Source organism: Mercenaria mercenaria, chromosome 3, assembly GCF_021730395.1.
Source record: "Mercenaria mercenaria strain notata chromosome 3, MADL_Memer_1, whole genome shotgun sequence".
NCBI classification, from domain to species: Eukaryota; Metazoa; Mollusca; class Bivalvia; order Venerida; family Veneridae; genus Mercenaria; species Mercenaria mercenaria.
In genome coordinates this window covers 75,745,652-75,870,868 of record NC_069363.1, presented here as the reverse complement: position 1 = coordinate 75,870,868, position 125,217 = coordinate 75,745,652, and the positions used below count along the sequence as shown (strand labels likewise).

The following is a 125,217-nucleotide window of genomic DNA, read 5'->3' as shown; positions in this document are numbered from 1 at the left end:
TGTAAAGATTTTAAAGTAGTCATCATACTTAACTTCAGAGTTTTACTATGTTTTCTAACATGTCGAAATATAACCCTAAAAGTTAATTGACTGTTAGCTTAATCAACTTTCAAACAACTGGGCCCAGTTCGTAACCAATTATATTTTTATGAATTTCAATATCTGTCATTTAATCAAACTATACAATTATAAAAACTTGAAATGTAGACAGTCTGATCCACTATTGTGTCATATTATTTCCTATGCAGACATTTTAGCCAAGTGCACAGTAATATGAGCCGCACCATGAGAAAACCAACATAGTGGGTTTGCGACCAGCATGGATCCTAGGGCTGTCATTGATTGGGTCTTTTGCATATCGACGATACCGGTATATCGGAAGACAAATATCGACGATACATCGATATATCGATTATTAAGTTAGATTAACAATCTCTTTGTTTATGGGCATGCTATATACCTTCTTGTTAATGTTATGTCTTTTTTTACCTACTTTTTATATTAGTGTTTAATTGTGTTGTATTTGTATCTATGAAATAAATAAAATAATTGAAAATTAATGAAATCTTTTATAGATCTTCATTGTGCCTTCACTCCTCTTTTGCATTTATCCTACTTTACAACCTAGTAAACTATAATACCAGGCACTGGAGTTGGGTTTCAAACAGCTAAAATTCTGCATTTCTCTTCCACAGATATCTATTTATTTATTAAATTAATGAATTTATTTATTTACAATGTTTTTATTTATTTTTAGCCTGTTTCATACCCTGTCTTAAATTTTACCTTGCACAAGTTTACATTCGGATTCGGTACTGGCACCGCTTGTTTTTTTTTGGTTTGTTTTGTTTTCTTTTTTAACTTCTGCCCAAGTTTTCAATGGGCCTCAAATTTGTAGTGTTTGACTGTTTGTTTGTTGTACTGAAAGGCATGTTTAAGCAACACCCTGTGTTTCTACGAACCCAAACAAAGCTTTTCCTTCCGTCTTTTGACTCTTTTTCCACTATTTAAGCCGGCAACGGCTTCCTCTTCGGCCATCTTTGATTGTTATTGTTACGGGCACTAGCTAAATTCTGTACCTTTTACTGAGTGATCAGCTATACGCGATCAAGTAAAAAGCCGAGATTGACGTAGAAACAGTATATATACTCTATGTTTTTACATGCACAAACAACGAAGCGACCTTTCAAGACAGGACAGCGTAACTTTTTGCAAAAAGATTCTGAAGTTGAGCCCTTTTTACTTCTACCCATATAGGTAGTGCCGGCTAGTGGGAAAAGACTGCTACGGTACAAGTTTAGACATAACCTTTTTTGACAACTTCCGTTACTTTCGGCACATTTTTGCAGGCAGAAAAAGTTGTTTTAGAGGGTCTGAGTGTTTATCTAGACAGTTGTTTTTTCTCTCTGTAAAATATCGATTTTTGATAATGGGAATCGATAATCGATCGACCAAAAAATATCGTTGATACATCGATATCATTTCTATCGATGACAGCCCTAATGGATCCAGACCAGCCTGCGCATCCGCGCAGTCTGGTCTGGATCCATGCTGGTCGCAAACCCACTATGTTGGTTTTCTCATGGCGCAGCTCATATGGTTCTGTTAACAAAAGGTTATCACAAAGTATACACCTGTTCACCAGTGCCAACTTTTAAGGATTATTTGCTGTAACAACATACATGGACTTTTTTATATTCTCCTATACATAACACTAACATACACTCAAGTTTTAGCAAATGTCTTTCATACAATTCTATATATATGTGTGTGTGCATATGCGTCATACTGAATTTGTTCTGAGTAAAAAGTATATAAAAATATAAAGGAACAATCTGAAATAAAACTAAGAAATGATGATAACTTTAAAAGGAACAAGAAGCTGCGTTCAGTAAACGCTTGATGCCCCCGGTGGCACCCTTGGAGATACAAAGCAACCAAAGTCCAAAACGAGGTCAAGGTCAAACTGAGGTCAGGTGATGTCTGAAGATGAGGAATGATCACAGGTTACATCTGCATTAGTATCAAGTCATTCTAGTAATGGGGTATTGATGCTAGACGAAACGGTCCCATTTGGTAAACCAAGAGATGGCCCATATAAAGTCCAAAATGAGGTCAAGGTCAAACTGAGGTCAGGTGATGTCTGAAGATGGGGAATGGTCACAGGTTACATCTGCATTAGTATCAAGTCATTCTAGTAAGGAGTATTGATGCTAGACGAAACAGTCCCATTTGGTTAACCTCGTATGGATGGACGGACATGACAATCACTATATGCCTTCCGCATCAGTAGATGCCGGGGGCATAAAAATAATTTGTATGTAAAACTAATGCTTGACAAATGCACTATATGAGTGATATAATGTGTGAATGTAAGATGAATGAATTAACAGGTGAATGTATGAACAATATCTGAACACATCAAGGTTATCTATAAATTGAACAAAGTCTGAACATATCTGGGTAAGGTATAAACTGAACACAGGTGAATGTATATGAACACATCATCATAAGGGTCCAACTGAACACAAATGCTCAAAGTGTAAACATGAATGAATAGAGTAATACATGAACACATCCTGGTCAGGTATAAATGAGGCGTGTCGTGAGAAAACCAACATTGTGGGTTTGCGACCAGCATGGATCCAGACCAGCCTGCGCATCCACGCAGTCTGGTCAGGATCCATGCTGTTCGCTATTAGTTTCTCTAATTCCATTAGGCTTTGAAAGTGAACAGCATGGATCCTAACCAGACTGCGCGGATGCGCAGGCTGGTCTGGATCCATGCTGGTCGCAAAGCTACTATGTTGGTTTTCTCATGGCACGGCTCAAATAATGTATGAACACCTCTTCACAACATTAGAATATGTAGGGGTAAGACAGGAGCAATGTCAGACTTAACTTATCAAGGAAAGGTATAAATAATTTCTGATCACATTAGGGTTAAGTCAAGAATAATGTCTGAACAGACCTGAGAAAGATATAACAATGTCTGACAACTTTCTTGACAATGTTTGAATGTCTGATTAGGGTGGATTTACTATCTGAACACACAAGGGTAAGATATAAAAAGAGTTTTGAGCACCTGGCAAGATACTATAAACAATGACTAAACATTTGTGTTGGGTATAAACAATGCCTGAACACACTGTGGTAAGGTATGAACAATGATTGAAGATAACTACTTCAAATATAAACAATGAATTAACATGTGAGTAGCATATTAACAATGTTTGAACATATTTGGGTATTAAAGGAAGAAGCAATAACTAAACACCCAAAGAGAAGGTATATACAATGTCTGAACACATCCAGGTAAGTTATTAACAATGACTGAACACATTGGAAATATATAAACAATGTCTGAACACATATGGGTAAGTCAAGATTAATGTTTGAACATATCTGGTGAGTAAAAGAATCCTACATGTAAAAAATTTCATAAAAATACAAGAGGTTTTTGAATTTCAAGCAGAGTCTATGAAAGAAAAGTTTCTCTAAAATTTGAGAAAATACAAGACTACTGTTTGGTGTTTACTAGTGCTTGTGAAGTTCCTGCACAGAACTGAGCAATTGCAGAAAACAAGAAAGAAACTGAAAAAGAAACCTAATCCCTCAATAGTTATTAGTATAAATGATATTGGAAATTTATTCAAAACATGAAGAGATTTTCAAATAAGAGCTGTCACTATTGGTGAAAAATGCCCCCTAAGCATGCCCAAGAATGCTCCAGTTGTCTGTGCAGAAAAATTGCACATCATTTCGTGTCCACAGAGACCTGGGACATAAGAGTGACACACCTCAATATGGTTAACATTTGTGTCAAATTATTCTCAAATCTCCTGATAAATGGCAGAGCTATGAATCTGACAAAAAACACAAAACAGACCCAGTTAACCTTTGATCTCAAAGTGTGACCCTCATTATGGTTAACATTCATGCCAAGCTTTTTTAAAATCCCTTTATGGATGGCAGAGTTACAGCCTGGACAAGAATTTACACTGATGCAGGCACACATGGATGGACAGTGCGATTTTGATATGCCCACCTTTGGGGGCATGAAAATATAAGACACCTACAAAAATATAAGAACTGGCTGATGGCCAAAGTACATAAAAATATATGTAGATATCAATTATTACTGTAAAATCATTTAATTTTGTGGAGTCCAGATTTCATCATCTTGGCAGAAATGCAAGTTAATGGAGATATGAATTCATGGATTTCAACTGTCAAACAAAAGAGAGAAAGGCAACTTTAATTGCTTCTTTAAAGGTGGATAATCAGATTTTGGCCATGTAACAGATTTGTTCGAAACTTTAGCATCTGATCATTTACACTCATTTATGTTCACTTAACACTTAATACAAATTAGATTAGGTATTTTTAAAATTTCATTTTCCTATCCTGGTTGCCCAACCAAGATAGAGTTATTTTATCATAAGTATAAATTTGATAAACATACTTTGCCTAAGGAAATGTATAATATATTAGACATATTGTAATATATTTGTAAAATATTTGCATTAAAAATTATGTATTTAGATGGAATTCATTAGAAACGCAAGTTTGAAAAATTATTATTACCTCCCTTCGCCTATCTTGGTTGCCCAACCAAGATAGATTGGAAATAAATGAATTCAGAAGGTACACACAGCTTTAAAACTTGCATTTTGGTTCAGATTGTTTAATAGTTGATATGTCTATCAAATGCAAATGTAAAACTAGACATTGTATCGAAATAAAAAGAAATACCCAGCTTTTTATATACTTTCATATTAAAGGGGAGTAATTACAAAATTTTATAAAAATAATAAAAGATACATTTCAAATAGGAATCTAACTCTATGTAATCGGTCTTTTTGTTCCTTAAATAATTCTCTACCAGAATATACAAAAAGTAAAAAATGTCATTAAATGTTGTTAAATGTGATTGACCACCTTTAAATTTAATGGTACGTACTGACACAATTATGAAATCTGCTAGAATTAGCCTCCGACAAAAATCAATGATTTTACAGTATACGGAAACTGAGCAAAAAATATACTGAACACATTGTGGCCTAGTTAACATATACAGGACAACTTAAACATTTAAGTTGTGCACTTCCTTGACTATTACAAGTCTCGTACAATAATCATTTGCACATGAAATCTAATTTTACTACAATGTAAACAATCAACCTGTCAGCACATATGAACACTAAAACCAGACGTAACTTCTCTTGTTATGTGATTCCCAATATTTATCTCCATTTCACAGTTGGTGCTGTTTATTAGTCTATAGTTCAACCCAAGATTTTACTGGGCACAGGTCAAAACTTAAATAAAAAAAACTCTGAAAATATATTTCTGATGTCATGTAATAAACACTTCTTGAATGGTTTGCTGGTTAACAGTCACAACTATATGCCTAAGGTCCAGACCTTTGCAACCTCAGGCAATAATTTTGACTATTGACCGGTAAGCCATTCAATTAGTATAATCAGATTTTAAATAATGTTTAATAAAAAAATGCCATGCTTTCTCAAAGTAAAATCAAACAATACATGAAAATGAGATCTTAAGTGAAGGAGCAGATCTGTTCTACTGAGCTATTTGCTAATGATACATATATTCCATTATCTCCTATGGCACGAAAAACATGATGAATACTGATACTACAAGTTCATCCAGCGATTTCCAACTTTCAAACAAAAACAAGCATTCTTCAGCAATATAGCTACAAATCTGCAATCTTATCAAATTAAAACCATACATCAACTGTGTAACTTTATTCTATACCTTATAATATGTATTTCTTCTCCTATAAGTGATCAGCAACTGTATAATGTGATTCCCCCGACCCCCAATATATTTGAGCCCTGCCATGAGAAAACCAACATAGTGGCTTTGCAACCAGCATGGATCCAGACCAGCCTGTGCATTCGCGCAGTCTGGTCAGGATGCATGCTGTTCACTATCAATACCTATTGCAATTATAGAAACCGTTAGTGAACAGCATGGATCCTGATCAGACTGCGCAGGCTGGTCTGGATCCATGCTGGTCGCAAAGCCACTATATTGGTTTTCCCATGGCGCGGCTCATTTCATAGTGGACAATGCAACAATGTAACTTCTTAAAAATGAAATTCTAAGTTTAGTAAACTATAAAAGCCATTAATGAATAAATTATCCACATGAAATTTGACTTCATTTAACATCATCATTGGAATGTAGATCTTGTGTAGATGCAAGTGTTCTCATCTGTATTATTTTAGATATATTTGGGCTCGTTCCTATCCAAAGCATATCAGGCTTACCAATTCACTTATAAAATATGCTTTTTGAATGGTACCGTACTCATCCAGTCTTACAGTTTTAAAAGGAAACACAATCGTAACAACACAACTCTGTAACAATCTAAACTAAGATACACACAAATAATTGCCTATTCTAGCATTTATATTCATCTATTCCCATTTTTGACTCCAATATTAACATTAACAACACACTTCCATTTAAATAGAATTATACAAACATTTACACACCGTCACAACACCTATATGCAAAACTGTAATGGAAAAACTGAAATCTATCCAAAAAAAAGATAAAAAAAAGAGGATTTTGTGAAAAGTAAACACATTTTTAAGTAGGAAGTTGATACTTGTTTTAAAAAGGGTAAAAACTAAAGACCCAACTGAACAGCTTTATTAAAAGTATATTCTATGTTGCTTTCAAATATATATTATCACTCCTGATTTTTGTCAGATTCTAATTAACCAGTACTGATACACGCAAAAACAGAAACCTGTCCAACTGCTAAAGATAGCACAGAAATATTTCAATAAATTTTTATTCCTCACTTTTTTCTTCAGATTCTACAAAATACATCTTTTACTTTCATTTGACTGCACATCAGTTTTTTATTTTATCGATTCAATCTGTAAAATCAATATTATTTGTTCAGGACTAAGTACAAAACAAGTCCTAACTAACAAATAAAAGTACCATTTATATTATTATTCACAAATTCACGCCTCCTTGAATTAACCATTATGACAAACCAAGGATTTTTCTACATATGAAACATACCCTGTACTGCAGGGCTCGACAAATTGTTTGTAATCAAGCCATCCTGCAGGATGAGCTGCTCAGAATTTACATTCAAACTGCTGCAATATGACCTGTTCTGCAATTCACTTAGGAAAAGCGATTTTAATTTGCAGCGTCTATTTTAAAGTCCGGTGAAAACTGAACATACCGTAAATTACTGTCGACTTATGCGATCATTATGCAGTACCGTAATGAGATATTTTAAATAATTTAATCTATTATATTTTGGGTCAAAATCGCATTCCTCCTACAGAAGTTCTACAAGTATTAACAGAATATTGAGTGGATCTATGGAGCTCTGTGTTATAACAAAATCTACAAGTAATAGTACAAGATTTTGTATGGATCTAAACAATTACTGGTTTCACATATGCCAACATCGTATTTTGTCGCGTGTTAAAACAATCATTGTGAAGTAAGTTTTGTTTGGACAGTCAATTGTAGCAGTAAATTTAAATCAACATTTACAACATTATTCATCTTAGATAAAAACAAAACGAATATTTCAACTTTAACAATAGAAAATATCAACATGATTTTTGGCCGCATGAAATTCCATTGTAATATCTACACGGCATTATCTCTGACCCGAATCCCCCAGATACTGGTCCGATGAATTCCTGTAGTTGGGCGTGCAATACTGGAAAATGGGTATGAATTCACTTCAGTTCTTGGTAGGTTACTTTTGAGCACTTTTAGTGGGTTCTCACGTAAGATTCCAAATACTTCCACTGCTAACAATGATGGCATCTCATTGAGATCTCTGTAAACAATTGAAACATACATCATTATCGAGAATGTAAGAGTTATCTTCAGGCATTATTCAGTAAACAAGAAGCTAAAGTATTGTAACTGTTGATTTTCAAGTTTTGGGGGAAAGGTGGCAGTGCCTGTTAAGTGGTGCAAATTGCACCATAACATCGAAAATGAATCTATCAACTAAATCAGATGGAAAATCACACTGTAACAAAAAACAGTATTATTCATGTTATACATTATGTACTAAAAACAAATATGATGTAAAAGCATTTTGTCTTGTGTTGTAACTGGTGTGGTTCAAACAATTAAGTAGATCTAGTAAAAGTTCAGGTTGAAACATTAAATGTTAAAAACTGGGTGAAAGCTACATTTTGGATAAAAAGTCCCTACGAAAATTAATCAGTAATTAGTATGTGCTTTGACAAAAAGACTACATTTGATAAATTAATAACATGATTCTTTGAAAACCATCAGAAAGGAAGAGCTATGTTTCTTTAACTAAAGCACATCAACACAGATTATATCATACGGCAGCTTTAATGGTAAAAGACTACCCAGTCTGGAGAGAAACAGACGGGTACCTTGCCAGATGGACGGTTTCCTCACCTGACAACTTGAGCAAGGTTCAAATCTACAGCAGTGAGGTGCAACTGGTTTGAAGTCGGGAACCGAAGTGACCCTTGCAGAAAGGAATGGAATATCTTACTTACGTGATTGAACCAGGAACTATATGGTAACATCTACTGAGGGCGATATGTTCTAGGTATCTAAGGTTGAGGATAATGTGGGTGACAGAGTCATTTGTTAGTGATGTTGAGTCACTGAGATCCAATTCACGTAGATTTGGACATGTCTTACACAACTGCAGTACTTCTGAAAACAGAAAAAGTTGCCTGTTAAAAAAACAACGTAGGTTATACAGTGATTTTCCTTTCAGCTTTAAAGGTAAAAACACCACATGCCTTTTCAGGCATCATTTCAGGCAAGACATGGAGCAGAATCATCGACCTTCAGCTGACTTGCATGAAGACTCAATCAAGGATAGAACCAAGTCAGATAACGGCAGGGATGTGACAACCCTATGACAAATGAGAAAATATAGGATTCCCCCTATAGCTTTCAACAAAATGACAATTTTTGCACTTTTTTTCCCAAATCCGACAATTTTTCTGTTAAAAAAAAAGGAAATCAGCTGAAAAGAGAAAGAATCGCACCCCTGGACAGGTAAGCTTTTCACATCAGCTACAACCTTAACCATAATATACTGCTTTAGGACTGTTAAGTTTTTATATCTGCATACTATGAAACAATTTTTACTTTTCTTTCTGTGAAATAATGGAAAAGATAAACACTAAGAAAAGGGCTAAAATATTTTATACTTTTATTTACTTGTTTTCTGTTTGTAGTATTCGTTAAGTCACTCATATTTAAAACTGTTCTCCAGTTTTGAAGTAAATGAGAAGCATTCACTGACAAGTTTGATTTTTTTGTTTTCGTTACACACCGACACAATTATAGGTCATATGGCGACTACCAAGCTTTGATGGCGGAGGAAGACTCAGGGTGCCTCTCATTGCGGAGTTACAAGTACCTGTATAAAACTATTTTCAACTAAGAACCATTACATGCAACAAAGGTGCAAAATAACGTTAATAGGTGAAATTGTCTCTAAGGGAAGCGGTGATGTAGTTGTTAAGGTGTCGACAGCTCAACATGGGGGTTGTGGGTTTAAGTGCCACAGGGGTCACAAACACACCTTCTCATATGACATGAGCAGTGGTTTTTCCAGGAAGCTGACGCAAGAGTGGTTAAAATAAGCTTGAAGCTTTCATCACAATCGAGCTAAAAAACAAATAAGTAAAATCTAAAATTGTCTCTCAGTAAATTTCCACCAACACTGATTCAAACCATTAAAACCTTTGATGGCAGTTTTAAACTAGTAAAGGGAACTTTACAAAGCTTAAACAAGAGCTGTCACTAATGGTGACAAATGCCCCCGCAGCACCTTGACCTTTGACCTGGTGACCCCAAAGTCAGTAGGGGTCATGTACTCGATAAGTACTATCAGCATGTGAAATTTGAAGGTCCTGGGTGCAGTGGTTAGCCAGTAAATACCTTCATGCAAAAAGTTAACGTTGTGAAGAACGAACGGACGGACAGTTGAAAACTAATATGCCTCCCTTCGGGGGCATAAAAACTCTACAAGTACATATTTTGTCCTTACCATCATCAGTAATGTTCTCCCTACACCCACTGAGGTTTAGTTTCTGCAGATCTGGTGGTAGGCACAAGCATAAATATACAATACTATGTCTATGGAGCCCTGTCCAACCTAAATGTAATGATTCTAGCCTGAAATTAAGCAGAAAAAAGACTGTCATGTGTAAGAAAATTGTTTATGAGAAAATGTAAAATCATTTAATTTCATGGGCATAAAATGTCATTGTTTTTGCAAAAAAAACAACAGCATTTTCATACAGATATAAATTCATGGACAATCAACTTTTGAAGATGAAATAAATACGAATTTTTATTTGTTTGCTGGAACCATGAAATTAAACATAAGTCACTCATGAATATCAATTATTTCAGAGTCTTTAGATTTCTATCTATCTATCTTCTGTATGGCAGCAATCTAACAAGAGCACCGCCTTGCAGGTGCTGACGCTCATCTGATTTTTTTGAATAATAGAAAAATTGTCCTACCCATGATTTTCTAAGTCCAAAAAGGGCCATAATTCTTGCAAAAAGCAGGATGGAGTTATGTTTCTTGATGTACAGAGTCAGCTTATGATGGTGAACAAGTGTTGCAAGTTTTAAAGCAATAGTTTTGATAGTTTATGAGAAAAGCTGACCTAAACATAAAACTTTACCAAGAAATCTGATTTTCTAAGTCCAAAAGGGGCAATAATTCTTGCAAAAAGCAGGACAGAGTTATGTTTCTTAATGTACAGGGTCAGCTTATGATGGTGAACAACTGTTGCAAGTTTCAAAGCAATAGCTTTGATAGTTTAGGAGGAAAGTTGACCTTTTTTTAAACCAAGAAATCTGGTATTTTTTAAGTCCAAAAGGGGCCATAATTTTTGCAAAAAGCAGGATGGAGTTATGTTTTTTGCTGTACAGGGTCAGCTATTGATGGTGAACAAGTGTTACAAGTTTCAAAGCAATACCTTTGATAGTTTAGGAGAAAAGCTGACCTAAACATGAAACTTAACCAGGCAACGCCGACGCTGATCAAGTGATGACAATAACTCATCATTTCTTTTCAAAAAATCAGATGAGCTAAAAATGACGCTTTCTTCACATTTCTATTAACTGCCATCTGTACTTACTTTCTACAATTTGAGAGTATTGGCATAAGACCATTGGCAGTAATTCCCTGACACATTGCCATGTTGAGCACCGTCAAATGTTTGTTTTCACCAATATAGCTGGAAATAAGAACAATCATCAGCTTTTTAACCTTTAACGTACATCAAGCATTTTTAGATGACATAAAACTTGGACTACGCTCCAACACTCAATTTTATCAAAAAGTTACCTATTAACCAAAATGTCAATTGAAACAAGCATTGATGGAAAAACCAACAAAATTCAAAGTGAATTAGTGTGTACCATTTTCTACATCATAACTTTAATAGATTTCTTTTTTTCAAGTAAGACAAATATTTGTGTAAAATGCTTTCTGCACAAATCTTTCTGGACATTTGACTCTGGCGTCCAGACAGTTAAATAACATCTATATAAAGGAACATTACAAACACCAATTAAAAGTAAACATACCAGCATACTTTATCATTCACTTCTAGATTTTCAAGACTAATTTTCCTGAGATCTTTACAAATTGAAAATATTTCTTCAAGAACTTCGGGGCTTGTCCCTGCCATACTGAGATCTAAATATTGCACTTTTGATAACCTGAAATAAATTGTTTTTTTTTTATAATTCATTGCAAAAATTATTGTCCAAAGAAGGGATATCTTTCTATTTTTAGTTAATTTTACTAATTCATTTAACCACTCTTCAATTATACCACTTTTCCCAGATTTTTAAGTACTATTTTTTGTGCTTAGTCACATTCTTGGTTTATTATTCCTACAGAAACGGAATTTAGACACCTGTCTGGAAGTTTGACTGAATGGCCCGGTCTCGAACCTCCTAAGAATGTTTCTGTTTGCATAAAATTAGGACATTATATTAATATATCTAAAAGGAATTCTACATTTTGGTAGTTACATTGGATTGCAGTTTATTGAAGAGCACTATTCTATCCAAAATTTAAGCTGCCTCTCCAATAAAACTAGGAAAGGATCAGTAAAATAATTTGGGGGCACAAATTGATAATTGGATACTGTAATGTATAATGATTTACCTTGTTGATTTTATTGGACTAGTTGGACCAGTAAATATTGGACCTTCAATCTGAAAAGGAAAAGAAAGTGCACAATAATTTTGCAGTGTTTTTTTTTCAGTTGAAAGGGAATGGTGGCATGGCCCAATAAGAACAGAAAATTGTGCCATAAGAACTTAAACAGGAAATTAAAATTCTGCTACATTTTTCATAAATATTTTTGATAGGTATCAATTTTATCAAAAAACACTATTCAGGTAAATGAAAAAGGAAACATGTCAAATTTCAAACATATTGTGTCACTGGCCCAAATGCACACAACTGTTGTTTGTTTTGTTGGGTTTAACGCTGCACTGATTCAGTTATAGGTCATAAGGTGACTTTAAAGTTTTGCTGATGGAGGAAGACTCAAGGTGTCCCTGCGTGCATCATTTCATCACTCGTAGGCAGATCCACCAATCTTCCGTAACCCAGCTGGATGGCTTCCTAACATGAAGATCTTAATGCCCCTATGTAGGATGGAACCCACATTGGTGAGGGGCAAGTGATTTGAAGTCAGCAACCGTAACCACTTGGCCAAGAAGGCCCCTCCTTAATGCTCTCAATCATCTGCAGTAACACAAGCATGCTCTGAAAACACTATGACAAGAACTTATGAATGTACCATAAAATTTTCATGGAGAGCAATCCTGAAAGCAATATTATGGTAATGTGACCATGTCAATGCATAAATGTTTTACCTCAGACTTTGCGAGCCTTAAGGCCCAAACCCCTCTGCTCATCACATGACCAAGGACTCCAGGACTCAGTGTCTTTGTTGAAAGATCTATCCTTTTCCACAATGACTCGTCTAGCCTAAACAGCAAAAATATCCCATTTTTATTTTATTGAAGTTACCACCATAATTTTTAATTTACAAGAAAGTAAAACAAATGGCAAAATATGCCCAGAAAGACTAGGTTATCCAGGTAGGAGATCACCTTATCTTTTCTCTATGAAAGAGATAAACTACATGTGTGCATACTGGCATAATTTGACGTTACAATGTATGAGCGATTTCTGATTTACAAAACCTTGCTAGCACTTGGTTTTTCATTCTATGCTGCCCCCTCAGTCAGGTTTGGGTCAACTCTGACACAACATACTGTATACCAGACTACCTTGATCTCCATAAATAATAGACTCCTTCTAAATAAAATATAGATGATGAGACAGAACTTCAAAATATGCTCAGGGGGATACAGTTTGAGAAACACTGTTTTGGAACTGTATTCTTTACTTCTGCTAGGGATTCAACTTTCCGTCTCAGAACAACAGAAGTCAGTGTTCTTCATTTTAATTGAATCACACATTATAGATATACAACTTCAAGTAAACAAGAGCTGTCAGTGGACAGCGCGCTCAACTATTCTCAGTGCTTGATAGTATAATATAAGCAATGAGTAAAACTTTAACATTACAATAAGCATATTCTATGTCAAAAAGGGGTCATAATTAAGTCAAAATGCTTGATAGAGTTGCCTCCTCCTTTTTACAGACTGGGGTCATGATGGTAAACAAGTACGCAAAATATGAAAGCAATATCTCAATGGACTTTGAAAATATTTGGGGTGGTATGCGAACTTTAACATTTATTCTAAGTCGAAAAGGGGCCATAATTCAGTCAAAATGCTGGACAGAGTTGACTCCTCCTTTTTACAGACTGCGGTCATTATTGTTAACAAGTATGCAAAACATGAAAGCAATATCTCAATGGACTTTGAAAATATTTGGGGTGGTATGCAAACTTTAACATTTGTGTGACGCTGACGCTCACGCCAGGGTGAGTAGGATAGCTCCCCTATTCTTCGAACAGTTGAGCTAAAAATACTTACACTAATCTGCTCCATTTTTTGCATACTCTAGCACATTTGGCAAGCACAAACTTTGGTAACCAAGCAAATATTGCAAGAATAATTTCATCTGATAGAAGACCAAAGTAATCTGGAAAGGAACATTGGAAAGTACAATAATAAACTTATCGACAGGTGACAATGATTTTGAAAAGAGTAATATTAACAGAGCATAAGTAAACCCAGACTTTTTAATCATGCACCTTAACATAATTTTGTTCCACACCAAAATTTCTGTTATTTCTGTTAGATACTAACCTGGAAATTTTTTTTTACATAAACATGTATTTAGCAAGCTTAAGAGTCAAATTATTGCCTGCATAATTATTATCAATATACTATCACATCTGAGAAACAACCAATCCTTAAATATACCTGAAGACTTTTTTGACCACTTCTGGTAATTTTAACCCTTATCATGCTGGACACGATTGATTTTGCCTTTGCGACCAGTGTTGTTCATAATCAGCCTGCACATCCATGCAGTCTGATCATGATCTGCATTGTTCGTCATTCAGTCACAGGGATCAACCTGGACTTCTGGAACAGGTAGAAGTTTTGCCAGTTCAGGTCTATTCTTCTGTAGAAGTTAGTAGTCTGAGCATAAGTCTCTGTATAAGTTATATGTAAAACCACTTCTCCCTCAGCTGAAAACAGGGTGAAGTCTGGAAACTCTGGCAGACTATTTCTCCCAAGTCTCCCTCTAGGCTGATCCCTGAGTCAGTATCTTTGTGGTAAGCATCCCTTTTAACAGTTAATGCTACTGTCCAAATTAAAAGATGGACAAGTTTGTTATAGAATTTTGACAGTGTGAGGGTTAATGACAAACAGGGTCTCATACTTACCATAAGCCCCTGTGTCAGTTCTCTGCCGCTTAAACTGTCTGCTAATGCTGAAATGTATGTTGGGGTTTGGTATGTTTTGTATAGTCCTGAGACAAGGGGTCAAGTTAGGGTCTAGGGAACTCTCAGACGACTCATCACTGCATGATGTCACATTGTCACGATGACTGTCTAGTAGTATTCTCGGAGCCTGAAATGCAAAATCAAAGAAGTTGATCTGAAAATCTACAAAACCTGAGTAATCCTAAGTTCCTAACCTATGTCGAAGCAACGGCACAAACAAACTAAAAATGCATTCAATTTATTACTTTTCAAACATTATATAAAATACAAGTTACTAATTTACTATATTTTGACAACAATAAAATCATTAAATAGATCTCAATTCTCATCAAGTTCTCTACACTATTTAAATGTTGACCCATTTTTTTGCACAGCAGTCCATTTTCAAAACACTTCCTTGGACAATTGTTTTTCAAACAAAATTAGTCTTAAAATGTGATTATTCTACTATATTGAGCATCAACATTTAAGATAGTATTTTCATTTGCAAACAAATTTACCCCAGGGACTGGTGGAAGATGAAAACTGGATGTGCTACTTTGACTATTTTCATCTTTAACAAATGTGGCTGGGGTAAAATTTTCTGTGTTGCTTGCACAGCTATCTGTACTATTTTGCGACAACAGTTCTACTCCCATGTCCTGCAGTATGTCTCGTGTGCGTTCTGTGTTCACTGCCCAGGTCGTCTTTGTGTGGGATTGGTTACATGCCTCCAGTGGGCTCGATGCTTTCCTTTTCCTGAAAGAAAATAAAAGAATTTCTTGCCAATATATTCATGAAAATGGGCATCACAGAGAAAATGTGAGCTCTGGGGTTTCATAGTTAGAATTTTAATTTATCATTGAAATTATGAATGATTTCTGCACTGCTGAGTCTACTGGTTGATCAACCTTACGTAACAAGGTTTTTCACTGATTACTCTTTAAATATAAGACAATCTTACTGATTTTACAAATACATAATGCTAAAGAATTCCAAGACTGGTAGAGGGATCTTTCTAAATTTTCAAAGTATCTTAGTAAGTTTTGAATTGATCACTGGAAAAAAAAACTTTGAATGTATATTTTTAATTGTAAATTTCAGCCATTTTGGACATTGAATTCAGGAGCGATTTGATTTGTTAAAATACTGAGTTGAAGAATTACAAACATAATACAAAAAGAAACAAGGAATCAAGGTGGTGTTAAGTTTAACTAACTTTTAAATGCAAATATAAGTTTTCTGGGCATCTTTTTTAATTACTGAGACATACATGTATCTAGTCACCCATTATTAACCCTAAAGCGCTCACCTGTTTAAAGGCTTAAAGTGTGTTTGTATAATGACTCGGCGTGTTGAATCTACATATTGGAAGTGAAACTGAAAGTAGCCCTGGTGATGCTTTCATGCCGGTTTAAATAAGTAATTGGTATGATCAAAGATGTATAAAATTATACATCCAGGGCGTTCGGTTGACCCGAGGTCCCGGGTTTTGACCCGCGAAAATCGAGCAAAACTCATATTTGACCCGCACAGAATATCCCCCGTGCGTCGGCTTGACTCACGGAAATTTACCTCGATGCGTCTCGAGTTCGAAAGTCCCGCCCCTTGTCAATCAAAATCCTAGCGAATTTCAATATTGTTCGCCAGCACAAGCGGAAGTATGGCAGTAGGCGGAGCGTCGTATGTTAATTAGCTATAGACAGATGTCAATCACGCCACGCGCCGACTGACACGTGGTCATCACGCGGTGTGTATTTAGAACAATAATGCCATGTCATTATCAAAGGTGTTTGTTGTGATCAATGTGTAAAAGTTAATTGATAAACAATGCAGCCTTAGATTATCGTGTTTGTACCACTTGTTAATTATTTTGTGTGCTTGATACGATTGCATGAGCTGATCGGCCGTTACGGTCTATAGCAAAATTATTATCATTGCCGAGGCTTTGTTTGGGCCAAAACAAATTAAATATTTAATAAAAGCAGAAATTATAAGTGGTATGGTGAAAAAATGAAATTTAAAACGGGTGTTTTATTAAGAATTTTAAATTTGTACTTCCGTTTTCCATATTTGTCCCTCGTTTTCGGGACCGCCATTTTCGGACATTTTTATCATTTCTTACAAGATTTTTCTGGTACAATCTAAATAAAAAGCCAATAAAAAGTCTGTATTTAAGAAAAATATGATCACTGTTGCAAAAGCAACTCTTATTTCGAAGAATTTGCCGAGAATAAAGTCATGCAAAGGCACCAAACCCCACCCACTTTAGGCAATGTGCAAAATAAGACAACTAAAATATGAATTGCTTAAGACAATCTGTAATGACTATTGTACTTGTTTTAGATAAAGTATGTGGGAGTTTCATTAATAACAGTATATCTTGACCGCTGAAAAGCTGATCTTGACTCTTGAAAATCTGATTTTGACCCTTGAAAATTTAGGCTGAAGAGTCAATGACTCTCGAGTTTCAGAACCTACCGAACACCCTGTACATCTATTTATTTATAGCTCTTTGGTATGATGTTTTAAAAGTATGTTGCAAACACGCATATGTAGTTGATGTCATTGATGATTATGAAAATGAGTGTTTTTTTTTTCACTTGAAGAAAATAGACTTTGTTTTAAAATGTTATTCCTTCATCTTTTACCATGAATGGAATTTTATAAGGCAGGAGTTTTTAATTAGTTGTTTCTTGAGAGAAGTAAACAAGATAAACTGAAATTAAAAAGTGAAAATAAAAGTAGGCCTATTATGACATTTATATTTACAGCAGTCTGAAAAAAAATCTATGTAAAGAAATTTAAGATGAGCATCCACCCAAGGTCTCGTCCTCCCAAGATCTTTAGATTATAAAACTTCTCTGAGACCAGTCTGAAATGTGCAGCTACTGATTCATCACTTTGTAATCTTGCTTAAATCTATCAGGTATGCATCAAGTTGAAGACCATACTCTGATGTAAGTTTTATAAACTACAGCCTTCTTCAGAAGGCTACGGCTTAATCAAGCGACCGGCAAAAATATAGGACTCCACTTTTTCATGCTGGGACTCCAACTTTTTCCAGGAAGAGAGTCCCGGACTCCTACTTTGAAAATCCTAGCGAGAACCCTGCATGTAATGGTACAAGTAAAGAGATATCAAGGCTCCATCTATTATGGGTTCAGAAAAGATGATATTCAAAGTTTCTTTTATAAGGTAGATACATATATTTGAATTTATCGCCTATTAATTTTTTGAATCAAGTAAGTCTGAGCAGTATTTTATGACTTCTTTGAATTTTTTATTTTATTAATATCTTTGTTTTTTCCAAGTGTTTAGGAAGTGGCTAGGGCTCTGGTAACAGGACCTCTACAGGGCTCAAATTTTGCACTCGCTACGTGCGAGTAGATTAAAACATCACAAGAATTTTTTGCGAGTATAAATAATAGTAAAAAAATCCGCAATTTTTGTTAATATTTGCAGATTATGTTTTGCTAGGCAGTGTCTGTGACATGGTTTCCTTGCGTGCAGAAGACAGAAAACACGTCATCTTTTGCTGGTGAGCCATTTTTGTCGAATGGTTTACCGTACAAAGAGGTCTATCTGACAATTAAATCTAGAATGCAGTCTACCTTACTACTTCATACCTAAGTGAATAGGTACTTACTAACAATATTGGGTAAGAAAATTTGCATCGCCAGTAGTTAAATTGACGCATTCAGAATTATTTTGAGGGTCATTTTGAAAATCAGTGTACTAACACGCACTAAATTGTGCGTCAAGGAAAACCCTGCAAACAGTATTAATGTTCTAACACGATTTTTAAGGATACTGTAACATTTTTAATTGAAAGTCCCAGTTTGCAAGTATATTTTCTTATCTAGCAAGTGGTCAAAAAGCTACTTGCAAATATTTGCAAGTGGTCAAAAAAGATATATTTCAGCCCTGCTCTAGACCAGGAGTCTAGAGGTCCATTAAGTAATTACTTGTGTATAGGGTAACTGATGAGGGAAAGCAATGATTAGTTGTCATGAATTTTTTTGAAAATATTTTTTTAGAATTATAGCTATGTCTCGGGTTTGAAACTTTAATAGCAATTTCCTTAACTCACTGTTAATTATTCAAGCAATAAAACAAATTTAACAATTTATGAGCTGAGCAGTCTAAACTACTAAAGAAAAGCATCATGAAAGCGTACGTAGTTACACAGAATCAGTTTTTGTTGCAAAATAATAATTTGTCTTGTCCGTATGCAATGTTCGTCGACAGGTTCTGACAGCATGAATGCAAAAAAAAAAAAAAAAACAAAAAACACGAAAATTCTTGGGAAGATTTGGATTCAACGCTCAATTATGGGGATAAAGGTGGTTTAATAAAGGAATTCACACAAGCGCTAAAACATTTTGAATCTCGTCTGGATCTTCTGGAGAAGATGCTGATAGTCAATTTAGTATTCATTAATCATTTTGATAACCGGACCTCTAGACAGCCTTAAACGGGTTGTCTAGAGGTCAGGTAACCCTGTGCTACTACCAATTTTTAAATACTTAATTCTAACAGCAAAAAGATGTGGGTAATAATAATAATAATAAGGTAAGGTTTAGAGGGATGGCAACAACAGCAGTTAGTCAAAATTCAGGTTGTTTTATATTTGTGACTGGCAATCTAAACGTCAAAACTTTGAAGGACCAAAATAATGAAGTTAAATCACAGTACACAGTCATGTAAAGTTATTGGTTTTATATGCCGTGTAAACATACGGTAAACATTAATCGTGTGCAGTACATACAAGGACCAAAATAATGGAGGATGATCGAATCACAGTACACAGTCATGTAAAGTTATTGGTTTTATCGCTTGCGCATAATGGCGTGTATAGCCGTTAAGCGTGTATACACACGGTAAACATAATCGTATACAGTGCATGTATACTTAGGTTTAAATCACCAGGAAATTCGTAATTTTGGATATTATTTATTAATTTTTACATAAATCAATGAGGAACTGAATCCCCTTTTGATGCATGTAAGTTGGGATGGATTACACCAAACCTGAAATGACTACTCAGTGTTACACGTGATTTAGTCCAAAATGTAGTTCCATGCTGTGGATGAAATCTGGTATAATTAGCAACCCCAGATAAACCAATAATCCCTTTAGAATATACACAGTAAATTCATGGGTGATTGTCTTTAATAAAATATATCAGCTGGTGTATCTCAATCAATAATTATACAAGTTATATATATTAAAAGCCAAATAAATTATCTTTACTTTGATATAACTTTTATCAACATTTAAATATACTATTTATGTTTATTTACTGATTAAAAGTGAAAAAATGCAAGAAAATTCTGACCGCTGAGATAGGCGGGTTCGCGGACATAGTTATGAAAGGGGTGTTACATTCCTATGCAAATGCGAGATCCTAAATGCTCATGAATATTAATGAGGTGATATTATCCAATCAGAAAAAAGAAAGACCTTTATGTCCGTGGTTTTGATTAGTTCATAGTTAAAAAAATATTTGTGTTACAATTGCCCAATTCTGTAGGAAATCTGTCAGTTCGATAGTATAATCATGTACATATTTAGTTAATTCAATGTTTTAGCTTCAAAATATTACCAAAAACATTAAAATCAATTGTAATTAGACCGTCGCATCTTAATTTTAAAATCACAGGTCGTCCAATTTACGCGTGTCGCGCCACTGCCAGTTTGAAAATGTTCAATCGGCGTGAAAAAAGCCGAAAAACCTCATGAATGTAGACTTAAACCTCCGTCAACATGATCTTAGACATCAATCATATGTTAATTCGTAAATTTACTATAATGAGTGACATGAGGAGGTGACATTTTTGGCTTAGTTTTATTGCTTATTGTGGAGAAAAGGTCTAGACCATTTTCATTGTGAATTTCTTGGAATAAGTTTTATTCGTTGCGAAAAATGTCTACCTACGCATGATTGCTAAACGGCTGTTTTCATGGGGGCGTTTTTAGAGGGTGATGTTTCTCAGAACAGATTATTTTTCTTATATACAACATAACATGTCAATATTTTTCTATTTTTGATAAGAAAACATGTCATTCTAAATGACCATATATGGTTTTCATATCATTGAAATGCTCAGAAATGCTGAAAATGAGGTCTGAATATTTTATTTTTAATATGAAATAAATAAGGGATTGAATTGGTAGAATGTAACCTTTATTTCAATTTATGGCCGATTTGTGAAATAATTGGCATTTAAACCTAAAGCATGTAAAGCATCGGCAGCAATGAAAATTCCATCGGTAATTGCTTCAATGATTTTGGTCTTTCGAATGTTTGATGAGAGTGGTGATATTGCCCATATGAAAAAATTATCTCAATATTTCCTAGGATTGCGTCAAATTAGTTGGACTACTATAGCAGTCAGATCAGTCAAAATAATTTGACGTTCAGATTGTTTTATATTTATTACCGGCAATCTAAACGTCAAAACTTCGAAGGACCAAAATATTGAAGTTAAATCACAGTACACAGTCATGTAAAGTTATTGGTTTTATATGCCGTGTAAACATAGGGTAAACATTAATCGTGTGCAGTACATACAAAGGTTTAAATCACCAGAAAATTTGTAATTTTGGATATTATTTGATAATTTTAACATAGATTAACCAGGAATTGAATCCCCTTTCGATACATGTAAGTTATATTTTAAATTATGGCCAATTCGTGAAATAATTGACATTTAAACCTACAGCATGTAAAGCCTTGGCAGCAATGAAAATTTCATCGGAAGTTGCTTCAACTATTTTGGTCATTCGAGTGTTTGACACGAGTGGGGATACTGCCCATATAAAAAAAATATCTCAATTGACCATATTGACATTATGGGATAAAACCCGTTTTATAGGGTCAGGGGGGCTGGCGAGATTAACCGATATAAAGACCGTGTACAATATTAGCAATTATTTTTGCCAGAAGATAAGGATTTAGGAAAGTTCTTACTTTCTCACAATGGAAATACTATTCTACGACCTCAGCAACATTTTTTTGCAAAAACAATCTGTTGGTAAAATGGGAATAATTTCACACCTTCGGTATCGAGCCACGGAAGCGGCAGTGTAGAATAAATGATTAAATTTCAAAAATAAAGTAAACTTTGAGGATATTTTTGCTACATCTTAATTACAACAATGTTTAATGATAATCTGCAATACTTTTTTTATTCATTTTCTTTGTTTAAAACTTGAAAAAAGGATAATCTAAACACTACCGCCATGTAGCATAATGGCTGATACCCCCCTCACCGTAAAACCCGGAATGGGCTTTATTGGTGGTTAATACCGGAAAACTGGATTTATCCTATAATGTCGATATCGAGAATATTTCCTAGGATCGTGTCAAATTAGTTGGACTAGATCATGGAACTTTATTTAGGCCATTATTTTATTTTTTTTTGGTTTACGAACCGCCAGGATGACACAATGGTCATAGGAGGAGGGAAAAAAAATAAAATTAAAAAACAGAATCAGAATTTTTTTTCTCTGTAGGAAACGGACCTTTGAAAGGAATATGGGTAAATTCTACATAACATCACACAGGCTGCATGTTATAATCTTCTTTCCCATTTTTGATGCTTTTTCCTGCAAATATACCTGTGACCTTGGTTATATTTGATTAAAAATGAGCCTTGGGGCTTGTCATAGCAGCTTGAGAAAAAATTTTGTCTAGGTATTTCTGTGAAATTACATTAATATACAGCTGGGCAGGTAGCTGTAACATTTTTCTTGAAAGGACTGTACTATACATAAAAACTGCATATATTCTCACAAACTAAATGATTGGAGACATAGAAGTCATATGTTAAACACTGACTGAAACAACAGATGGAAGAATCTAATATTCCCCACATTTGAACAACACTGTCAGATCTTAAACCCATGGATATATGATTTTACACTCAGCAGCTTTCAAGCATCTTGGCTGTTTATGGACCCAGTCTGAAACTTAGGGGTACAGCTTTATGACAACATACACTGCACTGTGCCTAATAAGCAATTATCTTTTTAAGTGTTAGGAATAGGAAGTGTCTAGCCATCTGGTAAACAGACACCTAGCCTATGTCTGTTAACTGGAAGCCTTGCCTTTCCTCATATGGTTTTCTTGGTATTTGTTAATTTATTTTATGAATAGGCCATGTAACACAACAGTTCATCTTTGCAATGATCTTTGAAAATTCTGTTAGTCAATATTTGTCTTGCCACATCTACTGCACAGCTACTTTGGAAAAGACAGTAATTACATCTATAATCAACGTTAATCTGATGTTAATATATAACGTACAATAATTTCATTAAAAATACGTAATTCATAACATAAACAAATAGGTTACTGGACGCCAAAAAGCTGTACAGGCTAAACGTTTGCTTACCGGGCCTTACAATTACACAGTTTTAATGTCCCCTGTACCAGTTTATATCATCAAACAAAAGTACTGTCATCATTGTGTATTTAAATGATATTTTTCGGGGAAAAATGCTTTCAAGTTCGCGTAATAAGCGGTGCATAGAATCACCGTAATAAGCATTGCGCTATTGGAACGAGTTACCATAAACGTAGTTGTACACTAAATACAGACTGCATATCACCGACAATTGGCCATTTTTTCAGGAAAGCACTACATCGTAACTTTGAATGTTCTTGCATTTTCATTAAAATTACTTCAAAACTTTGGAAATAATACAGCCTGGGGGCAGCCATTTTTAAACGTTTCGTAAATTGCGTAACAAGCATGCTGATTGGGCGCAGTATATATCGGAAATTTTAATTGGACGTTTACGTCATGCATTTATAAGATATGAAGTTTAAAAATAGAATTATAGGAATTCCTAATGTTGATTTGACTCGTTCGACGTGACGGATATTCAAAGAACGAGACTTTTTTTTTCTTTTTGGAATACGCGACATATTTTTTCTTCTTCAAGCTTTCATGTCATAGCGGAGGAAATAAAAAATCACGTTTTTCCAATTTTATTTTTTTCTGAAAACACGTTTTTTTGAGCGGCGGTTCCGTAAACCGAAAGATCAAAAATAAAAGGCCTTATAAGAAAAAAAATATTTATACGGGAAAACCGTAGATTCTGTGCACTCAAACAGGGATCACTTTTGGCAGACACTATTATGAGATTAATTCCCATTTGCCTTGAATCAATGAGATTTTTGACAAAATGAATGGGATTTTTTCTTTTTATAATGGGATTTTACATCGGCAGACAGCTTTTATTACACTGAAAAGCAAACATCTGTTCATTTGTAAGAACAATTATCTTGTAAATAAACAAAACAGTTCCTTTCAGAGACACCTTTTACAACTCTAAAATTCAGTGCCAGGAATTGCTGAATAGGTTGATGAAAGTTGTAACCAAGTCTTGGGTCCACAGGCATTTTTCCCCTAATGATTTTACTTCAAAGCTGCTTTGTCAAAGTTGAAGTTCAGTTATGTTTTAATCTTTCTGGACTTGATACACTTCCATTAGGTCAAAACAATTTTAAAGTCAAACTTATTTATAACCCTACCCTCAACCATTTCGTTTGGAAATTCGGGCGTTCAGCGTTTTTTATGAAGGGACTTCACCGGGGGTTTCTCCACCATCTTGTTATTCTCATCGCTATTCATTCGCGCGAATAGAGGCAGAAAGTTTGGCCTTCCAAATGCTTAAATTTCTGTTTCAGTGGTATTTTGAAACATCGCGAAAACAGATTATTTTTGTCTTGTAGTCATAATCATCGGACGCTCTATGGAGATAAAAGTGAAATTCAAGCACCTAATGAACGTCATACGAAAATTAAGTAGGAAGTGTCTGGGGGTACGGATCCGTACCTCTAGACAAGCCTGTTAGGGGTTTTCTAGGGGTACGGACCTCCGATTTTCTAGAGATTAAGGGTCATTTACATTTCAAATTTTGTTGAAAATGAAATAACAAATAACAATTCATCAGAATTCACCTTAAACTTGGATCTAAATGGTTTACAGATAACAACGTTCACCCGATTTGTTACATTTTCTTTCGAAACGTAAATAACCGAGGAACACCGAATAAATCATAAGGATTCGAACTGGCAGAAAAAAAGATATTAAGATTAAACAAAAAAAAAGTTAAATATCTAGGGAAAAAACTATTTTTAATGATAATTAACCCTTAGGGTATTTATGTTTTCCACACATTTGATAGCCGTTACGAGATACAAGGGACATTTTCACAAACAGTTTCTTTTATTTAATGTCGGTTAATTGATTATTAAACAATCAGTTCCATGCCGATTACATTATATCTTGTTAAATAACAAAATAAATAGGTGCATATTATTATGCTTAATTTATTCTGCTGAATTTCAAATAGAATTCATTTAAGGTTTAAAGGCACTCACTATCTGTTATATACAGTTTATTTTACAACAAACTTATCGGCACATAACAGTGTATTCGTTTGGAGTTCCTCGGTTATTTAGGTTTTGAAAGAGAAGGTAAACAATCTGGTGAACGCTGGTATCTGTAAACCATTTAGATCCAAGTTTTCAGTGAACACTGGTTAAGTATTATTTTTTTTATGTCATTTTCAACAAAAATTAAGATTTTTAACCCTACATATCTAGAAAAAGGAGGTCCGTACCCCTAGAAAACCCCTAACAGGCTTGTCTAGAGGTACGGATCCGTACCTCTAGAATCAGATTCTAGAGGTACGGATCCGTACCCCTAGACACTTCCAATTAAGTAACGGCAAGACCGCATTGCAGCATAAAGTTGCAATTTCGGCAAAAGATCTACGGCCACGCGGATGCGATTTTTAAGCGCATTTGAGCAAAATTTATGCTATTTTCACCAAAATAATGCGAGAATATCGCGAAATCGCGGCCAAAAGTGATCCCTGCTCAAATATCACTATTATCTGTAACTCATGAACACTATTTTCCATTGTCTGTCTAGTCTTGACACATCTAAAGAAATGATTAGATCTATGTTCATTTAAACTAAACATTTTCCTTTGTTAATTTTTATAACAAGAGCAAAACCATCAGGCTTACTGTCAAAACTGAAAATATCAGAAAGAACAATTTATGCAGAAAAAAAGAAAGAATCCGTACGACTAGGTTTTCCCGTCAGATAGGCAGCGCCTAATTTCATATTAGTTGGTTGACAAAAAATAAGTCATTTTCCAATCCGTTCATAGATTTTTTTGTAAAATAAGCCATCTCGATAAACCAAATGAGCAAGACTATGATTTGATGGATCAAACAAACACTGAAGACGACAAAAAATTGTCAATTACATTTGCAAAACAGAAAACCTTCAGATCAAGCTTCTCGCTCTCAGTTCTCGTTCTTTTTCGAACCATGGCAGTGTCAGCAAAAAAGAAGACGGAGAAATTTTCAAGCTTTTTTGCCAAATTTTGGAGGAAAATCACTGAAAATATCTTCGACAAAGAGGGCACATTTCTAATTTGCTATATCAACACAAAAACTTAAAATGAAAGTGCATGGCGATGCAGAGTAAAAGAAAATACATTGATCTATCGCTCCACCTTGAAATCGAGATCTTATTTTCCTTCTGATCTTTGCAAGAGGTTTTTCTTTGGACCCGCTTTTTTGGCATTTTTGAACGGAAAACTTTGCGCCCACAGACGACCCGGAAGTGATTGATCGGTCATTCGCAACGTTTCGGTCATTCATGCAAAACTGAGGGTGATAACCAAGACATATCGAATAAAGCGATGTCGTTATTTTCACACGTTGTAAAAATCGTATATTAATGCGCGAAAATCAAACTGCGTCCTTTTGACAGATTTTTCATAAACTGTTTATGAAACAAAACTGTTAAAACCATATATATCTTATACGTGGTTTTATATGCTCACATATGAAGAAACTAAATCTTAATAAATGAAAATTTAAATAAGCGTTTTTAACATGATGAAAATAGATCAAGCCTACATTTAAATCAAAATTATTTTTTTTTATATAGACCTATATATGAAGAAGCTAAGTCTGTAATAAATCGAAATAAAACAAGTTTTTCGAAAAAAAAAATCTAAAAACACATCAATCACCAATCAAAAATATTGTCAAGATAGGGTCGGTGATTTACTGATTCTTAGGTCAGACAGAAAACATTTAAATGATCATAATCATGCTTTTATATTTGGCTACCATTTTTTTTTTGAAAACATGAAATATATATTTTTTTCATGTTAAATCCCATCTTCCAGAAATGTTTTATTCTCAAGCGATTATATGTATCCTTTAATAACAAATTTTCTAAAAGGATTATTTTTGTTAAGAAGCGAGCCATACTTTGCTATTCAAAATTTGAACTCGATCGTTTGTTGCGTAATTATTGGAAGAAAACCATGTTCTACTATCGTCTCATTACTGGCCATAAATTGCACGTGTATTTCATAACAAATATTCGTGCGCGCTGAAAATTTTGAAATCGAAATTGTATAACTAGTTGACATATCTTAACGAAAAACAACGAACAATTCAATATAACAAATCAATATGCATGCGCAATTAATTTTAAGACGCGTAGCGCAAAAACGGAGCACAAGCTACCCTTTCCCTTTATCCAATTAATTCACATAAATCAACGTGGAAAATTATCAACAACATCATCCTCCTGAATAACAAGAACTGTAATGCACCTGTCAATATTTTGCCCGCCCGGGGGAGCGGCGGGCATACACGGGACTTTAGACAGAAGACCATTCCCGACAGGCGGGAATTTGACAAACATTTGATGTACCAACCAGGCTCTAGGGTGGGATTTAGACAAAAAAGGTTGTCCCTAGGGTGGGGATTTAGACAACAAAATTTTTGAAATGTCAAATTCCCCCGGGTCGGCCCGCCGCCCCCCTGGGCGGGCAAAATATTGACAGGTGCATAACGTTGGAAGACAGCAACGTTCGACTTTTCACAACTTTTCTCACAAAAAAAAGAGAAGAAGAAGAAAATGCTGTTAAAAAGGGCATAACTTTGTGAGAAAGCACAAACTATTATTGAATCACATAGAATCATCACAGTTCTCACTGCAAACATCGATAAGTCGAAAAATGGTATAACTTTTTTCAGGTTTTTGTAAAAGCAAAATAAGAGTGTTATATATTTGCATTACATGTAACAAAGATCACAAATAACATAAGCGTGAAGTTTCGATTCATTCAAAAACGTGGTTACTGAGATACCAGGTCACACGCACCGACTTAATCAAACAGTGGCAAGTCATAAAGGGGGCATAACTTTGTGAAAATTCATAAAAGAGTTATGTTACCTGCACATTGCATGTTATATCATCACAGTGAACATGTTTGCGACATTACAATCCCGATAGAAACCCATTATTCGTGTAAATGTAGGTGTATAGCCTGGACACAGTCAGAAATATGGAGTAATTTTAAAGGCTAGGATATATGTCATACGTACTTGATGTATGGTGATATATGTACACGTACCTACGTGCTGGGTATAATATGGAGTTTCAATAAAAGTAGCCCATTAATTTATAGCCTTTCACAGACGGACAAACGTTCAAATTTTGCGGATGAAAAGGCAAGATACTAAGTTGACATTAGTAACTCGAAATTTCAGTTATGTGAAGCACCTGACACCTACGATCTTCTGAAAAAGTTCAGCCTTAATTAGCCAATATTATGCGGGTTCTAATTAGAAATTTTGATCAATATATAACTTATTAATATTACCAAAGCATCTTTACACCGGACGTCATGCAAAATCCACACGTACGTTTTTAGGTTTTATTTCATATTGGAAAAGTCAGTTTTAGGATAAGTCATACCATTTTCATTTATATAATATTTGCGGTAATGTTCAAACTGATATTGAAGCAAAAATTATATTAAACATTATAAAAATTTATAATCTAAATAGGATTGGTTTATCTAGACTTTTGCACATAAAAGACCAACATTTTTTTTCACGTAAAATCTGTTGGATAGTTTTAGTCAAACAAGCTCAACAATTATAAATTACACAATTTCTCGATCAACGAAAGTACAGCGAATGAACTGAACGATAGATAAAAATGAATTTGTCCTTTTTCCAGACCACTGAACCATCGTATTATAAACACTAGTGTGATAAAACTAGTTTTGGATTTGTATCCGTCAGTCGGCTTATATATTCAAAATGAGCGTTATCTTTGACCTGAATTGATAACGCGTGACATATCATAAAATACACAAAATCGCTTTAAAACTTTTATCACTTGTGCTTGGACAAATAAATATCGAAGTCTGAATGGACTGAAAATTTTGCAAATCTGGCAATTGCAAACAGTATACGAAGGAAGGAAAGGCGAAAGGACGTATAAGAAAAGGAGTTAGTTTTTTTTTGTGACAGGAGCTTAGGAAGAAGTAAAATGACTTCGATTCTTAGTAAGGATGTACCTGATATCGAGGTATAATTTTCTTTATTATTTTCCAATCTGCATGGCTACATTTATATAAACATCATGTGAGGAGAACGTCATTTCATTGAAATTGTTTTTTGACTTGCTATCTAGCGTAAGTGGTAAATCCTGGGCTAACTTTCGGTCCTGGGTATAGGCGTTACTTTATATGAGCCGTGCCATGAGAAAACCGACATAGTGGCTTTGCGACCAGCATGGATCCAGACCAGTCTAGTCAGGATCCATGCTGTTCGCTTTTAAAGCCTATTGGAATTAGAGAAACTGTTAGTGAACAGCATGGATGCTGACCAGCCTGCGCGGATCCATGCTGGTCGCAGATGCACTATATTGGTTTTCTCATGGCGCGGCTCATATATTTTAATTGCATTTATTTCACTTAGGTGTTGAGATTTAACATATCTTTCATTAGTTTTACTGGAGTTATATGAAAACTCGGCCTATCTTAGCTTATTTTATGATCTGATGTTGCTATCCATCAAACGGGACAGCGGGTAGTCAAACGCTGTCCCTATACGTTCTTTTATTTGGACTAGTGAAAGCCTATCAAACAGGATATTTTGTTTTTGCATTTTTCTCCATTAATAAAATATTGATAAATGGTAAAAATGTACTTCTTTTATTTATATACAACCATTGCATGTATGCATACATCCACATTGTCATTCATATATTATAACCGGATAACCACCGCACAGGTGCGTGTTTAGATAAGCTATATACATGTTATGTCTGTCACATTTAAAGGGCCTAAACTTCTGTCCGGGTTCATCAAAATAAAAAAAAAATCATTTATGAAATACCAAATACCACAAATCAGTTTTGTTGATATTTTATAAGTATGCAATACAGTACAGCTATAGATCAGCTTTATGTATCGAGGCGTGTCTGCACTTTTAGCTGATAACAATTCTGCGGTAAACGCCGATAATTCACGCCTCACTAATTGATGTTGAATTATACATTCAGCGCGAACTACGCGTATGACAACCTATAGTCTGCACGAAATTTTCGTGTCTAGTGCTAATTGAATAACTTAATTCTTTATGTAAACTTTACTAACAACAAAAGTACTTTTCAAATTTCGAAATCCTATAAAAAATGTCAGTAGATCTATATATTTGTTTAATACGCATGAGCAGATAATGCTTATATGCCAGTAGATGCGCTATCTAGAACACACGTAGACAGTACTGGTTGAAAAAATTAAATTGGCAATTTTTGCTTATGGTGCACATTCCTTCTGTAGGCGTGAAATAGGCATCCGTGACATAGCATACATATGCACGATCATTACACGTATATGTGGCAACATTATTTTAAAGTCCTGCTTCGCGGCTATTCAAATTCTATTGTGTGTATGCAAACCATGATTACAGTAGGTAACAGTTAACGGCCACGCTTTATTTCATAGTTCATAGTCAGGATTTTCATGCTTTTTCAGTGACAATTTAAGGTTAAAAGGTAGGACTGGAGCAGGTCTTTAAGCCCAGGCCTACATGTACCAAAACTCCTATGTTTGATCTTATCTAAAATATCCCTTTCAGCATCTTTATAATTTCAGAATATCCTAGCATTAAATCCACGTGTTACAAAGCACGCGAATCTTGTGTCCAGCGCACGAACAAAAGAGAACAAGAAGCATTGGAAACGTAACGCAACAAAAGGATGTACGGTAAGCCTTTAGTTCTTTACACATCTTTTTACAATATGTCATTTGTCCAGAAGTTACTTGCTGTGCAGCGTGCGTTTATTTAATTGTTCTGAAGTTATAGTACATACTATAATATTCCATAATAAGTAACTTGTGGTTGCATTCTACTTGTCCCGTAGTTATTTACTTAATACCGTAAATACTATTTCAATTGTTCTGAAGCTGTCATATTCATATAGTTTGTTTGTTTGTTTTTTGGTTTAACGCCGTTTTTCAACAGTATTTCAGTCATGTAACCAGTGTTTCTGGATCCTGTACCAGTACAAACCTGTTCTCCGCAAGTAACTGCCAACTTCCCCACATGAATCAGAGGTGGATGGCTAATGATTTCAGACACAATGTCGTTTATCAAATAGTCACGGAGAACATACGCCCCGCCCGAGGATCGAACACACGACCCCGCGATCCGTAGACCAACGCTCTGCGTACTGAGCTAAGCGGGCGGGCTAATAATCATACAGACTATTTTGATTGCCTTTATTATATTCTGTAAAAATTTATTTATGATAATATTTTGATTTTCCTAAATTCATTTACTACATTCAAAATAGAAATTCCGGCCGTAAAAATGGGGGTTTTATTTAATAATAATTGTCCCGAAGTTACGAAAAAATGTTTCTTGTGATGATATGTTATGTGTCCTGAAGTTATTTTACTATATTAAGTACCATACCAAGTTGACCTTACAGCCTTACTTTCTTTGCCATTTAGTTTACGTAATAACTTAATAACTTATCAGACAACCTAATAAACTTAGTATTGTCTGTTTCCTATTACAATCCAACTTAATAACGTGACATTTTGTCTGAGTGTTTACTACACTTAATAACAAGTTGAATAACATGCAACTTTACTACATTTGCAGACGCTACATAGATTTCTACTTTCAGTTAATAACATGGCAGTTTACTACATCCGTTCTTTTCTACTTTTATAACATTATACTTTACTACTCGGGTCACGAAGTAGTAAAGTTTCATTATTTAGTCCTTGTAGTTATTACACATTTAACGACATAAGAGTTTTATACTTCACGTATCTTCATATCAAAATGCATAGAGTTTATGACTTTTCAAAAAGTACTCCACTTTTATTGTGCTGAAATTGCCAGAATACGTTTCGTTTTATTGTAAAACGAAATACAAATTTTAACCATCGTTTACATGTATACACAATAACTAAAATGTAGCTGCATGTTTTATGGCACCGTATTCATCAAGTCGAAAATACATTCTTGAGTAGGAGGGCAAAACGTGAATCAGGACTTCTTACGTAAATTGGGGGCAAAGGAACCAAAAACATGACTTAAACTGTAAAAAGATACATAGAAATCAAAAAATAAGTTTTAGTTTTAGTATAAATTTTCAACATACATATACATGTATATATAAAGCGCTGTTTATTTCACGGATTCGGTCAAGACTTTGTTTGGCAATTTACTTCACGTACTTGACCAAGTAACATGTATTACACAGTCTAAACGAAATATTGTACATTTTTGTATTTAAATCCACTTGAACATATCATTGATCCATTGACATTAAACCGGATGCTTATCTCGTTTCATTCAATAAGTTCATCATATCTTATTTTGTATATATCAAAGTTTCACCCAAGTTAAATAGAGGTCATTCTGAACAACATTCAGAAAAAATAACACCTTTTTAGCTCCACTATTCGGAGAATGGGGGGGGGGGGGGTGCGGCTATTCTACTGGTTAAAGAGCTTTCTTGGTTAAAGTTTTTCGGCAGCCTTTGTTTTTTTTTTGTTTTTTTTTTTGTTACTATTGCTTATATCGTACTGTAACTTCACATAAACATTGTCCAGCATACAAACAAAGTATGTGCAGGGGCTGGGCCCATTATTTTTCTGTCACATCTTTGTTACTGTTGCTTTGGTACTACATGTATATTATGAATTGAAACTCAAAATATATTTTTACCATCATCATCATTACCCCTTCCATAGTTGACCTTTAACCCCTCTGAGTACTAGGGTCTTTTAATATCTTGGTGTATCTTCCTTTTAAAGTAGAGGTCTCTTATTGAGACATAAATATATTTTACTGTCAAATCGCCGAATAGTGGAGCGCGCTGTCTTACGGACAGCTCTTGTTGAAGTACATATTTTCTTATGCAACTGTTAAGAAGTCTTCAGCAGATACATGTAGGCCTATAGAGCTTACGAAACCAGCCCGATTTTATCAACTGAAAGTAAACACTATTCATTTGAACACTTAAACTTAACAGGCATTTATAAAGTCGGTCAGGATTTTGTGATATTAAGGTAAGGCCGGGCAAACTAAAAGTTAGATCACTGTAACATTTTATTCTGTCCCTTTTCTACCTTCTTCTCATGCCATAGAGAGGCATACATTCTTTGGTTCTCTGTCTTGATGCTAAAGTGTAATGCCAAAATTTTTTTCAGGAAATATCAGATAAGAAGCTGACAGATAAATAGACTGAAAAAACACCTTTGTCCCTCACTGCAAGAATTTATTTTAACGATTGAAAAAAATGTATTACCAGAAACCCAAGAATTTGATTGTTGGCCGCCATTATTTTTTTTTAGTTTGTAGTGCAGACGAATATTTGAATATTTTTAAATGGCATGTGTAAATAGCAAGTGAACATACTAACTTCAACTATATTATTTTTCAGTCGTGCCCTCCATTACAAAACAACTTTGATGACATTAAACACACAACACTAAGCGAAAGAGCGGCCCTCCGTGAAGCAGCGAGGTATATAAAAATATCTGAATATCTGATATGGGATTTGAGACCAAATTTAACCGACCCAACAAATATTGAGATTTGAGAACAAACGCATTTATCGGAATTTGGAACTCAACCCATTTTAGGATTTGCATGAAACCTAACCCATACTGACATTTGAGATCCAATCCATATCAGGATCGGAAAACCAACGCATATCAGCATTTAAGACTCAACCCATAGCGGGAGTTAGACCCGATCGATATTGAAATTTGAGACCCGACCAATATCATCAGTTTATACTAATTTATTATAGCTTGACTGTGATGAAAGTTTCCGGCTTATTTGAACCACTTTCGAGTCCGAATGCGTGGTCGTGACCCCCAGTGTGTCTCGAACCGTTGACTTCCTGGGTAAGCAGCCGACACCTCAACCACTAGTCCACCGCTCGTCTTTATTTCATATCTACACTAATGTTCATTTTTATTAATTATAACCTATGCACTCTGCTTTATACATGAAAAATGAGAGAAGAAATGATTTCATCCAAAACTGATGAATTTTGCAATTAATATGTAAACGCAAATTGTTAAGTGAGTCGTGACTGCGCGGGAGTGACTGATCGGTTTAGAATGATTTCTTCACTTCTTTGTGCATTAGGGACGACTTAATATTCATAATGTTACACATTACATGCCTCATGTACTTCATTTATTTTGTATGTACGACATTATATTGTACTGTCATTTTTTGATATCAGATGTGTACGCGTGCTTGAATTTGAGAGAAGATATAAAAGTATTGTATGCTTTTGTAAAAGCCCATGTTCATCATTTGAGCCGCATCGTGAGAAAACAAACATAGCGCGTTTGCGACCAACATGGATCCAAACCAGCTTGCGCATCCGCTCAGTCTAGTTTTGGATCCATGCTGATCGCTTTCAAAGCCTATTACAATTAGAGAATCCATTAGCGAACAGCATGGATCCTGGCCAGACTGCGCGGATGCGCAGGCTGGTCTGGATCCATGCTGGTCACAAACGCACTATGTTGGTTTTCTCATGGTGCGGCTCAAATTTTATCATTTTTCAAAACACTCTCACACGTTTTACCATATATATTCGATTCATTGTTTTTATTATTTAAAGACATACTTTTACAAACAAACGATGTCATATCTCATGGCCGATTTTACATACATGTAATTTTTAACAAATTTTGAGTGAGTGAATTTTGAAAAGCGGCTTCAGTTTTATAAAATCAGAGAAACATTCGTAGCTAATGACCCTTTTCAATGTTGTCGCACCTATCAGGTAGTTGATAAGTGCTGTGATTTGATACTCTACTCTTTTTGTCATGTATTATTCATGTGACTCATTTAATTCCTGTATTTTAGATGTTTGAAATGTGCCGACGCGCCTTGCCAGAAGAGCTGTCCAACACAGCTTGATATTAAATCTTTCATTACAAGCATCTCAAACAAGGTAATAATCCTACTACATGTAATATCCTACCCTGCTATATTTCTGTAATGGACTGGCCCATCATTCAATTTGGACCTTACTACTTATTATTCAAAGGGGTGCTCACTGGAAATTTTATGACTGAATAGTGAACAGTGCAGACCATGACCATGATCAAAATCATTTGCCACCAACAGGCTAAAGGTTAAAACCCTTGTCTACCTATCGGTATATCCATCTGAACCTTCCTCAACGGTCGCCTTATTAAACAGCCATTTGCACTAAGCAGCCAGTAGGATAACGTCACAAATTGACCTTTGTTCAAATTTCAAGAGAGCCCCTGGTTAGAACGACCAGATTGCTTTGCTTATATAACTGGCCTCTTAGAGCAGGTTTGACGTAACTGTCTATGGAATACTTTAAGTAGTGTATATTTAACAAATAATCAAGGAGTGGTTTATCGTCTAATTTACCACGGTTCAGAGTTCAGATGCGTAGGAATTGAACCACGAGGGCGTTAGCCCGAGTGGTTAAATAATGAAGCATCTGAACGATGAACCGTGGTAAATTAGACGATAAATCACAAGAAGGCATTGATTATTTTCATTCTGACATGCTCATTGATATATTTTCATAAATATTATGCTGGACTTCATTTACGCGAGGAGTAATGTATCGGACGTCATGTGGCAATTTGACGTCATAATTGACGTCATAATGCTCTCTTACCGGTCCGCGCGTCAACCGTTGTTTATCGCAGAATATACAGAGCTTGATTTTCTTCTTTGTTTAACTAGAATCAAATCGAGCCATGTTAGAATGTATATTAGATTGACCTTAGGTTTGAGAGATGAGTTTAAACGTTTCACTGTAGTGTCCTATGTTAAAAAATCTTACTTGTAAGAATGCCTATCGGGAGTTCTTTTGCAATTTGTGATGAGACGCGTTTAACTTTTAAGATATTTATGCCATATAATGCTTTTACTTCTCAGTATAGCTGAATTTGATAATGTTTGTCTACATTCCAATATATACAGACACATATCATTTAACAAACGATGTTTGAACGTCGCGTATTTGCAGAAAGTCACGAAAGAAAATTAATTGTTTTCGCGTGTGAAACATATACAATCAATTTTAGGTTGCTCCGAAGGAGTCATCGCGGATAGTTTGTTGAAAGCGTTTCGGTATAGTTTTAAAAATGTCTACCAATGATATCATTTGTTATTTTCTTCATTGCTAGAATTATTATGGAGCAGCCAAAGCTATATTCTCAGACAACCCTCTGGGCCTCACATGTGGAATGGTGTGTCCGACCAGTGACCTTTGTGTGGGAGGGTGTAATCTGTATGCGTCTGAAGAAGGACCAATTAACATTGGAGGATTGCAGCAGTACGCAACTGAAGTAAGTTTATAATTATAAAAACTATAGCTTGAAAGTGACGCGATATAGAAAACCATAGTCTGATATAGTTGCAAAGATATGCTTTTAATAATAAGTTATGATAGTTACAACGACAGGATGCTTAATTAAGTTTGATATGGTAATTGCAACAATAAGATACTGAAGCTTGATATGCTAGTCCTAAAACTAAATTGTGTCCCTTACACGTTGACTTTTCATGTCAGAGTGCATGATAAAATATCTAAACAGATAGCATTTCTTATGCAATGGGTATAGTTACACTATTCCTTGCATAGCATGTCTTAGGAAATGTGTATGCTAGCTTTTGCACCACTGTGCAAAGGAATGACTAAATTTTAGTTATTTCATTCTTGTTCGGCTAGTGGAAGAAATGTTTATACAATGGCTTCGTATTTTCATAGCTTTCCATGTATATCATATAAAAGCGGTTATTTTTCCAAAATTGCATAAAAGTCGCTAAATGAATATTGTAAATACTTAACACAGGTGTTTAAAGAGATGAGAATACCGCAGATAAGAGACCCGAACCTGCCTCCTCTCTCCGAGATGCCTGATAGCTACAAGACTAAAGTAGCACTGATCGGGTGCGGTCCTGCAAGCATCAGCTGTGCCACGTTCCTTGCAAGACTCGGGTACAGCAGCTTAACAGTGTTTGAGAAAGAGAACTATATTGGAGGATTAAGGTATTAAACATAAATTACAAAAAAAAAAACACATTAAAACTTTCTTAACTGTATGCCATGCTGGTTTTCAATAATCTTTCAGAAACTTTTAATATATTTATGTAAGTCAGGTATAGGAAATGTGTATATGAACTAAAGAATAACATATTTATAAGGGCTTGCTTGTTACCATTCTTATCCATCAGAGGTTCGTCAAAATCAGGAGACCATGGAACCATAGTAGACCTCTGGTACGTGAGAATGGCTTGTTACGAAAACGCAGGTCATTTTTATATAACTGAACAATCCAGGTGAATATAGTTGAACGAGCATGCAATGGAAAACCACGCAATGTTAAAGCAGAAAATATAATTGGTAATTTCATATTGACATGGCCTCGGTGACAAATAATTGTGTAAGATAACGATGAACAATACAGAGAAGGACAATGTACGGAAGTTTAACTTTGATGAACTGATAGTATCAAGAGAATTGAAATGTTTCACTTTATCAGTTTGCTGTAAATGTATATCCTGTTTGACACAGCGACACAAATATATCTCCATTTATTATAGTTCCTCCGAGATTCCACAATACCGACTGCCCTACAGTGTGGTGGACTTCGAAGTTCAACTCATGAAGGATCTAGGGGTCAAAGTAAGACAATCCGACATAGAAATTACAAATAAAGAAAGAGATAGGAGAATTATCCCAAACTGCAACATATGAGCCGCGCCATGAGAAAACCAACATAGTGGGTTTGCAACCAGCATGGATACAGACCAGCCTGCGCAGTCTGATCAGGATCCATGCTGTTCGCTTTCAAAGCCTATAGAAATTAGAGAAACCATTAGCGAACAGCATGGATCCTGACCAGAGTGCGCGGATGCGCAGGCTGGTCTGGATCCATGCTGGTCGCAAACCCACTATGTTGGTTTTCTCATGGCGCGGCTCAATTATGTATTCATCCTCTATACTTAAGTCTTTTACCTACAATATTAACCCAATGATTAAAGGAGCTTTAAATGGGCGCATTGGGTGAACATTACGTAGTACAAAATTAAAAAAAATATGCCCAGACTCGGATATATTATGAATAAGCTCGATGGACGAAATTTTGGACTTCTGTGCTTTAAGGATTACGGGCATCTGCAGACAAAAGGTCCTTAGGTTCGATTCTCACCAAATGTCTGAAAACTGCGTATTTTGTTTGGATGTAATATGATCTCGTATCAGTATACTTGATAATTCCTTCTTTGGAATGCAGGTATCAGCAATTTGTTACAGTATGTTTATTTTAGACTTTTCCTTCATGTTTGTCTTGTTTCTTTCTGACAGATTGAGACTGGACGCGTACTGAGTACAAAAGATCTGACATTGAACAAATTGAAACAAGATGGCTACTCCGCTGTTTTTGTTGGTATAGGTATGTGCAGTGTTTCTAGATGAAGGCAACTGAATACATTGTGTCTTTCATTAATTGGAATTTGTCTTTCAATTCTGAATACAACCTCTATCCACAGACACTTGGGTTGTGGAACAGTTGCCTCACCAACTACTATGTGCCTGTGTTACTACGCGCCTGTGTAACAATTTTTCATCATCATTGTGTATTTCAACGCAGACACATATCATACAAGAGAGGTAAAACTTGTCTACGCTAGTGTTTTTTTTTTTGATAAGTCAACTCATAATGGCTTAAGCCAGTTAGAGATGACTTTTTCTTTCAATCTAGCTCAGGTAAATTTTATCTCTGTTGTATGATAAGCGTCTGCGTCGGGATTCACAATGATGAAAAAAGGTTATACAAGTTCATAGTACTTGGGGCTGGGGGGTTGGGGGAGGGAAAGTGTTCTACACTCCAGGTGACTGTGCCGTGTATCTGACAGTTTTGGAATATCTGAGGTCAGTCATATCTTTTCATTCGCTTATATAATTCGTGTCTTTAAATTCATCTATTTTGTGATACGATCAAAAAATCAGTTAATCACTTTTGCACTCATCATTGAAATAGGTTTATCTTAACACATTTAGTTATATGAGCCGTGCCATGGGAAAACCAACATAGTGGCTTTGCGACCAGCATGGATCCAGACCAGCCTGCGCCTCCGCGCAGTCTGGTCAGGATCCATGCTGTTCGCTAACGGTTTCTCTGATTGCAGTAGGCTTTAAAAGCGAACAGCATGGATCCTGACCAGACTGCGCGGAGGCGCAGGCTGGTCTGGATCCATGCTGGTCGCAAACCCACTATGTTGGTTTTCTCATGGCACGGCTCATATCTTTATCTTTGAGGAGTGATTGATTAAAATTGTTGTTGCTGTTGATTTATTCTAATTTTCTTTTTAACCCGACTAAAAAATTTCTATATGCTTTCTTTTATGTAGGTTTGCCAAACCCCAAGAAGATCTCAATATTTGAGAATCTCACTGAGGAGATGGGTTTCTTCACGTCCAAAGATTTTCTTCCGAAGGTTACAAAAGCTAGCAAAGCTGGCATGTGTGCTTGCAAATCACAGCTCCCTCAACTCTCAGGTATGTAAGAAATGTTGTTTTCCGTTTTGGTCGAAACACAAAAATATTGCCTATATATGTCTTAATGGTTTCTGTATTTGATATTTCTGAATAGACCAACATTTTCATTTAAAACGATGGAATTAAAATTCTAAATGCATGCGTACGTAAGAATTGATCAATGCTCCTCATTCACTGCTAATGCAAATTATATTAATCAGCTTCTGTCTATCAAACCTTATATAGCAAACACGCTACGTCAGCTTACGGACATGGTATAAACACCCATCTTTGATAATCAAGTTGATTGGGACCCGTAATGACATTCCAGAAATTACGTATCTCCGTAGTCGTTATCGGCATTCTTCAGTTCTTACAACGGTGGTACACCGGTAAAGACACTCGGCAAATTACGTATCTCCATATTCGTTATCGGCATTCTTCAATTTTTACAACGGTGATACACCCGTAAAGTCTCTCAGCAAATAACTTATTCTCCGTAGTCGTTATCGGCATTCTTCAGTTTTCACGGAGAGCAGTGTTCGCGTTGAACATCATTTACACCCGAAGAATGCCAAATTACCGAACGAAAATACGTAATCAGACGGAAATTAATGAGTGTCATTACGGGCTCACAACAAATGTTACCTAAGTAATTTTGTAAATAATGTTACTGTTTTGCAAACACATGTAGGAAAAGTAATAGTGCTTGGTGCTGGAGACACTGCCTTTGATTGCGCTACCTCGGCGCTGAGATGTGGGGCAAAGAGAGTGTTTGTCGTGTTTAGAAAAGGCTTTACTAACATCAGAGCTGTTCCAGAAGAGGTGAGTTTCTAACAGATATCAAAGACTGATTAAAACAGGAGTTATTGTAATTCATTTTTAACGCGATAGTTGGCCCCTAGTAAGAGTTATATTTGATAATTAAATCAGTCCAAATTCCTCGTGAATTACCTCGTATTTTAAAATATATGGTGCAGTTTATTTTTTGATAATTTTGAGCACTGTACAGGAATTTTCTCTGTCTTTGATATTCACTTTAAAACAGAAGATAGGGTAGAATTCCATTCCAAGCACGCAAAACTCTGGACATGCATCAAAGGCAACTAATTATGTATTTTTTAACAGATGGATCTCGCTAAAGATGAAAAATGCGAGTTTCTACCATTCCTATCACCTCGAAAAGTGGTGACGAAGAATGGACGTGTTTGTGGTATGGAGTTCGTTCGTACTGAACAGAACGACGACGGGGAATGGATAGAGGACGAAGATGAGACAATCAAATTGAAAGTGGACTATATCATATCTGCCTTTGGATCTGGGCTATCGGATACCGATCGTAAGTTGCAGCAATTACTGGAAGAAAATGTAATTGAGTCTTTTTAAAGGTGAAATATCAGCCTTCAGTTAATTTGCTTGAATTATTGGAATCTAAAAATCCTTCGGATATTGCCGTACTAGAATAGTATTGAAAACGAACTGTATCATGTTCCAAGACCGGGCCAAGACTATTTGACACATATCGCAAGTGTAGCAGTTTTATAGATGATCTTAACAAAGTAATAAGTCATATTTCAAAATCAGATCTGGACATTATTAAAATACGGAAGGTGCGCAGGAAAACAAAGGTAAAGACATTTCAAATGTGCTTACTGATTCATCGGGACAGAATAGTACTACACTCACTAAATATATTAAAATACATAAGTTTGTCACTTAATGCAGAAACAGGGCGTACAAAATACAACTGTACACACTGGTAGAGACTAATCAAATAAAAAAGCAGTGGGGCAACTTCTTGTAAATAGTAATATGTTGTGTTAAAAAGACTCAAAATCCGTCGAGTAAACGAAATTAAATCGTGTCAAATAAAGCATTTAGAGACAAAATTAATTTCATTTCAGTGATTGAGGCTATGAATCCAATTAAGTTCAACAAATGGAGTTTACCTGAGGTGAACACAGACACGATGCAGACCAGTGAACCCTGGGTATTTTGTGGCGGAGATATAGCTGGTGTTGCACAAACCACAGTAGAGTCAGTCAATGATGGTAAACAAGCGTCATGGCACCTCCATAAATATATACAGGTATTGAAAAGGATAATCTGAAAGTAAAAATGATAAATTTTCTGGAACAGACTTGTTTTAAATCTAAGAACATGCATTAAGTTATCTACCGCAACTTTCTACGAACATAATAAAATTATGTTTTTGGCACTGTATTTATTGAGCTACTGCATAACTGTTCTATATCACGTATTAAAAGGCTTAGTATCGCTAGAAAGTGCACATCCCAATCTACAATATGATACCTTTCATTTGTATTTCTACCAATGTCAAGGTCCAGGAGAAGCGCATGCGGGTATAGAAATATATAAACACGAATGAAATTTAGCCGAAGAAAATTGACAACTGAAAGTGGGAGATCCCCAGGTTGGGATTAGTACTGTTTTGTCAGCTCGACTTTTCGAAGAAAAAATAGAGCTATTGCACACGCCCTGGCGCCACCGTCGCCGTTGGTTAAAGATTTTGATAATAGAAAACATCTCTGTTTGTATCAAAGCCTTCGACTTGAAACTTAAAAAATTATTTACCATCAAAATCTACACTAGGAGAAATAATCCCCATAACTCTAAATTTTGACAGAGTTATGTTCCTTTTTAACTTAGAATTTGTTGTTTAAAGTTTTTACTGAAAAAACTCTAATTCAGAGTCAGTCACTGAGAAAAGTCAAGCGTGCTCTCTTATGGACAGCTATTGCTGTAAAGCAATTAAGTGCTTGGTCATCTGGGACCACCCAAGCGTTGATTGCAAGCAAAACATTTGGGTCCCAAGTTCGGATTTAAAACCGCAACTTCTACGAACATAAACATAAAATTATGTTTTTAGGCACTATATTTAGTAATCTACTGTACACCCGTTAAATGTCACATTTCAAAAGGCTTAGTATCGCCAGAAAATGCATGTCCTTAGCTGCAATATTATACCTTTCATCACTATTTCTGCCAATGACAAAGCCCAGGAGAACCGCATGCGGGTATAGAAATATACAAACACGGATGAAATTTAGACGAAGAATATTGACAACTGAAAGAGGGAGGGCCCGGGGTGTGATTTAGTACTGTTTCTGTTTTATTGTAAAGCAATTATGTGCTTGGTCATCTAGGACCACCCAAACGTTGACTGCAAGCAAAACATTTGGGTCCCAAGTTCAGATTTAAAACCGCAACTTCCTACGAACATATGTATAACATAATGTTTTTGGCACTATCGTATCGTATTTATAATTTGATTCTTACACGCCAGAAATAATGTAATTGTAATTACTTATGTAATGTGTAAGTTATTGTTTATGTAATGTCATGCATCAGAAAGTGATGTCGTTCTTCGTCCTTACAATTTTCGTTCTTTGTTTCGTGTTTCAGTCTATAAACAACCAAAACGTACCGGAAGTTCCGTCCTTGCCAAAGTTTTTCACCCCGATTGACCAGGTTGATGTCAGTGTTGAGATATGCGGCCTCAAATTTCCCAATCCATTTGGTCTTGCCAGCGCCCCGCCCACCACCAGTAGCGCCATGATCAGAAGAGCATTTGAACAAGGATGGGGCTTCGCACTAACAAAGACTTTTGCCCTTGACAAGGTATTTAAGAAATAATTTTAGCATTTATACATTGTATGTGTTGTCGCATGTGCCAAGAAGTTACTTTTGATTGTTTTATGAAAATGAACAGTTGTTGTTTGTGTGTTTGCGGTGTGTACACCTCTTTTCAAGGAAATACTGAATGTTATGTAATACCGGTAATGTCATGAACTCAACGCAAAAGTAGTATATTTGTTTGTTTATTTATCAACAGATCGACCAGTTTCGGGATTGAATCCTAGAAATAAACTAACAGTAGGCTTGAATTTGTCTATCAACAAGAATAAAAAAATACCGTGGGCATTAACGTAAACAACAATTTGCACCTCTTGGATGCACGCACACATTTAGGGTATAATATGCTGACTAAAGGATAGGGTTAGGTTTTACAAACATTCTGCTTGTCCGAGGATCACGTTATTTAACGGCATTATAGATTGATACCCAGTTACTATAACTCAGCCGGGTAATCATAATTGAATATACAAGGATGCATTTTGATATAAACACACATGTAAATTTATGTAAATATTGTTGATGGTGAAGTGTGTGAAATCTCCTAATATAGTTACTATTTTTCAGGATCTTGTAACGAATGTGTCACCCCGTATTGTGCGCGGAACAACATCGGGACATATGTTTGGGCCTGGACAAGGGTCCTTCTTGAATATTGAGCTCATCAGTGAGAAAACAGCCGAGTATTGGTGTAAGAGTGTGACAGAACTGAAAAAAGATTTCCCCGACAAGGTTTGTGTATTGGAGAGAATTATAAAATCTTTCGGCGCAAGACAGTGTACATGATACAGCTCTATCTTGCTTTCTCGAAACCGAAAAAATGGTGTTCGGATTCAGTAGCAGATGTTAAATATTTCATAATAATAACAACTTTATTTTCCGTTTTTAGATTTATTTATTTATTTATTTATTTATTTATTTATGATTTGACACATCTTAGTAATTTTAAATATGCATATGGTTTTGTTTAATTTGAGCAAAGTTTTCATGATTTCCATTTTTTTTCGAATTCCCTAGATTATCATCGCAAGCATCATGTGCAGTTTTAGCAAGGAAGACTGGACAGAACTTGCCCAAATGGCGGAGGTATGCTATAATTTTACGTTTTAAATTTGAATCTTAACAGGTTATTTGTGAATTTGAAATGAAATGTAAAATCTCATATATCAAACACCGCACTACATGTACATACTGATAACGCACCGTATACGTCACAGAACTGAAATCTTATTATTTTTTATCAATTTCAGGCTGCTGGTGCTGACGCGTTGGAACTGAACTTGTCATGTCCACATGGAATGGGGGAACGTGGTATGGGACTTGCATGTGGTCAAGACCCCGAGCTTGTAAGAAACATCTGTCGATGGGTTCGGGCGGCAGTAAAAATACCATTCTTTGCAAAACTGACACCCAATGTTACCAGTGTTGTGAGCATAGCCCGGGCTGCGTACGAAGGTAATTATTATAAGAGTAAAAGAAAGCAACCAAAAAAATAAAAAACAATTTATAACTGGTGAGACATTAATGGAGGTCATTTAGCTGGGGTCTTCCTCCACCGTCTTAATGTGACTCTTTTAAAAGCTAACAGAACAAAGCAAACATATCCGTAGGATTAACTAATTTTACGCCTCTAATGTATTTAGTTATATATGGCATAAAACGATCACCGATGTAAAACTTGTCCCGTTTTAGAGATAGTACCTGCCTAACCATTATTTGTTTAAAATTTAAACATCAATTTTTAGGAAAAGCAGATGGTGTGACTGCAACCAACACTGTATCCGGCCTTATGGGTTTGAAGGGTCAAGGTCAGGCGTGGCCAAATGTTGGAAAGAGCAAGAAAACAACATATGGGGGTGTCTCGGGAAATGCCATACGTCCAATCGCTCTTCGGGCAGTTTCTGCCGTAGCCAAAGAGCTACCAGGCTTTCCTATTTTGGCTACTGGGGGTATAGACTCTGCTGAAGCGGGACTTCAGTTCTTGCACGCTGGGGCGTCCGTTCTACAGGTAGGCACAAATGACTGTACTGCAAGATCTAGCTTTAAAAACAACACTAACATTCATTCTCAGCTGATGAACAGTTTTCCTGAATGTGACAAACCTCGTCAAAGTTCCAACTCACAGTGCCTTAATTGTTTGCTAGGTGGTTAATGGGCCGCGACTGTAAAGATTTTCATTCACGGGGGAAAATTCTTATATATTCTCAGAAATAAGACTGATTTAAAAAGAAACTGTTATATTAAATATACTGCAATGCATTAGTTACTTATTTAAATGATTATAATGCATGTAGAGGCATAAAGAGGTTAATTTTTTGTGGAAATATACTTTGGCGGTTACAAAAATTGTTGAATATATTCTCAAAGGGCGCAGTGTGCCAAATTTGATAGGAAATTATGTATATATTCATGTAAGGGTAATTTATTGTGGAGACTGGAAAGTATACATGTATCTATGTCATTTTATGTGGAATCTGGAAACTACATGTATCATACGTGTAACTCATACTTCTATTAGGTATGTAGTGCAGTCCAGAATCAAGACTTCACCCTGATAGATGACTATGTGACTGGGCTGAAGGCTCTGCTCTACCTGAATAGTCTAGACGATATGTCCAACTGGGATGGCCAAAGTCCGCCCACAGTGAAACACCAGCAGGGAAAACCTGTGCCAAAACTTAACGAGCTGATAGGAAAGGTAATATATATTACAAATACAGCACTTAAGAATAGAATTCTCTATAAATGCCGCGTTTAAGTAGCTAGCTGAATGGACAGTTCGTAACTGGTCCTATATTGTCTTTGCAGCTAAACTCGGGCCATATCCAACACAATAGACACAATGTTGATACTTCATCTACATCTACTCCGGGTCCGAGCGGTTATGATCGTTAATTTCCAGTCATTTGCTCCTCACCATAGTGAGTTCGAAATAGGTATTTTTCATGCGAAGTCATCGCCCTTTGCTTACGGCAAGTTCTACCCAGGTGGCCTCCAATGCCAAAAGTATTGCCAGGATGGGCACCCTGGAGTCTTTCTTTATCGTCAGAAGCTAAAACGTTGCTCTGTATGATCTAGAATTATGTCGGCGTGACATTAAATCCAACAAAAATGTGTTTTGGTATGGTTATTTTTGTGGACAATACTATTTATACTGATTCTGCTGCTTTGAAAAAGTATGAACTCAACTAAATAAATAGGGGTGTTTGAGATATTGCTTTACTGAAATGAACGGGTCTTTGAATTAACAGAATCCATTTTAGCAATGTACGAAATAAAGGAATGTTTAGATATCATATCAAAACTTCGACCATTTTGCAGTATATATCACAGCCATTGAAAGACTTTTTCATTTTAATTAAATATATCATTAACAAATTCCAGGGAATACCATCATTTGGTCCATACAAAGAGAAGCGTACAGAGGTTGTGGATGCCCATTACAAGCATGTGGACCTGCTTGACGACAAGAACAAGCCACCTGCCATCCGTCCACCTCTAGAGCCAAAGAAACCTATCCCTTCAGTGAAGGTGAGTACATAATGTCCATATACATATGTTTTAGGAAAAGCAGATGGTGTCACTACATATGTCCACCATCATTTCTTGCATTTCTGCTGTGTGAGGCGATCAAACTTTGTAGTCGCATAAATGGGAGGTAACTCTTTTATCCGTATTGCTTACTAAGAGAACAGTTGACAAAAGTTATCATTTTTGTTGGTTTTACAGGGGTATTTACTAGATATCAATATGTGATTTATTTGATGACTTACTATGAAGATATGTATTTTGAGATATATTAAAAGTCAGTCAGTGAAGACAGTTTCTGTGATTTTGTCATTTGAACGTACATTTTTAAGTTGTAACATAGTGTCCATCGTGCGGGAAATACTCTGAAAAAATACTTCCTTGAAAAATAAACGTATGTTAATTGAAAATATATTAAAAAAGCCATACTCAAACTTTATTACCTGAAGCCATTCTGCCCTTGTTCATGCAGATTTCTGCTCTTGTATAATTCGATTTCTACTCTTTTATATCCGAATTTCTGCTTTTTTGTATCTAGATTTCTGTTCTTGTTCATCCAGATTTCTGCTGTTATATATCCGGATTTCTGCTCTTGTATATCCGAAATTATACAGTGTATTCAGATTTCTACTTCTATGTATCCAGATTTCGCGAGGACAAGTTTCACGTGTCTATTTTCATGTTGATTGCAGGAAGTGATTGGACGCGCCCTGGACATGATTGGAAGCTACGGTGACCTAAACAATAAAGAACAAGTCGTAGCTCTTATAGATGAGGTACGTTTTTAGAAACGAAATATATTTCAATATGAATGTTTTTATGCCAAATGATATTGTCATTAATAAAATCTGTTAAAAGATTTTTTGAAAACAAAGAATGCGACCAAGAAGAATAATAACAGAGTCGGTTTGATTGAGTCTGTTCGTGAGAGGTAATGAAATGTGCAACACCTCTCACGTCCCCTAGCACCGGCTTAAGTGAAACTCTATTACACATATGTTGAATGGACTCCATGATCCCAAAGGACCAGAAAATATAACAACACTGAAAACTGAAACTATATGAATAGAATTTACAAATGCAGATCTGCAATCAGTGAGCACATATCTGATAAGATATTGCAAATGATGTGCTAAGTTGTGATTATATCGTAGACATACCTTTTCTTATGAATGAAACACGGACACTTCCATGCAGATATCAGAATACGACGCACCTTATTGAAGAAAAATAATCGTTTTCAAAATTCTGTCGAACATCAGATTGTCTATAACCGTCATAATTGATGTTCAAATACCAGTAAACTTAGCAAGTGTATTTTAGTATTTTCATGCCAGAAATGGACCTATATTCCATCCTTATGGAGAAAGTGTTAAATAATTGAATGACGAATCTTTAAAACTCAACTATTTTCAGTCCTTTTGTTTTTCTTTATGTTGCTCGTGTAAATTTACAGAATTTTTCGAAGTGATATAGAACTAGATCAGAGGCCTCCGAGTGGTCAAAGTCGTATACTTCAGATCACTTGTTGGTTTAAAATCTCGCTTTTGTTGGCATTTTTTTGATCGGAGAAGCCATTCGGATAGGTGGTTCTGCTCGCTCGTGCATGTAGTAATACGCGAAGGGGTACGTGGGGACTCTTCCTCTATAACGCAATTTATCTGTAATTGTGTCGGTGCGACGCGAAACACGACAGAATCAGACATTTATCAGAATACTTTCATAGTACTGATTTATTTTTCAGGATATGTGTATCAATTGCGGGAAATGTTATATGACATGTAACGATTCTGGTTACCAGGCAATCTCGTTCGACCCTGAAACTCACCTTCCAAAGGTCAATGAAGATTGTACAGGTATGAGAGTAATATAACATGTTTTCTGTGACCTGGAGCTATACTTATTACATGTTTTCTTTGACCTAGATCTATACTGATTACATGTTCAGTGACTTTCATCTATACTTATTTCATGTTTATAGTGACCTACATCTGTACTTAATACATGTTTTTGTGACCTACATCTATACTTCTTACATGTTTTCAGTGACATACATCTATACCTATTACATGTTTCCAGTGTCCTAGATCTATAATCATTTCGTGTTTTTGTGAATTGTTTGAAAACAGTGATATTTGCACTGGTATGGAACAAAAGAAAGGACGAAAATTGGTTTAACCAAAAAATGAAATAACAAGAAAATCTGTTTCTTTTACATTTAACATCAAAATATCTTTCACTTTCGTGCACAAGATCTTACATTTTCATTTGTGTTAATTTGGTGAATATAGTTCGCTCTTACATGGGATTTAACAAATATTCTAGACCCAAAGCTATATTGTAAAACAATAACAAACAATTAATTTAAAAGATTCATAAGTATTTAAAGTATCCTTTTGAGTTCCCCTTTGTTCTTTTATGATAATAGGATATTAAACAAAAATATATCGAGTTTAGATTTTTTCCAACAGTACAGCAGTATTTTGTTTTCCATTTATGCAATAAAACAAATACATAATTTGTCTTATTTCAGGATGCACTTTGTGTCTGTCCGTCTGTCCGATCATTGATTGTATCAAGATGGTTACAAGAACAACACCATACGTTCCAAAGCGTGGAATACCCCTCAGAAAGCCATCTGATGCTAACCTTATACTTACGACCAATTAAACTTGGAAGCATCTGCGCTGTCGAAGACCAGTGAAAATATATTATTTGAACTGTCCGTCCGTCCGTCGTGTAATGAACAATTCCTACAATTTTTATCCAAATCAACTGGAACTTGATATTCGTCATTAATTTGAAGTGGTCATGCGCATTTTATTGTGACTTTTTTCAGGGTGCTAGTATGGAACTTCTTCCCTGTTTGGACGTACAAATGTTGCAAACTACATTGTTAACCCAATTCTTATTGTTTCCGTATAATTCAAATAAAACTTGGAAATAATTATCAACTTAAAGTTATCAGGACTTTCATGTCTGAATATCAGATTTTTTAGTTATGTCGACGTTGGACATGATTTTATTCTATCAAGCACCGCTGGGTGTGTGTAGCGGGGCATGTGTCATACAATGTTTTCATTATTCTTGTTTTGGACTTGGATATAACACGAAAACTTTGATACCCTTGTTAGAGCGCAATATAGCCATTATGATGATCGAGTACTTAAGTTAGTTTGGAAATACAGCAAATGTGTTTTGTGAATGTGTTATGCTGATCAAAGACAATTAAACTGGCTTTGCGAGAATCAAAATGTTAAGATTTTTTTATAAAATATTTGTTATAGCTCACTTTTGAATGTATATTGAATAACACTAACATTTTCTAAAATGAATCTCTTAGCTTTGTGAAAACCCAGATGTTTAGTTTTCTATAAAACATACGATATTACGGACATAGTTTAATGCATTTGAATAACATTAGCATTTTGCTAACTTAAACCTATGCTGTTAGCTTTGCTAGATTTAAACTGTTTCGTTAGTTTATTTCTTTACACATATATAGTTTGTGTCTCGGATGCGTTTTCTCATTTTGCCATAATTTAGCTGCCATGTTTTTTTTGACACTGTGTTGTTCTATTTTCTGGTCCTTTGGGATCATGGAGTCCACTCAATGTTTATGGATGGCAGAGTTCCACTTACGCCGGTACTAGGGGTCATGAGGGGAGCTGCACATTTCATTGCCTCTCATGAACACACTCAAATGGAGTATATTATTATTTTTCGTTGGTTTCTCCCTATGCTGCCGAAGGATGTTCATGTACGTAGGTTTCATTGGTTTCTGTTGTTAGTAAATTACCTCGGGGGGATTGACTCAGTATTATTTTGCTTGGTTGCATTCTATGCTTCCAAAGGATCTTTTGTTGTTAAAGGCCTTATAACGTTGCATGCAAGTTTCAAATTGTGCTATTTGTTTATGAGAATTATTGATACAAAACAATGTTTTTTTTTCTTTTTTATATCTATTACTTATGTAACGCTTATATATATATATATACTGGAGTTACTTAAACAGTTTTGCGTTTACTTTTTTCAGTTTTGTTTAATTTGTAATCTCCCTATTTTGCTAGTACACTTTGAATAAAAATATACATATCTGGTGTCTTTCGTTACTTCTGTGACTTTAACGATGTACTTTTTATTCTAAAAAAAAAAACAAAAACAAAAACAAACAAAACAATAATCCAAAATAGAGAAATACACTTGTTAATAACGTTTAGTATAAACTCCTGAAGAATATCCCTTGATTCCATAAAAGCACACAAAAATTACCTGTTGAAGTAGTATGGTAGGGTATAAGGGTACACTTTTACTTCCTTGTTATTGAGCTAGCTTTTATAGCGACGTGGTAGAGTGTCCGCCTTAGGTGTGAGAGGTCTCGGGTTCGATTCAAAGTCAGCGCAGACGTATTTTCAGCCTGTTACATTAACAAAACCATTATAATCGAAAAATATGGCATAATTTAAGAATCACGGTTTTTATATCTTCCTTTTCATCTTCCGTTCACTGATTTCTCCTAACGTGATCTATTAACTTGTTACGTTTCTGAAATAATTAAATATCGGGCTTTATTCAAATTCAGTTATTTAACAAAATGTTTCAGCATTATATGGAGGATAAACTGACCTTGTTAAGAACGATATTCATACATAAACGGATCTTTAAACAAACAAAAGCTTACTTAAAAGACTATTTGTTACAAAGGCGTAATTCACATAAAACCCAAACAAAGTGCTTGCCAGTAACAATATTGATAAAACTTTCAAATGTATTATAGAGGCGTTGTTATAACGTATGGCGTATCTTACGAATAAAATTCTTTGTGCTTTTGCCAGCTTTTATGTTTTACGACAAACTAATATCTGATGGGACTATAAAATGTATGTATGACTGAATTGCAAATGATCAATAAGTTCACACGTGTATTTCTAACTAATTGTAGTGTCTAAATTTGTTTGAAATAGTTAATGAAAGCGGGACATAACTGGATGAGGTAGGTGGAAATATAACCTTAAATTGTTGGCAAACTTATTAAGATATAGAAAAGGGCAAGAGTTAGGCGAAAGAGTGAAGATCTGATGAACATTAAATGAACGATATATAAGCTTCACTGCGAAATTCACTTCACAGTGTCGTTCCTTTATATCTTGACGATTGTTTTATCAGTGATGCAATAGAAAGCGGCGAAGATCTAAGTGATACATTACCTTTGCAGTTATTGTACACATGCAAGTACATTTAATCAGTCGGAACAAAGAGCAAAATACATGTTGAAACATTTTATCACCACTTTCAGCACAGTATTGATAATCATATTTTTTTTTTACAAAATGCCTACCCAACTCAAATACTGTGCTGATATCTAATTGAAAAAATATTGACTTCACGTGTCAGTCTTTTAACAGAGGGACGGTATGGTTATTATACTATAATTATTTGTTTGATTTTACAAACAAGAAATTTGAGCGATCTTTAAATTATGGACCCAATATAGAAGGTTAAGTGTACAGTATCAACAAATTGGAGCTTTAATTTGGGTAAATATTCGATTTACAACGATTAAATTTATGGATCGTGGGTATGTATACATTGATGGGATAATGTAAATAATTGGTGCAATGCTCTTAGATACAAATGATCATTGAATGGGTCTATTTACAATAAGGATGATTGTGCTTTTATGTGAATGCGTTAATCTATATAACGGATTTTCAATGCAGATTAATGGTTCGAACTGTAAGTTTATAATTACAGTTATCTATTTATTTTTTCTTATCCAGTTTGGTTTCATTTTCTTTGGCATAAAGTGCAACCCTTTGTCAAACAGCAGAAAGATAAAAGATGATATCAAAATAGTTAACATTCATTTAATTTAATGCATCGAACTGAGAGGGAGCTTTTTTTAATGGTTGTGATTTCGAGCAAGCTTATGTTGTACTTACTACGCAACAAGTCTGTTGTGAGTACCGTGTATTTAACTGGTAAGGATTTCGAACAAACTTGTGTTGTACTGACTACGCCACAAGTCTGTTGTGAATACCGTGTATTTAACTGGTAAGGATTTCGAACAAACTTGTGTTGTACTAACTACGCCACAAGTCTGTTGTGAATACCGTGTATTTCATTGGTAAGGATTTTGAACAAACTTGTGTTGTACTAACTACGCCACAAGTCTGTTGTGAATACCGTGTATTTAACTGGTAAGGATTTCGAACAAACTTGTGTTGTACTTACTACGCCACAAGTCTGTTGCGAATACCGTGTATTTGATTGGTAAGGATTTCGAACAAACTTGTGTTGTACTTACTACGCCACAAGTCTGTTGTGAATACCGTGTATTTAACTGGTAAGGATTTCGAACAAACTTCTGTTGTACATACTACGCCACAAGCCTTTAAAAAGACATCCTAAATCTACATAGTACTGATGCAAACCTTCCAAGTAGACCAAATTCTAAGAAACTCTACTCATGAATTAAACATTCCAAACCAGACTCTTCTTCCATATCACACCTAAAGTATGATAAGAAACTCCATCATGAGGAAAACGCCAAGGCCACAGTACTGAACAAGCAGTTTAAGTCGGTCTTCAGCCCCAAATCTTCCCTGAGACTTGCCTCACTCTGTAAAATGAAACTGCAAGACATGTCTGGTAACCAAAATGGTAATTTCATCCCTAGCATGCCAGATATTAATGTAAGCTCAAATGGGTAAAGAAACTTCTCAATAACCTTAACCCTCATAAGGCTAGTGGCCCTGATCAATTAAAACCCATCATAATTAAATCTTTATCAAAAGAACTTGCCCCAATCCTAAAGGTATTATTCCAGAAATCCCTTGATGAGGGATCCCTACCATCCCAGTGGAAGTCAACTAATGTTGCCCCTGTTTACAAAAAAAAGGTGAAAGGTCAAATCCCGCCAACTATATGTATACATGCCTATTTCTCTAACATGTATTTGAACACAATGTTTCCTCCTCAATTTTATAACATTTCACCAGCCACAGCATCCTCTACGATCTACATCATGGGTCGTGAAAAAAGAACATGTGTCACTCAGCTAGTATTGTTAGTTAATGACCTGGTTAACGCAGTCTATGATAAGAAACAAGCTGATCTCATACGACTAGATTTCAGTAAGGCTTTCGATAAGGTCAGCCATGAGAAAGTCTTATTGAAAGTGCACAATTATGGAGTCAGAGGTCAAACTCTCAAGTGGACTAAACGTTTCCTAGATAACCGTATCCAATCAGTAGTCCCGAATGGCACCAGTTGCGATGCCATCCCAATCATATCCGGTGTTCCCCAGGGATCCGTCCTTGGTCCCCTGCTCTTTTTAACTTTTATAAATGACCTACCACAAAATATTAACTCCAAAATCTACCTCACACTGTCATCTGCAAATGAAACAGTTAACCTCCAAAATGACCTCAAGATGTTAGAGTTGGAGTTGGAGTGGGATATGGAATTTAACCCCTCCAAATGTCAATCTATCCACGTCACAAGAAGGAAACATCCTATTCCCACCCAGTACTTCCTCCATGGAGTCCTACTCGAATCAGTCACCTCGGCCAAATACCGATTGGTGTTGATATATCAAATAATCTTTCATGGGACGCCCACATCAATAGGTCAACAAAGAAAGCAAATCAAACGTTAGGGTTTCTGCGCAGAAACATAAAGGTCAAATCTGAACCCATTAAGTCCATGGCTTACCAGACGCTCGTTAGACTCCAACTGAAATATGGTTCTGAAGTGTGGCCACCCTATACCCAAACTCTCATAGACCAGGTATAGGATGTCCAGAGATAGGCAGCTCGCTGGCTTAAGGCTGGCTACCGTCAAACCTCCATTGTCACAGACATGCTACAATCCCTCAAACTTCGTCGCCTTGATCTCAGACGTATTGATAGTAGACTTTCCCTTCTGTACAAAGTCCACGATGAATTAGTTTCCATCCCCAAAGAAGGCTGCTTAGTTTCCTTCACTCGCCAAACACGTCACTTCCATTCCCTCAGTTACAAGATATTAACAGCAACTACAGATTACTTAAAGTATTCATTCTTCCCCAGAACAGTGTATCACTGGAATTATCTCCCTCCTGCTGTTGTCCACCTCCCGACCCCTGAGCAGTTCAATGCAGCCATTTGCTGTATTGATCATGTCTCCCTTAAACTGTGTGATAGCTGCTTTTAAACTCTTACTTTTAACCGAGCTATTTTTCCTTGCTTTTAACTATCTTTTACACTTCGGTCTTTTAATATTCTTTGTGGTTTGACGCGCCAAATGCCTACATGTACGTCCCCGTGAGGGGTTTGACATTAACGGAAGATAGGTAGATAGATAGAGTTCTGTTGTGAATTCCGTGCATTTAACTTGTAATGATTTCGAACAAACTTGTGTTGTACCAACTACGCCACAAGTCTGTTATGAATATCGTGCATTTGAAATGGTTGATAATTTCGAACAAACTTGTGTTGTACTTACTACGCAACAAGGCTGTTGTAAATACAGTGCATTTAACTGGTAATTGATTTCGAACAACACATTTTCCATGAAATGATTACGGCTAGGTCGATGGTCAAGCAAATGAGTGTTTTTGTTTGTTTGTTTGTTTTGGGTTTAACGCCATTTTTTTCAACAGTATTTCAGTTATGTAACAGCGGGTAGTTAATCTAACCAGTGTTGCTGGCTTCTGTACCAGTACAAACCTGTTCTCCGCAAGTATCTGCCAACTTCCTCACATGAATAAGAGATGGAGGACGGATGCTTTCAGACACAATGTCTTTTATCAAATCGTCACGGAGAACATATGCCCCGCCCGGTGCTCTCTCTATTGACCTAAGCGGGCTGCAAATGAGTGTTACTTTTTTCAGTCATTGCGCATAAGTTCGTTTTTGTAATGCTTACAGCCGTTGCATAAGAAAACATTTTGCTAGTCATAGATGTCATTTCAAACATTGCATCGTAATTTATCTCCAATATCCATTTGTTATGCTTCTTTGAAAAAAAATCATGGCTGGGTCGCAGAATAATAGCTGTCCGTTATTCTCGAAATGCTTGTGCTTGTACGGTTCTCTATGGGCTTCTGTGTGTTTCAATGAAATTTACAGAAGTACATTATCACGAAAGTAACTCGCATACGTTATTTGTCTAACGCCTTATTCAGTAGGTACAGCCCCTTTGAAGATTTACAAAATGACGTGTATTGCCTAATACTAATGGAAGACTAGTAGTTCGCAAGGTACCTGATTCAAACATACAGAATGCGTTTATATTAAGAGATTCTGCGCAAATTGCCAAAACATAACATATACAATACCCAGTCCTTCAAAGTTAATTACGTTACATATTTAGATATAATACAAACAGTATTAAATTGTTGTTTGTTCTCAGCATTCATATAATCAATATGACCGATATGTTTCCCTGTCCCTATTGTTTCATAGACTGATATTTTATGAATACCAAATATATTTACAAAGTACTAAATTACAGCTTTAATACATTCATAGATCTCTTTTGTCAAAAAAAAATATTTTTCTTATTCGATGTGATCCATTAACTTTAAAACAATGCATACATTAAATTAATTCAGATGCTATTTGATCCTTACCATTGTTACAGTATAAATAATAAAACCGATAAGATAAGATATGACATTCAATCATGAGGCCCGTCAGTAAACTGTTTTAGTTGTGCAACTATAAATAGCAGTGGATATTCTCCATACCCAGTCATTAACAGATGAGAGCCGGGAATCAATTAGCTGGGCTGGGTAAACTTTTTCCTATGTATTTTTTAGAAAGTGAAGAGGTGCTCCTGGCTTGAGTAATGTGGCCAAGTAAGCATTACGTATTTCCTACTCGGGAGGCATATCGGTACCACTTCAAGGAACCCCCTGCCGCACCTCTTCAGCATGATGAGGTTAAAAGAGCCCGACAGATTATGAACTGGGACAGAAAATCTAGGGACTTAGAGCCGATGATGGTAAGTTTACTTTATAACTTATTTCATTATTACGATTTTAATACGGTATACTTCAAAAGAAAAAAAAAATATTTAAGATGCACACGATGATTTGAATATTTAGAAGTGTTTCACAGATAACATATCATCATAGTAAGTTACAAATTTTGCTCTTAATCATAAGTTAATTAATGATTAACTAATAAGTAAAGATCATTCATTTATCAAATTAAACAAACACAAAGCAAGAGGGAAAAATCAGTACGGAGTGTCAAATGTTAAGAAAATGTCAAACGTTGTATTTTCATGCAAAAAGAAAAGTAAACTGGCATACTATCAGTAAATAACACCAATGGGTCTAAAACCGTCTAAAACGAGAGCGAGGTTAATTTATGTGTTTTTTCTTGAAGCTTAAGTAACCATAACTCTTAAACGGCCTTCTATTCATCAGGTCAGTGTAAGTGTAATTCAGTAATTGTAGCTAATATACATGTGCTTGTAATTATTTGAAATTCAGTACGAAAATCTATATGTTTGCATAAACTGGACAATTTCGGGACGGCGTCGAGCTGAATTATTCGGGCTATACATTATACAGCAGTTAAAACAGTAATTCAACCAATTTTTTGAAATATAATATGAGGGATACCGTCATTTCGTTCTTAAAGTTTTAAAATAAATTTTAAAAAGTATTCAATAGCTTGACATATAAATTGGTCTCCGTCCGTTGTTAGGTTAACAGAATAATTTAGTCTAATTTTCGTTAATAGTCTTGTTTTTGAGAATATAAAAACAACAACAACAAAAAAATAAGGCGATAAAAATGAACTCAATAAATGACAAATAAACAACTTCGTTGCTAGATTAGGTTAAACTTGCCAACAGTTTAAGAGCACGTGTAAAAACTGTTCAAAAAAGTTCCCATGTAAAGAAGTTTTAAGAAGTTTTGAAGACTTCTGAAATTGTTAAGTGCAAAAACAAACAAATAAAGAAGAAAGAAAGAAAAAAATACGTTGATAGTAGATGTAAAGAGGTATCAGTAACTCTACAAAAACCAAACGAATGTTCTTAGTTGCAGTTATCGCCCTTAATTCGAATAGTTGCGCGGTAAAATTTCAGAAATACAATTACAGATTAATAGCGTCATGTTTCCGGACAGGGAAGTCGCTTTTTGTGACATTACTTTTTTTGTTGTTACGAATTTTAGTAAAAAAAAGTGCCAGCCAAGTGGGGCGTAAAATTGTGTCTATGATGTAACAGAAGCCTGAATGACTATGTGGAGAACACAATGTCCAACCAGTTCGTACAATAAAAAAAAAACCCTTTGGAGGAAAGTATTATCGACGGGATTATAGTAATTATCTTGTAAAAATCAAAGTAAAAACAATGTTCTAGACAGTATTTATGTACGGAAGCTGTCGGTACCAGCATAAAAAAATTGTTATAAGACCTATATACGACTTATTAACTCGTACGTACGACTAACTCAGTAATAATATCTGGCATGTGTTTACGAATCGGATAGAAATATCTGTCCCAAGGGCACCGGCGCATTGGGCGATAAGAAGACTTGTCGGTCGGTCGGTCGGTCGGTCCGTCCGTCCGTTGGTTTTCATGGTTTCCGGACAAAACAAATTTTTGAACACAGATATAACATCATAAAATACAGGTCAAGTTCGACTTTGGCTATAAAACATCAATTTATTGACGTAGTTATGCCCCCTTTTTAACTTAAAATTTGCCAAACTCATGGTTTCCGGACAATAATTCATGAAAGGCTTGATAGATTTAAATAATCTTTGGAACATAGGTGTTACCTCATAAAGTACAATTTTTTGACGTAGTTATGGCCCCTTTTTAACTTAAAATTTGCCATCCTTCTGTGACAAGGCCGTATTGTGGGGGTATTATTCGTCACTCCTGTGACAGTTCTAGTTTGTTTATCAAATAGTTCTGTCATTTGATGATATACTCTTAAACCTTAAAAAGAACACACGCAGTTACCGATCTTTAGTTTTTTTTATAATTAACTTTAAAGAATTTTAAAACATTCAGTTTGACATGAAAATAATACCGTATTTTGTTAGATTATGTAAATTTATGCAACAAGACAACATAAATCACTTCCTATGCATACTTTTCTCATTCCATATAGCCAGGCTGTCATAATAAGTTTCCATTAAACATCGATCGAAAATATGAAGGAGAGCCAGGTCATTTGAAAATAAATCCGTATGACATAAAGTCTAAAAAAATTATCTAAAATATGCATTTTAGATGGCACTTCAAAGAAAAGCTGAATTATTCGATGAATAACCTCTGGCACCTAACTTTTATGTATAATCTTACATTGACAGTCAATCGGATTGATAGCATATTTTAAAATCAATTCCATTTTACGACATGGTATTTCATTAGTTGCACATTTAATTAAAGACCCTTTTCTTCTCTACAATATGAAATTGATTAAACTTTTCTTTTTTTCCCCCAAAACATAATATGATATCTATTTTTTGAACGTATAATTAACAAATAATAAAGGCCTTCGAGTGGTTTATCGTCTGCTTTACCACGGTTTAGAGTTCAGATGCGTAGGAATTGAATTAAATACTGAAGCATCTGAACGATGAACCGTGGTAAATTAGACGATAAATCACAAGAAGGCCTTGATTGTTTTCATTCTGACATGCTCATTGACATAATTTAATAAATATTATGCTGGACTCATTTACCCGAGGAGTAATGTATCGGACGTCATGTGGTAATTTGACTAGCCTGGTACCCGACTGCATTTCGAGAATCGGGAATTGTGCATCAACTTACGTTTAACCCGATTCTCTGTCAAGTTACTAGACGATAAGGTACTAGAATTATTTCATTGCCTGATAAAGAAAATGCGACATTACACATGCCTTATTGTAGCCTGCTGTTGATACTTTTTTTTTAAGTAATTCTCTTGCAAGCTTTGTAAAAAACTGGAAGTCGATATTAATCGGTGAGATGCTCTGTATTGAAGTAGGAAGCAAACAATTGGCAATTGTCTAGTATCCAAGGGCTCATATAAAACACCTCAGGTGGCATATTGGAATTCTGCGGACAATGCAACGTAATGAACACTGTTATTTATACAGCGTTTTGTATGGTGTACATTAAGGATCAAAAGTAAGTAGACAGAACTAGCAGAAATATGTTTCTACCTGTTGGAGTACATATATGCTAGTAGGTACAAATAAGAAATTAAATGCAGCTATTAAATAGTTCATGTAGGTTGGCATTGTTAAGGCAGGTGAAGAACTATACTTGCAGGCACAAATCAGAAATATATTTGTATGTATAAGATTGTACCCACATGTATATAATTGTATCGGCTCAGAGTGGTATACAATTATATCTGAGGGTAAATGTCTAATTCATACAATTATACAATACGTCAAGGTTCTAATTCAGTTTTATAAAAATCGCAAAATATAATTATTTTCATCAAAAAGTCAGTTTTTAATGTGAAAATAAAAAATGAGACACCTACAGCGGTAAACCACAGTAGTACAGAACATTGGTTTCAAGGCTTTAACTACGGGACATGTATAGAAATATTTAAGAGAGGTGTTTAAGGCATGAAAAGGTGATTTTTAAATGACCAAAATTTATAGTAGTCTTACTAAAAAATGGACCCCCTACTGAAAGGGCCAACCAATTTGGCTTATGAGACACTTTATTGTACGTACCAATTACCTTCCAACACCTACCACTATGCCAGGCGCCAGGCGGATAGAAGACGGTAACCATTCATTTAACTAGCTTGCGGCTCATGACCGGCCTTTTCGGAACGAGTCCTATGACAAACATCCCGCGGACGAACGCTCCCCATGGGGCTCGAACCATCGACCTCCCGATCCCGAGACGGATTAACCACTGGGCCACGGTGACCGGTGTATGTATGCGATGCTCCGTATAGGTTGCATGCTACTAGTTCATCTCCTTCCTTATATCATATAATGATTACTCCGTTAACATCATTTTCAGTACTTTAGAGCATTTCGATGATAGGATTAACCATATATAATCAGTTAGTATGAAACATCTTAAGAAATGTACGAACGAGCCGTTATGCTTATTTAGCTAAGAGTATGTAATGGATAAGAATGCGTTTTTAAACAGGTGAACAGGGTTTAGACTCCCCTTTACTTTCTTGTGAATGAAATGTTCACTTTATTTTGCTGTACCGGAAAAACATGTGTTAAACTATTTGTAATATATTTTGTGATTTGCTCTCAATACCCATTGCAGTGTGCGTAACTACGCCCATCATGAAAGATAGTCTACTAGATATATGTATCAGTTGTCTCTAATTTTTGTCCAGCGTCCTTATTCAATCGTTTTATTTCAGCCAGATAACTTATGCTACTTAATTTTGAAGATTTTATGGAGAGAAATCCTTCAGTTCTAAATAAACCTGTATCGGCAACTTGTATATTGTAGGTGTAAAAGAACTAAGAAGTAACATATTTCCAATGTTAATTGTTACTCTAATTGTCCAATTAGTGCATTTTACTAAATTATTGATCACAACATTGTGACAATCAAATGTTGCAATTTTGTCGCTCTCAGCGGAATTAGTTTTTTGCCTTGTCAATGCCAATAAATCAGCAACCGTTTTACGCAAGTTTAATGGTTCAAAATCAAATTTCATTGATTAAAGATTTAAATTTTGTTTATACTGTGCCAATTAAACAATAAAAGCCGTTACGATTTTATCGCGCCTATCTCGAATTGGTAAATAGTCATATCCGACCTTTTTTGTTCAATACACCAACCCGAAGACCGTCCTGCATTGATCCCAAAGTTCCAGTGATATGCGTATAGACTCAAGCGAAAACACTGAATTCGAAAGAGCGGCTATCTCCGGTGAAAGTCGGAACGTTGAAGAATGTAAACAGAAACGGATAAAAAGCCGACAGTGGCGCGCTTTCACATTCAAATTAGATTCTTTTGTATGGCATTGTATGAGTTTACATTAGTGTGTAAGATTGATAGGTGGTTGGCAACCGGTACCTTACCATTTTACCAATACTTTATATATGGATTAAATCTATTTTACGTTCCAGTGACTTAGTTTTCTCTTAAACATGTTGGAATTATGACTTCTCGATAGATTTATATCTGTTAATTTTTGGAAATACCGGCGTGTTTAAATAGGAAAGTGGTACAAAATGCCTAAATTAGGGAGGCGGGTAAGTAGAATCTTAATTATATAGATTCACGCTTGTTTTCAATTTTCATTTTAAACAGTTCAAACAGTTTTAAAATGTGTATCAATTACTCTATTGTGCTGTGTTCAAAAGGTTAAGTAGCTTATTAAAGACCCGGAGATGTAATCTGTAAGGTATATTTGTTTTTGACCGAATAATTCTAAAAGTATATAATAGTTTAAGGACATAACCTGAGTATCACCCAAAAATGTAACTTTATATGTAACTAAAACCAAAAGAAGCTTCCAAAATAGTTATTACAAGGTGAAGTGGTATTGATAACGTTGACATTTTAAGTATTATTGAAAAACAAGGGTTTGACAAAGTGTACAATTATACAAAGTAAAATTTATAGGCATTCCCTTATAAATATAGATTTAAAATGTCGAGAGATTTGCTTATTTTAAACGCAAAAAAGTTTGATTTTACTATTCTTTTATTGAAAGGGGAATGTTTCAGTGAAAATGTGTTAACACACACATTGTTGTAATTTGTAAAAATTTAAAATTCCGAACAGAGTTCGAAATTTGCTTATTATATATGTAAGTGCTTATTAATTTCCTTTTCTTTAACCCTTACCCTGCTAAATTTCTAAAATGGACTGGTCCATCATTCAATTTGGACAATACCATTAATTCGAAGGGGTGTTTACTGAAAATATACTGACTGAATAGCGAACAGTGCAGACCATGATCAACCTCGGTCTGTCTCCATTGGTCTCAAAGGCAGAATCACTTGCGGCCAGCAGGCTAAAGGTTTAAAAAACGGGAATGTTTCAGGGAAAGTATATTAACACACATGGCTGTAATTGTAAAAAATATTCTTTCCGAATGGAATATTAAAAAACAAATAGATATATTGATTAATCAATTAGTTTGTGACCTCGTGTTAGTTGATGAAAGATCATCAGGTAAAATTTTAACATTTTACATCATCAGGCAAAATTTTAACATTTTACACTGCTTCACTGATACTGTAGCACCAAAAATACTAATACAGTTCATCTTGCCAGTATGCCGTGTTAATCACACCGCATCAACGTAATCTTATGATCTTTAAGACATTCTCAATATAGGGTCATATGTTTCTCAAAGCATCAAAGCCCCCTATTATATCTAAAAATCCAATAAAGCTCCCCTTTGAATAGTGACAGTGCTATTAGATGCTAATAATGTATCGCAGTCTTAAGGTATTTCACTACAAACGTGATGCTACCCGCCAAAATTTCACAACATTAAACGGCAATTTTATCTAAACCAAGATACCAACTGTAATCGTTTAATCAACTGATACACTTAATCCTATACTCTTGTGACAGATCGAATTCCGCTAAGTAATATGGGGAAATAAAGTGTATGCAATTTAATACTCGACAGTGTCAGTTCAATTTTAATATTATAATTGTAAATGATTGATAAAAGGCCTTCAGCAGACAGATATAGCAATAAAATGTGAAATGTTATATTAGAAAAAGTCAAAAATAGAAGGAAAGATGACCCGATATCAAATATTAAAATTTCAGAGATCAAAATCACCACTTAAGCGATACCTGCATAATATAGGGCTCTGATTATTCACGAAATTAAATATAAATTTTCATTCGATAACGTATTGGCTATGTCAGCATTTAGATAGCATGAATAAGTTTACAAATTCAAATCATTGATATATTTAAAGCATGTACAAAGTAAAGAAAAAGTGATATGTGGATGATTTTACACGCGGTGTCTCTCTTTGTACTCATCTTGATATAAAATTCTACAGAACATTCAAATTTTTCAATGGTATTTGCAATTTAGTTATCAAACTAATTGATTTCTTTGACATCCAAATGAATCTTGGTAACTTTTGCCTTATGTAAAAAGCGTTTGATAGTATAGCATTTGCAAAACGTCCCTTGAATGCATTAATAGGAACAGAAGTTGGGAGATAATGCGAAAGGTGGCAGTTTGATGCTTGACGATGTATTAAGCCTGAAACAATCAAAAGTTGTATCCTGGATTAACAGAACATTAACAAAAAGGAGTGAAAATTCTATAACAATTTTAGCTATATCTCATTAAATACATTGTACTTAATCCAGACATATATGAATCTTCTCTTTGGTAAACTCCTAAAAAATTTTCTTTCCAGCAATTACTTTTACTATTTACGACCACCAGTACTCGAAACGTAAAGATATATTCCATGACATAACACCAACACAAATAATACACCAAAAAGCGAAGACAATGCTCCGATAAGAATATCCATGCTCCACGAACGCAGCATACTCGAAACTAAACCCACCAGCAATATACCTAGACAGGTGTAATTCACATTTGCACAGAGTAAAACAACAGGCAATGGTAATCAACATAGCAGTTAGAGTCATCAACTTTTGGTGAGTTATCGGTAAGTGCGAGGAAACATCACATGCCAAAGCCACAACAGTTAAATAAAGCTACACACAATCGTAACAATTGGCACTGTATATAAAACAAAAAAGTTCGTGAACAACAAAATGACCCCTGTATGCATGTACTCAATGACCTTGCAGAAGCCAAAACATTGAGGATCCAAACGAAAAAGTTCAGAAGACAAGTATTAAAACGAAATGCCCACCTTGATGCATTCAGTAACTGCACAAGGAACAGAAATTATTTGGTCACTGTGACCTTGATCTTTGACCTACTGATCTTAAAATCATTAGGGGGTCATCTGCTGGTCATGATCAAACTTCCTATTAAGTTTCGTGCTCCTAGGCTCAAGCGTTCTTAAGTTATCGTCCGGAAACCGTTTCACTGTTCCGGGTCACTGTGATCTTGACTTTTGACCTATTGATATCAAAATCAATAAGGATCATTTGCTGTTTATGATCAACCTATCAATTTTCATGACCCTAGGCATAAGCGTTCTAGAGTCATCATCCGGAAACCGATTGGTCTGCGGACCGACAGAACGGCCGACCGACCGACATCAGCAAAACAATACACCCCTCCTTCTTCGAAGAGGGACATAATAACTTAGACCCAGTGTTTTCCACCTGTTACTAGGGTCGTGACCCCATTAAATTTTACCAAATACAACTGGACAGTCAGTGAGCAAGAATCTTTCAAATTTTGTTAACAACAGCTTCATAAAAGTTGGAGCCACAAATTCAGACATTCAGATTGATTGCATCAAAACAATAGGCTGTCTTGTTATGTATTTTTTTTTTTATAGATGAACACTTTCATAATTTCAGTCCACTCTGCACTAATATTACAATATTATTACTAAACACATAATTACCACTAACTTTCAAATATCTTAACAGAATCGTTTGTATAAAAGAAACTGATTTTCTCTGTAAATCAATGAAAGGTGCTACATGAAAGGAAAAACAGCATTGAAGATTTTCTTTGTTATCAGTATCAACTTTACATATCTTTATTTGTTGTCCAACACTTCTTAAATCATTTGCATATCACAACGTGAAATGTCAGAAGATGTAAACTCTTCTTTGTGTTTGTCTTGAAGATATTGTTATTGAAATTTCTGTTTCTCTTTTTGAAATTATACCGTCATCTCTTGTAACTAGGCAAAAGTAATAAATTACACGGAACAAACGTTCAAACTATGTTGTCAACAAGATCAGAAGCTTGGCAAACATTAATAAGTATCCAAGTCATTGATTGTCCAAACAATGCTATTGTTATATTAATGGAACTATTTTCATTCTGGGTGAAAGTCTATTGATTTACGGCAGTATTTTTTTTTCGGATTCGCAGCATTATATATAACAACATTAATTACTTTGTACAAGAAAGGAGACAAATTAAATTAACTTGATCGAGTTAAGTGAAAACATTAAAAATGATAAATGTATTGAAGTCTTACGTGTGTGTAATGGTCATTTATAATAGGGTTCCGCGTGTTGGTATCTATGGTGCGTAAAAGGCGTACGTGTATTAACTATCTTTTGTGAACTGACTCTTATATGAGCCGTGCCATGGGAAAACCAACATAGTGGCTTTGCGACCAGCGTGGATCCAGACCAGCCTGCGCATCCGCGATCCATGCTGTTCGCTAACGGTTTCTCTAATTGCAGTAGGCTTTAAAAGCGAACAGCACGGATCCTGACCAGACTGCGCGGATGCGCAGGCTGGTCTGGATCCATGCTGGTCGCAAACCCACTATGTCGGTTTTCTCATGGCACGGCTCATATTATTTTGCTTGGTTGCGGTCTGTGCTTCAGGAGAATCTTCTTATAGATTTTACAATCTGTAAGAAAGTTATACCATTAATATTGCTCTTATTTATGACCTCATATTTTTTGAAGTGGTATTGAGATAACATATCAATATTTCATGAAAGGTTTAAACGCACATATTGCAAAAGAGGGACAATACTGTATTCATACACGATGTACTTTTCAATGACTGAGTAAATAGTACAAAACATCCGCTTATTTGCTTAAAATGCGATGATTTAAAATGATTTATGTAATCTCATATATTAGCCGTGCCATGAGAAAACCAACATAGTGGGTTTGCGACCAGCATGGATCCAGACCAGCCTGTGCATCCGCGCAGTCTGGTCAGGATCCATGCTGTTCGCTTTTAAAGCCTGCTGCAATTAGAGAAACCTTTAGCGAACAGCATGGATCCTGACCAGTCTGCGCAGATGCGCAGGCTGGTCTGGATCCATGCTGGTCGCAAACCCACTATGTTGATTTTCTCATGGTACGGTTCATATATGTATATAATAACCAATATTTGCTTTAGAAATTAATGATTTAATTTTTTTGCACCATTCATTGCAGGGAATGCATTCTATTTGATCATTTAAAAATTTTGCTTAGACTTTGAATATACCTATCAAAACAAAATGGTTTTATGTAAGCCAGTAGACAGAAAAATAAACGTTCACAATATTTCTATTATATGTTTGCCTTTGTATATTTATTTATTTTCACACTGTAAAAATGTTTTTATATTGATAATGAAACCTTAACACGTGTAGTTATTTTGAAGTTTGACGTAGGTACCCACCTTTTGCATTTAACATATAGTACGTATGTGATTTTTCACAGACAAGGGCAAAAATAACCATAACAAGAGTGCCAGAATGTCACAATATACGCCCGTCACAGCAAATTTCTTTACTCTAGCACCTGTATTTGCAAACGGAATTTTAATTTTGTGGTTGTTAATCATTGTAAGTCTTTTGTTTTTCTAAGTCCACTAAAAAACTCTTTACCAGGTAGAGATTCCTTAAAATACACCTAAAATTGGAAAGTAACATCTATGTTGTACCACAGAAAAGTGGTATTGGTTTTTCCGTACGGTCATTTATAAAAAATGTTACAATATAAGTTATTTATAGTAACAACTAAGGGACGTTAATCTAAAAAAAAAAAAAAAAAAAAAAAACAACAACAACAAAAATTGTAAGTTCACACAAAAATCTTTACCAGGTAGAGATTGGTCAAAATATACCTCAAAAGTGGATGTAGCATGCATGATGTACTACAGAAAAGTGGTCTCGATGTTTCCCTACGACTAGTAATGAAAAAGTTACAATATAAGCTATTTATAGTAACAACAAAGGGAAGTAATTCTAAAAAAGGGAACTGCGCATGACACTTCGTCTCATGATGTGTATAATTGTGCCAAGTTACATCAAAATCCCTCCTTGCATGAAGAAGAAATGCTTCGGACAGTCATTCTTGTATCTGACCTTTGACCTCTAAGTGTGACCTTGACCTTTGACCTAGGGACCTGGTTTTTGCACGTGACACTCCGCCTTGTGGTGGTGAACATTTGTGCCAAGTTATATCAAAATACCTCCATGCATGAAGAAGAAATGCTCCGGACAAAGTTTTCATTCTTGTATCCTTTGACCTCTAAGTGTGACCTTGACCTTAGACCTAGGGACCTGGTTCTTGCGCATGACACTCCGTCTCATGATGATGAACAATTGTGGCAACTTTCATCAAAATCCCTCCATGCATGAAGAAGATATGCTCCGGACAAAGTCATTCTTGAATTTGACCTTTGACCTCTAAATGCGACCTTGACCTTAGACCTAGGGACCTGGTTCTTATGCATTGCACTCCGTCTCATGATGATTAACAACTGTGCCAAGTTTCATAAAAATCCCTCCATGGACGCCGCCCGCCCGCCCGCCAGGGGCATTCCCATAATACGTCCCGTTTTTCAAACGGGCATATAAAAAGTGGTAAACTTAATATCGCAGGTGTAAAATTAAATCATTTAAAGCAGTATTTTCAAACATTGCCTGCTTAAAGTCAGCTTAAAAATCAGTCATTTGGATTACTGGATACAGTTTTAAATCTTAATCAGAAATAATCATGTCTATAAACATGTATTTTAGATTTTTGTTAGATATAAATCGTGTTGCATAATAATTAAATGCCAAAATACAAAACTTGTAAGGTCAACAAAAAGAAATGGTGAATGTATGGAATAATGACATTAATGGGCATTGCGTGGGGTAACAGCGGAAGAGTAGCTTTCTAGTGCCTGGAACAAAAAACATCTCACAGTTGTTTGTAAGTCAGAACTTTTGTTTACAAAAATGGAGCATGTCTCCTCCACAGTTCCATATACTGCTCGCATCGAAATTGACTCACTTTCTTGCTAAAGGCAATTAAGCCTAAAATCTGTTAGAAGATTCGTTGGAAAAATACATGTAGATCGCAGCCAATTTTCAGTTTGAGTCTGTGTATGACGGGAAATGAAAAATACCTCTTCTCATACTCTCCTTAGTACCGCCACGTTGAAAGGACTCCATGATCTGAAAATACTAGAGAGAAATTGCACTGTATCAATATTTGACATTATAGTCGGACTGGCAAAAGTACCTTTATGCATGAATAAAGCGCATTTGTAAGTATTCAGTCCAAACTTTGTCTAAATGTGTTTCCAAGCGATTCGGTGTAGCTTTATATATTTGACCAAGACAAAAAACAAAACAAACAACAATACACGAAATGTTACCTTGCATATTAATATCTAAATGATTCCTAAAAATAATGATTTGGAATCAAATTTTCGAATCAAGTATCGGACTTGTGATGCAAGGAACAGAAGGTTTTCGAAATACCTATTTATATGTTTCATCGTAAGAATAACCCTGATAACGGTCTCGAAGAAAATGTTGAAAGTGTGAATTAGTTTTTGCCATAATACTTGTGACGGCCCTTTTTATGATAAGATACTACTTGTAAGTTAAAATAATGAGGAAACGTGGAAAGGCAGTCTTACGCGATTCTGTGTTAAATCAGAACGAACGTTTAGCGACACAAAATGGGTTGAAATCTTGATGGCCGATGGCCTATGCCTTTGTTTGTACCTTTTATGTATTAAACCACAGGCAGTTATCTTACTTATCTTACTGAAAGACGTTTTAGAGATTCACCTGGAGGGGATTACTTTTATTTACACTGTCCCATGTCTTTGGAACATGGTGGGGGTAAGAGTGAGGTTGGGTGCGCACCATAAACCGGTTTAAGCTCCCCAGTGGTGTTTTTGCCACTGACCGTTCCAAGGCGGTGCCCCACTGTGTTCCTTTGTTTGTTCGTTTTGTCCTTGTGTGTTGACTTTGTGTGCGCGCGTGTGTGTATGCTTATTGTTCGTCTTGTCCTTATGTGTTGGCTTTGAGTGTGTGTGTGTGTGTTGTTCGTTTTGTCCTGATGTGTAAGCTTTGAGTGTGTGTGTGTGTGTGTGTGTGGTGCACGCGTTTGCGTGCTGGGGGGTTCGTTTTGAGGAGGCTGCGCTTTTGGTGCGTGGCATTCCCTGTTTGATATTTTTCTTTGTTTTTATATGTAAATACAAATTACTCCTTTACAGACACATTTGCATCTTTAATAGATAAACATTTAGATAAGAATATTATTAAAACTGGATTCGGACATATTAGAATCAAATTATTTACGCAAAAAGGGTACTTGACAAAACGATGGATTGATTGGGTAGCTAGGATACGCCAATACGGTAGTCTCCGTGGTATCATTACTTGGATGAGCTGCAATGGTCCGGCGTAAGACGAGATAAAAATGCTTTAACTGCAACGTTTTAAACATTTAGTTTATTCGTTTGACTACTAAGGACAAATGCTGTCAGCAATCTATTAGGATTAATTTGATATTCTGACCTTCAGTATAATAAAAATGAGTGTCATTGCCTCATGGTTAGGCACATATGCTAGCCGGAGATAAAACAAGCTAATTGCTTCTTTGAAATGCAGTGCAATATACATAACAACCGACACTGATTTGAAAAGCAATAGATACATCAATATAAAACAGAATGACATGCCAAATGTAAACTAAACCAGATGACATACTATTAAATCTTGTATTAACCTTTTTGACAACTATAGAAAATCATATTCAGTCAATGAAAATATAAAACCATCAAATTTTTCTCAAAGATAATTATTGCTGCAGATAAAATCGAAATAGCAATATCACTATCAGTTTTGAATAAATTGGAACGTAAACTTATTGTATACAATAAATTGAGTATTGAAGTATTAAAAACGCTATCAATTATTAAATCCCTCGTGCTACTGATTGAATATTTTCATTCGATACTTTTTTTATTACGTTATAAAAGAAACATGCATCAATGCAAGATCAAATTTATTGATATACAATGCAATAAAGGGTAAAAACCTTTCTGCAAAAAAGCAACCTAAAACATCTTGATTGGAAATGAAATGCATAGGTAACACTCGACTGTATTCATAACGGATTATTTACGTTCAACAGTCAAGCGATAAACGTTCGACTATTTATTTTTATTTTTCATTTTATCATGGTTGCTTTCACTAAACTGAATGTCAAATGCTTTGAAAAGCTAATCAGAATACCGAATTGATAGGGTATACATATTTGTGTTGGTCCGATCACATGAAAAGAAGACTCCTACAGTTAGAAGGTAATGCGTATTAAGCCGGTTTAGAGGTGAAAAGGGGCGCGTATGCATTAAATTACCCCCATATCTGTTAAAAGTACGTTCTTCTGGTGCAAGGTATATACTTCCAGTGCAATGACGTCAAGCGAAGTATTGGTGCAAAAACTAAAGAGAAAAAGTTTGGACACCTGTGAAATTAAAAGAAAACAACCCCCCCCTCAAAAAAAAAAAAAAAATACAACAACAACAAAAAACAACAACACAACAACAACAACAACAACAACAACAACAACAACAACCCCCAACAACAACAACAACAACAAAACAACAGAAAATGCCAACACAATTTGAACCTTGCTGTGCAATGACTTCTTCAAAGGCTGTGTACATCTGTGTTCCTTTCTGTTGTTTATTCTAATCTATTTATCTTACGTCGTCTGTGTTTTTGTGTAATGTCTTGCAGGTACGCACTTACACAAACACTGTTGGAAGGTTTTGTTTTGGTGTGTCTGCGGTCCTTGAACGTGGTTGTTCCTACTGGACCACTTTCCTTATTTTTTTAACCCTTACCCTGCTAAATTTTTATAATGAACTTGTCCATCTTTCAATTTGGACAGTACCATTAACTGTTAAAAGGGGTGTTTACCAAAAAGATACTGACTGAATGGCGAACAGAGCAGATCTTCAGGCTGCACGGATGTCCGGCTGAACATACACTGGTCGCAAAGGCAGAATCAATCGTGTCTAACATGGTAAGGGTTAAGGGCCACCGATCGTATCCATATACATACGTTGATAATGTCTGTTAAAGACGTTCGTGTTTGAACCTTCAGTCGACACATATCGCCTGCATATATGTTTCAGATCGCTGTTATTTTGCTTGATTTCGTTCTATGCTCCTAAAGGATCTTCTTATAGATTTTATTAACTATTATAACAACAATCTCTACGTGTCGTGCGGCTGCTGAATCAAGTCTCCCTGTAATTGGATTCAGTGGCGTTATGTTTTCGGTTCGTTTGGATTATGGAGTCCATAACAGAATTACGCTTAAGCCGGTGCTAAGGGGTGTGAAGGGTATTGTACTTTTCACTGCCTCTCATGAATTCAATAAATATGTGGGCAAATGTAACTATTGCATTATGTTTATTTATTATGTAACCAGTCATGTTTGTGTCAGATAGAACTCTGTACTTGAAGATAAAAGTAAATTTTGATTTCATTTGAAATCTGTAACTACTTTTATAACATAATGTTGTTTGTTAATATTCATTTTCATTTGTGATTTATGTTGTATGTAATACGTTTATCACTGAAAAGTGAAAATAAAAAGTATATGTAAACTGTGACAGAAACAATGACAATTTCATGCCACTGAAGCCTAGGTCCGACGGCAATGCTTGTTAATCCTGCTTAGAGGGGCAAAATACCGTGTATTATCTCTGATGTCTTAATAAAGTACACATATAAAAGTGCAATGACGTCAATTATAGTATCAGTGTAAGATGATAAGATAAAAGCTTATTAATATCTGTATGAAGAATTAATACAATCAACACGGGTGACCCCCCTCAAGCTTGCCAACGTGTTATTGTGTCTTCAAGTATGTAAATATCGATGTATATACCTGCTGAACGTCTTTAGGGGATGCGATCTGAGAGTGTGGTTATTCTTGTTAGATTTGTGTCCATAAAACTATTGAAAGTGAGGTTTGGTGCACCGTAACAAGTTTTAAACCTCGCAGCCTGGCCTTTTCAAGGCAGTGCCACACCGTTTGCCTTCATTTGTCTGTTTCTAAGAATTTTCCACATACATATGTAATACTTTAACTGTATCAGACCATAATTTCTTATTATCAAAATATTAAATTTTATACTCATTAATTAATAAGAGTATTGTATTAGATAAATAGACAACATTATATTATGTCTGAACGATAACTACGATCGGACAACTGGCTGCCTATTGGTAGATTATGGCAGTGCGTGTTTTATCATCCTATAAGACAGTGGATAGATATTCTATCAAATTTTGTCATTTGACCCTGGACTGATGTCAATATAGTTGTGGGTTTTTCACGTCAGGTCATATGGTTAGCGAGGATGTAATTATGCCGATATTTGCACCAACTGATATGTTGTCCTTGGCAAGTTCATGTGAAGCATGTTGCAACAATTCATAATTGAGCCGTGCCATGAGAAAACCATCATAGTGGGTTTGCGACCAGCATGGATTCCATGCTGTTCGCTAAAAGTTTCTCCAATTCCAATAAGTTTTAAAAGCGAACAGCATGGATCCTGACCAGACTGCGCGGATGCGCAGGCTGGTCTGGATCCATGCTGGTCGCAAACCCACTATGTTGGTTTTCCCATGGCACGGCTCATATCATGTCTTACTTTTAGCCTTTCAATCAGAGTAAAACATTTCGGGTACTTAAGTAAGACATACATCTGAAGCATGCCTTTAGTTTTGCATCCTCGAAACAGAAGGGGAAAAAACTCAGTTTATTTGAAGTCTATGACAATTCTTAATTGAGATATTGGACATTTCTCCCTAGTCAAAAGTTATAGCCTGCTTTGTTTTCCATCTTTCGGATCTCGGGCTATGGTTCTGACTGTTGACTGGAAAGCCATTCAATAAGTGTATTATTACATATTTTCTTTTTTTGTTTTACTAAGCAAAATTTAGTTTTTAACTATAGCCCTATCAATAACACACATTAAAGACCGGTGAAAGTGTCCTGTTATAATTGTTTCTTATCGGTGGGGTAACTCTGTGTCGTCGCCATAATGCCTTAAGCTTTTGCATAGGAAAATTGTGTTTTAGAATGTTTAGTCAAATATCTAATTTACACCTTAGTAATGTTCCTGGTGTAATTAGATTACAATCTCTTAAAACACCCACACTATTATTGCATTTGTAGGGATATCTGTACAGTAAGTATATTTAAACTGAACTAATTGTGCCATACGCATGCGCACTTTACTTTTGCATTTCAGAAAGACTTATTATGGTTTTATAGTACCCTTTTGAAAATAATTACGATTTTAACAAAAATATTCATATTTTCAAAAATTTATTTCTCACATATGTTTGGAACAGTTTGTCTAGTTCCAAGTTTCAGTCCGATAGTGTCATCCACCATGCGTTAATTGTGAGAACTGGCTCTACGCAGTGTACCATTAACTTGAAAAGAGCCACCAGTTTAATTTAAAACTACATATAATGTATTAATGTCATACATGCAAATGTACTCACAAAATATAGAGATACAGTTTTTAAAACTTTAGTTCCGGACGTCATGGATTTCCAATTATTTGTGTTTATAAAAGTAATTCGTATGATCTATGAAATAAACGTGTTCAATTTAAAAATCAGTCTGAGTCAGCAAACGCCTACATAGCTAAGATCAAAGACTATTGACTTGCACTGTCTTATTCAATTTCATATGAAAATACAAATGAACTTTTAAATGCACACTGATGCATTAATGCAGAGGAAGCACGAATGTAAATTTACTACAAGGGTAATGTCAGACTTCATTAAACACTTTATAAGGACTTTCTTTAGAATAAAATGTGATATGGATCGTTGTGAGTTCCTTGTGAAAAGCCCTGTGATGGTACGTTAAATAAAATACCATTCAGTCATCATTTTACTTATTTGATTAATGTGCTAGTATTATTTGTCTTGAAATTGTGTTTAGAAAATTGGTTTAATCTATGAATACATATGTCTACGTAAGTGTCATATAAACAAAACCTTTAAATAATAAAATACTTTTACCACATGGGTGGCATTTACAGTTAAAGACATATATCGGGTCTTCCTTAGACAGCAATAAATAAACGTACAGTTGCATGCATTTCATTTTGCTAGAGATTGACGTACAAGATTCCCATATCATCGATATAAAATCATGACAAAAGAAATGATTTCAAATTAGTATTTTCGTTTCTTTCATTCAGATAGGGGATACATTCTTACCGCCTTCACTCTAGTACGTGTAGTCATGTTTATGTGTCATCCGATATCATATAGACTGTGTTAATATCTCACTAAAGTTTACGATCATAATTCAGATTTTATTCTAAGACCTTATAGAATCTTACGACACTTCTGCATTTACAAACATGCATACTAAAACCTGACTTTTATGGGGATTTAATTTACAAACATAGTAAAACTTTTTTTCTTGCCAGTTTTCTAAATTATCAAACATTTTCTGAGAATGGGTTATGACCGAACAATTAAGAGGAACGTTATAATCGAGTTCAGAGCTTTTCTCTTTGACTGTATCTCGTGGAACAGTTGAAATGCTCAAAGAATCCTAAAAAACCCTTTAGAACTGAACAGGGTTTCGATCTGAGCTGAATGCGTTCTTGGTAGGGGCTTTTACTATTGTATGGCTGTCCTTGATTTTTCAGAACTTAAATAAGCTGCCATATCTATGTCTCTGTCGTGATTCCACAACATTATACTACTTTGACCGCATCGGATAACATTATGTCATTAATGTTATCCAGAGCAAGGTGTTTTATCGATTCAATGAGCTAGGTAAAAAGCTGTCTACCTGTCAATATACCTAGCCTGGTAGTTATCGCATGTATTTACTTTCTTGTAGGTATCTGCAATTATCATATAATCTTCTGTAAGATTCGGTTTTTCTGTACGATCAACTGCAATAGGTTGTTGTTATCTGTCGGTTCAGAAGTTACATATAACATACGTACTATTGTTATTGTAGCTTCTTGAACTTATGTTTAAGTCTAACACAACCCACAAAAATTAAAGACAAATCTTAATACATCTCGGTTTATCTTGTATATGAAAATTCTATGACATTCTCTACAGTACCTTGGATGTATATAATGAACCTTTTATTTACAATATTTTATTAATAAGATCATGGAAATTTAAAATTCATTTTGATGTTATTGTGTTATAACAAAGATATAAATCTCTGATGCCAGTATCTTAATTTATTTATCACTTACACCCGGACCATGACCTTCAATAACATATCTAAACATACTTTTGAAGTGCATTACAAATCAATTAAAATAGAAATTAGCTTTTAAGACGGAATACATACAATGCTTAATTATGTAATTGCATGCCTGCAACTATATATCATAATAAACATCACAAAGTGCAACGTGTGTCTTCAGTTTAAAAAGGGTAATTTATTACCCTGCTACACAAGAAGTTTATAAGTGAAATTCTCTAACATACAATACCATCATTATTTTATTAAGGCGGTGGGAGACATGCTTGTCAATATTATTTGGAGAGCTCTTAGTATAGGATAAAAATATTGACAATTGACGATTTAATTCTGTAAGATAACCCGCTACTTTTTAAATACCCCTACCGAGATTTTGGAAATTAGAATTTAAGATCAGTTCGGTTATTTATTTATTGATAACGTTTAGCTAGTTTAGCTTTATTTGAGTTTTGTTTAATTATAATCAAGATTGAAGTAAATACTTTACTGGTAACATATTTTTATTGTTATACTGGACAACATATTTCAAAAATATTTTAAGGGACATGATAAAGAACACGAACGTCCAAATACCGACAACATAATTATACAGCTCGGCAGGGTACTTTAAAGTTCATGATAATAAAATATTATGATATCAGTCTCCAATACGAAACAATTACATGATTCAAATGTTCAACAAAGCACTCGAATATTCACTATATCACAAAGCGTGTAATCATGGGTTTACACCAAGTGAGTATTGTTAACACAGTCCCGCACCTTAAGCTATAGACACAGTAAAGGTATGGAATTGGTCCCAAAATATATGTTCTCCCAAACAAATAGTTCACAAGTCATACAACTTTAATGACTTGATGTCGTTGCATAAGCGTATTACATAAACATGTATTCATTTGTAGTGTATCATTTTTGTTGGGTTTAGCGCCATGTTCAACAGTATTTCAGTGTGTTTCTTGATTATGTACCAGTACAAACCTGTTCTCCGCAAGTAACTGCCAACTTCCCCACATGAATCAGAGGTGGAGGACGAATGTTATCAGACACAATGTCATTTATCAAATCGTCTCGGAGAATAAACGCCCCGCCCGGGGATCGAACTCACGTCCCCGAGATCCGTAGATCTGCATTCTCCCGATTGACCTAAGCGGTATCATTTTTTTGTGATTTTGAAGTGGATTAATGCATGTTGGTCCTGATATTTTATTTTGTTGATTTAGACCCTTAATGAAATTAATGCAGCATGTTTACATTACACAATCTTAAAGCTAAAAAACATTTAAATGATAACATTTGAAAAAAAATCATTTTGCAAACACCGTTATTTAATTGACAGCACTGAATCATCTTATATATTAAATTCGTTTCAGACAATTTTAAGTACTACTTCAAAGTTTAAATGGAAGAATACTAAGTCGTAAGATATTCGTTTTCAAGTTTATTTGCAGAGCGAAAGTGTTATGTAAACTGTGAAATGTGAAATCAAAGAATTAATAAAGCACGTTTCACGCCCATACTCCAGATATCTATAGGAAGTAAAAGTTATGACAAGTGCATGTGAAAAAGTTTTTTGACTGTATGTATGTTCTATTCATATGCGTTATATCTATTTGAAAACGTTGATATATTTCATTATAATGAGACATACCTATAAGAGTCGGGGCCTCCATGGCCAAGTGGCTAAGGTCGCTGACTTTGAATCACTTGCCCCTCACCTATATCGATTCAAGCCTCACTCGGGGCGTTGAATTGTTGTTGTGAGGACGGCATCCATGTAGAAATAATGTTTGTTGGGGGAGGGGGTGGGGGGCACTGGGGTTTTCCTTCAGCATCAAAACCAGAAAGTCGCCATATGATCTATAACTGTGTCAGTGTGAACAACACAACCTATAACAGTCGGTATTGCTAAATGATTTAAATATTTGACCAGTCACAACGAATCATGTTATAACATTTTATATAAATTGCGCTTTGCAACAACTTCCACACATTATTTGCTATGTGGGGAGTTATTAACTAACAGTATCAGTAAACGCATAATATTTGATATACTGTAGCAAAGTATGTGTTTGACTTTACCTAATTCCAAATATAACTATATAGTGACCCAACAAAATTTAATATTAACTAATCAAGATCATGTCTATACAATGTATATTAAATCGATCCTTGTTTCTATTGTCCATCTAAGTGTTATGATCGGCTAAACAGATTAAAAGGTTAGATTAAACTAATTGTAAAGTGTGTGGTAGTTGTTCCAGAGGTTTGACCTGAAATAAGTAACAAAAATATACAGTAGATGTAGTAGTGGCTTTTTAAAAAAAAATATGTCAAACTTTGCTTTCATCCGGCATTTATCGTAAAAGCATATACATTGTGTATTAAATTGACTGGTATTGCCTTGAAAACATGTATTTACGGTGACATTGTAATTATAGGATCGATGAAATTACGATTTCTTAATATATATCATAATTGAAAAAGCCTTTTAATGCTTCCGCGAACTTTTCTGTTTTGCTTTACATTTTTCTGAAAGAGTGCACTATGCTATTTTTGTGGGCTTGGGTACCTTTCAAGTAAGGTAATAAATCATGTTATGTCAAGTACATGAAAAAAGTTACCAAAAAAAAAAAAAAAAAAAAAAGAAGCTAATATAAGGAAAACTATTCGTCTAATCATGTTATGTCAATACATGAAAAATATCTCCAAAAAGCTGATATATGGAAAACTATTTGTCTGATAGACAAGTAAGAATGAATAAATGGAATGAAAGAAAGCATTAGAAAAATCAAAATAGAAAATGCCTCTCAACGACTCTCACAAATTATAGTGTCTAATAATTGTTCGTGGCAATGACATACCATGTTGCTAGGATCCTTACTTGAATGCTATGAATTTGTTCCTCTGTCAAAGTTGAATTTAACCGTAGCCTTTTAAAAATGATATCTAATAAATTCAAATCCCCCTTTCATTTTCTAATTTTATTAAATCAATTTAATGAGGCAATCAGTTGAAGTATTTAGGAAATATATAACACAAATCGGTAATTGATACGTCGCCAATACCGACTTTACAAAACACTGTCCATATTTTATTCATTCATTGATTTTAAAAGATCCAAGTCGCTCGGACAGCTTTTCATGTGGATGAGACATATATAAAAAGATCTATCTTAATTATTTAGCAATGTTCTATGTATAAGTGACTAATATTGAAGGTTATCTTGGGGAAGCTGTTTCATTCAATCTATCTTGTAAGTTAGAATTAGTGTGAGGGTATTATGGCACAAATCGGCTTTGATATAAGACTTCTGGCCCTTAGTGGTGTTTCCCTTTATACTCTTGTCTTCTAAAAGAGCAGCGAATACAAGTGTCTTTAGTTAATTTGGCTTTCGTTATATAAACACTTATGTGATCATTATTGTCTTTCTACAATTTTGTATGCAATGCGAACAATGTCCTGTTACTTAGCACGTCCGTGTGTTACGGGTTGCGCTTTGGGGAGGCTACGATATTTGGAATGTGGCTTTACCTGTTGAATATTTATTCTTTTTTTTTAGAAACATGGTAAGAATTGAAAAGAGTTTGGTTTGGATTACCGTTAATTTGTTTAAAGGTCCAATACTAAGGAAAGTGAACATTTTAATTTCGTTTAAAAAGCACAGAAACTATTTCATTTTATTGGAAAATGAAAGGTGGTATGTAAAAATTCGAAATAAATCGCAGTATATGTACTATTATTTTTCTATGAAGTATGAAGAAAGTTAAAAAGACCTGGGGGGTCATTCTGTCGATTCATTGAAATTTCAACATAATACACATACATTTCTTTGAGTTCCAAAGACCTTCTGTAAATTTTGACCTGCCAATCTTCATTATTTAGTGTCTTGCAGAAGTCTATGCACTGGCTATGAAAAAAATTGCCAACTCACTTTCCCTTAGTAATGGACCTTTAAACTCCAAAGGGATAAGTATCTTACCACTAACCTTTCCAGGGCGGTGTCCAACTGTATTCTGTTATTTGGTTGCTTTAACCTCGTTGTTATAAGCTTTAGTTTTGGGAACATTTACATGAAATATATATATCCTTACTTTTGCTGTGGAGGTGGATGTGTGTGTAGAGATGTATGTCCATGTTTTCTTCAGTTATTTTGGTATTTCATTGGTTTATAATTGTCCATCTGTCCCCTTTTTAATCGTTGTCTGGCGTGTTTATTGCTGTATGTGTGGTATTCCTCAATAATACTTATTTTTTTGTAAATGATCAATGTATCAAGTATCATGTTTGCTTTGACTTTCCAAAAGTAATATCATCCTTTTTAGCTCACCTGTCACATAGTGACTAGGTGAGCTTTTGTGATCACCCTTCGTCCGTCGTCCGTCGTCAGTGCGTCCGTGCGTGCGTCAACAATTCCTTGTCTGCACGATAGTGGTTTCATTTATTTTATTTTAACCAAACTTGCACACAACTTGTATCACCATAAGGTCACGATTCCATTCTTGAACTGGCCAGATCCCGTTATGGATTCCAGAGTTATGGCCCCTGAAAGTGCCAAAATTAGCTATTTTGACCTTGTCTGCACAATAGCAGCTTTATTTATGATTTGATTTTTACCAAAATGGCACACGACATGTATCACCACGAGATCTTGGTTCCTTTCTTGAACTGGCCGGATTCCATTATGGGTTCCAGAGTTATGGCCCCTTAAAGGGCCAGAATTAGCTATTTTGACTTTGTCTGCACAATAGCAGCTTCATTTATGATTTGAATTTAACTAAACTTGCACACAACTTGTATCACCATAAAATCTTAGTTCCTTTCTTGAACTGGCGAGATTCCATTATGGGTTCCAGAGTGATGGCCCCTGAAAGGGCCAAAATTAGCTATTTTGACCTTGTCTGCACAATAGCAGCTTCATTTATGATTTGAATTTAATCAAACTTGCACAAAACTTGTGTCACCATAAAATCTTGGTTCCTTTCTTGAACTGGCGAGATTCCATTATGGGTTCTAGAGTTATGGCCCCTGAAAGGGCAAAAATTAGCTATTTTGACCTTGTCTGCACAATAGCAGCTTCATTTATGATTTGATTTTAACTAAACTTGCACACAACTTGTATCACCACGAGATCTTGCTTCCTTTCTTCAACTGGCCAGATTCCATCATGGATTCCAGAGTTATGGCCCCTTAAAGGTCCAAAATTGGCTATTTTGGCTTTTGCAGCCATATAGAGACTTCATTTATGGTTTTATTTGGTACAAAGTTCCAAAATATCTTCAACAACAATAAATCTTGGATTCCATGACAAATCAGATCCAATCGTAGGTTCCAGAGTTATTTTTTATCTGATTACCTCCCCTGATTGTAATCAAAATGGATTTATATCAGTAAGTACTTACAGGACTTATTTGAAATTCCATTATTGTTATAAGTTGGACAGAGACAATCAGGGTAGATAACTATGGACTGGTTTTATGTCAAATTACCTCCATTTATTTCAAATTAAAATGGGTGTATCTCCATAACTAATGAAGATACTGATCTGAAATTTCATTTATGTCAACAGATTTATTTGGCAGATCCTTCTTTTGTTCATTTACAATATTTTTTTTAATTACTTCCCTTTTACGTTACTATAAATAGCTTATTTTTAGTAACTTTTTTATTATTGGCCATAGGGAAAAACCGAGACCACTTTTCTGTGGTACAACATGGATGGTACCTCCAATTTTTAGGTGTATTTTGACATATCTATACCTTAAAAGAATTTTTTTTTTTGGTTAAATTTCTTCCCTTTGTTGTTCCTGTCCTTTGGATTTTGATATTTTACTGAGGACCTTCTTGTCCTCAAGTGCAATGATAACAGGTGAGCGATATAGGGCCATCATGGCCCTCTTGTTTTAGTTAGAGTGGATGTCTGGTTTGGGGTTTCCGTTGACTTTGTTCCATGCTTCCTATCCTTGCTTTATTGTGACATGAAATAAGACACCAGAAGTAATGACAATGAAAAAAAACAATTTGACCAAAAACAACAACGATTATCAAAGCAATTTGAGAAAGTAATCACTGGACTGTAAATGATCATGACTTTGAGCATCTGTAAATTCATATGACAGCAGCTGCCCTTGTCAATAACCTTGACTGGGTACATCTGTTCTTGCAAAAAAAAAAAAAAAAAAAAAAAAAACAACAAACAAAAAACAACAATAACAACAACATGACTGATGCAGTTACCCTGGCCAAAGATCATAACTGTGTGCAACTATCTTGTAAAGGACAACAATTGGGTGCAGGCACTCCTGGAAAGGGTCAGTATTAACAGCAGCTGTCCTGTGAAAGGACCATGATTGGGTGTATTCGTACTGCAAAACTACTGTTTAGTGCAACTATCGTATTAAATAGTGATGCTATCTTTACGGCGGTGGTTATAACATTTTGTTTTAAACTTCCCGCAGAAAATTAGACAGAATAATGCTTTGTTCGGCATGTGAATACCACAAAAGAAAACCGAACCTAATAGATACCTTGAACGAAGAAGTGATCCGTTATGAAAATGTCTTTTCATTTATTCAAAATTCAAACCACTTTTCTGTCCTTTTATTACATATTCTTTATTCATAATCATTCAATTACGTTTTTATAAATAAAAAACCGGTATGTACTGTTGTAGATGAATAAACGAACTTCCTTGAGTGATTTACAAAAGGACTATACATTATCATATGACAATAGATTTACTTTATGAGATGGCCTTGATCAAACAATAATCACTGAAAGAAATGAACGAAGAAAATCATCAGGTAATTTCAATGCTTTGCATGTACTTTTAAAGTAGTTTCAACGTTCTTTTATACTTTTTCATTTGATGCCATGTTTTGTACACAATTTTATATTCAGAAAGGCACGCACACTTACTAAAAGGCATCTAAAGAGATTTATAAAAGTCTGGACAACTTGTTTGACAAAATTACATTTCAAATAGAGTAAAAAAGAATAGGATAGTGACATAGGTACAAAACAATATTTAATTGAAACATCTCTTTATATCTGTTTTGAAATCGCCTCCATTCTGATTTGTTTCGAAAAAATAGACGTTGCGAGTCGAAAGGAAACTCGAGGTAGAATAGAAAGCTACACGAACATTCTATTGTTATATTTCAGCAAATAAAGTTTCATAGTCTAACAATTTGTGAAATATATCGGTAAGCTAAACTCTTCTGTTTTAAAAATGTGAGTTTGACATGCCTTAAACCGGCGGTTGTCCCCTGTTAAATTTCTTCCAGTGCCTCTGACCAATTGTTCTTTTTGTTGTTTATTTACTATGCCCACTTCATACTTGTTGTTTAGTCTTATGTTTAAAGGGTACTCTTGCTTATAGAAAACTCCACTATTCCACATGCTATCCGTTTATAAAAGTAAAAAGATTCCATTGGGATCAGACTTTGAAAAGCTTAGTGTAACGATATGTCTTTTTGCTTTTGCTTAATATCAGGCATATCGTTTAATATTTGTTATTTTCGCAACCAGTTGTGAGGTCAAAGCGGTAATGTATTTGAAAAAGCGGTAGGAAATGTTGTTGCTACTCTCTGTGATCACGCCGATGTAGGTTAGAATCCTGGCTCCTACTTAATTCTTTTAAGTCAAAAACAAACAGTGCTTTTTGAGACAAATATTAGTAAAAGCTCTAGTGTCATTTGTTTCCGATAACATTCCTTTCGTAAATGAAAAAGGGCAAAAGTACATAAAAAGGCAAATGTGTAACGTTCACTATTTAACAGAACTGACAAGTAATGTGTTCATGACTTCATAGCTAGTTGCACGGTAAAGAGGAATTTCAAGATAATACAAATGTATGATGTGTTTATATCGTTCAAATTTCTAATAGTTCGTGGCACTTATATACTTATATAGGAAATGTCCATATTGAACCATACTTCTTTCACCGTAATATAAACAATTAAAACCCACAAAAAGTAAATATAATCCAAGTGCAAAGTAATTTTCTTAAGAAGATTTTGTTTTCTTTCAAAATAATTAGCATTTTGTTTTCAAACAGGGTCAGATAACATTGTAAAATAATCACACGAAATCGATTACTTTATACTATATATCCTATGTATATTTACTAAAATGATATAGAAGCACTTAAAACTAAGGCATGCCTACATAAAGGTATGTTTGCTCGGACACAACCAAGTAGGTATAAACTGTGTAAAGAAATAAACATTTTAGTCATTATCAATCCTGCATTTACCATACCTGTACAGATATCTCGAAAACATTGATTAATAGTGTGCGGTTATGCCCTTCACATTAATTTGTTTTAAGAAAACACAAAAGGCAGTGCTTTTTACGTACCGCGCGTGAAAAGAGAAACCAGAAGTCAAAAGGCAAATTATTTCACTTCACAACATAGGATATTGTGTTTAGGATGGCTTGGGTTTGGCCGGAAGAGAAGAAGAAAAAGGTAAATGTGTTATTTAAAACTAATCTGTTGTAACATGTACTTTCGTTACCGAAAGGTCATGTAAAACTACCTTGAATTCTTTTTTAATTGTTACCAGAACATCTCAGTTTTTCTTAGGTAGATATTTTTGTATCTGTAGATGCCATCGACATGACCTGTACATTTAGATATTCTCATACACAACTGAAAATGAAAACGTTTTTAGAAAGACGATATTTTTACCATAAATATTTCTAAATCAAAATCTGAGTGGCGGGCAAACACACCATTTTAATGTAGCATAATTAGTTCTTATTATTGCTCATAAATTAATTAATATCTTGTAAACAATATCTGAACAATCGGCACGATCAAATATAATCTTAAGGTAACTAAAATTTATATATTTCAGTAATGGTTTGTTAACTGTGCAGTGTATGATTAAGTACACACAGTAGCACTTCGTACGTAGATAATATCTCAGTATTTTACGCTTATATCCCCGTAAAATCTACAGTAACAAAGTAACAGAAAAACGTATATGAAACGGTATTTTAATGGACCACATAATATTGAACAGATAAATCGATGAAAATTTGAAATCACACGTCAAAAAATCGACGTGAATCTCTTAAAACATTTCATAAATAGTTCGATTGACTTAGTAACCATCTGAATAGCTCTAAAGCAAGCATCATTTTCATATTCATAATCACTTCTAAGCAAAACCTAGAGACAGCGTGTGCAATAAGTCAGTGCAAGATAAAGTATACCAATAATCATGACTCCTTTTTATTCTTGCTTGTCGTGAAGGGCTTTTCATAGAAACAATGTCAACTTTCACTTAGAACAAGATATCGATGTGGAATTTACCTCAGACCTACTTTTAATCTTATTCAAATATTTGTAGATCTACACAAAGCCTTTGTTAGATTAGTGAAGCTTTCGATAGATTGAATATACTTACAGAAATAGTAGATCGACAGCTGTGTAATAACAAAACAAAAGTATCTTTCTGAAAGTTTGTTTAAAGATTCAACTGACATTTCAGTATGAACACATACAGATACACTATAAGGGAACATGTTTGACAGATAAGATCTCACGTACATCATACACTACTTTGCGACAGCCCTGACTTGTTAATAATGAAACATGTTACGTACAGTGCTTAATATGATAAGAAATGATAAGAGAGTCACTTAAAAACTTATGAATTACGGTCACATGATAACTTCGTAGAACATATATTTAACAAAACCTAAAAATTAAACTCGCGATTTACCTCTCCAAGTCACCAAACATGAACATATGTTAAAAGGGTCAGTGTTAAATGCTAACTGAAAGGTTTCAATAATATCAATTAAAATGATAACCCAGTTTTGTTGTCAGAAAGACTGTAGAGCAATTTCGCCAATCTATGTCGAAAATTGAAACAAGTGGTAAAATAAACAAAAGAAAAAAGGCGATGATAATTAGCTTTGAAAATGTTGTACAAACACTATCTTTAAATAAAAACTAGTCAAGTCACTTAATTTCCAATACAAAAGCAATGCGTCTTCGCCAAAGTTATCTGTGAAAAAGAATATATTATCTTATCCTACTCTCCTTCGTATAATATAATAGGCAGCAATCTAGGATCGAAAGCAATATGTAAATGTTAATAATATCCCAGAAAAAAATATTATTCATTTTCGGGCTTATAATGTCTTTCTTACTGTGGTTTTGTGGTTTATTTGTGGAACAGTAAGTTATAAAGATCTACTAGTGCCGTGATAATGCCAAAAATCCATTTTTCACAAATTTTGTATGGACAGCAGAGTTTACTGGTAAATGCATAATTGAAAGGTTTAATTCCGAGGGTCATGCGAAGTGCTCTCTCAGACACTTCTATAACTCGGCGATATATGACTATTTTGTGTCGATTCGCCGTAAAACCCAAATCACTCACTCACTCACTTCATATAACCCTCTTCGCAAATAATACGACCCCCTAGTCTGCACTAAGATCATTTTGTAATACGTTTTTGTCTAGCAAATAAAACAAACCCTAGCTTTCCATGACTAAAACAGATATGCAGGATAAACTTCTGTGTTTACCCAACCGAGAGATCACCGAGGACCGAAAAGGAAGTACAAGAAACTGTTTTCTGAAAAATAATATGATTAGTATAACTTTATATACACGACATATGAATTGGAAAACAAACAAAGAACTCAATAATTTGGGGTTAAGCGATTTCTGTTTTATTTTGGCGTGCGCTACATGTACACTGACATAACAACCTTGATTCAAATGCAAACATTCGTTAAAATTCAGTTGAAAGAAAACTGTCGCAAGTTAAGATGAATGACCTGCTTTGGCTTGTTGACAAAGTTTCATTGATTATATACTATTTCTAATCCTGTATCATAGTACTTTCCTCTCGTCTCCATAAACTCATGAATAATACCCAAAATTTAATAGATTTGAAATATTTCATCAAAGCAATGACTCCACTGGTGTACATGATTGTGACAAGCATGAATGACTACCTATATGATACAATTCGTAAGAAAATGGTATGTTCAAATCATGTTCAAACCATACTTAAAAAATGGCTTCTCAACAAATAGAGAAAAGAGTTTTGTCGTATAGATGTAATGATATAGTCATAATATATTATAACAACAAAATTCTTAAGATAAATTATTTAAAAAGATAAGCATACCTTTAAAAGATATTCAAGGTTTGACATTTGCATAAATGTTAATCATAAAACTTGCAGGGACATTCCTCCAGATCAACATCAAAATTTCATTTTTTTTTTGAAAACATAACAATTGTTAATAGACATCGAAAGATTAGCGTGACTAAAGCTTTTGATGGTTTTCTACATACTTGATTCACTAAAAAAGTGCAGTTGAAGATTTAACGTTCCTAAAACGCACAGACTCAGTTTAAACGTTATTTCTATTACAATTATTTACTAAAGAAAGCATTTTTCTAAATTTCGAAAACTTTAACATAAAGCTGGAGGCGTGCAGCTTAAAGCCAGAAACATCGTGCTTCTTGTTTAATTTTTCCATGGTCTTGACGAAAATGGATATTTCGTAGGGATATGAACTATGAGCTGTGCCCGCGTGATACAATTTCTTCGCATCTCAACGCTAAACAATTATTTTGTTCAATGACAAATCACTGTTTGAGGTATATTATATCGTAAATAAAATATATGTACAGTTCTGAACATTTTGTCGGGTTTACTTAAATCACGTAAACGCAGTTTGTGTCAAATTGTATCTGTTCTGATTTTAATGGTGGAACCTAAACCCATGTGCCATTCAGTAGGTTTTAAGACACTGTCTTGCATACGGACACAACCACCAGTTTTCCGCAAGGTAGTTTGATGGCCTCCTAACATGACGATCGAGAGTGAGAGTCAAGTCTACAGTGACAAAGGGCAAGAGACTTGCTCTCACAGGTCTCCAACAGAAAATGTAATAAATTACAAAAAATGGATATACTATCTTTCTATTGCAGAGCGAGCGGACAGAACTCGACTACCAAATGGCATCAGAAATTGTAAGAAAGGATGCGCCATTTGGCACAGATTCTACCCCAAACATTACATTGAAGATTATTGGTGGGAGACAGGTTCCTGTTATCGAGAAACACCCAGTATAGTAAGATAAAATAAATCATTTTCTAAATTTTGTTATAATTAAGATCATTTTTATTTTAACAAAATATCAAAGAAAAATCCCTGGAAACATTAAGCATATCAAACGCAAGTAGAATACATAAACAGAGTTTTCTTCACCCGGTTGAAGAAAACAGTCCTGTGTTGAGGTATAATCTTAAAAATGAAATTCATGGGAGTATTACATAATTAAGACATTATCCTTTTGATCCTTATAATTTTACAATATTCAGAAGAAAACTCTTGCTTTTGCTTTGTCATACCTAACAAAAGCTAGTAGGAATTTATCTGGCATTCGGAAGTTCGGCGATTCTTTGACGGTGTGTACGCGTACCTGAAATAATGTTCAGACTGGCATTTACAGTTGTCCTCTACCAATAAAAGCCAGGAAGTTACCACATGGTGCGATTTTAAGCCTAGCAAAACAATACAAACCAAATATAAAAAGAAATTAATTGCAGGTTTTCTAGAAAACATATGCTTGTTATATTACTTAAAATCTACCCATATCTAACGATAGTTAGTCAGTTCAACTTCTGTCTTCTGTTTGTAGTAATAACGACTATGCTGGAAGTCGAATACAACCTCTGAGACCAATAGCTGACAAACCAAACCATTTAGATCCAAGAATACATGGGGACAATCCTGGAGGATATTACCACAAAGATGTACAGGTAATCTATTCAAAAATGCATTCTTATTCTGTCTGCTAAATTATATCATTTTAAATCGTTTACATATAATTTCAAATACTCAAATTTCATTTGCAATACGTATCTCATTTCAAATCGTTCACTTGTACATTTCATTTTTTTGAAATTGTCTGTGCAATACGTATCGTTTTACATTGATAATTCGTCTTCTTTTTACATTTAGAAGTATTTTCCTTTGACATTTACTCCTTATTAGTGAAAAAGACAGCTTAACATTTGGAGAAACATTTGAATTTTATCGAGTATGTAATCATTGAAAGAATCATTAGTTGTCACCAACAGAATTAAGAGTCATCTGGCAGTGGTTTTACCGGTGTGAAAAAATGACCAGGAACACCAATCCCGTGTACAAGATATTGAGGTGATACTGTATACTAATTGTGGTATTTATGCCGAAAAGATGGATTAATGGTCCTTCAAAACTATCATTATTAAAACATTTCACCATGTTACTTCCTAGGATTATTATCGAAATGATGACGAACCTTATGATGATGTATGATAAGTAAACGGTTTTGGAAAAGGTTAATGGTGATGGTCCATTTTTTCCCTAAATACACGGTACAAGGGGCTGTGCATGTGTTCACTTTAGCAGTATGTTTTTCAAAATTGATTTACCATGCGTGTTGTTATGTACCATGCATGTATTCCCTTGAGTCTGTCACCTTGTAAACACACGTTTGAGCAGGAAAAAGTTTGAATTATCTTTGCAAATACATGTACAAAAACTACGACTCATTCAAACATTTTAACACTATAAACTGACCTTTTGGTTCCAAATTCGTTTCCAGTTACATTAGATATATTCGCAGTCCATGCTTTACTGCCTTTACACATGTAAATAAAAATAAGAATACAAAGTCACAAAGGAGAAAGAACGTTACCACATGTGCAGTTACAATTCAAATAGCAATAATTAGTCAGTTAGTTTTATAGTTGTCTTTCATGTAAAGCATCATGCAGTTAAATCATCAAAAACAAAAAGAAAGAATATACTGCAAGTGGTTTGAATTATGTATAACGTTATTACAAGTAAAAGTGGTAATAACCTTTAAATTTAATAAACTTATCATGTAGGCAAACCTATCCGCGTTTCGACTTCTTTCTAGCAACAAGCAACACAATGAGTGTTGTTCTGGTTACAAGTTTTTTATTTTGCACGAGATTGCCTGTTGATTTGTGATTTTGACAGATTTTTCACATTTGTTTTGATCGTGTTTTAGCACATTATTATACAGTTCCAGTGTGTTGATCATTTAAATTTTGCAAACACAGACTCTTTATGGTCCTGTTTTGCGCACAGAGAACATTGGCCATGGATATTGTCAAATCTATGCTGGTTCCATTTTTACAACAACGGCCTGTTGATTTTGGCTCTTGCTTTTTTACTGCTCTTGCACAATTGATTTGATCGTGTTTTAATCACATCAGCAATAAGGTTGCGGTGTGCATGGGTCTATAGAACTCTTAAAGGTTGTTTTGCACAGAACAGAATGGTCATATATTTTATCAAATCTATGCCAGTATAATTTTCCATCACTTACTCTGATCTGCAATCACTGCACGGAAGAAATGCAATTCCAATTATTTTTGGGTGTTCCTCTTATTACAGACTCTACTGGTCATGCATGTCAGCAAATCTTTTCTGGTATCGCTCTTTAGTATAAGCCCGATCAGTAATTAATACGAAGAAATGCAATAAACCTCTAATTTATAAAAAATTATTTTCTGTCGTCCTTCCACAAAAAAATATTTCACCCTGCAGATATTCTTATTCTTATCCTGGTAGTTATCAGTAAAAACTGAATAACCAAAATTCCCTTTTACCATGAACTTCGAGGTTATAATCACAAATATTTTAAAGGTATACGTTAAACAGTCCTTCATTCTAATAACCCTGTTCTGCCAGAAATACCACAAAGGCTGATATGAACTGATAGGCCACAATTGTCATACTTTGTAATTTAAACGAATTCATTTGCTTTAGAAATCGATTATAAATTAGCTTTGTATTGAAACCGATTATCATGATTACTAGTTTAAAAGTCAAAATCATTCATTTGTATTATCAAAGAATCATTTAAGTTTGTGCATACAAATGACATTAACTCCTTTTATATAAAAATCATTTGACTGTCGTATATTTAATATAAGCGTCTAGCAAAATGCGGTTGGCCCTAATAACTGACAAAGCTGAAAGAGAACATGTCCTATTACGCAGGATCAGATAAAATGATTTTACCACGCTTTTGCATTTTAAGATGACTAATCATGAACGGTTCCATCGCTCGTCATTAACAACCTAATCCTGGGAATGCAAATGAATTTAGATATGACAATGGCGTTCTATGTACATGATGTAGATAATCCATTCATCATGCACACAATAAATATACATAAAAACATTAGGTTTGTAGTTTAAAAGCCGAAGGCATTAATTCATTTTAGAAAACAATCAAACTCGATTTATTTATTTATCAAATACTTCTGAAGACAGGTACTCAACTCGTTTCTAATCATATCGTTTGTTAATGTATGATCCTTACTGAAATCGAAACATGAAAGCACCCCTTTTAACAGTTAATTGTAGTGTCCAAATTGAAAGATGGGCAAGTTCATTATAGAGATTTAGCAGGGTAATGGTTAAATAATACATCATTACAGGATTTTTGCTATTGTTTATACGAATGTTGTTGTCGGAAGAGAGCAGACGGCTATGTATGTTAACATTCTAATTTATTTTTCTGCACAGCTGCTTTATAGGCTCAAGGTCATTAACTTATTCTTATTGCAGATAAATACACAAGCAATATATAAAATGTAAACAACTATAGCTTTACTATAGAATATAGTATAAGACTGACACAGTTACATCCCCTTGGAGAGTTACATTTATAAATAATATTTTTGTCACTTTGTTTCAAATATCAGGTGGATAATCTCAGCCCACGGGTAATTTATATTCAAATATCCTTCAATCTAATCTGATATGCCATATAACCATATCTGTCTATTTATCTATATCTAAAACTTTAGCATGATCGTTTACTCTAGCCATAAAGTTGAAATTAAAGTTTTCTTGATCTATAGCGTTCTTTGACTCATATCTTTGTCTTTACGTCTCTTAATACCAATACTTGCTCCATCATTAATATCACTTTTTTTCTTTAATCTGTTCCACAAAACGAAAGATATTTGTTTTACTAACTACAATCCCTTCGATGTTCTCTAATCAAAGTACAGTAGACAAATAAGGAAGGGAATTTTGAGGTACGCAGGATCAGATAAAATGTTTTGGAATGGTACCTTCCTACCTTATGAAATGAGATTTAAAAGCATTTACCTCGTAGAAACTTTTTAGAAATCTCTAAGTTCATGGTAACAGTCTGGCATCCTTGAACTCCTACTACGTAGCATAATGATTCTGTTTGAAGTAGTTCCGTTTCATTATTTCATATTATGCTACACTTAAAATGAAACACAACCTGTAAGTGTAAATGTGTTTCATGATAGGTGAAATCAAGGTCAAATAATATGTGATGGGCCTATTTCGTATTCCATATAATATCATTCATATTAGATTGTTCCTTTCCATAGTCCAAGCATGAATTGTTCTGAATATCTTCCGCTTGGGAATTTATTTTTGAATAACACATTTCAATATATAACGCTAGAATTAACCTTTAAGATCAAATCTAGTTATTTAGTATTATTACTTATGTCACTGATCACATATCTAGTATTGATAAAAACATTTGTAATGTGTTTATAAATACTTTTTGTAATGTGTTTAAAGGTATTTCTGTAATGTGTTTGTAATACTTGCATTGTAAGTACATGGATCACATTGGTTTTTATATATCAGGAGATATACACTCATCCTTTAGAACACAAAGGCTTTGATTTCGAAAAGTTTTACGAAGAACTAGGTGATAAGGTAACCGCTACAGAGCTTGTGAATGTTCTTTATTCATGTATCTTGGTACAACTTGAATAATATATAATGTTACCGCAACAAAGCTTGTAAATGTTTCGTTATCGTGTAGTTTGGTACAAGTTTAATAACACCATAAGGCAACCGCTGCAGACACTGTATGTGTTTTCTATTCTTGTATCTCGATTCAATTTGAATAACATATGGTAAAAGCTACAGAGCTTCTAAATGTTGTGTCTTAATGTATCTTGGTACAACTTGAATAACATAAGGTAACCGCTATAGAGCTTTTTAAATGTTGTCTTAATGTATCTTGATAAAACTTGAATAACAATGCAGACCTGGCAAATTCCAAAATATGTTCCTTACATGATATAAATAAAAGTGTGACAAGAATAATTCTATCCGCGACATGGCGCAACAAGTAAAGTATATATTAAACATTGTATTACTAATTTTTGGATTGTCGATTTTGTAATCACATCAACGTATGGACGGTCAACGATTCTACCCATGTGCCCGCCCTTACCTGAAAAATATTCAGATAATAGGAGGGGCATATGGGGTCTTTAACAGCCGTTGCAAAAGTCAAGATATGATCCAAGCCGAGACAGACAGCGACTGAAAAAACGAAACGAACGAACAAACAAAACAAAACAGAAGTAATTAACTAAAGCTGTTGTCATGTCAATGCGGATTCGAATCTTATCTACTTCTTACATATTTTGATTAAAGATAGATATCGGGCATTTTTGATATCTGTTTTAAACGATGTGCCCATATAGTAAGGAGTTTCATTGGAGTTTGGTAGGGTTTGTTTGTATATATGTCTAATGATATGCCTTATTTTGCAGCTTTTTTATTTTTTGAAAAACAAGAATTTCAATACCTTTTGCTTTTACGAACTGATCATAAATACTTGAGAAGATAATTGTAATATAAAGTTAATTAAAAATCAAATTATTGCAATATGTTTTAAAGATAATATGATTTTTGTTTTGTTTTGAAAAAGTGTATGTATTCAGCTGGAAATGGAGTGCACTGAACGACTTTTAATAAACATTTTGTTAACAGTTTTGTTTTTAAATATCTGTAAATGTTCCGTTTTACGGTGAAGGGTGCAGTATGTTTGTGTAATTAGTGAAATTTCGTTTGATGTCCTTGGGCATTTTATGACAAAGGTTTCACTGTTCCAGTTGAGGTGTTTTGTCAGAGTTTACTTCAATCTACAATATAGAATATCACATGGCACAAAAGGTTTTCTTGATGTGTAACAGTATGCGTGATTAACATAAAATATCGAAATTCTCCATTTACCATGCTTCGTTAATTGGTTTTGTAATAGTGTCAAAGTTGTTTTGCAATTAATTATTTAAGACACAATCAGGTCAAGTATTATAATTATATATTTGTAATTAATGCTTAAAAAAGAACACCAACTTCTACTTTCTCTTTAATAAATTCTGTAAAAAGTTTGTTTTAGACATAGCGTCAAAGTATTATATAATATTATAATAATTACATATGGTCTTTATTTATGTAATATATGTACATTTATACTGATATTTCGATAACTTTATTATTATACTATATACATTGTTAAAAGGTTTATATGACCTAGTATAGTGATAACAATAAAGGTGTCACCCACAATGCCTATATCAATTGTATGTGCCCGTCGTTAACTGAACGACGAGCCAAAATATTTTGGCAGCAGTTCTAATCTGTAATCTTCATTTGTCTTAACTGTTAGCATTATATTGTTTTAATATTTTAAAATTATTGTATGCAGATTTGTTAATTTGCTAATTTGTTATATAGAATTCTTCAGTAGTTTTACCACTTTAAAGCGTATTTAAGAGTTCTAATGTACCTTATTTAGAGTGTTTATTTTACTCTTAAACAAGGAAATTATTGGATCATTAATCTTGGATTTAACCAAACTATCACTTTTTCGTTGGTATGATATGAGTCTCCTGCATTGCTAAAGTAATAAAAATATTTTGCATTGGAGTATTACCGTTGTCTTACGTATATAATTCTGCATTTCAGCCGACAAATTTTGCAAATAAAAGACCCGATTCTAAGGACGTTGTACGCGGTCAATTTAAGGCCTTGCCTCCAATTCAACAAAATCGGACACGTAATGATCTTTCCACAGTTTTTGAAGCAGAACCTTGGACGGATAACAGAAACCCGCCACTAGCACACGATACGGAATATAAGCAGAATTTTTATTTAGGACGGGATTCTGAGAACGGAATGGATCACTATAATTCAGGCGGTCAAAAGGATTTTCATTATGTGTCCGAGTCTGAGCAAAAAAATCTGTTTATGCTACTTCCCAGAAATGTGCTTTTACCAGTGGATCCAATCAAATTGACTCGCGATCAAGAGGCCACTCTGTGTAAATTAATTTGTAATGAATTGAATAGATTCGATCCTAAGGAGTTACGGGATGTGTACATTGAATGCAGCCAGCATGATAAGGAATTGCGTGGATTCTGTGGAATAGAAATATTGGATAACAATCTTCGAAGACACAAGGTGAGAATTTTGCATTTTTAACGTTACGGTTTCATTATACCAGTAATTGATATAAAAGGGGATTTTATCCACTCCAATATTGCAAAAATAAATTATGCACCTGAAAAACCTAATAGAACATATCAGCGCCATAAGTCGCGAGTAAAAAGGATGCATGCTATTATATATGATAAAAAAAAAAACAACAAAAAAACACGGCATCAAGCTTTTCCACAAACTGAGTAATGCCCCTTCCTTGAATCTACTCGTTTGATGTAAACAAATAAAATGTATTTACTTCGACAGTGCGATGATTTCTCATTCTTGACAAAAAAAATCAAAATTGTCACATTTACAGTAAGTTCATTGTGGTTAATCAGACTGTGATCAAGTGATGGATTTCTTCAAAAGTTTAATAAATGATCAATTACACTCAATTATGTTATACATATTTGAGCCGCGCACTCTGCCAGGTCAGGATCCATGCTGTTCGCTTTTAAAGCCTATTGGAATTGGAGAAACTGTTAGCGAACAGCATGGATCCTGACCAGACTGCGCAGATGCGCAGGCTGGTCTGGATCCATGCTGGTCGCAAACCCACAATGTTGGTTTTCTCATGGCACGGCTCATTTGGTGTTCATGGAGTTATATCTGACTTTTCTGTTCTTGCTGCTTAACCAAGATATTGTATCAATTTAATAAACCTACTTTGCCTAAGGAATGATATGAATATAAGAACAACTATATTATATTTATCAAAGAGCTAAGTTGGCAAATACATATTCAGCAAAAACTCATTAGAAGTGCAAGTTTGTAACTTTGATTTGAAAAAATGAGTTAAGATTGCCTTTCTGGGTAAGATTATTGAAATACCCCAATATCTAAGTTAAGAAGCTACAAACGGTTTTAAAAATTGCCTTTCTGGGTAAGATTATTGAAATATTCCAATATCCAAATTAAGAAGCTACAAACGGTTTTAAAAATTGCCTTTCTGGGTAAGATTATTGAAATACCCCAATATCAAAGTTAAGAAACTACAAACGGTTTTAAAAATTGCCTTTCTGGGTCATTGAAATACCCCAATATCAAAGTTAAGAAGCTACAAACGGTTTTAAAAATTGCCTTTCTGGGTCATTGAAATACCCCAATATCAAAGTTAAGAAGCTACAAACGGTTTTAAAAATTGCCTTTCTGGGTCATTGAAATACCCCAATATCAAAGTTAAGAAACTACAAACGGTTTTAAAAACTGCCTTTCTGGGTCATTGAAATACCCAAACATCTATCAAATGCAAATGTAAAGCTAGTAATTATATTTAACATTTACCCTGCTGAATTTCTAAAATGGACTGGTCCATCATTCAATTTGGGCAACACCAATTATTATTCGAAGGGGTGTTTGCTGAAAATTTACTGACTGAACAGCGAACAGTGCAGACCATGATCAGACTGCACGGATGTGCAGGCTGATCTTGGTCTGCACTGGTCGCAAAGGCAGAATCACTTGCTGTGGGCAGGCTAATGGTTAAATCCAAAAGAAATAGTCCACTTTTTGAATACTTTCATATCAAAAGGAAGAAATTACAAAATTTTATAAAATAAGTAATAAAACATAAACTTTTAGTAAGGAACTGCTGCCTGTATGATGGTTCGTTCTAACAGAATATAAAATGAAAAAAAAAAACATCATAAAATGTTGCTTAAATGTAACTGACCACCTTTAAAACAAACTTGTTTATTTAATAACCACAGAAACACATGTATCATTAGTTTAGTTTAAACATATTTCATTTCAGAAAAACATGAAACATTTACAAAACATTAGTTAAGGAATTAGACAGGAAGCTATGACAGATTACGGTTGTCCTCTGCCACATGTATCATTGATGATTGTCCAACAGGAACAGTGTATCCTCCAAAAAACGAAAACTTCAGCAGTATAAACGATACTTATTTACACACAGATGCAGTGAAAAATCTCCATTAACAAACAGTTCAAAATCATCGGCTTTCCTTGGGGCTACTGTTTGTTTAAACATCTGCATAATTTTGAATACAAAATTTCTGTTATTTATTTAGATAAAAACACTCTATATTCAAATCTCTAAAGCTTCTTAAAATGACTGGCATCCAAAATTTAAATAACGATAGCGTTTTATCTATTTTCCTCTACAACACCGGTAACAAATGCGGTTTCAAGAAGATAGCGCTTTGTCGTCAAGTTTATGTGAGTTTGGGATCATAGAGTCCATTCAACGTTATTAACCCTTACCCTGCTAAATATCTAAAATGGACCAGTCCATCATTCAATTTGGGCCATACCACTTATTATTCAAAGGGGTGTTCACTGAAAAATTACTGACTGAATAGCGAACAGTGCAGACCATGATCAGACTGCACGGTTGTGCAGGCTGATCTTGGTCTGCACTGGTCGCAAAGGCAGAAACACTTGCCGCCAGCAGGCTAAGGGTTAATGTTTTATGAGTTCAAATTAAGCCAGTACTAGGGTTGTTGCACTTTCGCTTTTCTCTCATGAAGTTCGTCTAGCTTTACTGCTTGTTATTACTCCATGCTTTGTTGTTATCCAATGCTTTATTTTTTCTTTTCTTTTTTTTTCTTGGATTTAACGTCGCACCGACACATGATGGGTCATATGGCGACTTTCCAGCTTTAATGGTGGAGGAAGACCCCAGGTGCCCCTCCGTGCATTATTTCATCACGAGCGGGAACCTGGGTAGAACCACCGACCTTCCGTAAGCAAGCTGGATGGCTTCCTCACATTCCAATGCTTTATATCATTCCAAGGTCACTACATTTAAATCATTAAGGCTAAATAATAGACATCAATTATTTTTCTAATTGCTTCATTTTTATGCCCCCGAAGGGAGGCATATAGTTTTTGAACCGTCTGTCCGTCTGTCGGTCTGTCGGTCCGTCGGTCTGTCGGTCTGTCAGTCTGTCAGTCTGTCCGCAATTTTCGTGTCCGGTCCATATCTTTGTCATCGATGGATGGATTTTCAAATAACTTGGCATGAATGTGTACCACAGTAAGACGACGTGTCGCGCGCAAGACCCAGGTCCGTAGCTCAAAGGTCAAGGTCACACTTAGACATTAAAGGACAGTGCATTGATGGGCGTGTCCGGTCCATATCTTTGTCATCCATGGATGGATTTTCAAATAACTTGGCATGAATGTGTACCACAGTAAGACGACGTGTCGCGCGCAAGACCCAGGTCCGTAGCTCAAAGGTCAAGGTCACACTTAGACTTTAAAGGATAGTGCATTGATGGGCGTGTCCGGTCCATATCTTTGTCATCCATGGATGGATTTTCAAATAACTTGGCATGAATGTGTACCACAGTAAGACGACGTGTCGCGCACAAGACCCAGGTCCGTAGCTCAAAGGTCAAGGTCACACTTAGACGTTAAAGGATAGTGCTTTGATGGGCGTGTCCGGTCCATATCTTTGTCATCCATGGATGGATTTTCAAATAACTTGGCATGAATGTGTACCACAGTAAGACGATGTGTCGTGCGCAAGACCCAGGTCCGTAGCTCAAAGGTCAAGGTCACACTTAGACGTTAAAGGTCATTTTTCATGATAGTGCATTGATGGGCGTGTCCGGTCCATATCTTTGCCATTCATGCATGGATTTTAAAATAACTACGCATGAATGTGTGACACAGTAAGATGACGTGTCGCGCGCAAGACCCAGCTCCGTAGGTCAAAGGTCCTAAACTCTAACATCGGCCATAACTATTCATTCAAAGTGCCATGGGGGGGGGGGCATGTGTCATCCTATGGAGACAGCTCTTGTTAATTCAGATATTGAGATCCTAATTAAAGAAGTCAACAATCATCAAAGTGTTTAAATGTTAAACGAATAAAAACATAAAAAATGACCTAACGCCATCTTGAAAAGACTTTGCATGCTACTGGCGAAGCTTAGGACCGGACCAATGAAAATCTAGTTTATCCTATCTTCCTTAATAGTTTTCTTTACAAAGTCTTTACTGTAATCCTATATACGCTTTTAAACAATAGATATTTAAATCTATTCTACATTGAAGTTTGCCTTTTCAAAGCATATATACACTAAATACTATTCATGGTTATACAGGCGTGCTTTGGTATTATCATAAAGTAAACATTTAATTTTGTTCGTAGCCTTGGTTCAAACTACGAGCTTTATCATAAAAATGTTTTCTTTTGTGGCTTAAGGCCAAAAAGGAATAACACGGAGAATGAATAGTTTATAATTAATATCATTCGGTTTCATAGTCTGCGTTAAACAGAAAACTAATGCTATAAATTTCTACATGATATTGTTGAAGAAAAAATCTAGTATTGCCAATTCATTTGTGTGTCTTTCAGTCGAGAGAATGGCGTTGCACTTATAGTAACATCTCCCGAGTAGCCTCGTGATGCCGAGTCTAATAGTGTTTACTTTGGTTGCGCACTGTGCTTCTTCCAGAGTATTTTTATAGATTTTATTTCATATTAGTTATAGAAATCACTGTACTTGTTCCATAGCTTAAGTGAGCCGCGCCATGAGAAAACCAACATAGTGGCTTTGCGACCAGCATGGATCCAGACCAGCCTGCGCATTCGCGCAGTCTGGTCAGGATCCATGGTGTTCGCTAATGGTTCCTCTAATTGCAATAGGCTTTGAAAGCGAACAGTATGGATCCTGACCAGACTGCAGGCTGGTCTGGACCCATGCTGGTCGCATACACACTATCTTGGTTTTCTCATGGCGCGGCTCAGTTAGTCTTTTTCTCATTCAGGCATTTCTGGCAGATACTCTAAGAATAGCCGCAGCTCAATTTGTGGATCCAAATTACCCCGGCAAAGTGAATTATGAGAAAACGTTATCCTTGATTGGGTCAGCGCTGAATCTTAATGCGACAGGACAATTGTAAGTAAAGTTATGGGAAAACACATACGCTAAAGCTCGCCACTAAATTAATTTTGTTCTCATTAAAGGACATGAAATTTGTGTAGGATATGACAACGAGAACTTACTCAAGTTGTCCTATTTATATAGCAATATTTTCAGATACTGATTCTGTGCAAGAAATGAAGAAAAATAAATAATTTATCAATATCAACAACATTGTTTATTCATTCATAGAAGGTTTTTATAGACAAAGTCCTTCTGTAAAATATACCAATACAGAAAAGACTTTTGGACATATAGCAGTACATGTATACAGATATACGTATATACACCAGTTCATGAAAAATACACTGAAATTATTCAGTATGTTTGTTTTAAAGAAAAGAATCTTTAAGATATTGACAAAATTTATTCATTAAAAGCAACAGATTAAAAAGAATAACGATATCAGAAAAAAACATTATTTCAAAATTTTAGAGCCAAAAGAGACCATAACTCTCAACAATCCAACAGTCATAGCACAACCCCAAGGTTCGTCTTGTGATATTAACTTTGATATCTAGATTTCACCGTCAGACCATTTATTTTCACTGAGATTTCACTGTTACATATCTAGATGTCACCGTTATAGCATTTATTTTCACTGAGATTTCACTGTTTCATATCTAGACGTGACAGTTAGACCATTTATGTTCACTGAGATGTCACTGTTGTTTTTGTTTTTCAGCAATATCGCTAGTCACCTAATTTGTTGTGTAGTGCCTTTATTTGAAGATTCTTATTCTTTCTATATCATTGTTTGTTTGCCACTATAACAGAAATAAAATATATGTCTACATACATTTATAAATGACTTATTTGACGTTGAGGGAGTAAAGTAAAGCAATAACGTAATTTTAGTCGTTTTAAGTACTTGTGTTAAATACGTTGATCAAGTTTACTTTCTCTATAATATGTAAAGTAAAGATGCAAGACCGTTCGATATTTCAGCAAAAGAAAAAGAATAGATATTAAGAATATTGCATTTGTATCTTCTACATTGAATTTATTAAATAAATTCGTTGAATCTGAATAGTAAAGTACTCGACAGGGTTTCGCATTTTATCATTATATTCAACCCGTTTAATAGTTTCAGTATTGAAAGATTCTCATATAATATCAATTCTGTAAATTGGTTACCTGTACTACTGAAGGCTCTTGCAAAAAGTATTTTAATTATGTTTTTTATTTTCCATTTCGTCATCAATACTGCTTTATTTGATAGTGGGGTCCACGAAGCAGATCCTTGGTAATACCAGTGCACAGTCTGAATAATGTTTATGCACGAATGCAGCACATTATATACTACATCACAGTAGACATTAGAACAAACAAATGTTTTGAATTATCAGTAGACTATTTTGAATCTTGATATTTTTCTCACGAGCATTGTTAGCACTTTGCATGGCTAACAGCAGGTTACAGATTATTTCTGCTTAACATAACCTTGAACTATAAAGCATTGTGAATCAGATAGAATAAAAGCTTCTGGACACAGGACGAAAGGCTTTAACTGGTAGAATTTAAACCACTGAAATTCAGGATAACCTATGCCTGTCCCAAAGGTGTACATATTTCTCCTCTTAACTTAAGTTGTTACCTCAAACATAGCTATAATCATTGTTTGTAAATGTAATATTTACTTATTATGATATTGAATCAATTTCTATATTTCCATGTTATTAGACTAACAGGCCTTTTATCATCCTATTAAAGGATATAAGTAAGGTCGTCCATTGCCTTGAATCTCTTTGAAATCAGCACTTATACTGTCGCACACACTTATTCTACAACGTATGCTCACACATAAATGTATGTTGCAGCAAGTGTACAAATACCCTGCACATTTAATGTTGCAGTAACTAAGGAAACCATTTACATATGTAAATAATTGTTGCAGAGATAAACGGCTAAATCAGCCTGCTCCAAAACAGGAAGTATTGGTTGACACTGATAAAGATGTTCAAAACAGGTTCGAATCTGTGTTGAGTGAATAGTGTACGACGCTAAGATTTTTGTCTATAACTGAAACTTTTCCCATATGATGCTGATAAAAATACCAAAAAGAAAAAAGCATTTGATAGTATTTAGTAACAGTGTTTCCAGTAAACTTCCATCAGAAACACACCTGCTAGCTATGTAGCTGATTGTCTGTGTTGTGACTCTTTACGTATGTTTAGATTTTCGTCAGATTTAGTTGTGTTCTTTCAAGATTATATTGCAAGAAATCTAGAATGTTTTATCAGAGTTTTATTAAAAAAAAGACGCACCCCATTTTAGTTCGTAGGATATCGCACTTCAGCTTTACTGTTTCTATGTAAGTATTCATCAACGTTTCCGCAGGTTCAATTTGCCACTGCTTTGTTTACAGCAAATCTTTGCTAAGAAGTCTGCCTTTGCCAAATGCCCACTCATGCAGTTTCACTGCAATCCAGACAAAAATGATTATCACAGAGTAAATAGAAAATTTAGCATTTTTAAGCCCAAGTCTAAATGTCAGTATATAAACGTTGATGAATACGAGTCGAGTTTTAGTGTTAAATCTCTACTTATTTCTGGAAATGTCTTAAATATTTGCTTTCTTTACGTAAAATGAAATGAATGATTCTTCTGTTTTAAATGGTACTTAAAAACATATTAAATTATTGTAAAAAGTAAAAAATATGTATCCACCTAACAGTTGCTTAAGGTAAAGGCTGATTGAAATAAAATACATGGTGGAGGGTTTTACATAACCTTACAATTTCACTTCTAAATAAGTAAAGTAGATAGACAAAAACTTTCGGAACTGTCAATTATATAACAATCCAGATGATACTTAATTTTACAATAGAATGATTATACTTACCTGTATATATATACTCTATTTATTTATTATTAATTTAATCTAAATATGCTAGATTTCGTTATTCACACATAAATGATGACTTTGCCATTTTCCAAATTTCTTTTTAATAAAAAATTATATTATAGGTCTCAGGAAAGGCAGCCTAAGTACTACATGCAAAATGGAGAATCGTAAGTACTTCCTGCATAAACAGGGCCAATTTTACCTTAATCATATAGCGTATTGTTTGCTTTAAATACGTGTCGCTTTGTAAATCAACCATACAGATGCTAGAGATATTAATGCTAGAGGTTTAATGAACCAACCGAATGTTGGAGATTTAAAGTTAGACTCCAACCTCATTTCATGAGGAGATAAGATATAAACAGACAACTGATAGTTAAATACTGAAAACCACCATAAATTCTAAATATATGTATAAATTCTGTATTTCCTTAATTTAGATTTAAAACTGGTTCAATATACCGCGACCGAGAGGTTGCCAAACTTTTACGCATGGTTGAGCAAGAGCTGTCGAAAAACACTTACGCGATGGACTGGACTCGGTGGCAAAACAGCTTCTATGAACGAGACAGGGATCATCGGGAAACGCTGTCCGCTGCTCAGGTAAACTAGTCCGTAAAAACAACAAATCTAATTAATGACAAGAAAACATTATTCTTTTATGTTCCTTCTTAATGTTTTCTCCTTATTTTTTTTGACTTTGCTATTTCACATTTTCGAAAATTATATCCTATGAAATACAAAGAAAATCATACTATTAAGCGTACAAGTCAAGTATAATGTGTACTGTATCCGTTCTTACAGATAAAGGATATTTGCTACGATCAGAAGTTACCCCTGTCAGACTCTCTTATTAACCATATACTGAATCTGTGTGAAGATAACAACCGGGATGGCCAGTACAGGTACGGTTTACTTCTAAAATTGAGTTCGACTGGTATGATTGCAGCATATGGCACTAGCTCCTTAAAATGGTTCCATGGCAAAACTGGCTGTGCTCATGTATACTCAATACAAAAAGTTTAGTCAGTACTATCATGCAAGTGTAAGGCAAAAAGTGATTTTGATGTTTAAAAGATTTACCCGTATTTACCCGTATTTACCCGTAATGTTTGTAGAGTAACTTCAACAGAGTTTGGATGCACTTTTCAGTTTGGCTGAAACACCATTGTCCCTATATGTACAGCAATTTTTGTTAAATTAAAACTGTGATAGAAATTACACGATAGAAACATATAATAATGAAACCATTTGATATATATTCATTTCCACTTAGGCATGTAATTAGCTGTATTGCTTATAATATTATAATGTAAGAGTTATAACTTTGAAACTTTGCAAATTTGTTTATCATCACTTGAATAAGTGAGCAAGCTCTCACATGTATTTGTCAGAGTTATGGCTTTTCTGTTCTTAATGAATCTGAAAGTTTTGATTAATTTTATTGTTTAAATCCAAATGTCTTGAAAACTATAGGAACAATAGCTTTGAAATTTTGTACGTATACGCATACAATTGTGTTATCATTATTAGATAAATGATTTGGACAAGAATCAAAAGTCTTGCTTGCTTGCATTTGTCAGCATTTTGGCCCTTTAATACTTGGAAAATTGAAATTTCTTGTTTAAATTGCTATACGTTCATTTTACTTTAATACTGTAAGAACAATAACAAACTTGTTTCTCATCGTTAGTTGAGTATGTAGGCTATGACTCATAACTCTTATATGTATCAGAAGTCTTGCGTGCATTTTTTCAGATTATTGGCCCTTTTTACATAGAAAATTGGAATTTCTTGGTATTTCTTTGCTTATGTACACTTTACTTGAATACTATAACAGCAGTAGTTTTAGCAAATTGGAATATCTCGGTGGTTGAATGTTTTATTTTGGTCCCATTTTCATGGATACTTTAAGAGCTATATATCTTCGAAACTTTGTACACTTGTTTATTTTCATAACAGTAGTTAATAGGCCGAGACTCATAAGTGTCTCTTTTAGATGAGTAAGAAGTCTAAGAACCATAACTCTTGTTTTGCATAAGGCCTTGCGTCAACCACTTACACATGGGTGTTGGCATCCGCAGGCTGTGCTCTTCTTACACACAGGCACATATCCATCTTAAAATGTACCCTATGAGTGGATTTCCAATGTATTTGTACTGACTAAACTTTTTGTTTTCAGTATAACTATATATGAAAAATGTTTCCCAGTTGAAAGTAATGCGGTTAAATGGTAGTATCTAAAGTATTAAGTCTTATTTTGAATAATCTGATTTGTTTTCTTTTAATTCTGACGACTAAAATTACTTGTTACTTTCATGGAAGATAACGAGAATCACTCAATTAATCTTTAACTATGTCAGTTCTACTAAGAAATGAAAATATATAAAATCTGAAATAAATATAATTAAGAGACATTACAATACATATGATTCGAAATGATTTACTTACATTTCAGATGGCACTCCTTCTTGGAGTTTTTGAGCCGTGTACGTCCGTCAAACACCGGCCTACCGATTCCAGTAAGTAAACGTCCCCTGGAGTACGCCAAACACTATCCCGCACCCGTGCCAAACTGGCCCCGAACAGACGCAGATACAGAGGTCCGTTATAGCACCATAAGGTTCTCTAGTGTGTATGGTGTGGTAGCGTGTCGCACTTAACACCTTTTTGTCATCCTGTCATTTACCCCTGTTTAAAAGTCCAAGCTTCAAGGTTATAAAAGTGAGTTTTGATAGATCAGATCCAGAATGCTCCATATGATCGAATTCTAGACTGATCTCAAGATCAATTATTCAGATGGTGGAGGTTAGAAAATAGTCACCAATCTCAGTTTATAGCCTCGAAGCCAGATATGTTTTAATCGTATTATACACATTACCCCTTTCACCTTTTCTGGACAATGAATGTAGATGTTCTTGATCTCGATATAGTTTTTCACTGGTATTTCAATGAGTAACAATGTAGAATTCACTGCAATAGATCCAAGCAATTTTTGTCCCGTACAATTTAAGTTTTTCTTTAACAAAAGTAAAAATGTTTAAATGAATAAAAATCAGATACATACAATACATCGAATTTTGAAAAATACCATAAACTAATCGTCCATTTTCGATTATTCATGAAATAATTAAAACATTTGCTTATTTATTCTTTCGATCGACAATATAGTACATATATTACTTGTTTTCAACACAACGGTTAAACCATACAACGGTCTGTTCCCAATAAATGTCTTGTTGCTTCTGTTATGTCATATTTAGCACTATGTCATTTCTTATGCATTTCATTTATATGTTCTACCACTGAGTTTAGAAATAACATTAGTAGGTTAGGTATAGTTTATCTGTAAAATTCACTTTCCACTTCCTTGTAAGTTTTGCGTTCACCAAAAACATCTCAAGTACCTCGATATCGGATGCTGATCCAATTTACCCCTCTAACTGGTTCATAAACTCTCACGAAACGACAAGAAATTCCTGTAACACTGAAGTGAAGTAAGTGTTTTGAATGATTATGGTTAGTCATGGACTAAAACAAAGCACTCCAAATTCGCCATTCATTCATGAGGTAACACTATATTGTATCTTCAATATGATACAAAGTGAGTGTTTTTAGGCAGTAGAGGTGTAGAACAATCATATTAGAATGTAAAAGTATACTACACCCAGTCTGTTATTTTATTGTTCTATGAACGTTGTCTTGGATAAAGCAAAAAGCTTATTTTGTCAGAGTGTTTCATGTTTTTGAAGGGAAGGGTGTGTGCTGTGCTGTGTTAATTGTGCATATTAGTTCACTTTTGACAAGTCGGGTATACAATACAGAGATATAAGTGAAATTAGGTACTAGTTTAAGAAGTTCACAATAGTGGGCATAGAAAAAGATTTAAGTCCACACAAATGTTTTAAAATAGCTTGAGGTAGTTCTGCACGTTTGATAAACTGGAAGTAATGGTGTAACGTCATTTATCAGCTTGGAATGTTCGGATCTCTTTAATCAATGGCAAATATCTCAAAACCTAGCAAACGGACACATAAATTTTATTTCACCATGTTATAGATAATATATTTATTTGCATCTGTGAGAAGTTTTTATTAAAATCTACATTGTAACAAAGTTTCTATTCGCAAAAATGTTAACATTTGATTTTCCTATAGACTACCATCATGCAAAGTTCTGTGAGGTTCAAATATTTCAAATCAGTCTAGCAAAAAATGAAGCATACTACCCTTTACTTTTTAATGCCACATTTTCTAAATATATTCTGAAGTTTTGAAAAATCAAACAGGTTTTAATCATATTCTACATTGTAGAGAATGTTCTGATTAGAACATGTAGAACTACATTAGAGATACCAAAGTACAGAAATGAAAATAGAAAACAAAAGTAAAAAATAAACATTCTGTTTTCAGAGACGAGGAACCTCGCCACGACGAGATATTTCGCCCATGCGTGGTCAAATTAGGCAAGATGAAAGGTAGGTCAAGGCATTTATATGGATAATGAATAACTTCTCTTGAAACTGCAGACTACCATTAGGATTTCAATTGTCGAGGGGTTAGAGCGAAAGTGTTCTAACTGCATGTAAATAAAGTAGCACTTACAACAGTTTTTATTGTCACCTCACAAGTTGCTGTGAGTCATGGTAGTTCTTTGCGTTTTCAAGTGAATTTATTTGAATCTTAAAACCGCTATAAGAACACTTAACGTTCATTCTAACTGAGGTATTGAATGATATGTGGCCACTTTGAGTGTGACCTGGCATGGAAACGGTGAAACACGCATGGAGTGAATGCACGTGTGTTGTTTTTAATATGTGAGATAGAATTCTACACAGTTCTTTTATAATAATAATGCAACAAAAACACTCTTATTATTTTTAACTTTGCTAAAGTTACAACTGAAAAAGAGCATTGGGTAACATGATTTAGGGGCATACCCTTCTGACACATTCAAATTTAAAAGAAATACATGCACTTGTGGCTTATTATAACAAAAAAGTGTGTAGTGCATTCAAAGATGAAAGATAGTACTATTAAAATTCGTTGGGGAAAACATCAAATAAAAGCTACGAAGAGAAAATTAGTATACAGCTGTGGGTATTCTACTTAATAATAATAATATGCTACAGTCTAAGGTATAGAAATTCCTTTCCAACCTATGTAGGAATGAAACCCCAGTAATGAGAGTAACCTCACCTAAAGAACGGAAGGAAAAGAAAGACGAAGATAATAGGTAAACTCTATGTGCCTGCTGGAAATACGTGTTGTGGCATAACAATGGTAGCATTAGAAACTTAATAAATGATGTATATATGTTATATCAGGAAATATATAAAACAAATGTTAGGAATTATTTATCACATATAAAAACCTAGAAAAAATAAGCACCATAATTTTACAACTATGACAAAATACGTAATAGGTGCTTACGTAACTATAAGTTTGAATATGTAATACTACTTTGTTCAACAGAATATACACTGCCGAAGCAGACTTCGAAAACAAAGGGTTTAGCAGCACAAATGCAAAAAGTGTCCAATATTATGCGCCAAAGTATAAGTATATTATGTAGGTTGAGAGCTTGGCAAACTTACTTCATGAATCATTTCATGAACATTTATTCAGTATCAATCAATTCATTACATATTTCATATGTAATCATTAAATAAATTTATGATTTACCTTAGAAAACATAGTATTTCTTTTGCTTTATCTTATTCAGGTAAAACGTTCATATAATGAAAGTATGCGGTATTAAATGTACAATAAATTATTTTTCATTATGACCGAGCTACAGAACAAAATATTAAACTAATTTAGGAGAAGAACGTTACACGATTTGTCTTTCTTTCTATCCCTATTCATCAATTATAGACATATGTAGCCATAATTTTGTATATGGCTGAGAGTAAATATGTTTAAACTAAACTTAACAAATGAAAATTTAAAAGGTAGGCAAACCTTTTGCAACGAATTACAAAGGTCAGAGAATAACTGAATAGACTAACCTTGTAGGGAAGCAAGCTCCCCAGATAGGTACAGATCACGTGACCGCACACCACCTCAAAGAGATTCATATCAGGAAAGATCCCCAGTGCCAAACCTTAGATTAAACTCGCCATCGCCTGTCAACAAAAGCCCACCACCAAGTCCCAGAGACCGATACAGACCTCAGCGATACCAGCGCGAAGTGTTTCCTCTAAGAGAAGATAATGACTTTTACAACAAACAAGTCAAAGACCGAAATTATAACAATAGGTTTAATAGATATGAAGACGACTATAAAAGATCGCATTGCGACATTTATGAAGACGATAAATGGAATACACAGGGCTATGACAGAAGGAGATCCTACGCTGAGAGTCCAAGGTACACGGAGAGCATGCTGATATAGTTTTGCACAAAGATGAACATATGCTCCACCGCTTCTTTCTTTATATATGCATATTCTTGTGCACAATATATATGTCTTTATCATTTCCATTTATTCACATATTTCACAAACGTATCTTCAAAGAGAGTAGCTCCTGAATTGTAGTTATCACTAAAAAAATCCCCTGCAGCGATAGTCTTTACTGTAAAGGGAGGCCACTGCGCATTACATGACACACATCAGACTTATCATGGTGATTTAAAGCCTATAGTAACTTTTCCGCTAAAAACTACAGACTCTTTAGATAATAGTGCTGTATTTATAATCTTCTTTTTAAAACTGATGAACGTTTCATATTGTTGTTACAATAGTACAAACATGTAAATGTATGTCCTTACAAGAATCATACATCAAAATATGGCAAAATAATTATTTGATCACCTGGCATCTGGCAGTTGTAAAATAAATCTAAGTGTTAAAAAAACTTCCCAGCACGATTACCACATTGAAGAAATCATAGCGTAAGAAGACATATTCATAACTCTTTGAAGGAATCTACATTTTCAACCTGTCATGTATCTGCTTTTATTTATTTTGAAGTGAACTGAATGTTTCGCAGATCTGCTTTCGATGTCGATAGGCAGTTAAGGTAGTGGACCTGTAATGGCAGTCGGGGATATCAGTTCGATTACGTATATTTGTATGCGTTTCCGGTTGGTATGGGAAACCATGTTTGTTTGAGCCATAGTAATGGCAGTAGAATGCCGAAGTAATACAATGAGATTACTTCATTACACTCGCTTAGCTCAGTAAGGAGAGCGTTTGGTCTACGAATCACGGGGTCGCGAGTTCGATACCCGGGCGTATGTTCTCCGTGACGATTTGATAAAAGGCATTGTGTCTGAAATCATTCGTCCTCCACCTCTGATAATTCATATGGGGAAATTGGCAGTTGCTTGCGGAGAACAGGTTTGTACTGGTACAGAATACAGAAACATTGGTTAGGTTAACTGCCCGCCGTTACATGACTGAAATACTGTTGAAAACGGCGTTAAACCCAAAACCAAACAATCAATACTTCATTATACGGAAATTGCCGATTTAGGACATGGCGATGACGTCATTACACGGAGATTGCGCTCCGCTACCTTAATGTTGTGCTGTAAATAATCTGCCTGTTTAAATCTGTCCTTTAATATCAACTTCTGCTTCGTACTATTTTATGTGTTCGTTCGCTTTTACATTATTTACTCAGTATTGTTTCAGCATCAAATATATGCACATAAGAGATATTGTAACAGAAAAAAGTATAGTTTAGTAGATAATTATTTAATTCTATCGTTCTTGAGGTATTTTCTTCAAATTACCTCAAAGAAATTAAATTTGAGTAACTTTGCAATGATGTTCAGGGTCCATGTTCATCAACTTAATTCAAGCCAAAAATAAGACAGACTTTTAATCTACCTCAAACTGCTGTGACGCAATTCGTTATTGATCTATATTGCTGAAAATTTGAACATTAAAATTTGTACAAGATCTTCAAATATATGGTACATTTTCAGACTTACAACATATATGAATATGAACCTTGAACACGTATAAAGCACTTAGACAGGGACGTATTTAGATGAACAAACGATTTTTTCTTTTCTGCTGTGACATTCATGCAAAACATAGAAATAAGAACTACAAAAGTGTTCAAAATTAAATGTTCAATTTCTTTCAAATATAGCTCTAGTATGACCTAACACTTAATTTAGAAATGCTATAGCAGATTTATGTATACTTTAGGACTAAGTTTGGAACTGAGCGTCATTTTAAACAACTAAAGAAATTAATCAAATTGCTGTTTTCCGAATTTTCTTCGAGGGCTTGAATAACTTCATGAGGAAGCACTTGTAAATGAAACTACAAATGAGTTTAAGTTAACTGTAAAAGTATTTATCTTTAGATGTATGATAGGAATGAATTTAATCACACTGTTATATATAAAATTAATAGTGGTTATCAACCAAGCTGGCAACAAAATGCACAACAGAGATCCACCTCACCTCCGTACCCAAGAAGAATAAATGAGAGAGATCGATATAGACGAGAAGAGAGGTAAAGAAGACAATAAGAAGCTTAATTAATCACTAATTACTAATAAAAGTGCACGAATACATGTATATGTACCAGGTACAGTACTTCACAACATAATTTGAATTTCATAAGATCGCTTCATGGCTGCGCAGGCTTCGTAGAGTTCTTCAGAGCTCGATTGAAGTGGTGCATGGCAGAAAAAAAAACAATGTTACAGCACACTCCGCTCATACTTGAGATTTTAACAGTTTCCATTTGTATCTTAGACAGAAAAAATATGTAAAACCACAAAGAGATTAATCTTACATCTTTATGTTGTTTAATCTGTTCCCGTTCTTCTAATTACCATAATATTTTGAAATGCACATATAGTTTTATTAAGTAATACTGTTTTATTAATTTCAAAGCTCGGTGTGAAACCAAATTGAAAAATTAGTATGTGTTCCGGAACTGTAACATTAATACTTAGAAAAAACAAGTTTTGTGCGGAAAGATTAGAAAGATCTGAAATAGACACAATGTTTAACAAATTAGAATAGCATGATTGATTTTATAATGTATGTCTAATATTTGTTTGCACAATGACGAAATCTCAAAAGTTTTGTTACATTTGCATACCATAAATATATTTTAGACATTGAACTAACAAAATCTCTTCAGTGCCTTTTCCGTAATGTTGTTGTTGCCATTGCTTTTTGCATGAGATACATTGCTTGCTTTTCCATTGTTGTCAGCTATTACTAATTTAAGAAATATTTACCCTGGTCTTACCTAAAATCAATCCGATCACACTTTTTATTCAAATTGAATTTCCGTAAAAATTAATTACCCTGAGCTTTAAGAATATCGTTTCTCGAAGTAAAGAGCTTCGCAACCTACAAAATAATTGTAGACACGGTACGATGGTGTTATTTATGAGAGGTAATGAAACGTGCAACACCGCCAACGCCCATAGCATCGACCGGCCTATGTAAAAGTCTGTTATTTAATTTTATTTAATGCATTAAATTGATTTATCTACTTGTATTTATTCAGTTTTATTTAATGAATTAAATCACTCTAAAGGACAGCACTGAATCAAGGCATGAAGCAACTTTTTAGGCCAGCAACACTACAAAGACTGCTATTATGAAGGTTAACCAATCTGTAACAAGATCCTTTGGAAGCACAAAATACATTCGTATTTTAAAGTGTATTCCGCATGTATATAAAAATACATAATGCATAGCCAAAGTTTCAACGCTAAAATGAAAGAGAAAAAAACGTTAACAGTGCGACACTTTTGAAATGATTGCAAGAACATTTTACATCGGTTTTCACAACTATTTTAAAAGTTTGTCTATTTCTCCGTGTTATATATACATGTTATATCAAATTAATTTTAACTGATAACGTTCGAGCTGTCCATCCCAAATGTAAACGAGTAGCTATAATACATACTTAAAGAAACTGATACTTACTAACCTATTTCAACAATTGCATTTTGTTACAAGAGTAGATAAATCTTCGAAAACCATATAGTAAAATTGATAATAATGTGTGTAATGAAGAATATAGCTTCATTCGTAAACATTTTAGACCTGAAGATTCACCATATGAAGGCCATTGGAAGAACTGGGCATATAGAAGTAACAGGTACTGCTATGCCGAACTCGCAAGCTAATTTTATTCAACTATTTGAAAGAACATTTATATTTACAGTTTTAACATGTACTCTTTTTACATTGTTTTACAATGAATATAAGATCATAAATATAGCAGTTTGTAATACTGTTGCTTGAATATTTTCAATCAAGTCAAGATCAAGCGTCACATAGATTCTAAAACGTTGGCTGTCAAAAGAATAATGCTTTAAGCTTTGTGCACCATATTAACACTATGAGATTAATTATTGTTGTATTATCTAGTAAAAAGAATGTACGTAGAGAAAGCCATGTCAACAATTTATACTTATGAACATTCTGTTCCTAGTAACTATGTATACGAATGAATTACTGGCGTCTTTGCTATCAGTAACACTATTAAGCATTAAAAACCTAAGCAATTAAGACATACTTAAAGCGTTTTAGAATTTGGGAATATATCAGACTGTCACTGCTGTTGAATTAGACTGTATAAGTATTGATGAAACTAATGCTTTTGTAGAAAACCAAGAGCTTTACAGCGAGTTCCAAGTCGTTACGAGAGACCTAAATCCTACGCCGAGCCTCAGAGGTAGCTCTTAGAAATTATTGTGAATGAAAGACTGTCATTCTTTGTAATTTAAAATGGAGAATCTCAGTAACTGAAACCATTGATAAAGCTACAAATTTTGTTTTCGTTTAGATCAGTTTTCAAGACACACAACCATTAAACTTTGATCTGTATTTTAATGAAATGTTGCATTGTGTATGTCTTAGTGTAAGTTTAATTAATTTTCCTAATCAGTTCACATTAAATACCAAATTAATTAATTTTTCAAGGAAAACGTCTTTCCCAAACCTTGAAGAACAGCGTAGACGACCTTTTTCGTATCGAGACGAGCTAAGGTACATTATCATGGATATGAATTAGATTTAATAAGGTGTATATGGTGGAATGGTATTTTTATTGTCTAGTTATTGTCCCTGGGTACAGGAGTGAGGACTAAGAGGTTTCTTCTCTAATTTCTTCTGAAGTAGTCAGCTGCATAGCGTTGTGTTTATAAACGAACTTGATTCAAAAGCTCCCAAAGAAGAGCTAGATGACTGGAAATTGTGTGTTCATTTGTTTGATTTTATCTTTGTGGACTCTGAATGTTATGCAGCTGAAATCATTGCACTTAATCTGCATGGCTTTCTATTTCAGATTTTTAATGGTGCTTACATTGACAATTTGTTTTCCTATTGAATTCATTCATTAATATTTGTTTATATCCGTATTTAATTACTTTTTCATATTTGAAGTTTACATTAGACTGAACATTAAATGTAGTTATTCAGGTTTGGAACTTTTAATGGTTTCTGTTTCAATTTTATGGGAATGAGTATATTTACTAATTATAATTCCTTTCAGTATTTTGAATTAAAATAGGTCCCCTGTTTTATAAATATTAATTTTCAACTAACGTTGCTGCTAATATAAAACATAAAGTGGGATTGGATAATATGTTATAAGAATCTGATGAAGACAAGAAAAAATATACAACGTTCGCCAATGCCTTAGTTTTTGAAATAGGAAATTGTATGATTACCTTGCTATTTTTACTTTTAGTTACGCAAACAATATATTGTATAACATAAATTCAAAGGTCACTATTGACAGTTTTATGATTTTATCGACGAAGGCAATAGATCCACATTACGTTTGTTTAATACTTAAAACGAAACGCTCTAACTCAAAGCAATCGTTTCCTAGATATGGCTTGGACGGACAGAAAGACGGACGGACACACCAAAGATAGGTAATGAATGACGAAGTCGTTTATAAGAATGTCTTTTCCTTTTAAATAAAAACTTACATAATGTTTATCTTAGTGACTGAACATCTTTAAAATGAATTGAACTTACAGAATAGCAGACCAGTATTATGGAAGACCTCCGTCACGTCTTCAGACTCCACTCAGAAGAACCCAAAGTCTTTCACCAGTCAGAAACTTGTCCCCAATAAGGGGACAGCCTGTCCCTTACACATACAGAGATGCCTATGGTGCTCAATCATATAGGGATTACAATAGGCAGCAATACCCATATGAACAAATGGGGTCTTACAGTTATAGGTACTTTGGTGTTCACGGTTGAGGGAATTGCCAAACTAATCCCATGCTTTCTTCGTCTTTGGAAACTATATACATGTAGTCTATATGCAAAGCTTAAATATGAAAGAAGGTTGTGCAGAAGAGGGCTCCAGCCGACGTAGCATTTCGTTTGCTTTTTGGGTTTTCGTCTTTGTTTATGAGACATTCTTTTTAAACGCAGTTGTATATATTTATATGCCAACTTGAATTGGATTTTTAAAATGTGTATTTGTTGTCGTTTGATGTGTTATCTCAAAATGTTCTATGACAGTGTTTGAAAGTGAATAATTTTAAACATTAACAATAACGTGTATCTATTTGCTTTAGCCATCTAAAACAAATACAGACACTGAGTATAGCTAAATGTATAAACCGTTTGATATAAAGCAATTAAACAGATTTCATTTATTTATCTATTTAAAGCATTTCAGAAAACAATAATGGCCTTGAAGATTCAATCAAATCGAAAAGTATTTCTAAATTCTCCATCAAATTAAATTTCTTACATAAAGTAACATTTTCTAGAATGCATGACAGTTATGGTATGTGTAATGCAAATGCTAAATATGTTATATGTTGTTTTACTACATGTTTTATTTGAACTGTAAGTTATTGAAATAATATGTGTAGTCAATTTTCATGAAAATGCCTTTTTAAAAAATGTAAATATATCTATAGAAATACAGCAATCGTTAACTATTTATTGACATGAAGAGGATATAACTAATGATTTTATTTGCATCAGTATTGAACACTTCGTACAAATAGTCATGAACGTGCCAGTCTGTATTTATTGTTACACAGTTTACTTATAGACGCACTATAGCTATTATGTATCTATATATTTGATAGGTGCAACATACTTTTATTTAGAGATACCATAGTCACGATATATTAATATACAATGAATGCACATATTTATTTACAGATATACCGGCCATTATTTATATATGTACATATTGAATGTACTTGTTTTATTAAAAGATACACCTGCCATCATTTATGTATGGATATAATTAACATGCTTGTTTTATTCATAGATACACATGCCAATATTTATTGATTTATTTCTTTGTACATATAATGAACATATCTGCTATTTATAGATAAGCTGAATATAAGGAACGTGCCTGTTTTATTTATAGATACAACGATCGTGACAATTACCAGCAACAGCAGATGCCACAGCAGCAGATGATGCAACAGCGTGAAGGCAGGGATTCTTTCCGTGAAGGAAACAGGCAAGGTGGTGGTGGTAGGGGCCGTGGCGACGATACACATAGATCCAGGGAACAACAAATCATGCAACTATCAACTCAGCTTCATGATCTGGAATCCAAATACGAAGTAAATAACTTTTACAATGCCATTAACTTGACATTCAATTTGTCTTACATGTTTATATCTAACCCAAAAGAATTATCCTTTCGCTTTTGTCGGAAAGACATAAGGAAACAAATGTCCTATGTCACTATATTTGATAGTTTTGTATGCATAATCAATGTACAAAAGTATATAAGCATTGATTTAAAGTTTGGGTATTGTCTGTTAAAGCTGTATTTGATATAACGACCTATGTACTAAGTAGACAATTCGCCTGACATTTACTTTATTGAAAATGTGTGTATACATCTGTCGAGGAATGAGTATGTGAAGAGTAAAAACTACACCACACGACAGTCTGGTAAAGATGAATTATTTAAGGATTCTGATATGATGTTAACAAAGATTTTGTATTACAGAATACACAAGATTATTATCAAAGAGGTTATTATAACGACAGAGGATATAGGTGAAAGCAGTGGGTAATATAGCACTTTGAAAGGATAAATTGGTGGAATTTTAAGATAGCACTTAGTTAGAAGCTACTTGCAATACAAACGTTGAGTTCTTTTGAAACAATATTTTGAATGAATTCATTAGCTAGTAGTTATATCAGTTGATCAATGCGAGCTCTACAAAGACTGACAGTAAAAATCCAAATATTTTGTAAAGAACATGTGTTTATACAGGCGTTTTATTGCAAGCAGATTTCAGGTGAACTGACCGACAGATATCTGGTACAAATAATGATAATATCGAGTATTTGATATCCCATTTTGGCGTTTATAGGTGACAAAAGAGGCAATGAGCAGTAGGGACAAACCATGGTTGGATCGGTATCTAAAACTGGCACAGGCTTTGTATGACAGTGATATATCATATAAAGGTATACTTCGAACTTGTTATAGGGTGAGATAATACAGCTAGGTTAAGGTGCTTTATATCATCTTATTTGACTGAATTACCTTTGTTCTTGCTCCGGAAACAGATTATCCTCTTTGAAGGGCCAAAGGAAGTGATAGTTTCCGTTGTTGAAAATGAATGAGTCAAATATAAACATATTAAATCTTAATTCTGGTTTAGAATACTTATGCTACTGAAAAAGATTAGTGTTGTTTAGAAGAAGATTAGTGTAGTTTAGATCGCGGCAAAACATAGTTTTTCAAATAAAAAAAACTCTATTCAAAGATTACTACCAATACCATACGATCTATACTCTAGAAATTTATATAAAGTAACGTTTATTAATACGCATTCGTTATTCTTTTAGAAACAGATCCCACTTTCGAATATTATTTTCTAAGAAGTTGAAGGTCTCACTGCTATCGGTCATTTTAATTAATAAATGCATTTTTATATTTTGAAAGGATACTTCCGAAGAATTAATGATTTCTCTTTCCATAATAATGCTGTAGATATGAATATATGGTTTTATACGATAATGGTATGCACAGATACACATTTAAGGATGGTGGGGCATACAGGAATAAAAATGAAAGCGCTTGATTCAAAAATGTACAGAAACAGTTGATGTACATAAAATTGAAATCCACAAAGTGATAAACCGATGTGTGGCACCTGTGTTATTGTACAACACAAGTGTGATAAAATGGCTCAGTATGAGTAGTAAGGAAAGCATGCACACAGAATGCAAATGTGTGCAGAACAGTTATTAGTGTAGTTTTGATGAGCTTTTAGTATGGCTTCGTATCGGGTTATTTTATAGGTAATCTTTCCGTCTTAAATTTTGTAATTATATATGATGTATCTGACTGTTAAGTTTGTTTCTTGCAATCATGAAGTGCATTTGAAAATCAGAATGGAGCACAGGTAATTATAGCCTAAGACGTTTGGCAAAATTTATTTCGCCCGGTATTTTCTAGTCCTCTTGGTTCATTGTACCTGTACATGTGCGTTTTAACAACAACAACCAAGACTTTATCAAGCTCGCGTTTTCTTAATACTTCGCACAGATTAGTACGTACAAAGTTTTTATGTAAATGTTTATTTTCTGTACCTTTGTAGGAAGTCTCCCGAGGAAAGATGTGATGGACATCGTCAACCAGTACAACAATGCCTTCAATCTGAACTTAGACATGACCCGTGCCAACATGCTGTCAATATCGCCAGAAAATCTTGATAAGTCTGGAAACATCATACTCCGTTCTTTCCTCGCCAATCTCTCCTCTGACAGAATATCATACAAGGTGTAGACAATGACAACGACCAATAGGATGTGGTTAACAAACTGTTTTTCTAGTATAATTCCTAGAACCATTCCACAATCAATAAGATAAAGAGATGTTTCAACTGAACAAGACAAATAAAGTGATTAGTAAAATGGCAGAGACTATCGGACATTACTGAACAAACTATGTTATCTTCTAGAATCATAAACTATGATGACAAGGCCAATAGGCGATAGTTAATCAGACTGTAATGTTCTTTTATGTAACTTCTAAAACCATTTCCTTAGAACAATTGACGAGAAAAGCAATTTACAAATTATGGGAACTTGTTTGCCTTTAAACAGTCAGTCTCTCTTGTCCGGTACCAAGAAAAGAAGTATTTCTGTATACACGCGCAGACTTAAGAAAATATCTTATACTTGATGGAAGTACTTGCCCATTAGAATAGTGAAATCTATGTAATCTTTTAAAATAATTTGGCAAGTTTTTAAATATTGTAGCACAAATTTCACTAAAGTTGTCCCTTGCCAATCAAAATTTTAGAATCAAAATTAACATAAACGTAGCCAACAAGTTGAGGTTTATTGCTGTCACATAAATATGATAAATTAGGCTGCATAAAGATAATCGGGTCAAAGTCTACGCAGCTTTACATATTCATTAAAACTACGGAGATCCATTTCACTGCCTCTTTTGTCTCCTTTTGGAATTGTTACTCCATTAAATGATAATTTTGTGCCGTTTAGGAATAGCTTGTTTCCAATCAGATGTTATTTATTCGAAGACTTGTATAATTAATTGAACCCTTAAGATTACTTTATGTATTCGAGATACGTTTTCGTTTTATGTGCACTGTTGTTCCGAAATCTGGGGATACACTGAACTAAGCTACACGAATGCCAAACCATATCCTTTAATAGTCATTGTCGTTTGTGTTATTATTTAATACTATATCAGTATGTAATTAACATGTTATATTTAGTCAATACGCCTGTGATAGATATGTCCGTCCTCATGTTTTTTATGATATTTTACATGTAAAGTGTGTATTTAAGTTATGTAATATTTTGTATAATGACTGTGATATCATCGCTTAACTTGTTGAAATTAAGAGATTTAGTTTTGGAAGAAGTACTATGACAGATCAATACTTTGACACGAATGACAGGGGTAATCTTTTTTTCGAAGGTGCAAAAGTTTGTTTATTTTCGAGTTTCGTTTTCGATTTCTTTCAAAATGTTTTTTTTTCCGAAAAAGTCAGAAATTTGTTATTCTTTTAATATTTGTTAATAAACTGGCACATTTTGCGCAACCTGAAACTTTCATAAATATTGTTGAAACTCGGTATCCCAAACTCACTTATATTAAAATTCTCGGCCATCTAAACACACCTTCAAGACCCGTCCCGAAAACACTTGCACAAAATATACCGTTTTAAGTCAAATTTCTCTTGAAATAAAACGGTCGATCCCTAGGAATTTGAGATACCGAGTCTCAACTGTATATGTGAAAGGAGCAAATGGCAAAAACCATAGGCATGAAAGAAGGAAAATGTCAAATTCATGTGTACAAGTGCCTATGCGAAGTTAAAGAAATTTACATTAAGAATATTTTGAAAATTTACATTCACTTAAGGCTGCAAGCAAAATACATCTAAATAACAGTATTGTCCATTTCTGCTATTAGGATTAATATCCTAGAATTTGTTTTCTCAGGTTAATAGTAACATTTCAATTGACAAAAGAATATTTTCTATGTAGCGCTGACATATAAGTAAAAATACCAAAATGTACAATTTGATTCCAAAAGTATCAAGATTATTATTTAGGAGCCGTTATTTGCTTACACACTTTTGTTGTACTTTTAATCCGTTGGGAAAAGTAAAGCTGTATTTACTGTAATAATATCCCTTCTATTACCATTCTGTGTTGGCACAGGCTCAATCAAACCGAGCCTGCAACATTTTCGTTTATGGCGTGTTGGGCAACCTGTAATTTTTCACTTTTTTATTGTCTTATACATAAAGAGGGTTATTGGTTTGATAAATACAATATGTTCCATCTTATTTATTTCATTGGCAAATATTTATTTTTATGTGTATCTGTTTCATTTTGTAAGAGAAATAAATAATAAATGTAGTTTCTTAAAACGAGACTTTATTTATCTTGGACATATTTAAAGTGTTTCATTATTTAGCAATGTTTGGAGAGCCAAACACTAAGTGCTACAACGCAATTCCTTTTGATAAACAAGAGGGTCATGATGACCCTATATCGCTCACGAGGCTGTTAAACTTGGCCTTTGAGTCATAAAGATAAACATTCTGACCAAGTGTCAAGAAGATAGGGTCATAAATGTGGCCTCTAAGTGTAAACAAGCTTTTCCTTTGGTTTGAATGGTGAGCTAGTTTTTGACCTCACATGACCCAGTTTCGGACTTGACCAAGGAAATCATCAAAATAAACATTCTTACCAAGTTTCACAAAGATAGGCTCATAAATATGGCCTCTAGAGTGTTAACAAGATTTTCCTTTGATTTGAGTGGATGACCTAGTTTTAAACCCCACATGACCCAAGTTTCAAACCTGGCCTATGAATCATCAAGATAAACATTCTGACCAAGATTCTTGAAGATAGGATCATAAATGTGGCCTCAATAGTGTTAACAAGCTTTTCCTTTGATTTGACCAGATGACCTAGTTTTTGACCCCATATAACCCAGTTTTAAATTTGGCATAGGACTCATCAAGACAAACATTCTGACCAAGTTTCATGAAGATAGGGTCATAAATGTGGCCTCTAGGATGTTAACAAGCTTTTCCTTTGATTTGACCTGGTACCTAGTTTTTGACCCCTCAAGATAAACATTCTATGCAAGTTTGTATAAAATCAAAGCGTAAATGAACCTCTGTACGGCTGAAAAAGCCAAAATAGAAAATGTTTTCCTCTTTCAGGGGCAGTAACTTTGAAACCCATGATGGAATCTAGCCGGTTTTCGAAACGAACTGAGATCTTATTGTGGCTTAAGGTAGTTCTGCACGTTTGGATCGGACATTTTTCTACAATGTAGAATTTGATTAAACTTTGATTTTTCAAAACCAGAATATACCTAGAAAATTCAGCAAATAAAAGGATAGGGTCGTGTGCCTGATTTTTTTCTAGACTAAATTGAAAAATTTGGACCTCACGCATTTTTTCGTAATGGGAGTCTATGGGAAAATAGCAAAACATTTCATAACATTTTGGTGAATAGAAAATTTTCCACAATGTTTGTTTGTTTGTTTGTTTTGGGTTTAACGCCGTTTTTCAACAGTATTTCAGTTATGTAACGGCGGGCAGTTAACCTAACCAGTGTTCCTGGATTCTGTACCAGTACAAACCTGTTCTCCGCAAGTAACTGCCAACCTCCCCAAATGAATCAGAGGTTGAAGACGAATGATTTCAGACACAATGTCTTTCATCAAATCGTCACGGAGAACATACGCCCCACCCGGGGATCGAACTCACGACCCCGAGATCCGTAGACCGACGCTCTCCCTATTGAGCTAAGCGGGCGGGCTCTTCGACAATGTAGATTTTTATGAAAAGACATACAATCGTAAATAAACATATGGTCTATAATACAGTGAAATAAATTGTATAGGTCCGTGTGCTTATTTCCGAGATATTTGGCCATGATTAAAGTGAACCGCCTATTTGAAGCTAATTTAAAGACATTATTTTTAATTATTTAACGTGTCAGATGTTTTAATATCATATTTTAACTTTAGAAAGATAGAGGCGGTTACAATTTAATAAATCTATTCACAGGTTGCCTTTAATTCATAAACTGATTTTCATTTCCGCACGCCAAATCCAGGCTTTATTCTACGTTTTCCGTTTAACAAACGTGCAGAACTACCTTAAGTTGTGTGTAAGTGTGGTTAAAAACGAGTGTAAAATGTCATTTCTATCGTGTTCACAAGCAAGGTAAAAAATAATAAATTTTGGCTCTTTCAGGGGTCAATCAGGGGCTGTAACTCCAGAACCTATGATTGGATCTGACGGATTCATCATGGAATCCAAGATCTGTTGTTGTTAAAGTGGCATTATGTGCATCTTACTGCATATAGAGTGTTTTTGTGAATGTTTTATAAAAGCAATCTTTGGTTGCTGTGCATTTTAATGTGTTAAATTAACGATAATGCCGCATAATTATTTGAAGTTGATGCTTAAGAAATAAGGCTATCTGACAAATAAAATCGTAAGTTCTTTTCTTCAATCTTCTACGCAGCTAGAGATTCCTTAAGTTGAAGGGAAGCAACTCCTGTGTACAGTTTGACTTTTCAAAAAAGACTGCCCTAGTCAAAATAAGGAAAGTCATATTTGGAAAGTCATTATTTCGTAGTGGTAACAGGACGAGTTTGGCATATTGGGTTAAAAGTTATAATTTCTTCCACCCTTTTAACACACACATCTATTTCAGCTGAGTTTTTACTTAAAAATGCTAACAATTCCACTTTAATTTAACACCTTTAAATGCACAGCAACCGATGATTGCTTTTAAACATTCACCAAAAACACACTATATGCAGCAACATGCTCATAATGCCACTTTAAAGTAATAGATATCATCTACTGATCAAAGGGAAGTGTCACTCTCACCTTTGACATGCTGACACAAAAACAAACTGGTTCGTCTCCAAGCTATAAACAATCATTTGAAGACCGTACGCAGTTACTGATCAGAGACCATTTTGAAGTATCAATGACCTTTGATGTACTGACCTCATATCAGTAGTGATTATGGGCTTTCAAGCACTATTTGACCAAAAACTAGGGCTATTTTGGCCAATAATAAGGGCTAAATTAGGACAAGATGCCCATGGGCAACATGTCGAGCTCGCCCTTTGACCATATATATTGTTGCTTTTCATCACTCAGTGAAGTATATCTATGTTTCAAGAAGCTGTAACCTAGGAACTCTTGGTAACCGATCAAAGCATCCTCTGTAAATGAATCTTAAAAATATTCACTTCGATAACTTAATTGGTTCACTATATGCATGACTTTGTGTCAATAACTTTTTTAAATTAAGACAGAAATTACACAAATTTAGGGATAATTAAAACAAGAGGGTCAAGATGGCCCTAGGTCGCTCACCAGAGTAACACACCATCACAAACATGTTTGACCTAGTGACCCAGTTTTTGAAACCAAATGACTCAATTTCAAACTCATCTGAGTTTTCAAGGAGATAAACATTCTGACCAAATTTCATGATGATTGGAGAAAAATGTGGCCTCTAGTGTTTTTTGCTTCGATTTGGCCTAGTGACCTAGTTTTCTTATTCATGGAAACAAATATTCTGACCAATTTTCAGTAAGATTGGGCCAAAAATGTGGCCTGAGTGTAAACAAGCATTTTCTTTTATTTGACTTAGTGACCTAGTTTTTCACCCCAAATAACTCAAATTAGAAATTGTCCGTGATTTCATCAAAGCAAACATTCTGACAAAGTTTCGCGAAGATTGGAGCAAAAGAAGTGGCCTCTAGAATGTAAACAAACTTTTCCTTTGATTTTACCAAGTGACCTAGTTTTTGACCCTACATGACCCAGATTCAGAATCATACAAGACTTTATGATACCAAACATTCTAAGTTTTATGAAGATTGAATAAAAACTGTAGCCCCCAGTGTAAACACACTTTTTCTTTGATTAGACCTGGTGACCTAGTTTTTGACCCTACGTTACCCATATAAAAACTCATCCAAGATTTCATGGAAGACGTTCTAACTTTCATGCACATCAGATGAAAAATTCAGCCCCTATTGCATACACAATGTTTGTCTTTGATTTGACCAGGTAACATAGTTTTTGACCCCAGATGACCCATATTCGAACCTGACCTAGATTTCATAAAAAAGATCAGTCTGGTCAAATTTCATGAGTATCCATTGAATACCAACACATAGTTTTTCTTTGATTTGACCGGGGGACCTAGTTTTTAAACCCAGATTTCAATTTTGCCTAGATTTCATGAAGACGAACATTCCGACCAATTCTCATGAGTTTCAAACTTAAAATGTGGTTTCTAGAGTGTTAACAAGCTTTTCCTTTGATCTGACCTAGTGACCTAGTTTTTCACCCACATGACCCAGATCCAAACCTGGCCTAAAGATCATCA

General features: G+C 34.6%; 3 protein-coding genes across 33 annotated transcripts; 2 read left to right on the top strand and 1 right to left on the bottom strand.

Annotated features, from left to right (window-relative positions):
• Positions 1 to 6,722: 6,722 nt before the first annotated feature.
• Positions 6,723 to 26,649, bottom strand: LOC123524344 (S-phase kinase-associated protein 2-like). Of its 2 annotated transcripts, none has more exons than XM_045302466.2 (11): positions 26,532 to 26,649; positions 15,503 to 15,740; positions 14,943 to 15,129; positions 14,080 to 14,188; positions 12,946 to 13,060; positions 12,227 to 12,276; positions 11,638 to 11,772; positions 11,187 to 11,285; positions 10,079 to 10,206; positions 8,565 to 8,727; positions 6,723 to 7,858 (listed from the first exon to the last, which is right to left on the bottom strand). In XM_045302466.2, exons 1-11 carry the CDS (start codon positions 26,600 to 26,602, stop codon positions 7,663 to 7,665), a joined length of 1,491 nt encoding a protein of 496 aa, XP_045158401.2. In that variant the 5' UTR covers positions 26,603 to 26,649; the 3' UTR covers positions 6,723 to 7,662. The 2 variants fall into 2 exon arrangements, with proteins under 2 accessions (XP_045158401.2, XP_053394928.1); XM_053538953.1 differs by having other exon boundaries at positions 26,514 to 26,619.
• A 2,453-nt stretch (positions 26,650 to 29,102) lies between these two features.
• On the top strand, positions 29,103 to 51,206 carry LOC123524345 (dihydropyrimidine dehydrogenase [NADP(+)]-like). Its single transcript, XM_045302467.2, has 22 exons — positions 29,103 to 29,422; positions 30,996 to 31,106; positions 33,806 to 33,888; positions 35,257 to 35,344; positions 36,567 to 36,728; positions 37,236 to 37,432; positions 37,987 to 38,068; positions 38,750 to 38,837; positions 39,796 to 39,942; positions 40,616 to 40,746; positions 41,050 to 41,260; positions 41,826 to 42,010; positions 43,348 to 43,563; positions 44,146 to 44,310; positions 44,596 to 44,664; positions 44,829 to 45,033; positions 45,324 to 45,586; positions 46,097 to 46,276; positions 46,963 to 47,109; positions 47,799 to 47,882; positions 48,851 to 48,962; positions 49,640 to 51,206. Exons 1-22 carry the CDS (start codon positions 29,384 to 29,386, stop codon positions 49,774 to 49,776), a joined length of 3,102 nt encoding a protein of 1,033 aa, XP_045158402.2. The 5' UTR covers positions 29,103 to 29,383; the 3' UTR covers positions 49,777 to 51,206.
• Positions 51,207 to 51,974: 768 nt separating this feature from the next.
• On the top strand, positions 51,975 to 121,201 carry LOC123524347 (uncharacterized). 30 transcript variants are annotated; one of them, XR_008370290.1, is made up of 25 exons: positions 52,709 to 52,842; positions 56,912 to 57,096; positions 88,206 to 88,348; positions 88,919 to 89,039; positions 92,944 to 93,015; positions 95,065 to 95,559; positions 100,327 to 100,457; positions 102,379 to 102,450; positions 103,452 to 103,496; positions 103,770 to 103,932; positions 104,134 to 104,234; positions 105,788 to 105,932; positions 107,742 to 107,806; positions 108,496 to 108,564; positions 108,804 to 108,899; positions 109,347 to 109,700; positions 111,706 to 111,807; positions 113,365 to 113,421; positions 113,932 to 114,000; positions 114,249 to 114,314; positions 115,316 to 115,522; positions 116,686 to 116,887; positions 117,283 to 117,345; positions 117,653 to 117,749; positions 118,889 to 118,904. XR_008370290.1 is itself a non-coding variant. In XM_053538931.1 (24 exons), the coding sequence occupies exons 2-24, from the start codon at positions 56,941 to 56,943 to the stop codon at positions 119,074 to 119,076; spliced, it is 3,216 nt and encodes a 1,071-aa protein (XP_053394906.1). In that variant the 5' UTR covers positions 51,975 to 52,099; positions 56,912 to 56,940; the 3' UTR covers positions 119,077 to 121,201. The 30 variants fall into 30 exon arrangements, 29 of the variants coding, with proteins under 29 accessions (XP_053394906.1, XP_053394923.1, XP_053394915.1 ...); XM_053538931.1 differs by lacking the exons at positions 52,709 to 52,842; positions 117,283 to 117,345 and adding an exon at positions 51,975 to 52,099 and having other exon boundaries at positions 118,889 to 121,201; XM_053538948.1 differs by lacking the exon at positions 117,653 to 117,749 and having other exon boundaries at positions 118,889 to 119,029.
• Positions 121,202 to 125,217: the final 4,016 nt, after the last annotated feature.

What these genes read in the sequence shown, in the direction of transcription:
- LOC123524344 (XM_053538953.1), bottom strand. Translation starts at nt 26,602, where the DNA reads ATGCCAAAAAAGCGGGTCCAAAGAAAAACCTCTTGCAAAGATCAGAAG. An exon ending in GGAGAACATTACTGATGATG is followed by an intron (nt 8,728 to 10,078) that starts GTAAGGACAAAA and finishes TTCTGTTTTCAG; the next exon opens with AAGTACTGCAGTTGTGTAAG. An exon ending in ATAGTTCCTGGTTCAATCAC is followed by an intron (nt 7,859 to 8,564) that starts GTAAGTAAGATA and finishes AATTGTTTACAG; the next exon opens with AGATCTCAATGAGATGCCAT.
- LOC123524345 (XM_045302467.2), top strand. Translation starts at nt 29,384, where the DNA reads ATGACTTCGATTCTTAGTAAGGATGTACCTGATATCGAG. An exon ending in TCAGAGCTGTTCCAGAAGAG is followed by an intron (nt 40,747 to 41,049) that starts GTGAGTTTCTAA and finishes ATTTTTTAACAG; the next exon opens with ATGGATCTCGCTAAAGATGA. An exon ending in AGCCCGGGCTGCGTACGAAG is followed by an intron (nt 45,034 to 45,323) that starts GTAATTATTATA and finishes ATCAATTTTTAG; the next exon opens with GAAAAGCAGATGGTGTGACT.
- LOC123524347 (XM_053538931.1), top strand. Translation starts at nt 56,941, where the DNA reads ATGTGGCCAAGTAAGCATTACGTATTTCCTACTCGGGAGGCATATCGG. An exon ending in AACCGGGATGGCCAGTACAG is followed by an intron (nt 104,235 to 105,787) that starts GTACGGTTTACT and finishes CTTACATTTCAG; the next exon opens with ATGGCACTCCTTCTTGGAGT. An exon ending in CAAATTAGGCAAGATGAAAG is followed by an intron (nt 107,807 to 108,495) that starts GTAGGTCAAGGC and finishes CAACCTATGTAG; the next exon opens with GAATGAAACCCCAGTAATGA.